The sequence below is a fragment of the Chionomys nivalis genome, chromosome 1 (genome assembly GCF_950005125.1).
Source record: "Chionomys nivalis chromosome 1, mChiNiv1.1, whole genome shotgun sequence".
Lineage (NCBI taxonomy): Eukaryota > Metazoa > Chordata > Mammalia > Rodentia > Cricetidae > Chionomys > Chionomys nivalis.
Window position 1 is genome coordinate 147,915,112 of NC_080086.1, and position 137,977 is coordinate 148,053,088.

At 41.2% G+C, this 137,977-nt stretch overlaps 2 protein-coding genes across 3 annotated transcripts; both read left to right on the forward strand.

Annotated features, from left to right (window-relative positions):
* The first annotated feature begins 39,785 nt into the window (after positions 1–39,785).
* Klhl7 (kelch like family member 7) lies at positions 39,786–100,024 on the forward strand. The gene is made up of 11 exons (XM_057776104.1): positions 39,786–40,095; positions 61,202–61,304; positions 62,235–62,328; positions 62,691–62,815; positions 69,356–69,531; positions 72,728–72,902; positions 76,095–76,237; positions 91,959–92,199; positions 94,683–94,884; positions 97,623–97,720; positions 98,556–100,024. The coding sequence occupies exons 1-11, from the start codon at positions 39,976–39,978 to the stop codon at positions 98,837–98,839; spliced, it is 1,761 nt and encodes a 586-aa protein (XP_057632087.1). The 5' UTR covers positions 39,786–39,975; the 3' UTR covers positions 98,840–100,024.
* Positions 100,025–103,682: 3,658 nt separating this feature from the next.
* Positions 103,683–120,782, forward strand: Nup42 (nucleoporin 42). 2 transcript variants are annotated; one of them, XM_057791276.1, is made up of 7 exons: positions 103,683–103,873; positions 106,249–106,474; positions 107,958–108,052; positions 113,297–113,373; positions 114,009–114,095; positions 117,523–117,607; positions 118,743–120,782. In XM_057791276.1, exons 1-7 carry the CDS (start codon positions 103,747–103,749, stop codon positions 119,300–119,302), a joined length of 1,257 nt encoding a protein of 418 aa, XP_057647259.1. In that variant the 5' UTR covers positions 103,683–103,746; the 3' UTR covers positions 119,303–120,782. The 2 variants fall into 2 exon arrangements, with proteins under 2 accessions (XP_057647259.1, XP_057647268.1); XM_057791285.1 differs by lacking the exons at positions 103,683–103,873; positions 113,297–113,373 and having other exon boundaries at positions 106,462–106,474.
* Positions 120,783–137,977: the final 17,195 nt, after the last annotated feature.

Below are 137,977 nucleotides of genomic sequence, written 5' to 3' on the forward strand. Positions count from 1 at the left end.
TGCTTAATTACTGCCTTGTTTTTTAACTTTTGTCTGTTTGGCTTTGCATTTATTTTAAATTTATTACATGTACGTGTGTGTGTATGTGAGAGAGTGTGTGAGCAGATGTTGAAGTCATATGACAACTCTTAGGAGCCAGTTTTCTTCTACCGTGTGGGTCCTGGGGATTGAACTCAGGCAGTTATGTTTGGCAAGGGCCTTTACCCACTGAGCTATCTCAATGGCTCCAGCCTTGTTTTATCTTCTTTGTTCCTTTCCCCCACCACTACCTCTTTTTTTTCCTTCCTCCCTTTCATTTCTTTGCCTTTTCAAGCATGTTGCATTATCCCTACTCTAGCTCCAGACTTCAGTCAGACCCAACACTCAAGATCCCAGCAGAGCCTTTATTCCTCCCATGTGTGACAGTCTGTTAGACGCCTCTGAAGGGCTGCATCTCAGTATGTGTGCCTTTTCTCGCACATGTGAATAAAATTCGAGGCTTGCTTCTAAAGAACAAAAGAAGGTAAAGGTGATGAGATGTTCCTTCTGTGGTTACAGTGGATTATACATGACTCTGTCTTGCTCGCAGACTCACTGAAGAGACTCTCCTTGTTGACCTGATGAAGTAATCGGTCCCTCTGGGAGTCCCACATGCCAAGAAATGGGACACGTCCGCTGGGAACTGGTTCACCACCAGGAACTAAGGGTAGCTTGTTTCCATGCAGCAGGAAGCCAGGATCCTCGGTCTTATCACTGCAAGGAAATACATCCTGCCAACAATCTTCATGCATTTGGAAACAGCTTCCCCAGTCAGACTTTCAGATGAAACCACCCCCCTCCCTGTTCGTCTACAACCAAGGGAGACTCTAGGAAAGGACCCAACTAAAACACTCCCGACCAACAGGAAGAGTGAGATAATAGGTGGATGTTACTTTCAGCTACTAAGTTTGTGGTGATTTTTTTAATGCAATAATAGCTAGTTCATATACTTTGTTTTTTTAGCAAGTTTTTTTTTTGCCAAATAAGGACATTTTTCTCCATAAGAGAAGCAAACGATGACAATAAATACCTAAAATGTGTTGTGATATCACAATAATAATAACTTATCTACTATGTAATATGCAGATTTAGAACTTGGAGCTCAGGAGAATTCAGTGACTATGAACTCAGGTGATAATGAAAGCATGGCTACAGTGTAGGGAAAAAACAGAGGAGGAGTGGGGGAGACTCAGCCTTCCAGAGCCTAGGGCAAGAGAAAGTAAGTCAGGAATGTGTGTGAAGGGGCTCCCGGCAGGCACCCCCCACAACACACACACGCACCCTGTGGCGTCCTGGGAAGGAGCAGAGTGAAGGGACAATCATACTGCAGTCATCATCTTCCTGTCTCCTCCCAGAGTTCGCTAAATCTTTCTGGGGACCCTGATGTAGGTCACCCAGGGCCCTTCCAGGCCACAGAGCTAGGTGGAAGTAGACAGAGAGTAGTTTTGCTGGACCCTTCAAAGAAATTTAGCCCAAGCTTATTGAAGATCTCACAGGGAGTTGGGAACCAAATGGCACTAGAATGGATGGCTAATTGAGTCTAATTGACCTTAGCCTAGAGTCATCTGTCCAAAGGCTCCTTAGGGACAATAGGGCCGGTAGAGTGACAGGGTGTGGAGACACATATGTTGCTTGAAGAAGCTTCTCCTTTTAAGTTGTACCTAGTATGTATTATATCATCAATCTAATTTTACCAATTGAAGAAAATGAGTAAATAACGAGAGAAGCCTGGTTGATCCACTACCCACAGTGATTCAGCCATGCAGGCTCACAGGCCCACTGCTCTCTGAGGTGACAGGGATGCTGGGGCTGTAGGCAGTAAGAAACTACGTTTCTAGACACAAACCATTAGGAAGACCATGAGACTAAAAGCAAGCCGATCTGGCTCCCAGCACCTTTTCTGCCCTATTTTCCACATCTTCAAAATTCATTCAACAAACCTTTATGGAGGACCTCCCTTTATCAAACAGAGTGCCGTGGCTGCTATTACATCATTAAGACCTATATCTACCCTCAAGGGCTTTATACCAAACTGACCGACGAACTCCGGCAATTCACCCACCGTAGCTTCCTTATCTAAAACTATGAAAAATACCTATTGCTTTTCCCTTTCAATTTTATTTTTCTATTATGTGTATGGGTGTTTTGCCTGCATGTATGTCTGTGCACCCACAATGCCTGGGCCATCCTACATCAATCACTAATTAAGAAAATGCACGGGCGGGCCTACGCACGCGGCAGAGACAGACCGGCGCACAGACGCGGCAGAGACTGGCGGATGTGGGATACTCCAAGCATGAAACAGTGAGGCCCACACTGAGCAGATCGTCCCACTACAATTAAAACAAGTAGGTTTCTTGGGGCCTAACCTGCAGATTGGGAGGCCTTTTATTGGCGAGATCCACTGGCCTGTCCCTGAAGACACTCCTGGGTGGGGAGAGTGTTCTTGGCCCACGGCGGGCCACAGGAAACGGAGCAGGGGCATTCCCAGACCTCCTTGACCCCTCGGTTAGTCTGTGAGGGCTGGTCCCCTCTGCCGGTGCTGCACCTCCTCTGCTGCGACCTCTCTCTTCCTGGCCCATCCCAGCTTGCGCCCAGGGGGCCCTCTTCACTCTCCCTCCCTTGCGCGGGGCTGTGGGATCACCCAGTTTGGCCTGTTTGGGCTCTGGGCTGGGAGCTCGGGACAGAGGGCAGCGAGAGTTTCTCTGTTTTGGTGGCTAGCCCACAGAGGGGTGGGTCTTTTGTTGGCGGGATCCCTGGCAAACGGGGAGCCTGGCCCTGTTCCTGGAGACCCTTCTGAGTGGTGAGAAGGATCTTGGCCCGCGGTGGGAGACAGGAAAAGAGCGAGGGCATCTTGTAAGCGAGGCCCCTGGCCCAGCAGGGAAACCTGATCCTGCTTTAAAAGACCCATTAGATAGCATCAATAGGAGGAGATGGGCAGGCACCAAGGCAGGAATTCACCTAACAATCTGAAAAACAACATGAAAACACCAGAACCCAATGATCTTACATCAGAAGGACTTGAACACCCTAACACAGAAGAAGTGGAAAAAATTGACTTTATGAAAGCAATGGAGTCCCTTAAACAACATGTAAAAAACGCCCTTATAGAAATGGATGAGAAGTATAACAAAAAGTTTGAAGAAATGAGTAAATATGTGAATGATACCCTGGGAAACCAAGAAAAAATGATCAAACAAGTAATGGAAACAGTTCAAGAATTGAAAATTGAAATGGAAACAAGGAAGAAAACACAAACTGAGGACCAGCTGGATATGGAAAATCTAGGTCAGCGAGCAGAGACTACAGAATCAAGCATAATCAATAGAATACAAGAGATAGAAGAAAGAATCTCAGATTCTGAGGACACCATAGAGAAAATAAATGCACTGATCAAAGAAAACAGCAAAGTCAACAAATTCTCATCACAAAACATTCAGGAATTATGGGACACAATAAAAAGACCAAACCTAAGAATAATAGGGATACAAGAAGGAGAAGAGTCACAACTCAAAGGCACAGAAAATATTTTTAACAAAATTATGGAAGAAAACTTTCCCAACCTAAAGAATGAAATTCCTTTGAATATTCAAGAAGCATACAGAACACCAAACAGACTGGACCAAAGAAAAACATCCCCTCGCCATATAATAATCAAAACACAAAATATACAGATTAAAGAAAGAATATTAAGAGCTGCAAAGGAAAAAGGGCAAGTAACTTATAAAGGTAAACCGATCAGACTTACACCTGACTTCTCTATGGAAACCATGAAAGCCAGAAGGTCTTGGATAGAGGTACTGCAGAAACTAAGAGACCACGGATGCAAACCCAAACTACTATACCCAGCCAAGCTATCGTTCACTATCAATGGAGAAAACAAGACATTCCAGGATAAGAACAAATTTAAACAATACGTAGCCACAAATCCAGCCCTGCAGAAAGTAATAGAAGGAAAATCACAACCCAAGGAATCCAACATGGCTAACACTGCCTACAATGACTCAGGCATCTAGCGACCCTTCACTAGCACAACTCAAAGAAGGGAGTCACACAAACTCTACTACCAAAAACAATAGGAATAACTAGAGCAAACAACCACTGGTCATTAATATCACTTAATATTAATGGGCTCAATTCACCTATAAAAAGGCACAGGCTAAGAGACTGGATACGAAAACAGGATCCAACATTCTGCTGTTTGCAAGAAACACATCTCAACCACAAAGACAGGCATCTACTTAGAGTAAAGGGTTGGGAAAAGGTTTTTCAAGCAAATGGTCCTAAAAAAAAGGAGGTGTGGCCATACTAATTTCTAACAAAACGGACTTCAAACTAAAATCAATCAGAAGAGATCGAGATGGACACTTTATACTCATAACAGGAGCAATTCATCACGATGAAGTCTCAATCCTGAATATCTACGCTCCTAATATAAAAGCACCCACGTATGTAAAAGAAATATTACTAGAACTTAAGGCAGACATTAAACCACACACACTAGTAGTAGGAGACTTCAACACACCTCTCTCACCAATGGACAGGTCAATCAGACAGAAGCCTAATAGAGAATTAAGAGAATTGTTGGAGGCAATGAAGCAAATGGACTTAACAGACATCTATAGAACACTCCACCCAAATAGGAAAGAATATACCTTCTTCTCTGCAGCTCATGGAACCTTCTCGAAAATTGACCACATACTCGGAAACAAAGGAAACCTCCACAGATACAAAAAAAAATCAGTGTCCACCTGTGTCTTATCAGATCACCACGGATTAAAGTTAGAAGGCAACAACAATGCTACCCCCAGAAAGCCAACAAACTCATGGAAACTGAACAGTCAACTACTGAACCACACCTGGGTCAAGGAAGAAATTAAGAAAGAAATTAAAGACTTCCGGGAATTTAATGAAAATAAAGAGACAACATACTCAAACCTATGGGACATGATGAAAGCAGTGCTAAGAGGAAAGTTCATAGCACTAAGTGCCCACTTAAAGAAAACGGAGAAAGCATACATTGGGGGACTTAACAGCACACCTGAAAGCTCTAGAAAAAAAAGAAGCAGACGTGCCCAGGAGGAATAGAAGACTGGAAATAATCAAACTGAGGGCGGAAATCAACAAAATAGAAACACAGAAAACAGTCCAAAGAATCAATGAAACAAAAAGCTGGTTCTTGGAGAAAATCAACAAGATCGACAAACCCCTATCCAAACTAATTAAACGACAGAGAGAGAACACGCAATTAAATAAGATCAGAAATGAAAAGGGGGACATAACCACAGACACAGAGGAAATTCAGAGAATCATTAGATCTTTCTACAAAAGCCTGTATGCCACAAAACTGGAAAATGCAAAAGAAATGGACATTTTTTTGGATAAGTACCATATACCAAAGCTAAACCAAGAATAGGTGAACGATCTAAATAGACCGGTTAGTCGCGAAGAATTAGAAACTGTTATCAAAAATCTCCCTTCCAAAAAAAGCCCAGGACCAGATGGTTTCAATGCAGAATTCTACCAGACCTTCCAAGAAGAGCTAATACCTATACTTCTTAATGTATTTCACAATATAGAAACAGAAGAGTCATTACCAAATTCCTTTTATGAAGCTATAATTACCCTGATACCAAAACCACACAAAGACCCAACCAAGAAAGAGAATTACAGGCCTATCTCACTCATGAACATTGATGCAAAAATCCTCAATAAAATACTGGCAAACCGAATCCAAGAACACATCAGGAAAATTATCCATTATGATCAAGTAGGCTTCATCCCAGAGATGCAGGGCTGGTTCAACATACACAAATCTATCAATGTAATCCACCATATAAATAAACTGAAAGAAAACAACCATATGATCATTTCATTAGATGCTGAAAAAGCATTCGACAAAATTCAACACCCCTTTATGATGAAGGTCTTGGAGAGATTAGGGATAAAAGGATCATACCTAGAAATAATAAAAGCTATCTACAGCAAGCCGACAGCCAACATTAAATTAAACGGAGAAAAACTCAAAGCCATCCCACTAAAATCAGGAACACGACAAGGATGTCCACTCTCTCCATACCTCTTCAATATAGTGCTTGAAGTTCTAGCAATAGCAATAAGACAACATAAGGGGATCAAGGGGATTCGCATTGGAAAGGAAGAAGTTAAGCTTTCGTTATTTGCAGATGATATGATAGTATACATAAGCGACCCAAAAAACTCTACCAAAGAACTCCTACAGCTGATAAACACCTTTGGGAATGTGGCAGGATACAAGATCAACTCCAAAAAATCAGTTGCCTTCCTATACACAAAGGATAAGGAAGCAGAGAGGGAAATCAGAGAAGCATCACCTTTCACGATAGCTACAAATAGCATAAAATATCTTGGGGTAACTCTAACCAAAGACGTGAAAGATCTATTTGACAAGAACTTTAAGTCTTTGAAGAAAGAAATCGATGAGGACACCAGAAAATGGAAGGATCTCCCTTGCTCTTGGATTGGGAGGATCAACATAGTAAAAATGGCAATTCTACCAAAAGCAATCTATAGATTCAACGCAATTCCCATCAAAATCCCATCAAAATTCTTCACAGATATGGAAAAGACAATAATCAACTTTATATGGAAAAACAAAAAACCCAGGATAGCCAAAACAATCTTATACAATAAAGGATTGTCGGGAGGCATTACCATCCCTGACTTCAAACTCTATTACAGAGCTACAGTGTTGAAAACAGCTTGGTATTGGTATAGAAACAGAGAAGTTGACCAATGGAATCGAATAGAAGACCCTAGCTTTAACCCACAAACCTATGAACACCTGATTTTTGATAAAGGAGCTGAAAGTATACAATGGAAAAAAGAGAGCATCTTTAACAAATGGTGCTGGCAAAACTGGATGTCAGCCTGTAGAAGAATGAAAATAGATCCATATCTATCACCATGCTCAAAACTCAAGTCTAAATGGATTAAAGACCTCAATATCAGTCCAAACACACTGAACCTGATAGAAGAGAAAGTGGGAAGTACTCTACAACTCCTGGGCACAGGAGAACACTTCCTACGTACAACCCCAGCAGCACAGACATTAAGGGCATCATTGAATAAATGGGACCTCCTGAGACTGAGAAGCTTCTGTAAAGCAAAGGACACTGTCACTAAGACAAAAAGGCAACCCACTGACTGGGAGAAGATCTTCACCAACCCCACAACAGACAAAGGTCTGATCTCCAAAATATATAGAGAACTCAAGAAAGTAGACCGTAAAGGGCTAATCAACCCAATTAAAAAATGGGGCACTGCGCTGAACAGAGAATTCTCAACAGAAGAAGTGCGAATGGCCAAAAGACATTTAAGGACATGCTCAACTTCCTTGGTGATCAGGGAAATGCAAATCAAGACAACTTTAAGATACCATCTTACACCTGTCAGAATGGCTAAAATAAAAAACACCAATGATAGCCTTTGCTGGAGAGGTTGTGGAGAAAGGGGTACACTCATCCATTGCTGGTGGGAATGCAAACTTGTGCAACCACTTTGGAAAACAGTATGGCGGTTTCTCAGGAATTTCGGGATCCACCTACCCCTGGACCCAGCAATACCACTCTTGGGAATATACCCAAAAAATGCCTTATCATACAACAAAAGTATATGCTCAACTATGTTCATAGCAGCATTGTTTGTAATAGCCAGAACCTGGAAACAACCTAGATGCCCTTCAATGGAAGAATGGATGAAGAAAGTATGGAATATATACATATTAGAGTATTACTCAGCAGTAAAAAACGATGACTTCCTGAATTTTGCAGGCAAATGGACGGAAATAGAAAACACTATACTGAGTGAGGTGAGCCAGACCCAAAAAGAGGAACATGGGATGTACTCACTCATATTTGGTTTCTAGCCATGAATAGGGGACGTTGAGCCTATTATGCGTGATCCTAGACAAGCTAATTAAGAAGGTGAACCCTAAGAAAAACATTTAGGTGATGAAAGGAGACAGAGACAAAGACCCACATTGGAGCACCGGACTGAAATCTCAAGGTCCAAATCAAGAGCAGAAGAAAGAGCACGAGCAAGGAACTCAGGACCGCGAGGGGTGCACCCACACACTGAGACAATGGGGTTGTTCTATCAGGAACTCACCAAGGCCAGCTGGCATGGGTCTGAAAAAGCATGGGATAAAACCGGACTTGCTGAACATAATGGACAATGAGGACTACTGAGAACTCAAGAACAATGGCAATGGGTTTTTGATCCTACTGCACGTACTGGCTTTGTGGGAGCCTAGGCAGTTTGGATGCTCACCTTACTAGACCTGGATGGAGGTGGGTGGTCCTTGGACTTCCCACAGGGCAGGGAACCCGGATTACTCTTAGAGATGATGAGGGAGGGGAACTTGTTGGGGGAGGGGGAGGGAAATGGGAGGTGGTGGCAGGGAGAAGGCAGAAATCTTTAATAAATAAATAAAAAAAGAAAAATAAATAAATAAATAAATAAATAAATAAATAAATAAATAAAAGAGCCGGGCGGTGGTGGCGCACGCCTTTAATCCCAGCACTCGGGAGGCAGAGGCAGGCGGATCTCTGTGAGTTCGAGACCAGCCTGGTCTACAAGAGCTAGTTCCAGGACAGGCTCCAAAACCACAGAGAAACCCTGTCTCGAAAAAACAAAAAAAACAAGAAAAACAAAAAAACAAAAAAAAAAGAAAGAAAGAAAGAAAATGCACCACAGGCTTGCCTACAGACCCCTCCAGTGGGGCTTTTTCTCCACTGAGTTTCCCTCCTCCCAAATGACCCTAGCTTGTGCCATGTTGATATAAACCTAGCTAGCACAACTGGGGAAATTGCAGACCAAAAAAGTTAAAACTGGAATTCACTAGAATCAGTCTTTCAAAGACCTATAAGGATCTTTGTCCAGGTATAACAAAACATTTAAATTTGATGAATTGTAAATGATGACGAATTATGGCTTAAGCAAAACCAAACACAAAACGGAAAGAGCTGAATCTGGAAGGTCATGATACCATTAACAGCTCCTAGGCTTATAATCCCAGGAAGGATCTAACGTACCAGTTGACCTGAGCTATGGCGATTTTATGCCAGTCAGTCATTTGCTCTCCTTATAACCAAGAGCCACACATTAGGGTTGAAACTGAACTGTGAGGTGTCTGCACCGTGGATGCCTGAATAAACAATCTCAGCTTCTTAGGGCTCGTGTGGAGATCAATGAGATCAAGGCTGCAAAGAGGAGCGAATAGCACAATACAGTTCAGAGAATGTTAGCTTTCTCTTTAAGCAGGGCGGCTCAAAAATATGTGCAATGCTCCTCTTGTCCGGATAACCATTTGAAGAGTCTGGACTTCCCCATAAGGTTCGCATCAGGACAGTGGCACCACTGAAGGCACAACACCGTCAAAGTGTTAGTGAGGGCACACTAGCCCACTCAAGCATGTGGCTCTGACAGGCCTTGACCTTCTTGTTTGGGTGGAAGTGTCACCCCAGCCCCTGGCATCCTATACCCAAAGAGTCAGGAATGTTTGGGTGGAAGTTCTATCCCAAGTTCCCTCCCCCGGGAGTTGCCTCAGTCCAGGTGCCCCTCAGAGAAAGCCCACCAAATGGTGAAATGGTGACCCCTCCCCAGAGAGGCTCAAATACTCCCACAGGGTATTTAAACTGCCCCCCTCCCCAGAGATGCTCAAGACTACTCCCACAGGGTATTTAAACTGCCCCCCGAGATGCTCAAGACTACTCCCACAGGGTATTTAAACTGCCCCCCGAGATGCTCAAGACTACTCCCACAGGGTATTTAAATTGCCCCCCCCAGAGATGCTTAAGACTACTCCCACAGGGTATTTAAACTGCCCGCCCCCCAGAGATGCTCAAGACTACTCCCACAGGGTATTTAAGCTGCCCCCCCCCTCAGAGAACAAACGTGGTTTTTTTGGTCTTCTTTCCCTATCTTCTCTCTGGGGGGCTGGAAAGCCATCCAGAGGCATTGGTATCTATTAAACATGGGCTTTTTCTAATTAGGTGTGATTTGGTCTGATTTGGATTATTGCGTTGGCGGAGAAGCTTGTCGGGGTGCAGAAACTTTTCATCTGGAGGTTCCGAGGGGTTGTTTTTCTCACTGGCCCAGGGCCACATGGTAAGAAAACACCCTCCTTTGAACTTGCTCTCCACCAGGCTAAGATCAACTTCGTCAGGGTAAGTTCCAAGTTCCAAGTCATTGGTTTAGGCCCAGGGCCTTATGCAATTTTTGGACTGTCCTGCAGAAGATGTGGCCGTGCCAGGCACCCAACCTGACCGGGACCAGGACCTGCCTTGTCCTGTGAGATTCCTTTATCAGGAGACATCCTGTTCAAGGTATTTCTCACACCTCTCTGTTTTTTAATCCAACATCTACCACAGTGGACACACTGTGCTAGGCTTTGGGTTTGGCATAAACTTGCAAAATGAGCACCTACAATCCAAGGCCTGAACCCCAAATACCCTTGGACTGCCTTTTACAATTTTTTTTTAAATTGGGGCTATCTGACACCATACATCCTTAATGCGTAAGATTTTTGCCAGAGTGTAAAGAAGTAAACAAACCCCCATATGCCCATGGTTTCTGGATGTGTGCTCCCATTTCCCTTCCCACTCCTCTCCCCATGTCTCTCACTGTTTGCTGTTTGTCTGCATTCCTGGCGTGTAATCTGGTCATGCTGGGATTCTCCCTACAATGGATCCGGATCCATTCCCCCGTCCTCCCACTCTAAGCTGCGTAGGTGTTCCGTCCTTATGTTTCTGGTCTCCCTTACAGCATCTATTGATCTGGCCCTTATGAAACCACCTATGTGCTCTCATATTAGTCTAGCTCTCTTATTCTGTATTATATGTGGGTCTTAGACTATAAAAACACACATGCACATACACACATATACACACACTTACATATAAATGAGTGTAAGTGTGGAAAAGACTGAGAAATGGTCAAAGTAGATGATGAGGAAGAATGGGGGTAGAGAAAAGGACAGGTGAGTCATGAAATGGGAAAAAGATTGGAAGGAGCAGTAGGGTCAGGGAGAAGGGAGATCACTAAAGCACTTTGCTCCACAATACCATAATGATGTCCAGTACTTGATATGCTAACAAGAGAGCGGGGGGGGGGGTTTACAAGCTCTGGGATTCCAGTCTACAAGTCTTTGCCACTCAAGGACTCAGATCAGCCAACACTGAAGAGCTACCCTGATCCCAGTAGAGCAAAGAAACCACAGCCAGCATTGGTAACACAGACAGGAACTGGAACCAATTTAACCCAAGGGACTGAGATTCAGATCTAAAAGGCATCTGGGTTTCCCTCACTAGCAGCCAGCTCTAGTTGCTCCACTGAACACTGACTAGCCTTCGGGATCCTAATATAAGCTTGGATGTACTCAGAAAAGCCAGGCAACTCTAGAGACACAAAGATGAACACCTAACCTATCATCAGTGTTGCTCTGCCTACAGATTTCAACCAAAAGAGGAAGTATGAACTTAAAGAAACACTTGGTCAGTAAGATAGCTCAGCAGATAAAGGCGCCTGCCACCAAGCCTGGCAACCTGAGTTTGATCCCCAGAACCCACTTGGGAGAAGAGAATTTACTCCTGAAAGTTGCCCTCTGACTCCATATGTGAGCCTTGCCGTCTCACACAGAAACACACACACACACACACACACACACACACGAAAGGAATGAAGAAAGAAGGAAATGTAAAAAAAGTTAAAATTCTTAAGATTATTGGCAGTCTTGTCTGGCATACCTTTTGAGGTTTTATATGAAATATTTTACAGCTTGTTAAATTGTAATGAACTAATAATATTACACAGGATTCTTCTGTGTAGAAATACAAATTAATAATGGAACGCAGCGATTCTTGTTCTTTGGGCAGATATGATTTGTACCTCTTTGGAATTTCATTTCAGCATTTCTTACTTTGTGTCATCTCCATCTTTCCCTCTGTCTCTCTGTCTGTCTGTCTCTCTGTCTGTCTGTGTGAATATGTGGTTCTTTGATAAAATTCTAACGTCCCTATTAACAAATCACTGTCATTTATTTGTTAGTTAAATAAAACCTTTCACATTGATTTTATATAAGAAAGTCATATGGTTATACTTTCAAAAGCTATTCTGTTTTTTTTGTTTTGTTTTGTTTGTTTTGAAACAGGGTTTCTCTGTGTAGTTCTGGCTGTTCTGAAACTTGTTCTATAGACCAGGCTAGCCTCAAACTCACAGAGATCTGTTTGCTCTGTCTCCTGAGTACTGGGATTATAGGCATGCACCATCACGCCCAGCTTAAGTTTATTCTTTAGCCAAACATACAATTAACTGGAAAGAAATCTCTGTCTATTTACTAATTGCTCACATTCATAAGTATACACCAAAACATCAACAAATCTTTTGCTCTCCACCTTTGTCTTGCCTTTCATTTTTATGCTTAACTCTTTACTCTTCAGTAACCTTATGAACGTAAATTAATGACACAGTCATTTTACTGTTATCTTTCAAAAGTTTGCCAGTGGGAACCCCTTAATTTGGTCCCATTGCTCTTTCAGCACTCACGCTAATGCACATTGAAAGATTCCTCATTTTCTGGGGTTGGGTAATAGTTCAGTGGATAAGGAGTTTGCTGCACACGGCATGAAGACCTGAGTTTGGTTCCCAGAACCTTCTGAAAGCAGTGTGACTGCAATCCAATGGCTTGTCCTGGATAGGAGGTGGAAGAGGAGGAACTCCCAGAAGCCCATGGGCCAGCGAGGCTGGCATGCAGAGCAGCAAACAAGGTATTTGTCTCAACAAAGCGGGAGGCGAGGACTGATCCTGAGGTTGCTGTCCTCTGATCTCCAAGCGCAGGTTGCTCAGGGGATGAGGCACGCATATTTTTGTTGTTGTTGAGGTACAGGATCCTCATTTTAGGAGGTCCTCGTTTAATTAACAAATAATAGTAGAAGGCATAGGCTATTTCCTGTTGAAAAAATTTTTTTTTCTGCCTCATCTTGAAATTGCTGTTATCTAAGGCATAAGGCTCCTTCTAGTGGAGAAAAGCTTCACAGCGTTGGATCTGGGTGTGAGCGCCAGGAGGCAGCACTCGAGAAACCACAGAGCTGGAAAATGTCTCTTGAAAGGCTTGAATTCATGCTGATTTTCCCAAGCATATTAAATTGCTGCGCCCTACATTTCATATAACCTGGGGTTTCACTCACCTCTAAGACTTTTTGCTTATTGTTTAGACTAAAGGTATTACACTTAGTTAACAGGGAAAAGAGGGAGAGATCCACATTCAAAGAGAAAGATTGTTTGGGGAGGACCATAAACACCATCTGTGTTTGAACGCTAATGTGTTTCCTTGCTCCAACCCTGTGTGTGTTTGAATAAGCAGAAAGGGGGAAAGGTCAGAAAACAGATGGGTTCAGGAAAATCGCTTTAGACACAGAGCTCAAATCATCTTCAGTCTTCTGGCTTTGAACTAGAATTTTGGTTTGATGTGAGACATAAAATATTAACTTTAACTTTCCATTTGACAGTGACAGAGACTTCCATGGCCCTTGAAGGACACTAGACTCATCATTACAGTCCCTGGGGCTTTCTCTAAAGCAAGAAACACAGTTTTCCCCCTTGATGGAAATCAGATATCTAAAGTTCTCTTTTTCTTCTCCTTAGCTGAAGTTTTTGTAGACGCAAAATTACATCCTGCCCTCCCCGGGGAACTCAAACAATGACTAACGTCAGATCTTTGGATCTGCATGTTCTGGTTAGCATTAACACAGGAACGTCAGAGTTAGAGGGCTCAGGCATTCTCTCAGGTCCCCTGTAAGGGCACTGAAGAGGGAGTCCTCTCATGGGAAGTCACTGGCTCAAGCACAGAACTCACACCATCTCCAAAATATCTAGATTGTTTCTCAAACAGACACAAACACTCAAGATAGCAACACAGAGAGAGGGGATAGTTATTATGTTATAATCATTATGTCATAATCAGACAATGTCACGGATTATCAATAAAAGATAGACTTAAAACCTTTATCACTTTATGACAATGAGACAGGTACACCACACATGCGCACACACACAGGTACACACATGCACACGCATACACACACACACACACACACACCTCCCTACAAAGCACATAGCAACCTGGGAGCTGTACTTACTTGGAGCTGCATGCACATCTTTCTCCAAACAAAGCAATCTGGTCATTCCAACCTAGAGCTCCCTAGCAACCCCTGAGTAACACTTCATTTGTGGCTAGATGCATCCTGGAACATATCTAGGAACTAGGGGCAATGTGCTAATCCAGCTTGGACTGGTTTGGGGTGCATACACAGTAAGGCAAACTGTCCTCTGAGTGAATGTCAAGATAAATTCATCTATTTACCATCGTCTGTCTATGCATTTTGGGGTATGGACATGATTAAAATCAGATGCACCATGGCAAAGGACATGCACAGTGAACCAAGGATTATATACCCAAGCCTATCAATTGAAACAGAAAACTACCCACACTCGGCTTCCAACTCCTTGGGGATTCACAAATGGAAACCCCTAGTAACAAACAGGTGTTCTTGAGTACTGTGCTCAGGTAGCTGAAGCTTTTCCAGCCCACCTGCTCTGAACTTCCGCTTTGTCGGAAATAAAATCCCTTGCTTCTCTCTGCATGTGCACTTCTTCAGTTCTTTGAACAAGACACAAAGTTCCTGAAAACTCTCAGTCCAGACAGACACCACTGGCCACAGGAATACTCAGGTGCCTTAACTGAGGCCTTTCTGTCTCAGCCCTGTGAATGATGGCCTCTGTATCTGTCTAAAGCATCAGCGTCCCGTGAGAACAGAGCAGTGATGTGTTCCAGTCTGTTCATACTATCTCTGAAGAGAGAGAAATTGTTCTTTCAAAAACCACAGATGGGCTAGCCTTAGGAAAATATGGAAATCTCCATTTCTTTTGAGGCACATTATAGGACAAACTTTAGAGAAAGAATTTGTTCCTTCAAAATGCTGATAGACCATGAAGAGAGAGAGAATGCTGACAGTCTAGAGCCAAATTACCTTAGATAATTTTTAGTTTCACTGATGGGCATCTACAGTGGCTGGCCTGACATCTTTTTGACTCTCAGGTAAAATCTTAGAAATATATGCTTTGCAAAGAAAATCAAGAGCTTCCACCACCCCAAAAGTTTAGAATGTCACCAAACAGCATCCAAAACCTATAGCTGGGTTTTCTACACTTTGCTTTAACCTGCCTAGCGCTCCCCAACAATGCATTAAGCAAATGCCTTGAGTTATGACTTCTTTTGTTCTGTGACAAAAAAAGGTCATTTCTGTGGTAGAATAGGTCATGCAGAGTACCCTAAATTCATTTTCTTGGATCATGATCAGTTATGTTTGGCTCAGAATAAACTATCTTGTTCTCCTTCAAGAGAGAGCCATATTTTCCATCAACAGTCATATCCCAGTGCTAGAAAAGCTCCAGCAGTGAGAAAAATGTATAATCTACCGAAGTTCATATGCTTATTTCATTTACTGAATACCTACTAGGTACCAGGCTCTACAATAGGACCACAGACAGAGTCCCCTTGACCCTGCCACCAAGATTGCTGTTAATCCTGGATAAACAACAGTTCTGACTCACACTGGTGGCAAAGACATCCAAAGAAGGAACAGTCATTCTGCCTGAACAAAACACGGTGCAGAGTGAGCTGGCAAGTCAAAGGGGCAGCCGAGCTCTCGGAACAGATTTCACACATTCCAGTTCCTGAAAGTCAACTTTGTATACAGCTGTAGCTGTTGTGGTATGTGAAATACTAGCTTCTTTTCAAAGAGAAATTTGGAGAAAATAGTTCTGGAAAGAGAGTAGGGCATGATGAAACCTGGAAGTCACTGTTTACCAACTAGGCTTCCAAAGTATATTTGACCACCAATCCAGACCTGATAAAAGCCTCAATAGTGCTGTAGCCATAAAGCTAAAGGTCATCCTCAAGCATTTGGCAAGGTGGTGCTGAACAGTTGGTAGAGAAATTGCCCCAAAGATGCTACAATTTTATTGCCATGCAGAACATTTGCTAGAAGCTGAAAACAACTCATGGTTTACAGGACCTGGTGGTGATGATTTAGTTGTCTGGAATGTCGGGGGCACGAGTCAGAGCCCAGGATGTTGATTAATGAAATGGAGGGAAAAAGTAGTGTGGTGATATTTTGTTTGTGCTCTAACAAATAAAGCTTGCCTGTATATCAGAGGGCAGAGCTAGCCACTAGTTAACCATAGAGGTCTGGAGGTATGTACAGACAGACAGGAAGTGATACAGCTGGGAGGAGAGAGGAATATAAAGTGGGAGGAAACAGGAGCTCAGCCCGTCTTCAGGTAAGGAGTTAAGAAGGTAAAAGTTGAGCCGGGCGGTGGTGGCGCACACCTTTAATCCCAGCACTCGGGAGGCAGAGGCAAGCGGATCTCTGTGAGTTCGAGGCCAGCCTGGTCTACAAGAACTAGTTCCAGGACAGGAACCAAAAGCTGTGGAGAAACCCTGTCTCAAAAAATCCAAAAAAAAAAAAAAAAAAAAAGAAGGTAAAAGTTGGCTGTGACTAACTCCTTTCCCTCTCTCTGATCTTTCATCATTTACCCTGATATCTGACTTTGAATTTTTATTATTAAGACCAATTAGACCTCGTACACCAAAGTGGCCTCTTCATTTACTATTTCCAGTTGATTGTCTAGCAGAATGGCAGATGCTGGGTTGACTGAAAGCTGGATTTACAGCTCCCACCAGCCGTGGCTTGAGAAGCAAACTGAGAAGTTTAGTCTTGTTCTCTTACAGTGTGAGGGAAAGAGCTGGTACAGCGACTCTCGCCAGTTCGCAAAAGATGCCAGGGCATAGAGTGGCAGAAGCTGTCGTGGAGATGGTTGATTCTCAACCCTTTCAAGTCAGGATTTCCTCGAGGTAGAGGAGTGGAGGTGGAAAGGGGAGATGGGCTTATGAATGAAAGTGAGAAGAATGAAGCCTGTGTGGTTGTTAATCGTCACTGTCAACCTGACTGGATCTAAGATCACCATGGAAACATACTGCTAGGTATGATTTTAGAGAGGTTTTGAAGAGGAAGGACCCACCCTAAATATAGGTGACATTATTCCACTGGTTTGGGTCATAGACTGAATACAAAAAAAGAAAAAAGAAAGAAAAAAGAAAAGAAATCAAACTGAGTACAGCCGGTGAGCTTTTACTAGTCAGGTCACACTTCTGCCACCATGCCTTCCCCTCCATGATGAACTGTAGTCTCAGACTGAGACCCAAAATAAAACCTTTAGGTTTTTTTTTTTTCTTTTTATCAAGTATTTAGCAACATCAATGAGAAAATAATGCAGCCTGTTAGAGGAGTTCTCTGGGAACCAACAGTCCCTTCGGGTCATGATTGGCACTCCAATAGACACTTGCCATGGACAAAAGGTGTACGTCCCATAAACTTGCTGAGCCCCTCGAGGGCATAGGTCAAGTCAGAGCTCAGCTGCAGCAGTTATGAGAACCACCTGCCTTGTTCACTAGGAAATTAGGAACACTGGCCTGGGGATATGGCTAACAACATACACTGTTGTGCCTTTTCTTTTGAGCGGGCCTACTGGCATGAGTCCCAGAACTTTAGTAGATGTTTTACCACAGTTTATAGAAAAGGTAGGAGTGACCCTACATTTGTGTACTGCCTTTATGTCAGGGAAATCACTCAGTGACTGTGGGGAAGATGGCAGCTCAGTTCTCCTTACTGGTATCTCCCAGAGTGTCTTGTCTGATGTATATTTTGTCATGGCTAACCAGGGACATGTTTGCTACAAGATTCTCAATTCTTGAGCGATTTCATGTCATCATTCAGGTGAGAGGTGAAAGGTGAGAGGGTTCTGTGAGGTCATTTGGGTGCAGTTGTGTTATCACCGACTCAGGGAGGAGGTGTTCCAGAGTCACTATCTCAGCGTCTTACTTTGCTCAAGGAAGATTCGGCCTCTTTGAGTGGTTCTCAGATTCTTTAGTTTCCTAGCATGAGCCTGGTGAAGAAAGCATTTGGTGAAGTTCTTCAAAGATGTTTAGCCACATTCAGAGTAGTAAAGCAAGGATAATTAGACGTGGGCACGAACGGAAAGATGAACTCAAGGAATTCCAGGTTTTTTGGCAGTCAGTGACCTCCAAGTTCTGTTATGGGGACTTGGGGTAGGGAATCATCATAGCAGCAGCTGAGAAGTACCTGGGTACTTGATCTTCTACCCTGTAAAGATTTGTCACTTGTATTGGTTTAATAAATGCTGATTGGCCAGTAGCCAGGCAGGAAGTATAGGCAGGGTGACAAGAACAGGAGAATTCTGGGAAGAGGAAAGAGTCAGACTGCAGTCATCACCCAGACACAGAGAAAGCAAGATGACAATGCCTCACTGATAAAAGGTACTAAGCCATTTGGCTAACACAGACAAGCATTATGGGTTAATGTAAAATGTAAGAGTTAGTTAATAAGAAGCCTGAGCTAATAGGCCAACCAGTTTATAATTAATGTAGGCCTATGTGTGTTTCTTTGGGACTGAATGGCTGTCAGACTGGGTGTGACAGAAACCTCTGTCAACACCTGGGCAGCAGCAAGACTTGGGGTTTCACGACTTGAGAAGGTAGCCAACGGTTGCTGGCTCTGATCTGTCCTGTTCAGGTTCACACTATAGATAGTTAGTTCATACTACTAGAAAAAACCTATTTCTATGTTCAGGGTCAGGAGAATAGAGCAGGGATGTGGGCTTCTGGGCTCAATTTGTCTGTATTGTCCACCCCTCTCCCACATACACACACACTAAAACATTGCATGTTGTATATTTTTCCCCTATGACTGTAAAAACAATTTTTATTTTTGAGATAGGATCTCATTTTGTACCCCAGCCAGCCTTGAATTCACAATGCTATCTCAGCTTCCTGAGTACAAAGACTAGAGGCATGCTCCCTCATGCCTAGCCTCCACTCCCAGTTCCTTTGGGAAAAAATAAATATTTCTAATTTTTGACAATTTCACATGTTCATGTATATGCTGTATTTTGATCATCTTTGCCCCCTTGGCCCCCCTGCCCCTCTCTCTAGATTCCTTCCTCCCAAATCCCCTCCTGCCTTCTCTGTAGCTATTTTCATTTCATGCTGACTAGGGTGTGGAGTTACATGCTGAAGCACAGACCATTGAAGGAAGATGACTTCCCTCCCCCAGCAGACACCAACTTCCGACAGCATCGGAATGCTGTATGGGGTGGGGTTTCACTCGTTCATCTCTGATCCATGCTGGAATGCTGACAGACTCAATCCTGTGCAGGCCTTGTGCAGGTGGCTGCAGCTGCTGAGAGTTCAGAGTGCAGCCATCATGGTGCGTTCAGAAGGCAGTGTTTACAGCAATTCCTCCACACCCTCCAGTTTCTACCTCTTCTGCAATGGTCCCTGAGCCTTCGCAGGGAGGAGTTAATAGAAAGGTCTCCTTTCTATTATTCGTACTCAACAGTCCTAGCACTTTGACACATTGGGAATGGCTCCATTGAGTGCTTCCCATTGCAAAAAGAAGTTCTCTGACCAACGTTGAGTAGCACTAATCTATAGTTACAAACATAAATATTTAGACGGCATTTTGACAGTGTGTCCTTTTAGCAACACAGCAGCAGTAGTAGGACCTATGACCTCTCCAGACACAGGCTTACAGCCGTGCTTACAGTACCAGACACAAATTCCCTCCTTTATAGCAGACTTCTAGTCCAATCAAAAAGTGGTTATTACCTTCACTGCCCATGTAACAGTCATGCTACTATTGCACCAGTGGACAGATCTTGCCAGTAGGTCCATGTTGTTGTAGACATGATTCCCTGCTAAGTAAGACCATTGAAACTTACTCCCCACGTGGCCTAAATAACATCTCCCAGAATGAAAGTTGGTCAACAGAAGGGACATTTCCAGGTCAGTGCATGCTTAATTTCCCTGTCCAGCAACCAAATGTGGGATGTCTTCATCAATAGGGCATCTAGTTGTTTGGCAACTAAGAGCAATGCCATTAGCCTGTATTATCTGGATGTCTCTTAGGGAAACATCCTATGTCAGAGGCTGTAGTCAGAGGTGAAGGCGTAAGTCATAAACAATCCCACACCAGTCTGGAATTATGATTAATAGGGTGGTGTTTATTTAAAGGGGAAAAAACTTACAGATCACCGTCCCAGACAACAGCCCTCTGCGCAATTAGGAAGAAGTCTAGTCGCCGAAACCGGAGCAGGAAGTAAAGAGAGCGAGGAGGGAAGTAGCCGCTTTTTTAAAGGGAAAGAGACCACGCCCCAATGGGCTGATATCTCAGTGGCTATTGGCTGGAGGAGCAGAAGGACCTCCCGCAACACCTCCCCCTTTTGTTTAAGTAAGAGAGTTCTAAACCTACTATGAAATTATATACAATAAGTACAAATGTCCTATTCTAACTAGCTTAGGTCTTGTATAATAAATAGCTTGGCCAAGTCATGAGTGGAAAATAACTACATTTATATAGTCTTCAACCCCATCGAAGATCTGAGAAGGGAAATAATGTTACCTGAGTAATTAGGAAGTGCAATCAAACAACTTCCAAAACATGCAAAAATCACAGAGACAACTAGCTACCTGGGCAATCACCCAAGGTCACGTTTGCAGCGTTGAAGCAACCAACTTTGGCTAAGGCCTAACATAACTGACATACCATTTTCAAAGGCAAGAAACTTGTCAAAACTATCTTACCCTGTCTTGGCAGGGTATGACAGTCCTGTTTTTTCCATTCACAAGATACTCTGTATTTCTGTCAGTGGTTGAAGTATGGGCATTTCTTTGCCCAAAGGCCAGTTCAGCCAAGAAGAAAGGCTCCAGGTGGAGTGTCTTTGGTGCTCAACATTCTCTCGGGAATAGAGCGGTGTTGCCAGGAGCAATTGTGTCTCACTACCACAAAACTCTGAGTTAGATTAAAGGCCATTTTCTACAGCTCTTTGAAGAGGTTGAAGATTATCTATCTATACTGAGTATAATCTCTATGTATCTAAAGAACCTGATTAGTCTAATTATAAATGACAAACTTAGAATACTATTGATCTATATAATTCTCAATACCTATCTAACTTAAAGACTAAGACAATAAACGACTGTGAAACAAATGAGGACAATGACCTCCAAATATAAACAATGTACAAATATACATTGCATATGGTAAATATATATCAATACACAAACAATATGTAAGTATCTTAATCAGAGGTAGAAATGTATACTGCAATATGGTAAATATATACAATATATATATCAATACAATATATGTCAATACATAAAAAAAATCTTTAAACAGAGGTAGAAACATGCATGCATACAATAGTCAATATAATTTCACTTTGTATCAGTATATAAGAATCGATACCAATACAATTGTCTCAAAACAATAACTTACAAGTACCAACAAGTACCAATCTATTATCCCTCTTTTCTTTTTTTTCAAATGATCCCTGAGCTTATAAAATTCCTTCCCCAACCCTCAACCGTATACCAATTATAATCAACCCCTAAATGATGTCCCTAAACCCAAGGGCAAACTTTACTGGGAGAGGGGACGTCGTCCTCTAGAGTTACCTCCAGCTGTCATGGGGGCGACGTTCTTTCTGGGGGATCCTGTGAAAGTAAAATGATGGTTAAATTTCAAGATCAATGTCTTTTAAAACTGCAAATAGTCTCTGAGTATTTTGTGCAGGTCTGGCCAGAATGTTGTATAAGATGTGCACTGTTTCAGCTAATCAAGTTGGAACTGTCTTGTGCAGCTGGTACCCAAAACAGGTCTTGTAGTAGTGCTATCAGTATCATGACGTCATATCAACCAGGTGGAGTCGTTGTTATGGGACCCCATCTTCTTCCTGGAAACTTCAAAAGTCACTTCAGGAAAAACTCATTGTTCAGTGTGAAAAACTTAAACATTAATCATATAGACATATATACACACACATATATATATTCAATGAAAGGCATGATAGATATATTCAATGAAAAGTATGATAGATATGAAGAAAAGCAAAGATGTTTTCTAAAGTCATATTTCTTTCTGTCCCCTATCATGGCTCTTGACATGAGACAGAAACTCCAGAAACTCTGGGTTTTTCTCTTACCAACAGGCTTGGAATTGGAGAGGGACTGAGCCAGAGTCCAACTTCAAAACCAGCTCTATAAATTTAGAAATATGGTTTAGTATATTTTACTTACACAACCTATTCAGTTTTCTTGATAGTTGCTATTGGGCAGGTATTTTTCCATCTGTCAGTATCCAAACATCCAGGATCCCTTGAATTTTTCAAAGATGAGTGTTTTCCTGTGGAGATAAGAACAGAATCCTGCTCCCATTCTATATGTTTTTCTTACCACCTGTAGGAATATCATCATTGTGGATGAGTTGTCATTTCTCCTTTCCAAGACGTTTTTTCTCGGCCAGGTGGTGGTGGCGCACGCCTTTAATCCCAGCACTCAGGAGGCAGAGGTAGGCGGATCTCTGTGAGTTCAAGACCAGCCTGGTCTACAAGAGCTAGTTCTAGGACAGGCTCCAAAACCACAGAGAAACCCTGTCTCGAAAAACAAAAAAAAAAACCAACCAAACAAAAAAAAAAAAACAAAAACAAAAAAAAGAGGTTTCTCCTCTTCAAATCGAACCTTTATTAATTTTGATGGTATCCACAATTTTTCTTCTCCTGTGGAAACAAGAGCAAAACCCCTTCCCCAACGTAGCACATCTCCTGGCTTCCATTGAGAGGTCAGCACATCTTTGAAATAAATTGGTTGATTTAGTTCAGCAGACTTTTCCATTATCCAATGTCTTTCTGCTGCTGTCGTTCCTTTCTCATTAGCGTTAAGAAAATTCAAGGTCAATAAAGCATTATGTAATCTATTTCTGGGGGTATTTTCGGTCCCTTTCTGTTTGTTCAGCATATCCTTTATAGTATGATTTGATCTTTCTATAACTGCCTGACCTGTGGGATTATGTGGTATACCTGTAATGTGTTTTATATTATAATAAGCAAAAAAGCGTTTCATTTTCTTAGATACATATGCTGGACCATTGTCTGTCTTTATTTGTGCAGGTATTCCCATGATGGCCATAACTTCCAATAGATGTGTGATTACTGAATCAGCCTTTTCTGAGCTCAGGGCAGTAGCCCATTGAAAACCTGAATACGTGTCTATGGTGTGGTGTACATATTTTAATTTACCAAATTCCATAAAGTGGAACACATCCATCTGCCAGATTTCATTTCTCTTAGTACCCTTTGGGTTATTCCCTGCAGGCAACGGTGTTTGATTATAGAAAGAACAAGTAGGACATCTCTTTATAATGTCCTTAGCTTGTTGCCATGTAATGGAAAATTCTTTCTTTAGGCCTTTACTATTGACATGATGCTTCTTATGAAATTCTGAGGCCTGCAACACGCTCCCAATCAATAATTGATCAATCTCAGTGTTGCCTTGTGCTAGAGGACCAGGCAGACCTGTATGGGACTGGATGTGTGTTATGTACATCGGACAAAGCCTGTTCCTGATTATGTCTTGTACCTGGATAAACAATGAAGTCAACTCTGTGTCATCTGGTATAAATTCAGCGGTTTCAATATGCAAGATAACTCTTTCTGCATATTGTGACTCTGTAACTATATTAAGAGGTTCTTTAAAATCCCTTAGCACCATAAGAATGGCATATAATTCTGCCTTCTGGACAGAATTATAAGGGCTTTGTTCCACCTTACTCAATTCATCTGACTTATAACCTGCTTTCCCTGATTTATTTGCATCAGTATAGAACGTACGGGCTCCAGTTATTGGAGCATCACGTACAATTCTAGGAAGAATCCAAGAAGTTCTCTTTATGAGGTTAAGTCTACCACTTTTGGGATAGTTGCTATTAATTTCTCCCAAAATATTAGCACAAGCTCTTTGCCATGGTTCATTGTCTTCCCATAACTTTTTTATTTCTTCAGTAGTAAAAGGCACTATAATTTCTGCTGGGTCTATACCTGTTAGTTGACGAAGTCTCAGCTTACCTTTTATAATTAATTCAGAGACTTTTTCCACATAAGTTTTTAATTTTTTACTTGGTTTATTAGGTATAAATATCCACTCTAAAATAATATCTTCCTTCTGTATTAGAATCCCTGTAGGAGAAATTCTGGAAGGCAATATGACTAGGATGCAGCTAAGATTTGGGTTCACCCTATCCACATGTGCCTCCTGTAATTTTTCCTCAATCATTGTCAGTTCCTTTTCTGCTTCAGCTGTCAGTTTTCTTGGACTATTCAAATCTTTATCACCATCTAAGGTTTTGTTTAAATGAACTATTAGATCAGGTGTTATCCCAACAGCTGGTCGTAGACTGGAAATGTCTCCTAAAAATCTTTGGAAGTCATTAAGAGTCTTTAACCGGTCTCGCCTAATTTGTGCCTTTTGCGTTTCAATTTTCTCTAACACTATTCTGTAACCTAGGTAATTAATAGAATTTCCTCTTTGAATCTTTTCAGGGGCAATTTGTAATCCCCACCTAGGCAAGACTTTCTTTACTTCTTCAAACATCCTTTCTAAAGTATCTTTATTTGAATCAGATAACAAGATGTCATCCATGTAATGATAAATTGTGGACTTGGGGAATTGTTTACGAATTATTTCCAATGGCTTACTTACAAAATATTGGCACAATGTAGGACTATTGAGCATACCCTGTGGGAGGATAGTCCATTGATATCTCCTATTAGCCTGAGAATTATTATAATTAGGCACTGTGAAGGCAAATTTTTCTCTAACCTTTTCTTGTAACGGTATAGTGAAAAAACAATCTTTCAAATCAATAACTATAAGAGGTCATCCTTTTGGTAATAGAGAAGGCAAAGGAATTCCAGATTGTAGTGGGCCCATAGGTTGAATTACCTTGTTGACAGCTCTTAAATCTGTCACCATTCTCCATTTACCGGATTTCTTTTTTACAACAAACACAGGAGAATTCCAAGGGCTGGTTGATTCTTCAATATGGTGAGCATCTAGTTGCTCTTGCACCAGCTGTTCCAATGCCTGTAATTTATCTTCAGCTAGAGGCCACTGTTTGATCCATATTGGCTTCTCAGTTAGCCATTTTTAAGGTAGGGCTGTTGGTACCTCTAAAGGTTTGGTATTTTCTGTATGTTCTTGTACAGCCTGAATGGCTGGTGACCTTTTCCCATAATATCTCATCATATCCTTCCCAGAATTATGAGTTCCTGGAACTACAGGAATGTTAATCTGGGTATTCCATTGCTGTAGCAGGTCACAGCCCCATAAATTTATTGCAATATTGGCAATATATGGCCTTAGTCTTCCTATTTGCCCTTCAGACCCTATGCATTCAACCCATCTTGTACTTTGTTTTACATGAGATAGGGTTCCAATTCCCAGGAACTGAACATCTACCTCTTGAAGAGGCCAATTCGGATGCCAAGATTCTGGAGTAATGATACTTACATCTGCACCTGTGTCTAATAAGCCTTCAATAAAAGTGCCATTTATACAGACTCTTAGCTTTGGTCTTTGATCATTAACAGAAGTCTGCCAAAATATACGTTTACTCTGTCCTACTGGATTTTTTGACTCATCCTCCATGCGTAATTCATCATTCAAACCAGTAATATTTTTTACAGCAGAAATTGGAGCTTTTAATTTTCTTGGTGAGGCACGGTCTCCACTGTGACTGGGAATGACTGGGCCACTGTTGGTTTGGGGGCCTGCGAGAGGCCCCTCAAGGAGTTTCCCGATGGTATCGGGTTGCCTTGTCTGTCTGTTGTGGACCTGCATTCGTTGGACCAATGTCAGCCTTTACCGCATCTCCTACATATACCTGAAGGCCGAGGTCTCCTATTTTTGTCATTCCCAGAAGGGATATTATTCCTAGAAATCCTTTGCCTTCAATCCCTTTTCAGATGTCCTGGCATTTTGATGTCTCCTCATTGCTTTGGAAATCACTTCTGCTACCCAAGATTCATCATTATAGCTAAACGTCTCAACATTCATTGCTGAATCCATTCATCCATAGGTGCTGATCTAAACTTTAAAGGCCCAATTATCTTTTTTCATTCTCAAAAGCTAGAGATTCAAGAAGTAGTCGTCTAGCTTCTGGGTCTGTTACCCCTCTGTCCAGAGCCTTAATTAATCTTTGCAAAAAGTCAATAAAGGGTTCTCTCTGTCCCTGCCTAATTCTGGTATATGATTCAACCCTTTTTGCTGGATCTTGTAGCCTATTCCAAGCATTTAAAGCTGCTTGGTGACATAGACACAGTACTTCATCATCATAAAGAGCTTGGACCTGTGGATCAGCATATTCTCCTGCACCAAGAATTTGATCTTGGGAAACCTCCACACCTTTTGCTCTTCCTTGTTGTTCCATGTGTTTGGATTCTTCTCTGAAATAGATTCCAAACATCAAGGAAGGTCCATTATCTAAAACTGCAGACACTAACTGATGGAAATCGTGGGGGGTAGCTCTAGCATTAGAAGCCCAAGTCCTTATCATTTCCTTAACATATGCAGAGTGCAAGCCAAAGGTAACAATAGCTTGCTTAATTTCTTTTAGATCATTCATTGCTATTGGCATCCATCTAGCTTCTCTGACTCCCTTTGAGCCTTTAGAAGTTGACGCTTTGTCAGAATGAATTACAGGATATGTCGCTAAAACCCTGGGTAAGCCAGTTCTAATAGCTGGTGGTGACATTGTATCCTGTCCTTGTGCCTTCTTACTCTGTTCACCAGCTCCAATAATTTCTTCAATCATTTCAAGTCTTTTTATTATTGTCTCTTTTGAATCCCGAATCTCCTGACCTGCATGAGTTTCTAGTAAAGATTGTATGGTTCTTAGGAGTGCCATAATCTTCCTAAATGATAGAATATTCAAAAGAATACTGAAACCTAGTAACCAGTAAATTAAGTTATCCCCATAGTCATATAAACCTTGCATGATATAACCCATTGTTTTGGTAACAAAAACAGTAAAATTCGTGTTGGAAACGAAAACTGCCATATTACCTATTATCCAGCAGGTGGCGCTGATGCCAAGTCACGACGAAAACCGGGTCCTGTTTCAGTGTCCGCCTAGTATTTGTTAAAAACTGGGAAATGCAAGTTGCTCAACAAAGTAAATATAATTAATCAATTCCGTACACAGAACCCTAAACCCAGAATCCAGGGGTAGAGAAGAGTAACCTGGAAGCCGTGTATGCCTCCACGTGACAGAGTCATCCCAAGGAGTTGCAGCTTTCGGCAACAGGTAACCGCGTGCTCTGGTTCACGCTGCTTAAGAGCTGCGCTTGCAAGGGAGATTTGAAAATGACTCAGAAAAGAGCAAACCATGCGGGCAGAGACTACGCGGGCCTGTGGAGTTTAAATCCACGTAGGGAGGCGAATGATAGGCTGCGTGGGGATTTGAAGTCAATCTGAGGTGTCTAAAGGGAAAATATAAAGAACTGCAGCAAGAAAAGCCACTGCGTAATGATTTATGTTAAACTGCTGGCTCCATGCACAAGGCACAGGCCACAAGGCACAGGCCGCGGCCGAACTGGCGGCAGGAAGCCGAGTGAGGGAAGGAGGGGTCCTAAAACCAAACGTTGGGTGCCAGATGAAGGCATAAGTCATAAACAATCCCACACCAGTCTGGAATTATGATTAATAGGGTGGTGTTTATTTAAAGGGGAAAAAACTTACAGATCACCGTCCCAGACAACAGCCCTCTGTGCAATTAGGAAGAAGTCTAGTCGCTGGAACCGGAGCAGGAAGTAAAGAGAGCGAGGAGGGAAGTAGCTGCTTTTTTAAAGGGAAAGAGACCACGCCCCAATGGGCTGGTATCTCAGTGGCTATTGGCTGGAGGAGCGGAAGGACCTCCCACAACACAGAGGCTGATCATTTGTTTCCCCAGACACCCAGACCCAAAAAACTCACACAGAAACTATATTAATTATAATACTGTTTGTCCAATAACTCAAGCATATTTCTGGATAGCTCTTACATCTTAAATTAACCCATTTCTATTATTCTGTGTGTCACTACAAGGCTGTGGCTTACCAGGTAAAATTCTGGCATCTGTCTCCTTCAGGAGCTACATGGCATCTCACTGACTCTACCTACTTTCTACCAGCATTCAGTTTAGTTTTCCTCCCTAGCTCTATTCTGTACTGCCAAAACAGCTTCTTTATTAGCTAATGATAATAAAACATATTCACAGCATACAGAGGGGAACTTCACATCAGTCTGGCACTGGGATTTTAATTTAATAATTTATGACATCTGGGAAAAATATTATCTACTCTTGTAGGACACCTCCATTCAAACTCCTTTTTTATTCATAATTTTAATTAGCTTACAAAGTTGTTTGTTTCCATATGACTTTCTCATACATCCTTAATTTTGGTTTACCCTCCCTCTTCCCCCATCATCATTTAAATCTTTCCACTCCCAATATCCTTCTATTTTCATTTTACCTGAGTTCTACTATCCCTTTTCCCCCGCTTAAGGTCACCTCTCCCCTCTCATGGGCCCCTTCTCATTTGCTGACCTCCACAGACACTCCAAATTAAACAAACTGAGAGAGAATATGCGGTGTTTGTACTTGGGGGCTGAGTTACATCATTCATGATTTTGTTTTCCTATACAGCTGAGTAAAATCCCATTGTGTATATGCACCACATTTTCACTATCCATCCTTCAGCTGATGGACATCTAGACTGAACCCATTTACCACCTACTGTGATTAAAATAAAATGAACACGAATGTGTCCCACCACCCCTGCAGCCTCTCTGAGACTGCCTCTGACCCAGGCTGACCTCAGACTCTGTCTATAGCTAACCACCTCCCAAATGCTGGAATTACAGGCATGCACCACTACAGCCAGTCTGTATGGTGCTGGGATCCAAGCCAGAGCTTTGTGTGTGATAGGTAAACAATCTACCAGTAGAGATATAACCCCAGCCCTGCCTGCTACTTTCTGTGTCCTAAGTCAAAGTGCTTAATCTCTCAAAACCTGTATAGTGATTGCATAGCACACCATGAGCACTTGGTCGCTAGGATAGTTTGTTATTCTGGTCACAAGTTTCAGTCTTCCTCAGGAAGTAATCTATGCCCTTCAGTTGAATCTCAGACCACTCCCCCTGCTGGGCTTTTACATCAACTTCAGAAAATACCTGGGAGCTGGTAGATCTTGTACCCTCAAAATTCTCCTTGTAATTCTGTGTAATCCACTTCCAAGGCCCCTGTGCGAGGTAGTACATGCCAGTACCTTACTTGCTCTTTTCTCTAAAGTTGCTAATAAATGACGAAAGAAGCAAAACAATCAGAAGCATTTGATAATTTATATAATGAAAAGAGATTACATTTGCAGTCTCTCATATTGCCTCCACCTAGGTTTTCCATAAATACTTATGCGCTTGAATCAAGGTGGCTGTGAGACACTGTCTATTGTAAGTTCTCAGGAGAAGAAAGTCAACATTTACTTTCATTTAACAAATGTGAAGCAGAACTAAATGCCTTGGACTGAAATCAATTCCTAGCATGATTCATTGTCATGCTGTCCTTTTAAACTAAAATAGCATTTCAATTTCACAAGTTATGGTTGAAGTGAATTGGTGTGTGGTCCCCAGGCAATTGGCCAATTATGCAATTATAAGAAATGTATTGACTTTATTGGATTTCAATTTCTTGAGGATATTTGAGATTCTGCTTTTCACTCCTGAGTCTTTTCATTAGAACTTATGCATTCTCTCTCTCTCTCTCTCTCTCTCTCTCTCTCTCTCTCTCTCTCTCTTTCTCTCTCTCTCTCTCTCTCACATACATACACACACACACACACACATACACACACCCCACTCATATCTTTTAAAATGAGGATGATGTTGTAACTAAATTACACTGCTTCTCTTCAGTTTAAGAATCAGATGAAGGTGGAAGAATAACTAATTTTGTTTGCTAATTGGAGGGGGAAAGAACTACTTCATTCCTGGATGTGACCATATAAGCTGATGTATCTGAATAATCTAAACATTGCTGCTTTGACTTTTGGGTTTTGTTTTTGAGACAGGATCTCATGTAGCCTGAAATGACCTCAGACTCATTGTGGAGCTAAGAATGATTTTGAATTCCTGATCCTTCTGTCTCCACCTTCCACGTGCTGGGATTATAGGGACCTTCTGATATAATGGTATACTATATTGTTTGAAAAATAATTCACCCTTACCTTATACTTTCAGTGTTATGGGGAAAATGTATAGCTGTGAAGGTTCATATTCTAACTTTTTTTTGCCTGCACTGAAGCCTTAGAAATAGGAAAAGTAAAACAATCTTTTTCCCTCAGAAAACTTTAAATTTGAGATATGCAAGAAAAAAAATGTGCTTAGTTGTTGTATGAATCAGTTAAGTTCAGAGCCAAGCCCACTTTTGGATTCCTCTTCTTTCAAGTTCAAGGCTCTGTTTGGATAGGCCTAGTTTAGAGGTGAGAGTTAATCAATATGTAGGAAACATGGAAAATAAGGGAATGCCTCTAAGGCATTTTCACAATTAACAGACAATAATATTGGGGGGGGGCTTAGTACCTGCCTCAGTAGCCCCTCAGGTCTCAGAACAGGATGTCTATGGCAAGTGAGGATCTAAGGGTAAAAGATAAACTCTGCATGTTCTTTATTTCTCAGGTGAGGGGTGAAAAGTTAAGTGAAGGAATGCAGAGAAAAAGAAAAATAGGGAGCATAAAGAGGTGATCTCCATGAGGTTTCTTGTTGACAGAGGTTTCTGTCCCATCCTGTCCCACAACCGTTCAGTTCCAAAAAAAAAAAAAAACACACACACACACACAAAGGCCTACATTAATTATAAACTGGTTGGCCTATTAGCTCAGGCTTCTTATTAACTCTTATAACTTATATTAACCCATAATTCTTGTCTGTGTTAGCCATGTGGCTTGGTATGTTAGTCAGCAAGTCATTCTCATCTTGCTTCCTGTGTCTGGGTGACAACTGCAGACTGAGCCTTTTCTCTTCCCAGAATTCTCCTGATCTTATAGCCCTGCCTCTACTTCCTGCCCAGTTGCCCTACCTATACTACCTGTCTGCCTACTAGCCAATCAGCATTTTATTAAAACAATACAAATGACAGGGTACAAGACCATTGTCCCACAGCACTTCCCCCCTTTTTTTCAAAACAAGAACTCTGAATCTAATCTCCTTTGTTTAGCTTTTTCCTGCCCATTATCCATAATAACTTGTAGCCAAAACTCTAAACAAAGGAAAACACCCATAATCCATTTTTTGGAAATGTGGGCATAGTTTTCTAGGCTACTTTCTGCCAATTGGGGCACTGATAATCTTATGGGAACCTGAAGAAAATTTAGAATTATGGTCAAGTCTTGACTAGAATAATCTGTGAGGCTTGATCATCTCAGCAGTCTTGAGGCTGTTCTAGATGTAGAACTCAGATATCTGGGCCACCTACTCCTATCAGAGATTTCTCAGGGGGTCTTCCTTGATCAAACCTGATTTTTTTTAACCCAGAATGAATCCACAGCCTCTCATTTCTTGTGGAAACAAAAGCAAAACCTCTTCTCCAAAGTAACATATCTTTTGACTTAAATTTTGAGGTCAAAGCTTGGGACTTGAAGTATTTCAGATCTGGGAATATCTGTGTGTATATTCATGTGCATGAGTTGGGTATAGGATCCAAGATTAAGACACAAAGTTAATTTACATTTTGTATACCTTGTATACATAGCTTGAAGGCAGTTTTATACCATCTTTTGAATATTTTAATATTTAAGTATTTTAAAACTTTACACATAAAAATACAAGGTTTCAAGATTTTTGGGAGGCAGGAAAAGGTTTATTTTATTTTAAGGTCCATCATCCCAGGAAGTTAGGGCAGGAATTCAGAGCAGGAACCTAGAGGCAGGAGTTGAGACAGAGGCTATGGAGGAGTGCTGCTTACAGGCTTATTTCCCATGGCTTGCTCAGTCTGTTTTCTTTTTCCTTTTTCTTTATTTTCTTTTTTGAATTTTTTTAAAACAATCTTTTTTATTTTACATACCAATCCCAATTCCCTCTCTCCCGTCTTCCCACTCTCCCCACCTTCTCCTCATCCCATCCCTTATCCACTCCTCAGAAAGGGTGAGGCCTCCCATGGGGAGTCAACAAAGTCTGTCACATCACTTGAGGCAGGACCAAGGCCCTCTCCCCTGTGTCTAGGTTGAGCAAGGTATCCCTCCTTCAGGAATGGGCTACAATAAGCCAGTTCTTGCACTGGGGATAAATACTGGTTCCACTGTCAGTGGCCCCACAAACTGCCCATGCCACACAACTGTCACCCACATTCAGAGGGCCTCGTTCAGTCTTATGCAGGTTCCCCAGCTGTCAGTCCAGAGTCAGTGAGCTCCCACTAGCTTGGGTCAGCTGTTTCTGTGGGTTTCCCCATTATGGTCTTGACCCCTTTGCTCATATCTTTGCTCCTCCCTCTCTATGACTGGATTCCAGGAGCTTGGCCAGGTGCTTATCTGTGGATCTCTGCATCTGCTTTCATGAAGGTTCTATAAAGACAATTAAGGGAATTATCTATCTGATTACAGGAGAAGGACAATGAAGACATCCTCTCCACTATTGCTTAAATTCTTAGCTGGTGTCATTGATTTCAAGGTATTTTATGTGTAGCTCAAGACAATTCTCTTTCCCCAGTGTGGTACAGAGAAGTCAAAATGTTGGACACTCCTAATAACAGACATTATGATGTCATATTAGTGCTCAAAGAGTTTTGGATATTGCAGCATCTTGCATTTCAGATTTCTAGATTAAGATGCCCAATCTGCCTTCCATTGTATGAATGTATCATTTTTCTTAATCTCTTCACCTGGTGGACATTGAATTGTTTTCAATTTTAGGTGATTTTCTTCTTTTTTCTTTTCTTCCTTTTTTATTTTTAATGTGCATTAGTGTTTTGCCATGGGAAGCTTCAGGTCTCCTGAAACTGGAGTTACAGACAGTTGCAAACTGCCGTATGGGTGCTGGGAGTTGAACCACGGTCCTCTGGAAGAACAGTCAGTGCTCTTAAACACTGTGCCATCTCTCCAGGACCTTTAGGCTATTTTAAATAAAAGTTTGATGATTTTTATACAAGCCTCCTTTAGGACATATGTCTCCATTTCCTTAGGGTAAACATCTAGAAGAATGGCCAGTTTTTATAGCAAGCCGACGGCCCAACGATTTTCTAAGCAGGCATTGGTTTCAGCAGTATACAAGCTGAGCGCTTCCACAGCTTCACCAACACCTGATGTAGTCAGTCTCTCAAAGAGAGGAATATCCGAGGGGTATGAAGTGGTACCTTATGGTACAGGCTGGTTTTGTGTGTCAACTTGGCAAAAGCTAGAGTCATCAGAGGAAGGAGCTCAGCTGAGGATATGCCTCCTTGAGATCCAGCTGTAAGGCATTTTCTCATTTAGTGATCAATGTGGGAGGGCCCAGCACAGCCCATGGTGGGTGGTGCCATTCCTGGGCTGCTGGTTTTGGGCTCTACAAGAAAGCAGGCTGAGCAAGCCACGGCTCCCCTCCACGGCCTCTGCATCAGCTCCTGCCTCCAGGATCCTTCCTTGTTTGAGCTCCTGTCCTGACTTCCTCCAGTGATGAACAGCGATGCTGAAGTGTGAGCCCAATAAACCCTTCCTCCCCAACTTGTCTTTTGCTCATGGTGCTTCATCTCAGCAGTAGAAACCATAAGTAAGATATTTATTATGACTTTATGTTTCTTTCTCTCATAGCAAACAAATATGTATTTGTATATAATATTCCTAGATATAACCTACTGATTCCCTATTATGTTACTTGTATATACATTTTCAGGGCTGACCACTTGACACTAGACAAAGGATTGGTGTGCTTTTCCTTGGGAGGAGCACTTCTCCGGCTCCCAGCTTTCTGGGCTGCCCGTAGTTCTTTGTGTGGGGTGAGGCCCACCTGGCACATTCATTGGTGTCATCCTCGTTTAGCTCACATTTGGGCAGCCATGTTTTGGGGGCTTTATGGGAAGAGCTTCTAATGTTACTAGGAGACACACTCTTACAGAAAAGTCCTCGATTCTCTAGCTCTTACAATGTTTAACCCCCTCTTCCACAATGTTCCCTGAGCCTTTGGTACAGGAGCATTTTGTAGACGTATCCACTGGGACTGGGCTCCACAACCCTGCATATTGAATGGTTGTGGTTTTCTGTAGTGGTCTCCATTTTTTGCAAAGAGATGTTTCATTGATGAGGGTTAAGACTACACTTATCTGTGGATAAGGATTTACAGATTTTAGGAGTTATTCTTGTTTAGTAAAGTAGTAGCTGTAGACTCTCCTCCAATACCATGGTTTCAGTAGCACTGAGTAGTACTTAACCAGGTTTCCATCACCAGGCATGGCATCCCTCTTGTTGAGTAGGTCCTAAGTCAGAAAGCGGTTGGTAACTACCAAGTTATGTGTGCCATTACTGCACCCATGGTACTATTGTGTCATGCTGGTCTTTGATGTGGTTCAGAGGCATCATAGCTGGGTAGGACTGTTGCTTTCCTCCCTCCTTTGGAAGCTTGCATCATGCCTTCTGGTTCAATGAATGCTAGTCCTCAGGGATGGGGCATTCAGGACAGTCCCAGCTCCGGGGCCTCTGGGTTGTATTTCTGAAGTGCATGGTGTCTTCAGCAATAGAGACTTACCTTCCACCTCTGGGGGTGGGGTAACCAAGGACAACAGCAATAAGCTGTATGTTTTGAGAGTCTCCTAGACAGACCTGACCAACAGTTCAAAAGAGAATGTCACTTATTTTTATGAAATGTCTTGTTTTTTTTTTTGGTTTTTCGAGACAGGGTTTCTCTGTGGTTTTGGAGCCTGTCCTGGAACTAGCTCTTGTAGACCAGGCTGGTCTCGAACTTACAGAGATCCGCCTGCCTCTGCCTCCCAAGTGCTGGGATTAAAGGCGTGCGCCACCACCGCCCAGCTATGAAATGTCTTGTTGACAGGATTATTTGCACAAAACAAGCTTAAGTCAGGTCAGCTAAAGACAAGCTCTGAAATGGAGATTTATTAGATAAGCTAATAGGCAGGTCCAATCCTGAATGCTCTTCAGAAGCTGGCTTGGTGGTGCTTGGGGAGCAGGGCTCTTAACCTATCTTGCCTCATGCGCTGGCTTCTAGACTGGTGATGGCATTACTATCATATTTGTTGGGTTATCAGTTTCTAAGGTTCCCACCAATCTGGCAAAGTTTAAATACCACATTTAATTGTTCTTACAGAGATCAAATCACTTTTCTTGAATAAACACTCCCTCGTGGCTCTAAGCCGTTAGTTAATTTCTAGCATTCTAGAAAATTAATTTTGACAATTGTCCAGTGTTCTTGCTGGCATCATGGAGGGAGGCCTTCCAGAGGCCCTGCTTTGCCATTCTGGAAGGTGAGGTCATCCTTATGATTCATGTGCTGGGTTTTAATACAAGCATGGGAACTTTATTTCCTCGACTCTTGACTAGAGTGCCAAATATCTGCCTTGTAGTTCCTGCGTATTTATGATCTGAGCAGTTTGCCACATAACAGCTTCTGACTTAGCCAAACTTGTTTCAAGCTTCCTCCATTGAGCACTGCAAGGCACTGTGATAAGGTCTCCAGCCCCACATCTTTGGAATACATAATAAGGCTGGCAGTTGGCATATAGTCCCAATGAGACTCCTATATTAAGAGGGCTGAAAAAAAGCTTACTATATGGACCTCAGTGTGACCTGCAGATACTCCACTAGACACCAATAATATGTATTCTCCACTTTATTGGCCCTTAGTTTCCCAAAATACCCATGGCTACTTCAACACACCCTGAACGTAAGAAGTGTGTTAGAGGGGAGCTAGTGGGAAAAGACAATGCTCAAACCATTATAATTTAAATATTTGAATACTTTTACAAAGCCAAATGATCATGTAAACACACTGCTAGGCCTCCAACCTTGAAAGTGGATCTTCTTAAGCTATAGACAATGAATTTTAAGCTAGTTAACCTCACAGAAATTTCACCCACTGCCCAGTGTCTCCTCTGACTTCTCCTAGGACTTCAGCTTTGCTTTGTTCTCCTGTCTGCAGTCTCTACAGATTGCCTTTCTGCGCTAATTTATATACGTGCCCCAGACATGAGTGGCGGGGTCCCTCGTTCCCACTCCTAGGAGAATTGCAAAGCAGCAAATTACCAAGATCCCTCTATCCAGAGCCCACAGAAAATTTGGTGCCCTATAACCAAATTTGCCAGTTGGCTTTATTTGTTGGTGCTCAACCTTGATCCGACAGCTGAGGCTGGCAGAGATCAAGTCCAACAGATCAAGTACAGCCTTAGCAATCCACACCACAAATGGATATAGGGGTGGATAATTAAAGGAAAAGGGGAGACCATTTCAAGAGGCAGAAGACGACAACAAAGCAAATAGATGCAAGCGATAGGTACCATCAATCTCCAAACCAGAAATAGAAACAACATGTGGGATTTTCTCCAAGAAAGTTATTTTTGAATACTTCCCAAAGTTGCTACAAAGGCTGCCATTTGCATAGATCCAGTGAGACAGACTATTCATTCAAGAGGTCAGACAAAGCAGATTTATCACTCACAGTCAGCCAAAACAGCACCCTAAGAGCCATGGCTCCTCCAAGCCTCAGAAAAGCAGTTGACATCTCATCTGTTCCTGCCCCATATGCCACTATGGTGGAGAGACCATGAAAAGACTCTGCTCTAGGGCTTATGCCCTACATACGGCTGGGGTCATGGGATCAAGCCCTGTAGGACACCTTGCTTTGGAAGCAATAAGGACATAACTAAGACTGTTGTAAACATTACTTTCCTGTGTCAGGATGTTGTGTTATACCGTTACTATGAGAACAACAAGAAGGAGGGGCAAAGCCGGGCTGGCCCAGCCCATCTGGACACCGAGTCTGCAGGTGTGTTCACAGGGAGTCAACTCTAGAAAGGTTGGGAAGGGGGGTTATGAGATTAGAATTCTGGGGGATGCATTTGAGGAAATTATTGCTTAAATAAGTCTAATTAATAGTAGTTCCACAAAGCAGTACTGAGCACTTTGTGCTGATATCAATCTAAGCATTTTTTAAATCCTCTTGCCAGCTTGATATCAAAGTTTCACCTTAGCAGATTAGATGACCAATGTAACACCGGATTTTGTGTTACCCCCTTAGTACAGTTCGCGCACCACTGTACCGTACGCGAGTCAGGCAAGGGTCTGGAGATTGAAAGAACACACAAAGAGACCTGGGTCATTCGAAGGAGATCAGCTGAATGCCGTTTATTCAACCTTGGGGAAATCCTTATATACCTAGCTGCTGCACAAGGATTTCCGCCCAGGCAGGTTGGAAATTACCATGCCAAAGATGGAGTCAGCAATGCCCTACAGCTAATCACCAGGTGGGGCAGAGGAAGCACAGGAACAAACAGAATGCTAGTTAGCTGGCTGACCAGAAAACTGTCCTCAAGATGCACCCCCAGGAACAAGGGTAGACCCGGGCCCTACAGACCAAGACATGAGGAAAGTTAAATTTTCCAATGTTGTAGAATTAGAAATTTGTGGGTACTTGATTTTGTATCCAGGCAACACTTAATGCCTGCGCTATATAATCTTCATGTTCTATGTGAATTCTATGGTACTTGCATGAACCTCAAGTGTTTGAAATCTGTAATATGTGAGTCAGGTGTGGTGAAGCATATAATGAACCCCATGGTTCTGTGTGTGCGCTTTTAATTGGTTACAGTTGGCATTTGTTTTTCTTTTGGGGTGCTGTTTTTATTTTGTTTTCTTGGTTTTAGGGGTTTTGTTGTTACAGTATTGGATTTTTGGTTTGGATTTTTGCTTCGTTTTGAGAAAGAACTTAAAGTTGGGTGAGTATACTTAAATTTTAAAATTATTTTAAATAATAAAAATTTTTTAAAGAATGCTGAAATGGGGCCAGAGAGATGGCTTAATGCTCAAGAGAACTGGCTGCTCTTCCAAGAGACTTGAGAAGCACCCAAGCAGAGGCTCAAAACCCTCTATAACTTCAGTCCTAGAGGATCAAATACTCTCTTCTGGCCTTCGTGGGCACTGCACTCAAATGGCACACAAAGACTCAAACACCCAAACACATAAAATGGAGGCGGGGAGAAACCTGTTTAAAAAGGGGGGCGATGTCTAAAACCTATACAAGGGTTTTTTCCAGTGTGCTGTAGTTTACCTACCTGATATTCCAACCAGTGAGTTTGGTAAATATGTTGATTTTTTTCTTTTACTTTCATTTGTTCATATATGTAATCTCTTTTGTATGGAACATGTTATCTAGGATAAATTGAATCCCTGTTTTTAGGCCATAGCTGTTCCTCCATGGTTTAAAATTATTTAATTTTCTCTTAAGTAGCTATTGTTTAATATACACAATAGTCTAGTTCATTTTAGCTAAATGTCTGTCTAGTGTAGGGTGAAAAGGGCTTGGGGGGGGGGGGGGCGGGAACCCTGTACCCTGTTCAGTTAGCTGTTGCTTCTCACCTTAGAGGCAGCCACCCTCCTGGATTTTTCTTTCCTAATAAATCTCCTGAGTGAGGTTTGTTGTGAGGTGTGACATTTTCAAAAAGGACTGGAGCCCAGGTGTTAACAAATTTCGCAGAAGCCAGAGAGGAAAAGGTCAAAACTGTAAAACTTTAACTGGGGTGTCTTGCCCCTAGCTGAGTAGAGTTTGTTACACTCCGACAAAGGTTTTCACAACGCTGGGTAAACCCTCCGCAGCCAGAGCAGAGTTGTTACACTTAAACTGGGGAAACCTTTTCCTGGGGCAGAGCTGTTAAGCTACTACATTTTGTGGTTTTTCTTGACTCCCGACTGCCAGGATACCTTTCCATCTGAGTTACAATGCTTACATCTAGTCCCTTATACATCTAGGCAGAACATTGAGAGGTTATGTAGAAAGTTTTCATTATTAGAAATAGCGATTTCAGGCAGTCTTTATATTCCTAAACGGCAAAATGAAAAACCCTAGGATGAAACACGTTTGAGTTCTAGGACTGAACTCTGTGTTGCAGAACTCCCTAGGAAGCCTAACTGAAGCCTTCTGGAACCCACACTTGATCTTTGGCTTGTTTTGTTTAGTTTTTCAAGAGAGAGGGTTTTTCACAGAGATTCACCTGCCTCGGCCTCCCAAGTGCTGGGATTAAGGGCGTGCACCCCCACCTGCCTGATCTCTGTTTTTATGAGAGTCAACAGCCTATTAAAGAGTCACGTCATGCTAAGAGGCATCGATAGGACCGTGCTATTGCTTTCTGAATCCCAAATCTTGTGCTCGGGATAAACAAGCTTTTGCCTTGCAGTATGCAGTTTTCTTTAATCATTTAATAGTTACTGGGAGCCTACAATCTGCCACACTCGACGCTGCAGTGAAGAACTGACCCTGTTCTCTAGGAGGTTACACCATCGGCAGACGTTTTAGTATGTTCTATTATACAATCACCCAAAATAGATCATCACGACATCTAAACCTGGGGACTCTGCCTTTGGCAGAAGAAAGGTACATGCGAGCATGGATGAGGCCGTTGCAACAGCCACTCAGTGACCCAAGTATAAAGTGGCCGAACCCACGGCTCTGCACGACACAGCCCGTTGCTAGGGCGACGCGCGGCCGTGACGCACTGCCCCGCCCCTACTCCTTAGCGTCCCGCCCCCTCATTCCCGGCCTGGTGCGCAAACTCGCGATTCCCTTCAGCTGCAACCGTGGCGGAGCTGTCTTCACCCGGCCAGCGATTATTTGAGGAGCGCCGTCCTCCCTCGGCGTTCCCGCAGGCCCCAGCGCCCCGCAATCGACGCCGTGCTCCAGACCGTCGCCTGTGGCGGGCAAACCCTCGCGGCTTCAAGAAGAGGATGGCTACCTCCGGCGTGGAGAAGAGTAGCAAGAAGAAGACCGAGAAGAAGCTTGCGGCTCGGGAAGAAGCCAAGCTGCTCGCGGGGTTCATGGGCGTCATGAACAACATGAGAAAGCAGGTGCGGGTTGTGCGGGGCCGCGGGGCCGCGGGGCGGGGTCGGGCGGCGGGGCCTGTCGCCTTGGCTGCGGGCCTACTCCGCCACGGGGCTTCCAAGGCCCACTCAGCGGGGACAACGGAGGCGAGCGGTGGGCCTCAGAGGCCGTTGTGTAACCGGTCTACTCCGGTTCTCTGAAGCCGGGAGCCTAGGGTTTGCGGGTGGTTGTGGTGCAGTGAGATCGGAGGCCCTGTCACCCAGGTCGCACTCCTTGACAAATCCTCCCATACCTTCTCATTTAGAGAAAAAACAGGTACCGGTAAACAACCGGTTTCTATGGACTCTGGACACGGCTGTTACCGAGAGTGTCTCTTTGTTCTGTCTCTGATATGAGCTGTATTCGTGTAACTGCAGCATGTCGTCGAAAGGTGGCTTAGAAAAAGCACGTTTTAAGGGCGAGACGGTAGACAGGTTTTTTATTTATTCACTAGATTTTAACCGTTAATAGACCGGTAAGCATGGGAGTGCGTTCCGTGAGCTTTTACTTGGTAGAGAACACACATGGAAGGAGGTTCTAGGGATGTTTCAGTTTGTTGATGCCAATTCTGTTTTTCAAGAGGACAAAGCACAGCGTGAGCCTGAGTGATTGAAAAACCTAATTCGCCTTTCTGGCGCTTTTGCTGCCAGTCTAGACATCAGAAGAATTTCTGATCTGCTTAGGAAGGTATCAGCTCCTGACGTCTTTAAGAGAACGCTGGTTGCAGCAATCTTGTCTTTGTTCACCAGCTGGCACAGTGCTCCGGCGCAGTAGATACTGTTCTCCAATGCGTAGCTCTTTCCTGGCTTTTATGCTGAAATAGCCGTGAATGGTTGACTTCATTATTTAATATGTATCTCCTTTCACATTCGTCATCATGTAACCTTTTTGTGGTGTACAGTATTGATGATTTGGGATCGCAGGTGTCTTTGATGTGTGCTTGTGGTGGTAATTAGTAATTAAATCAAGCTCACTGGTGCTTAAACTTGTTTAAACTCATTCTCGTATACTCCCACTCCCCCAAACCTTGTCATCCGTGGACTGCAGCGTTGGAAAGCATTACCTCATTCCTTAAATAGATAGGCTGCAACATCAGATGTTAAGCTTGAGAAGATTGTCTGAGCCTAAACATACGTTTAGCGATTATAAAATTGGTTCATATATAGTTTTAGACTTAGCTTTAGACTACTATCACGTCAATTTGTTTTGTTGTTAATATGGAAATGAAATTAGAGTTACTTAGAAATCACTGTTCTGCTCCTGAGTACAAAGAGGAATGTGGCTTCTTGGTGACCATCCAGAGATCCGACCCATTCACTGTGGCTAATCTGCCTGATTTTTTTTTTAATCACTGACTTAGGTGTATTTCCGACTCCTCTAGCATTTTTATCAACTTGGTGGATTCCTCCATTTTTAAAAGATGCATAGTATCATTTTGTATTGATTTACATTGTCTGTTTAATTTTATTAGGATATTACAAATTCATGTAGCATTTTAATCACCTTAATGGATTCCTGCTGTATCTTTGTCTTAGGATTTTATGCCAAGTTCTGGTACTTGCTGGGGCTGGAACATGAACCCCTTGTTCTATTATATTTTCACCAGGGTTCTGTTTGCCTTGGTTTTCTTTCACTGCCTAAGCTTGTCCGCTCTGGAACCTGCTCTGTAGACCAGGCTGGCTTGAACTCAGAGATCTTCCTGCCTCTGCCTCCTGAGTGCTGTAGTTAAAGCTGTGTACCACCAAGCCTTGCCCTTAACTTTTTCCCTTTCTCTTTTGTCTAATTCCTTTTCACAAGTTGGAAGCTTAGTTGGGTGGAGTTTTGCCCTCAGGTCACTGTTTTCTCCATTTCATTTAGGAGCAGGCTTTTAACTTATTTCCTTGACCACAAGGATCATTACAATTCCTGGTGTTCCTTTTCTCCTTAAACTGTACATTTTGTAGTTTAACTTGCTCAGCTTTCCCTTTTCATTACAGCATAAAACTGGCCACTAATAATCACACAACACAGTCGGTACTGGGCTGTTTTGAAATCCCTGCCAAAACTGTTAATAACTTTTCAATTAAGCCTCAGGCAGACTTTTTGAACAAGGGCAGCAACATTCTTCACCAAAATATCATAAGTATGGTCTCTAGGCCGCGAGGCAAGCAGATCTATATGAATTTCGGGCCATTCTGGTCTACATAGCGAACCCTAGATCTGCAAAGGCTATGAAGTGAGACCCTGATACAGAAACATAAGAAAGAAAAGGAATTTTTTTTTCCTAAAACTTTTAGGGAAAGAACATGAAGTTGGGGAAGTAGGGAGGACCTTGAAGGAGTTAGGAGGAAAAATATCATCAAAACCACATTGAATAAAATTCTCAAAGAATAAGTAAAAACTCTTTAAAACAATACTGCTTTCTGCATTTTTATACATCTTAAGGTGTGTATATGTTTGTGTTTGTATTGGGAAATCCCAAGGAGGGGAGTTACTAAGTTATTATAGAGAACATAACGCATTCAATTTTAACACATAGCTCTCAAGTTTTTCAACACGATTTTACCATATTTATACTTCTGACAGGGTGGTATTGTTGACATTTGTTATTTTACCTCTTCTAATTATAGTGGCAGCTTATTTGATTGTCACTTGATTTTTTTTTTTCATTTGGGGATGAGTACTATACATACACAATGACTTAATCTCTTCACTTTGATCATTTTTAATCCTCTATATTAACTTCTATACACTGCCAAAAAAAAAAAAAAAAGGTTCTCTAAGGAGGGGTAATCTGTAGGGTATAATGATAGACGACAAAAAGGTAGTAATAGATTCTTTCTAACTACAGGTTCTTGGCCAAGTTTACTATATAGTTCATGAGTTCCCTCTTGTTGAAGTAGGCCCTAAATCTGACATAAATCTGATGAAAAACAACTTAAAAAAGAAAAGGTTTATTTATGCCCATGGTTTTAGTGGGATGGCATCCATTATGGTAGGAAAGGCATGGCAACATCAGGGGAAAAAAGCATGTGGCAGGAGCAGGAAATGGTCAAATATATATTTTAAATTTTATTTTTATTTATTTTGGTTTTTTGAGACAGGGTTTCTTTATAGTCCTGACTGTCCTGCAAGTCACTTTGTAGACCAGGCTGGCCTTGAACTCAGAGATCCACCTGTTTCTCTCTCCCAAATGCTGGAATTAAAGGTGTGTGCTGCCACCACCACCCAACCAATTATATTTTCAACTATGCACAGGAAAGAAAGAAGTAAGGAGAATAGAAAGTGGGGCTATACAGTACCTCAAGTCCACCTTAGTGACATACTTCCTCCAGTTACCTCCCCTAACTGGGGACCAGGTGTTAAAATATATGAGCCTATTTCTCATTCAAACCACCACACACCCCGAGTTATTGGTGCCACTACACCAGTGGGCAATCTTGCTGGGAAAGACTATTGGTGCCTTTTCTCTCCTAGCAGCTTGCTTGTAGCACTATGAAAACTGACCATCAAAAAGGAGGCTTCCAGTTTGATACCAGCTTGCTTTCTTCTAGTTCTGTGAACCAAGCATGCAGTATCTTCAGCATTAGCATCTTATCCCCAAGTTCTGGTGGACAACCAAGGGCAGTGGCTATAGTCTTATTGTTCTGATGGGAGCCTCTTAGACTCCTTGACCAACAACTCTAAGGAAGGTAGGTATACCACACCCGAGACTGGGCTTTTTATACAGTAATCATGGTTTCTGGAAGGAACATTATCTGTAGGATAATGCTAATTAAACTATTTTTTAGTTTAGTATATATATTTTCTTAAATTCTTTCACTCTTAATACAGTGTCATCCTTGAAAGTGAGGAATGTTTATTGTCGATAAAAAAATGGATCTTATTTCTTAATCTATTCAGATAGCTTGTCTTTTAGTTGGTGAATTGACACCATTAATGTTTGAAGTTATTATAGAGAAATGTATGTTGATTGATATCTTTTTATTACACTTTTTATTTTATTTTTTAATTTTTAAAATTTGGGGGGTGGGGTTGAGACAGGGTTTCTCTGTAGCTTTGAAGCCTGTCCTGGAACTAGCTCTTGTAGACCAGGCTAGCCTCAAATTCATAGAGATCCACCTGCTTCTGCCTCCCGAGTGCTGGGATTAAAGGCGTGCACCACCACCGCCCTGTTTTACTTTATTTTTTTTAAACAATCTTTTTTAATTTTACATACCAATTCTGGTTCGCTCTCCCTCCACTCCCACTCCCCTACTTCCCCCCACCCCACTTCTCATCCACTCCTCAGAGAAGGTGACTACCATGGGGAGTCAGCAGAGTCTGTCACATCACTTGAGACAGGACCAAGGCCCTCCTCTCTGTATCTAGGCTGAGCAAGGTATCCTTTCACAGGCAATGGGCTCCAAAAAGCTAGTTCGTGCACTAGCGATAAATACTGGTTTCACAGCAGTGGCCCCACAAACTGCCCAAGCCACATTTGTGCTCTTAGTCCTACTTTGTATCTGAATTATCAATGTCAGTTGTTTTCCTCCAGAAGCCTCTTGGTTATGCTTATTCTTTTCAGTGCTAAGTATTTCTTCCAGTATTTTCTGTAGTGCTGGTTCGGACATGAATTTCTTTGGCCTATTTATATCATGGAAAGTTTTTCTTTCTCCTTGAACTGTGACAGTTTTGCTGAGTAAATTAGTCTAGCTTGGCATTGATGCTCTTTTAGGATATTATTCCAGATTCCTCATGGCTTCTCAAGTCTCCATTGAGAAGTCATCTGTTGCTCTAATGGGCTTGCCCATGTACATGACTTGAGACTTCTCTTGCAGCTTGCAGCAGTCCTTTGTTCTGTATACTTAGTGTTCTAACCATAATATGATGTAGGAAGTTTTTCTGGTCTTGTCTGTCTTCTGCATGCTTCTTGTATCTAAATGCATCTCCTTTAGTTTTAGGGTGTTTTGTTTTTTTGCTGGTCCCCCCCCCCATATTTCTATTGAAGATCTGTTTTGTACCTGCAATCTGGAATTATTTTAATTTGTCTTTGATTTGATCTTTCATGATGTCCCAAAGCTCCTTCACAATTCATTCTTGGGGGGTTTGTTGTTGTTTTAGTGTTTGGGTGGTTTTTGTTTTTTAACTTAATCATTTCCTTGTTCCCATCCTTAGCCTCTGCATTTCTGTTGGCATCCTGCCCTTGAGCTTCTATGAGAGTTCTACTTGCCCACCTTGTTCTCACATCTAGATGGTTTGTCATCTAAGTGAGTAAGTGTTGGCAAGGCTTTCCACTGAGTTTTCTGACAGGGCTGTTGAATTTTTTCCCTCATCTTCATTTCAACTTGGATTTTCTTCAGTGTTTCAAGTTCTTTGTTGAATTCACCTTTTATATCCCAAATTGTCTTCATTATTTCAGTCAGTTTTTTGTTTCAGGCTAAAAGAGTTTATTGCTGACCTCTTCCTTCGGGTTCATTCAGGTGTTTTGTTCTCCTCACTAAACTCTTGGACCGTGTTTATATTGATCATTGTTTTCAACCTAGTCTTGAGATTCTTTTGGGTTGTTCTCTTTGGGGGACTATTACTGTAGGATTGATGGACTTGGAGGTGGGGCACACATGCTCTTGGTTTTTGTATTGGGACCTGGGCATCTGGAGTAAAGTTGTTGATTGATGTTTGATAGGCGTTTTTATCCAGTTGTATTGAGAGGAGTTTGTTTCTGTTCCATTTTTACTGGTTTCAGATTAGGTAGAAGTACAAAGCTGCTCAGTGCGCTAAGATACTTGGTGTTGATTTGTAACTGGGAAGGCTGTGGTGATTCTGACTCTGGCTGCTGAGATGACACTGGAGTCAAGGTGGTTGTGTGAATGCTTGGCAGGGAGGAACCAAACTGTCCTGTGAATAGTTGTTTGGGGAACGTACTGTTGCAGGTGGCATGGGTGGGGGGTGGGCAGAATCAGGGGGACTTAATGCCAGCACCGTGGGTAGGGCTGCTACTGAGACTGAGTCCAGGGAAAAGTTACACAGTAGATGAAGGGAGGGTCTATGGGGATTTAATAAATAGCAGAAACCCTCAAGTGATGCTCAGGCAGGGACTAAGTCCTGGTAAAAGCAGCATGGGGAACAAGGAGAGAGGGCCTACCAGATTTATCAACTGAACCTGAATCATTGCATCTTTAGCCTCATAGGTTTTATCCTCATGGGTTCCACAGATGTATCACGTCTTGCTGTAAAACCAGCATCGTAACAGCACTAGGTTCTGCCACCAGCTGGAGTAGTAACCAGGCACCCATACACTACTGCTGCCGTGATTTTGGAATACCTGGATGACTAAGCAGTGAAATGAATCTTGGGGAAAACAACTTTTAGGCAGCCTGTGGGAAGGTGTTTTGGAGGTACTCTTAAGAGAAAGTCTTTCGAATGAATTGAAGCCTTTGAATCTGAAATGGCTGGAGTCAAGGCGTCTTTCCTTTTGTCCTGATGCAGAGTCCTTACTTGCTTCTTAATAGCTCTAACTTTGCAAAAACCATGCCTTCTTGACCCCAACTTTAAGACTTTTCTGACCAAATTGCAAATTTCTGCTTCATTTTTACTGTAACCTGGATAAAGTAACCTGCCTCCCTGTTCCACATTCTGAATGCTGAGCTACCCTGAAACTTCCTCTGCTAGATTAAATTCAGGTTTCTAGAAGGATTCAGATCATGAACAAAATACAGACTTTGCCATGTGCTAACACAGAATCCTTGTTCCCATCCTTAGCCTCTGCATTTCTGTTGGCATCCTGCCCTTTGAGCTTCTATGAGAGTTAAGCATTATTATATTCTAGGGCTTCTCCAGTCTCTTCCAGATTTTCCATGTAGTAGTTCCAAAGGTCCCTGGACCATACATTCAGGTTAGCTACAGCAGTTACCCACTCCTTGTTTTAGTTTCCTGTGTTGCTGCTTTGTTGTTTTCATAGCTGGGATAAAATAACTGAACAAAGCAACGTAAGGAAGGAAAGATTTTACTTGGGATCTGGGCTTGAGAGTGTTGAGTCCATGATTGGCTGGTTCTTCATGTGACACAGGTGGCATTGACAGGACACAGACAGGAAGGGACCAAGGACAAGATTATTCCCCACCCCTACCCCAAAAAGAGGACTTGCCTCCAGTGGCCTACTTCTACTTGGCCTTATTTCTAAAATTTTCAGCTAATCTCCTAAAATAGTGGTGCCATTTACAACCAGGCTTTCCATACATGGACCTTTTGGAGGTAAATTTCATGTCTAAGCCATAATGCCGTCTATTTTTGAGGCTTCGGCTTCTTTGATACTGACTTCTGAAAAGTTAAGTTCCTTAGTCCATCTTTGTTCAACATCTTTAACTTCTTTTATTCTGTTGGCTTCTTGCTGTCAGTATTTAAACATGTTTTAACTTCCTGATTTTTAATCAACCAGCAAGCATTACCATTCTCAACTTTAACATTCCCCTCGAAATAACTCTTTTTACTATTGAACCCCAAAGTTGAGTAAGTTCTGCCCATATGAGTACACAATTCACGTTGTCCTGGTGCGGTTTGACTTCCTAACTCATTTATCCAAATGGGTATTTACTGAGAGCCTATTATGTACCAGAAATACTGCTAGGATTACAATAGTAAACAAAGCCTGGCGGGCGGGCCCTTTTCCTGTACAGTTTACAGTCCAGCTAGGAAAGAGATATTCATTAGTTAAGAGCTACACAGATAAACATAATTGCAATAGTGGTGGGTATTAAGGAGAAGACCGTAGTATATTGACTCTCAGGAAAGTTTCTCTAAGCAACTGGTAATGAAGAACTAGCATAAGAGTGTTTCCCAGGCCGAGGAGAAGGCCTCTCATCAGAGACAACATGCTTACACTGGAGACCTACTTTACTGTGAGTGAAAATAAATGATGTGAGTTAAAATAGATCTCAGAGTGTTTGCTGTCAGACTGAATTGTGAGCCAACCTCAGTGTGATGACTTCCATGTGTGGTTATGATAACCAAAATGATGGAGGTGGGTCATCTTTCTATCTGTTGTTTCATTGGTTAAGTAATAAAGAAACTGCCTTGGCCCCTTTAATAGGACAGAAAATTAGGTAGGCGGAGTAGACAGAACAGAATGCTGGGAGAAAGAAGCCGAGTCAGGAGTCGCCATGATTCCCCCACTCCAGACAGACGCAGGTTAAGATCTTTCCTGGTAAGCCAGCTCGTGGTACTACACAGAATATTAGAAATGGGTTAGATCAATATGTAAGAGCTAGCCAGTAAGAGGCTGTAGCTAATGGGCCAGGCAGTGATTAAAAGAATACAGTTTCTGTGTAATTATTTCGGGGCATAAGCTAGCCATGCGGGCGGCTGGGTGCTGGGGACGCAGCCCTGCCGCTCCTATTACAACACCAAAATAAGATAACTTAAAATAGGACCAGACATCTAAGTAAATGTTAGTTGTTTTGTTACCCTTTGTAGTAGATTGGAACTTAGGGGGTTTAATACAAAGTCTGACTTTTAACATTCTGGAATATGTAACTAGATAAAAATCAAAATATTGGAGCAAGGATTATAATTTGCATCTTCAGATATATTTCTTTTGGGTTGTCAATAAGATGATCAGCTGATGGGTCTGGGTGGTTGTAACTTAGAAATGTGAATTTATTTACATTTATATACACAATTTATAAACACAATAAATTCTATTGTGTATACAGTGTTCTACCTGCATGTGTGACTTCATAACTGAAGAGGGCACCAGATCTCATTGTAGATACTTGTGAGCCATCCTGTGGTTTCTGGGAATTGAACTCAAGTCCTCTGGAAGAGCAGCCAGTGCTCTTAAACTCTGAGCCATCATCTCTCTTACCCCTAGAAGTGTGAATTTAATCAGTTCTCTGTCTACAGAAGATAACTTCTTCATTGATGCTATGGCAACTTAAGAATCTAGGATGAAGGTAGGGAATGAGCCATGAAGAATGCAAAAAAGCAGTGTCCAGAAGAGAGGAGAAATATAAGAATTTTGAAAAATCAAGGATTAAATTGTTTCAAAAGGGGGACCTCATTTTAAAGCCAATGAAAAGTCAGAAGCAGATTAGATATAGCTACATAAGCTTATTGACTCAATATTTTGTTAGGGGGACAGATGGGAATCAGATTAGTGTAAGCTGTAGTATGTAAGATATGAGAAAATTAAAACAGCTGGTCTTGAGAAATTTGGCTCTGAAGAAAGCACAAGAGTCAAGTGAAGGTTGCTTGGCTTTGTTTAAATGGGAGAAAAATCAATGTGTTTAAAAAGGAATTGCAAACTGGATAAGGTGACTCATGTCTGTAATCCCAAAATGCAGGATGCTCATAATTAACTGATGGCCTGAACTGCATAACTACAGGGAAACCCTCTGAGATGAAACAGAAACCAAACCAAAAGAAACAAAACCACAAAAATAATAGAAATAAGAGGTGACTGTATGAGAGACAGATGGGGAATTGGTAATTCCTGATAACAAAGTAAGCATAGTCAGTCTCAAAGGTCTGGCAGCTCTTCTTCCTAGTAAGTGAGAAGGAGTAAAGGACTGGCAGATAGGTCTGTTTGGAATCAGAAAAATTGGGGTGTTACCCAGTCTTGTTTTTCTCTGAAAAAGAGGCAGTGAGATCTTCTGCTAAAATGGAAGAGGAAGAAAGTGAAGCTGAAGGGTGAAGAAAGGTGTTTAGTAGTGCTTCTGAAGGTTCTCTGCACCCTTATAAACTACTAGTGAGTATTTACCTTTAACTGGCCTTCAAAGCCCTGTTCTTGTCTGTTCTCAACCTCCTTTTCCAGTTGTCCATCCCTATTCTTTTAGCTTTTGTACTTCAGGATGTGCTTACTTTTTGTCAACTTTTACACAGCAAAAGTCATCTGAAGGGGGAGACCTCAATTAAGAAAATGCCTCTATAAGATCAGGTTGTAGCTGGGCCTGGAGGGCATTTTCTTAGTGATCAATGGAGGTGGGTTCAGTCCATTGTGGGTTGTTTCATCCTTGGGCCAGATGGGAAGAAAAACAGGCTGAGCAAGCCAGCAAGCAGCACCCCTCCATGGCCTCTGCATCAGCTCCTGCCTCCAGGTTCCTGCCCTGCTTGAGTTCTGCCCCAACTTCTTCCATGATGAACAGTGATATGGATATGTTAAGCCAAATAAACCCTTTCCTCCCCAACTTGCTTTTTGGTCATGGTGTTTCTTCACAGCAGTAGAAACCCTAACTTACTGTAGTACATGGGATATACTTTACCTTCTTTCTCTCTCTTGTTTCTGTTCTTCTCCTAAATGCCTCTTGCTCTTTGAGGCCCTAGATTGTATCAAGGCCCTCTTATTATTTACTCTTACACAATTCTGTCGCTCAGCCAACACAATTCTGAGAAATGGTGTCATACATCAAGAAATTAGGAGCACCTTGCTTCCTGGTCAGTCACAGGATATGTGGAGGATCAAAAGGTCCATAAAGGACTCTCTTCCCGCAACAGAAGACACTCAGGAGTGTCACCACTTGAGTTCTAGTTGTCTCAGCTCATGGGATAGAACAACAGCTTCTTCCTTGATGGCCAGGGGCAGCACCAGCTAAAAGTAACTCTTCTAGGGTTTGATGGTTTTGTTGTCATTGGCTGTTTGCGTTTTGTTTTGTTCAGTGGTGGTGGTGGTGTTCCCCCCATCCCATTCCTGTTTCCTTCTTCCCTCCTCCTCCCCAACCAGTATGAAGAAAAAGTAAAATGAGGCCTCCAACTCAGAGATCTGCCTGCCTCTCCTTCTGGGATTAAAAGTGTACCCCACCACATCTCAGAACAAATAATTTTCAAAGAAAAGATGAGAAAAGAAACTTTCAGCTTTGGTTTTTAACAGGCTGCACACACACACCCCTAAACTCTCCTGTAGTAATAGGAGCGGTGGGGCTGCTTCCCACCACCACCCAGCTAGCTTTCCCCGAAATAATTACACGGAAACTGTATTCATTTAAACACTGCTTGGCCCATTAGTTCTAGCCTCTTATTGGCTAGCTCTTATATATTGATCTAACCTATTTCTAATATTCTGTGTAGCACCACGAGCTGGCTTACCAGGAAAGATCTTAACCTGCGTCTGTCTGGAGTGGGAGAATCATGGCGACTCCCTGACTCGGCTTCTTTCTCCCAGCATTCTGTTCTGTTTACTCCACCCACCTAAGGGTTGGCCTATCAAATGGGCCAAGGCAATTTCTTTATTAATTAACCAATGAAAGCAACAGATTAGAAAGAAATCACTCCCACATCATTTCCCCTTTTTCTGTTTAAACAAAAAAGAAGGCTTTCATTTTAACATAGTAAAATTACATATAACAAAACAGTTATCAAGCAAGAATTACAGTTACAATATTTATATCTATTTTATCTTTTATCATAACTAAGGAAAACTATAATTATCTATCCATTCTTCATCTCCATCAAAGACTCCAGAAGGATATAATATTACCTAAGTAAACAAGAAATAAGAAACTTCTAAAATTCTAGAAATGACAGAGACATCTCGCTGCCTGGACAGTCACCCAAAGTTCCTCTGTACCGTTGGAGCACCCATCTTCAGCCTATAGGCCCATAGTATCCAGCAGACATTTCCATGAAGCAGGAAAATTCAAAGACAGTTCAGTCACTTTCTGCTGTGTCCTGCAGAATGTCTCGCAGACTCTTTCATGAATCAGGAACCCCAAAAGATCATCTCATCTTTAGGCAAGTTCAGCAGTCCTCTCTCTGCGGGTTCTCTGTGTCCAGTTTATGTAACAGTCCAGGCAAGAGCAATTTCTTGCCCAAATGGCTATTAAACTCCGTAAGGAGCCTCTTCGATGCCCATCTTCCTCTTGAAGTATATTGGTGCTGCCAGGAGCAGATGTGTCTCACTGTCATGAAAAGCCCTAAATTATTAAAATATTTTAAATGCCATATTCTGCAGTCTTTGAAAGATATGAAGAATGCCTATCTAAAATATATCTATGCACATCTTGAAAATCTAACTAACATGACTACAAGCTTGACTATTATTGATGATTATCCATTAACAACCTATATACGTTACATTTTTAAATGAACTACACAATCACAATACCTTAATCAATATCAGAAATACATATACATATAACAAAATTGACCTTAAAATCTATACCAATGCAAATTATTCATATCTATATCATATCCCCCTTTAAATGTAAAAGAACGTTTATAAACCATATTTGGGAACATGGGCGCAGTTTTTTCTCTCCAAACTGCTTCCTGCTGAATGGGGGCGCTGTTATTCAGGTCTTTTATGGGATAACCTGTCTGCTAAGTTCATCTCAGTCGGCAGTTGAGCAAAGTAATTTTTTGAGGGTGTTCACAGCAACCTTTCAGGAGGGCGTGGTCTATCATACCATATTGGGATAGAGGAAATCCACAGGGTCGCATCCTCTGTGAAAACAAAAGAAGACCCTCTCCAAAACATCATATCCTTAGACCCATATTCTGAAATCATAATGCCCTTATATCCATTCTGGTTTCGCTTGGCAGCCCATATAATGAAATGTCTCTCTGTACTTAGCTCCTTCACAGTCAAAAAATTCAAAGAAAACACAATAATACAAAGAATCCAGACTCTCTGTGAATTTTCCATTTTTACATGGCTTATTTTTCTTTATTTCTTTTAATCTATAACTATCTGTACTCTGTCTCTTTAAAGACTTTACCCCTTTTTTTAAGACATTAACTTTATTCTTTATATTCTTTTTCTTCTCTCTCCCAAGCCTAGGTACATTCATCCAACACTGTGACTCATTTAGTGGTCTTTTATGTCTGAATCTGTTTTATTGTGAATCTGTAATTTTTTTTACTATCCAGGAGCATTTCTTAAAATGTTAAGCAGTTCTTAAAAACAAGTTGCACCATATACAGGTAATATGGTACTGCCTGTTTACTGCCAGTCTAAACCTTAACTGTGCTGTTGTTATGGTAATTATGGTAGTTCCTGCCTGAGACCAGCACAGTTCAGCATGGCGGAGCTGAGCCCTCCTGCCTCAGAGCCATTTGGTGCCCCTGAGCCACACACAGTTCCAGGCACACAGCAGTCCACATTGCCATCAAGCAAGCCGTAGCACTTTACTCCAAATGCTCCATTCAAAAGCTCTGTCTCCCACAGGAGCCAGACAGAGATCGCAATGGCGGCACAGCCCAAAAAGCCGGCATTTTAAAACAGCCAGTTTGTTCCTGCTGCTGAATCAGGACAATTTCTTTGCAGCATGCAACCCACAAACAGCAAAAAGCTGTCTTAAATTCTCTCTCTCTCCTTTTCAAGCCCTCTCAGGTTTTACGTGGAGTTCATTAGCACGTTGGGTGCCACTCTGTAGTAATAGGAGCGGTGGGGCTGCTTCCCACCGCCACCCGGCTAGCTTTCCCCGAAATAATTACACGGAAACTGTATTCATTTAAACACTGCTTGGCCTATTAGTTCTAGCCTCTTATTGGCTAGCTCTTACATATTGATCTAACCTATTTCTAATATTCTGTGTAGCACCACGAACTGGCTTACCAGGAAAGATCTTAACCTGCGTCTGTCTGGAGTGGGAGAATCATGGCGACTCCCTGACTCGGCTTCTTTCTCCCAGCATTCTGTTCTGTTTACTCCACCCACCTAAGGGTTGGCCTATCAAATGGGCCTAGGCAGTTTCTTTATTAATTAACCAATGAAAGCAACAGATTAGAAAGAAATCACTCCCACATCACTCTCCCATCTCTGGTCTTCAGAGTATCAAACTGAACGCATCTGGGAAGAATTATCCCTCAAGAGGCCAACAGGGAAACCATTTACCTCATAAAGAAAAGATTTTTGTCCATGTACACTGCTGCTTCTCCAGCATATAAATTTTTAAATATTCTTTCTAGTGTTTGTGATGGACCATACTTATTGCCACAATAATGTTGGTAATGTCAGTTATTTGTACTGATATTTGTATTTTAATAAAGCTTGCCTGAAGATCAGAGAGTAAAACAGACACACTGACCAACCTTACAGACCAGGCAGTGATGACACCTTTAATCCCATTAGCCATACTAGTTTGTCATAGAAACCAGGCAATAGTGGTGCACACCTTTAATCCCAGCCCTAGAGAAGAATATAAAACAGGAGGAGGCTCTTTTGCTGTTGGGCCCTCATTTATGAGCCGTGCAGGCCGCCGGTTGTCAGGAGCATGGTGAGGGGTAGCACGCGGGCCACAGCCGTGTGAAGCCGACCCTGTGTTGAGCGGAGACACCCAAGGACCTCCACTGTCACGGATGGTAACACTGGAACTCATTGCTGTTTGGTGATGGAATACACGTTCAGGTATTGTTAAAGCAAAGTAGTAGTGGCTAAGATCTTGCGGTACCTTACAGGGAATCTTTGCATTTAAATCTTGGTAATGGGCATTGTGGATGTTAATATAGCACTGTTTTCAGTGGCTGGCCTTTATTTCATATGAAGTTTTTAATAAGCCAAATAAAGTTTGGTTGATGAGTAATAAAAAAAAAAAAGAGACAGGAGGAAACAGCTCTCAGAAAGTCTCATTCTGAGATTTCTGGAGGCAGGATTGCCATTTCAGACTGAGGTAGAGGAAAGAGCCAGTAACTGGCTGTTTTGCTTTTCAGACCTACAGGTTGAACCCTAATTTCTGTCTCTGGATTTTTATTAATAATGCTACAGTTATTTTTTTCCTTTTTTTAAAAAATTGTTTTTGTTGAGCTATATATTTTTCTTTGTTCCCCTCCCTTCCTTCCTCCTCCCTTTCTACTGTCTCCCATGATCCCCACACTCCCAATTTACTCAGGAGATCTTGTCTTTTTCTACTTCCCATGTAGATTAGATCCATGTATGTCTCTCTTAGGGGGCTCCCTTTGGTGTCTAGGGCCTCTGGGATTGTGAATTGTATGCTGGTTTTTCTTTGCTTTATGTCTAAAAGCCACTTATGAGTACATAGATACATTCCTTTTTCTTGTGCAGAATGTTAGAAATTTGCCAGATAGTTAGAATCAGCCCCCAGGTTCCCTGGCTTTCCTTTCTTTAACTGTTATTTATCCTGTATATTGGAGGCTTAGTGAATTTTTTGAACTTTGTATCCCTGACTGATGTCCAAGTTCTCTCTAATGATGGAGCTTCCCTCCTCTTGAGAGCAGTTACCCTCATTTGCAGCCAGCAGTCGTGCAGAACAGGTTGTCGCCTTGCATCTCGTACAGCTCTGCTCTTCCTGACTACTCTGCACCTTGGATGTCTCTTATGAGCCTAACCTCTTATGAGATGGAATTCCTCCATCTGTAACTCTTGTCTTTTGAGGGAGTCTTCCCTCTTTTTACTTCATCTGTATTAGTTAGAGAATGTAACAGAATGCCTTTAAGGCCTATGGTTCTATCAAGGTAAGGGTCGCCTTTAGCAGTTATCCCTAAAGCTTTATCTTTCCTGAATGTTTGGATTTTCCAGGTTTTATAACAAAGGAACAGCAGACATGTTCCTCTTACTCATTTGTGACAAAATGGACTATCTGTAATGTCTTTCTTGCATTTTGTGTGTGTGCACATATGTATTTTGATAAGTGCATGTGGAGGCCCAGGATTTTCCAGGCTTTATAACATAGGAGCAGCAGACACGTTCCTCTTACTCATTTGTGACAAAATGGACTATCTGTAGTGTCTTTCTTGCGTTTTGTGTGTGTGCACATATGTATTTTGATAAGTGCATGTGGAGGCCCAAGATTGATGTCAGAAATCATCCTCCATCAATACCTTTTCTACCTACTCCTTGAGGAAGGGTTTCTCATTAAAACCTGAGTTTGTGACTACTGCTAGATTCTCTAGCCAGCTTGTTGTGAGGCTTTATCTCCACCTTCCATGGCTGGAATTATAGGCAAACCAATGCCCATCCAGCATCTGCATGAGTTCTGAGGATCAGGATATAAGCTCTCAACCCCCATGCCTGTCTGCTGTCATGTTCATAAAGAACTAAAAGACTAATCCTCTGAAGCTGTAAGCAAGCTCCCAATAAGTGCTTTCTTCTTTTAGTTGCCTTGGTCATGGTATCTCTTTACAGCAATAGAACAGTAACTAAGGCAGCAATTTATTTTGACAAGCATAACCCATATCATAGCTAAAGATAGCATAGATCAGATGACATGCTAGAATAACTATAAAAGAATAAGCCTTATAGAAATTGTGTTAGTGGGAATTTAAGCTAAGTCACTATTTTAGTCTGCTTTCTACTGTGGTAAAACACTACTACAAATCTAGTAATTTATAAATAAGAGGAAGTTTATTTGCATACAAGAGTTACAAGAGGTTGTGAGCTTCCTAAAGTTAATTACTAGGAACCGAACTTGGGTTCGATGGAAGTGCAGCAAGTCTTCTTAATCACTGAACCATCTCCAGCCCCCAAGTCATACTTTTTTTTACACCTTTTAGTTTACAATATGAGGTAGAAAGAAAAATTAAAAAAAAAAACTTGGTATTCTACAGTCTAATAAAACATTTGAAATTTCAAGAGACTTATAAGGGATTATATTTCTCAGATTAAGTAAACAAGTTGTAACTCCTTCATTTTTAGTCTTCCCTATATCTATGGCTATGAAGAGACATCATAACCAAGGCAACATTTAATTGGGGACTTGCTTGCAGTTTCAGAGGGTTAATCCATGATCATCATGTCAGGGAACATGGTGACAGGCAGACATGGCACTGGAACAGTAGCCGAGAGCTTACAATCCTCTTCCACGGGCAAGGGGCAGAGAAAAGGGAGCCTGAGCCTGGTGTGGTCTTTAGAAACCTCAAAGCTCACTCCCAGTGACACACCTTCTCCAACAAGGACAGACCTCGAAATCCTTCCTAAACACTCCACCAACTGGGAAACAAACCTTCAAGTATGTAAGCTACGGTGAGCGCCCTCATCCAGCCACCACAGCTTATAACACTAACAGGATCTGTTATGTTGCTGTTGGTTAGCTATGAAGCACTGCTCAGTATCTAATTTCATCTTAAAAAATAAGGTTTGGTGGATTTTGGTATCCAGCTGCTCTTTCTTTCTCCCCATGATTCCATCCTGTTTAGTTTCCAGCTGAGCTTTTCTCCTCTCCCCACAGTCAGAAGTGCTTCCTGCCTTCCTCTGATAGCCTCTCTTTTTCCATCTTGGAAATTTAAAGGCTTAGCATTTTCCTCTTCTTTGAATTTGTTTGAATGTTAATAGCAAGCCTAGCCTCATCCTGTAGTGCTCCTGTAAACTAGCCACTGAGCAGCACTGCCCTTTTGGGAAAGTTGATTTTATCTCCATTTTATAGCAGATACTGTATATATTGGTAGATCCTTATCCAGGGTCTCTTCAGACTTAATTTCCTGAGTTTGTCTTCATTAGGCTCCACAGCTTTCATTTGTACTGACACTGCTTATATTTCAGTACCCTTGAAATGCTTACTTTAAAAAGATGGCTATAAACTGTACCCAAGTGGTCCTCTTAACCATCTTAGTTACATTTTCAGTGTTTCCTAATAGTTTATGCCATGAACGAAATGAGTCTGAATTGTAATCCTGCAAATAATATCTTTCTTGGACAGCTGTTCACTGCACAACAGCTCCCCATTCCATGCCTGCTGTGGAACCACCACTGCCATTTTCCCTGTTGTCAAAGGTGCCCTCTTAATACCAGTCAGAATAGCGATTAAACTGCAGCATGAGATTTGAGGGGAGGATTCAAACCATAGCAGCCACATGGAAACGTGCTGCTTATGAAAGACAAAAAATTTTAAGGCTGAGAATAATAAATGCAGAAATATAACTATTGTGGGAGGCAATGACCAGAAGAAATTAAAGGTGTTTTTTTTTCCCCCTTTATTTAACCAGTCAGTATGTATTGTCAAATGTTAGTGTGTTGCAAGGAACCGCTTGTTCATCCCGGCCTCCCGGCTAGCTTAGCCCTGAAATAATCACACAGAAAACTGTATTAATTAAAACACTACTTGGCCCCATTAGCTCTAACTTCTTTTTTTTTTTTTAGATTTATTTATTATGTATACAGTGTTCTGTCTATATGCTTGTAGACCAGAAGAGAACACCAGACCTCATTACAGATCGTTGCTGGGAATTGAACTCAGGACCTGTAGAAGAGCAGGCAGTGCTCTTAACCACTGAGCTGTCTCTCCAACCCCATGCTCTAACTTCTTATTGGCTAACTCTTACATATTAATTTAACCCATCTCCATTAGTCTGTGTATTGCCACATGGCAGTGTCTTTCCAGCAAAGTTTCAGCACATCTATCCCGGTGGTGGCGGCTCCATGGTGTCTCCCACTCCGCCCTTCTTCCTCCCAGCATTTAGTCCAGTCCTCCCTCCTACCTAAGTTTTGCCCTATCAGGCCAAGGCAGTTTCTTAATCATTAACCAATACAAGCAACACATAGATAGAAGGACCTCTCACACCATTAGTGTTTTTTGGTTTTTTGTTTGTTTGTTGTTTTGGGTTTTTTTTTTTCTTTGTTGAGTGTTTTGGTTTGTTTTTATTTTAGATTTCTCTCTCTTTAGCTCACTTAGAACTGTCATTCTCCAGACTTGGGTCTCTCTCTGTCTTGTTTGTGGATATACTTTTTCATTAATTGATGGTATCAGATATGAGCTCATATTACCCATCTCCTTTAGAAACATCAGTTCATTGTGGTACAGTTAAATAAATGTGCCACTGGGAGACAGATGACTCCTCCCTCTTCACCCTACGGGTTATAGTGGTCGTACCGAGCTGCACACTCAGAAACTACCAGCAGACAACGTTCATTCAACTTAAAATTCCTTTTTCATGGAAATGTTTTTCTATATTTTGGGTTATCCCCATTTTTTGGAAATTCCTGTCACTTGACAAAGATCCATCCTTTGTGAGAGAGAGCTCTGTTATCTGATACATGGATTTGCTTGATGTTCTGTCTTCCTCTTTAATTCCTGCCTTCCATCCTGCTCCCCACCTTGCTTCCAGTCAGTGTAACTAGCTCGTTTTTTTGGTGGTGTAACTGAATGTGACTCTAGTTTAGTTTTGCTACTTTGTGTGTTTTGGTATGGTATATGGCAAGTCACCTAAGGACTGTGCCTGTTCTGAACCTTCTCCACATATGATCAGACATGAACCATCCATAGCTTTAGGGGCTATCAATCTGTATATGATTCTAAGCACTGGTCCACAAAACTTATTATCAAATCTTGAAACAGACTGTAAAATTGAAGTTTTTTTTTTCTTTTAGTCTACTTTTGGGGGCTCATTTCTCTTTTCCTAAGCATTAGCATCTTACTTGGATTTTTATTCACAAAATAAAGTAGTACTAGGGGAATGGCGTAATGGGTAAGAACCCTTGCTGGGAAAGCAAGAGGACTGCTTCACGTTTCTGACACACACAGAAAATCAGGCATGGCCAAATGTGTCTGTAACCCCAGCAGAGGGTGGAGAGAGTCAGGTCCTGAGAACTCGCTGGTTAGCCAGCCAAGCCTAACAAAACAGCAGGTTTTAGGTTCACCGAGAGACTGTCTCAAAAAACTTAGGTGGAAGGTGAGGAAGAACAACACCTGTTAGCCTTCTCTGGCCTCTGTATAAAGGCATTGACCCACATGCCTCATGTGTGTATGCACACACAAAATAGCTAACTAAATACACAATAGGAAATGTCAAGCTGTCCAAAACAATATTATATTAGTAAAATATTTGTCATTTAGAAAAATATTTAAAGGCTGGAGAGATGGCTCAGTGGTTAAGAGTGCTGCTTGCTCTTACAAAGTTCCTGAGTTCAATTCCCAGCAACCACATGGTGACTCACAAAGCATCTGTAATGAGATCTGGTGCCCTCTTCTGGCCTGCAAGCATACATGCAGAACACTAAGAATACTGTATACATAATAAATAAATAAATAAATCTTTTAAAAAAATAGAAAAATATTTAAAATTAACAAACACTGTATCTGCTAAACTCATGAACTATTAATAGATTTGTAACAAGATTTAAAAACCACTCAATATTGGGCTGGAAAGATGGCTCAGCAGAGGACCCAGATTCACTTCCCAATACCCACATGGCATCTTAAAACCATCCCAATACCAGGGAATTGACACTGTCATCTGAACCCCTCAGGTGTCAATGGTGCACAGACATACTTGCAAGTAAACACCATAAACATTTTAAAACTTAAGACAGAACAAAAAACTCAGAATGTGTTGCTTGCCTTACTCCCAGTGGTTAGGACACTGGTTGCCAATGGTAGGCACCAAATTTTCTGTGAGCTCTGCTTATAATACTTTTAGCTTCATTGTGAATTTATTATTTGATGGCCCCTTCAGAATTTTTTTTTTCTTTAAAAGTCATCTATGACAACCCTTGATATTTTTTCAGTATTCCTTTTTTTCTTTCTAGCAATTTGAGTTGTTGTAGGCATACCTTCTTTTAGCAGCCTAGAGTTTAGAAATGGCTGCCCTCCATCTCCTGTCAGCAGGGTGTTTGTGAGAGGAGCTGTTTAAGGGAAGATTAGTGCAGGGGCAATCAGTTCATCCACTCTGTTCCTAATCCTTTCTGTTTTCATCAGAACTCTTGACAGCTACTTTTACTCTGGATTTTACCAGCATTGATGATTTAGGAAAATCAAGTATAGACTACAATGTTTAAAAATTATTATTTGTATATGCCATCATATCATTTAATCCCTCTTCCCTGCAGAAAGCTCACAATAAAGGCCTCAGAATTTATACTAGGAAAAAAAGTTTTGACATCCCTGAATCATTGGTAGACAACTTTCTTTTGAGGTGAGAGAATTTCCTTGTGCTGCGCAGACTGGCCTCAAAGTTGTTATCTTCAGCCTCTTGACAGCTGTGGGCCATCACACATAGCTCGAGAGACTTGTTTTTAATGATAGATATGCTAATTTATTTTCCTCTTGACTGTTGGGATTATAGTACCAAATTTTGATATTATCTGACAGCAACTCTGTTAGTCTTTGCTAAATTTGTGTGTGGAAAGAAGAATTTAAGTAGGAAGTAGATAGAGGCTTTACAGCTTTTGGTCGGTTCCTACCTTGTTAAACTTAATATTGCTGAGCAAGAGCCAGGGAGCTGCTTTTTATATGCTTTTCTCCTTCTCACCAGAGAACGTTGTGTGACGTGATCCTCATGGTCCAGGAAAGGAAGATTCCTGCTCACCGTGTTGTCCTTGCTGCAGCCAGTCACTTTTTTAACTTAATGTTCACAAGTGAGTATTTTCAGGCAAAACCTGTTACTGGTTCGGGTTTTTTTTTTTTCTATGAGAATTAGGTAGAGTTTAAATAAAAATATTTTTTCCAATTTTTAAAGCTCTTTAGAACTTAAGGCTATAGAACAGTAAAGAGAATGAAAATGGTCAGATGTGATGACCATCAAAAGGTAAGTGTTCTTTCATTAGCCCCAAGGGCCCAATGCCTTTGATGGTATAAAGGTAGTTTCTGCCTGAATGTCCAGGGTTTGTTTTCTTCACCTGAGATAGAAAATCATGGTAACAGATACATCTCTTGGCATTATATCTAGCAAGTTTATGCCTTGAAAGGACTGGAGGGGAAGAAGGAAGAGGGGAAGAAAACGTAGCACACTGTAGTGGGAAGAAGCCTTTATTTTTAGCTGAGACCTGGAACCAAGTCCTGATTATACTACTTAGTATTCTTTTATGAGGCTTGTTGTATTGATTTTGAGACAGGAGCTTGCCATGTAGCCAGGGGGGGGGGGGGGGGGATCTGAAGCTTTGAGTGATCCTCTTACCTCTGCCTCCCAAGTGCTGAGATCACAGGTGTACATCATGATACCTATCTCTTGTCCTGTGATCAAGTTAAACAATATACCTGCCTCAAGTTTTGTCTTTGCTGTCCTACCTACCTCTGAGGATTTGGAGGAAATAAGAGAAGAGGGACACTGAATTCTTTTAGGATTGGGAGAAAATAAAATCTAATTTTATGTCTTTCTCTTTGCACTTGAGAATTCTCTTAGATTAATTCAAGGGGTGCCACTAACACGGAGAATTGATTTGCGTGTATTTCCCTCCAGAGATACTGTCCTAATGTCTTCTGTATTTAATATAACCTGGAATATGTCAGTTCCTAGTTAGACCTGTGGGTGCTGCTGGTGGTCATTTATGTGTCTTCTCTTCCTTCAGCTAACATGCTTGAATCTAAGTCCTTTGAAGTAGAACTCAAAGATGCTGAACCTGATATTATTGAGCAACTGGTGGAATTTGCTTATACTGCGAGGTGAGTTAGGAATCATCCTGTTTGGGGGAGTAAGATTGGGGTCTGAGCCAGGCGGTGGTGGCGCATGCCTTTAATCCCAGCACTTGGGAGGCAGAGGCAGGCGGATCTCTGTGAGTTCGAGACCAGCCTGGTCTACAAGAGCTAGTTCCAGGACAGGCTCCAAAACCACAGAGAAACCCTGTCTCGAAAAAGCAAAAAAAAAAAAAAAAAAGATTGGGGTCTGACACAGAAAAGCATTGTTGTGACAAAATTAATTTGCTCCTGTTTCCTTAGAACAAAAACCTGTACTGGAGGAGTTGGAGGGATCATATATCATAGAGCATATTCTACAGTGTGAAATTAATGTTCCATTTAACTTACAGAATTTCTGTGAATAGCAACAATGTCCAGTCTTTGTTAGATGCAGCAAATCAGTACCAGATTGAACCTGTGAAGAAAATGTGTGTTGATTTTTTGAAGGAACAAGTTGATGCTTCAAATTGTCTTGGTAAGAAATACCAAATTCCTGGCTTTTTTTTTTTTTCAAAAAAAAAAGTCCTCATTGTGTATTTAAATAAAGAAAAACCATATTGTTAAGAATCTTCATTTAAGCTTAAAGATACTGTTCATTGAAACATTTTTTACTAATAAAAATAAAAGGAACTTAAAAAGAAGCACATACTAGCCTGGGTAGCAATTAGCTCAATAAATACTGTGTCACTATTTTCTAAAATGAAATAGGACTCTTTGTTTGTTGTTTTGTTTTTCAGGACAGGGTTTCATTCTGTAACAGCTCTGACTGTCCTGGAACTGCTCTGTAGGTCAGGCTGGCCTTGAACTTACATATATCCACCTGCCTCTGCCTCCTGGGCGTTGAGATTAAAGACATGCACCACCATGCCCAGCAGTAACATGACTTTTATAATGGCTTTCATTCATCAAAGACCAACAACAAGAATACCACCTATTTATTTATAGTAGTTTTATATGGAAAAAACATGAACATTTCTCTTATAGGGCTCGTAATGTGCTGAGAAAATTTGAGGTCAGGTTTATGAACTTCCCTGAAGTGATGTGGTCACTCCCTGAGTAGAGTAAAGTGGAGTTTGAGTATTCTGATGCTTGCTTAGTACACCATGCTGTCTCTCCATTGTCAAATATGTTTTGTACTAGGGGACAGAGAAATTATAAATTAAGGTACTAGTTGAGGAGCTTCTGTAGATCTTCATTTGAAGCTATTGCTCAGGTAAGCAATTTGTCCTTGAAAGAAACAGAGAAAGTAACTCAGATATTTCTCGGTATAGTATGCATTTTACTGTGAGATGATCCTTCCTGGCGGCAAACAAGTACTCAGCTCCTTATAATTACATTTCTCTATGCATACTGTAATCCATAGGCTTTAGGGAAAGAGAAGGCCAAAGATCCAGGACAACATAGAGAAAGAAGTAGAAGCAAGGAAACACAGGGGTCTAGAACCTGGTCAACACTAGTAGAGGGATGCTGATGCCAGGAAACTGAAGGCTGGGCAAAGGGCTTCTGAAAATGTTTTGGACTTCTTCTGGCCCAATTTTTCCTATTCTTTTTCCCTCAGGACACTTTGTACTCCTTCTGGCACACATACTGTGAGCCTGAGGAGGAAAAAACTTGGAAGGCTGTCTAAAAAGAAACAGGATAATTGCAGAAAAGAGTAAAAGTCAGGCAAAGGGGATAAAAATGAGACTGGTCTGGTATCCAGAAAAGAAACTGCAGTTGATGGACTGGAGAGATAGCTCAGAGGTTAAGAGCATTGCCTACTCTTCCAAAGGTCCTGAGTTCAATTCCCAGCAACCACATGGTGGCTCACAACCATCTATAATGAGGTCTGGTGCCCTCTTCTGGCCTTCAGGCATACATGCAGACAGAATATTGTATACATAATAAATAAAAATAAATATTAAAAAAAAGAAACTGCAGTTGATGGAGTAGGAGGACAAGTAGCTGTGGAGTAAGCACAATGGAATTTCTTTGTTAGCCATATGTCAACATAAGACCCTATATTAGGGAATAAACAGTGCCTGTTATTGTCCTATGTATCAGGCATTCTCTGGACTGAGAGTCCATTTCTGTATTGTAGTTTACAGCACTGAATAATTTACGGCTCTATTTATCTAGTTTCTTATTTCTTTTTTGGGGGGAGGGGAAGAGTAACAAAGCTGAGAAAGAAAGGATACCCCAGTAGCCTAGAAAGGAGCCTGTTTCTGAGCCTAAGCCTCGGAGAGAGACAGTAACTTCAACTAGGCATGATGGCTGAAGTAGGAGGGTTACCCCTGTTTCAAGGCCAGCTGGGCTACAGAATGAGGCTTTCTCTCAAAAAAGGGGGACAGTGGCTCTGAGCCATTTACAGTCCCTCGGTAACTTGTAAAGATAGGGTGAGAGGACCTGCTTCTGATGTTTTCTGTGTGAATCTGAGCATAGCTGCCGCTGACAACCAGTTAAAAAAACTTCTGCCTAAGATTTCCTTTTGCTTCTCTGTTGCTCAAACTATCTTGCCAATCTAACTTTCACAAGTGCTAAGAGGGAATCTATCTCAACTGATTGATTGGGCAAAATTCAATCAGACATAATGATGTACATCTATAACCCTATACTGAGATGTTCAAGACTAGCTTGGTTTATGTAGCTCGTTCAGGCTAACCAGGGCTATATAGTGAGACCTGGTCTCAAAATAACAAAACAAAATCATACCAAGTTCAAGGAAACCTATTAGTTTGAGAGACAGAAAAATCACACTCCTGGGGACAAATTTAATGTAAGAAATAGAAAGAAAATTAAAAATAGAAAAGATAGGCAGGTGGTGGCAGCTTGCACCTTTAACCCCAGCACTCAGGAGACAGAGGTAGGCAGATCTCTGGAGTTCAAGGCCACCCTGGTCTACAAAGGTAGTTTCAGGAGAGTAAAGGCAGAGAAAAACTGGTCTACACCCTGGTCTACAAAGGTAGTTTCAGGAGAGTAAAGACAGAGAAAAACTGTCTTGAAAAACCAAAATAATAATAATAAAACAGGATGTTTGAATGGGTGATTTTCCAGTCTTGACATTTAATCAAATTGAACAGTAAAGTTAGATGCCCCTAAAATTCAAACTAAAGATCAATTGGGAAACTTATCTCATGATACAATACTACAAATAAAAAGAAGCCATTACTGAAAGATGAAAGATCCATGAGAGGAAGAAACAGGGCACTATTATGAAGCAGGAGTTCCAGGAGCATATAAAAGAAGCAAAACAGTCAACAAACTGCAAAGGAAAAGTCAATTTGTGCCTTCGAGACAATTTCAAACTGAGTATGAAGTCTCACCCATGAACTAAGATGTTCTTTAGATATATCCTGGTGATATATCTTTAAACATCAAGGGCTTAGGTTTGAGGTGATAAAAGTGGTGGATCTAGATGATAATCATGCCAGGATGACAGGAGTATATTAAATGTGACTGGTGGTAGATTTTGTTACATTTATTTACCACCAAAAAATTAACATAAAATTCTTAGAGATGAGTATGATAGGTTACCAAAACAAGCAAACTACTATTTCTATCCTACTATGGTTGTGTATGAAGTGTCCCACAAAATGACTTCTGTGTCATTTAGTCTCCAACTATTGAGATTATTGCATCATGAGACTTCTAACTTCATCAATAAGAATATCCTGGTTAGTTGTTTTAGTGGTGGCAAAATGAGCTGTTTGTCTTGTGAGACAGGGTCTGTACCTTGCCTGGCCTGGGAACTCAATTTGTACATCAAAACTGGTTCCGGACTTACAGAAATTCATCTGCTTCTGCCTCCTGAGTGCTGGGTTTATAGATGTGGGCGACCATGCCCAGAAAAATAAGATTACTGCTTGTTTTAAACAGAAAGGGAATTTGAGAGGCCACGATACATAACTTATAAAATTGCCCATACCTCAAAAGTTGAGCTTAGAAAAAGTAGGATTTGAGTAACAAACTTGTTTAGATAGATAACACAGAATGTTTTGTACTGTGATCAGAGACTGAGTACAAGTTTATTCCCCTGGAGTGTTTACAAATACTGATCACCAGCAACCGAAAGCATAGAACTTCTGGAAGGAAAGAAGCATAGGGCCTGCCCCCAGCAGTGCAGTGAGGCGAGAAATGAGTGTCAGAGGGCACCTGTCTCCTCCAGCACCTTTTCCAGCACCTGGAGACTTAACTGAATAATTGTAAAGAAGTATTAAAAACTAAATTTCAGGCTTTTAGAATGATAATAACACAACAATAGAATCTTTGAAATGTAACCAAAGCATTTTTTTAGAAATTTATTTTTAGTTTTCTTGATTTAAGGACTCTGCTCAAAGAGGTAAGAAAACCTTTCAAAGTCTGATTAAAAAAGAAAGCTCAAAGAACAGCATCAGAATTGGATCTGTAACTAGGAAAGCAAAAGGCAAGACCAAACTGTCTTCAGAAGCAGAGAGCCCAAAACAGTAACCTTAGATGTCTGGAAAGGTCCCAAGTGTGATGTCTTTATGAGTTAGTGCTAATACATACAGAAAGTTGAGATTAATTTTTATTATTTAAATTTTAGATCAGTAAAAAGGGTAGACACGTCCCAGAAATAGTCCCATACTGCCAACTTTGAACAAAGAACAAGTATGTGTGCATGTACAAATGTGCATGTGACTCTAGCTTCACTTAGCTCCATTGTGTTCAGTGCTAAAACTATCTGAAATCCAGCAATGAATGCATTTTTAGAAAGAATTCTTCCCCTCTCCAATTCAAGATAATAATGGGGGCTAGAGAAATGGCTCAGTGGTTAAGGGCATTTGTTGCTCTTGAAAATGAAAACTAGATTCAGTTTCTCAGTACCCACATGAAGGCTCACAACTATCTGTAACTCTAGTTCCAAAGGTCTAACACCCTCTGATTTTCATGGACATTGCATGCACATAGTGCACAGACATATATGCAGGCAAAACATACATACACAAAATTATTTTTTTTAAACAATGATAATGCTGAAGAAGATTAACTAATGTGTGTGATGACAAGAAATTTAAGGAAACTCTATTCTCAGTTTTAGTGTAAACCTAAAACTACTCTCTAAAGTTTATTAATAATAGAGGGTTTACTCAGAAATTCCATCCTTCCCTTTCATTGTCTAGAAGTCTCAGATTACTAACAAGCTAAAATCTAAACATACTTGAAGTCATAGCAGTAGGTAATAAAGCACTTCTGTGTTTTCAGTGTCTGTTTGATATTTAAGAAAATGAAAAGGTTTTGGCTTGTTATGGTGGCACATTCATATTATTCTAGCACTCAAGCGGAGGCAAAAGGATTGTGAGTTTAAGGCAAATCTAACATACTGAGATCTCATTCATAAATCAGTAAAACCAGAAACCGCAGGCCAAATCTTTCTGTCTCACTGGTGCAGGCAAATATACATAGAAGTAGCATGCTGTTTGCCATAAATGTTCAGAATGCCATGGCATCAAGTCAGTGCATTTTTAGAAAGGAGATGAAGGATACCAGCTACCAGCTGACAGATTGGGCGATAGTGATGAGTTATGTTACAAATATGAAAGCCCCAAAGCTGTGTTGGCCAGACATAGTAGTGCCTTTAATCCCAGAACTTGGAAGGCAGAAGCAGGCCAGCGTAGCAAGTTCCAAGCACCCAGGGCTACAAAAATAAAACAACAAAAACCCAGCCCATAACATGTAAATAGGTGACATGAAGTTGAAACATGGGGCGGGGGGACTCAGTTAATATTTCGAAAGACATTTATTTGCAAATTCATACACCAAAATAATCTAAGAACTTTTCTGGTAAAGGAATGGTAGTAAATATTTTAGACATTTTTAGCATTTGTCTTTCCCACTTCTCCTCCTCTTCTTCCCTGCCTCCCTCCACCACAACTGCTACAACCACTACTTTCTTCGTTTTGTCCTCCTCTTCCTCTTTTAAGCTTTTAGACATGAAACGTAACAGTAACTTTAGCAAGGTGGCACACAGACGGCTTGAGGACTGACTGTGGACAGTACTGTGCCTCCTTATATAGAACATGAGAAATTTCCTCCAAAACAAAATAGAATAATTGGGGAAAAGCTGATTGGAAAACATGCAAAACTTGTTTTTTAAATATTTATTTTATGTAAATGAGTGACTTGTCTTCATGCATTCAGAAAAGGGAATCAGATCCCATTACAGATGGTTATGAGTTGCCATGTGGTTGCTGGGATTGAACTCAGGACCCCTGGAAGATCAGCCAGTGCTTGTAACTGCTGAGCTGTTTCTCCAGCCTCTGGAAAATATGAAAAATATATATTTTTATATATACAAGGGAGTAAAATATATATTTATATCAGTAATGTATAAGAAAAGGGTTTAATAAAAGCTGAATGTTAATAAATAATTTACAGCAAAATAAATTGAAATGTCAAGTTGTTTTTTTTAATTGGATGTATTGTAGATAAATGCACCCAGTATCAGGAGACAGCTATGGGAGTTGACTCCTTCCTCCATGTGGGTCCCAGGGATATCAGGCTTGGTAGCAAGTCCTTTTATGTGATGAACTGTCTCCTAGCCCAGTGCCTAGTGCTTACATGGACCTCTTCCTCAATGTTGCAGCTGTTCCCCCAAAGCAATTCAAAAGTTGAGTGCAATCCTAACAAAAATCATCTCATCTTTAAGATGTGATACTTAGTTTTAAGTTTATTTATAAAAGAAAGTGATTTAAAAATGCCTGAGAGCAGTTTGTGAAAATTGATACTGTCTTATTATTGTCAAGCATAAGACAACCTCATATTGCCACAAAAGTAGACAAGTTTTTGGAACAAGACCTAGGTTAATGAGATCTACTTAATTTTTTTCCCAAGTCTTGCTTTATCTCCTCCCCAGCACCCCCCTAAAACACATAGTACATTTTTTTAAAATCAGGCTATTGCTCTAGTCCAGACTAGCCTTAAATTTGAGATTTTCCTGCATATTCTTCTCATGATCTGGGGGGATATGTGGTTTTCTAAAGTCGGTGTCTTCTGTTCCCATTCTCTCTGTGCTTAGGTATAAGTGTGCTTGCAGAGTGTCTGGACTGTCCCGAGCTGAAAGCAACGGCAGATGACTTTATTCATCAGCATTTTACTGAGGTTTATAAAACTGATGAATTTCTACAACTTGATGTCAAACGAGTAACACAACTTCTCAGCCAGGACACTCTGACTGTGAGAGCAGAGGATCAGGTAACTAACTATATTGGCTTCTTAGATATTTTTTGATAGAAATTTCTTTATCAATTTCTTCTACATGATACTTTAATATATGACAACAAAATTCTCATATTAAGGAAGAATGTTTTCTTTTGTTTGATTGGGGTTTTTTTGTTTTTTGTTTTGTTTTGGGTCTTTTTGTTTTGTTTTTTATTTTTTTATTTTTATTTTTTTCAAGACAGGGCTTCTCTGTGCAACAGGTCTTGCTGTCCTGGAACTCGCTCTTGTAGATCAAGCTGGCCTTGAACTCACAGGGATCTGCCTGCTTCTGCCTCCTGGGTGCTGGGATTAAAGGTATGCATCCAAGAATGTGTTCTTTAATAAATAACATTATCACAAAGCCTTTTCCATTGAAAAAATCAAAACTATTTGAACTACAGAGTGCATGGTAGAGATAAAACTATTGGGTACCATTTTAGGCACATCAGTGTCTTTCCCAAAAGATTTCCTGAACTTATATTACTTTACATGAGGTAGGGAACTTAGAGCATGTGACCAAGATGAGGATGAGAGGATGTATATATGTGTGATCATAATCATAAGAGTCCTTAATTGTGGATGAGAGGACAGTGTACAGAAGAGTTGACCAGGCATTGCTGCTTTGGAGGTGGAGGAGGTCCACAGTACAGATAGGTGATAAGAGACTGGAAATAGTCACAAAATAATTTATCCTATGGGGCCTCCAGTTAGCCCTTCTGGAACCTTGATTTTAACTCAGCATGACTTGATTTACATTCTATTAAGATTGCACTAAATCATGTTCTTTTGCTCTGTGTTGTTCATAACATAGAATTTTCAGGTTGAGAGATTTGACTAGATAAAAAGAAAAACAGTTCTTTATGTCAGGCACAGCAGTATGCCAAAGAAGAAGAATTACTTGAGTCCAAGATACTGAAACCAGTTAGAATGTAAAGTGACCCTGTCTAAAGAGAAACAAGAGGAAAGAAGATAAACACACACACACACACACACACACACATCAGTTCTTGGGACTGGAAAGATGCTCAGTGGTTAAGAGCACTGACTGCACTTCCAGAGGACCTAGGTTCAATTCTCAGCACCCACATGGCAGCTCACAACTGTCTGTAACTCCTGTTCCAGGGATCCTTACACCTTCCCACAAACACAGGCAAAACAACAATGCACATAAAATACAAATAAATCAAAATTAACTGGCCTTTTGCAGGTGAAGAAAAGACTTTATACTGGAAAACCTGACAGATACTGCTTGCTGGTGGTCGTCATTGATGTCTTATTGAGTGCATGCTTACTTGATGTAATAAAACATCAAGTCATCGTGGTTTGGTTGAGTTTTGTCAACTTGACACAAACTTAGAAACCGCTGGAAAGAGGGAATCTTGTTTGAGAAAATGTCTTTATAAGACTGGCCTGTAGGCAAGTCTGTGGCACAGTAATCCTGGTTGATGATTGGTACAGGAGGGTCCAGCTCCCTGGGCGGTGCAGCCCTCAGGTGGGTGGTCCTGATATGTATAAGCATACTAAGCAAGCCAGGAGGAAGAAACCAATAAGCAGAGTTCCCTATGGTCTCTGCTTCACTCCCTTGCTTCCAGTTTCCTGCCTTGAATTCCTACCCCAATTTTACGTAGTGATGGAATATGACCTGAGAGATGAAGCTAAAATAAATCCTTTTCTCCCCAACTTGCTTTTGGTTATGATGTTTTATCACAGCAATAGAAGCCAATCACTGTGATCACCCTCCCCAAAAGCATAACACTAGGCTAATGGATAAGACATCAAACAAACTGAAATTAAGGACAGTTTACCTCACCAGAATTCAGAACTGTTCAGGTTGTCATAAGAAAGAAAAGTCTGAGAAGTTTCTACAGTCTAAAAAAAAAATAGGTGACTTACTGACTTAATATAATGTGGTCTCCTTTATGGGGTAATGGAAGGAAAATAATACTAGATAAACACTAAGGAAATATAAAAATAGTATGGTATTAATTGGTTATGACAGATGCTTTATAGTGACTGGGTGCAGAGAAAACTGAATCTAAATCTGTTCTGCACTTGATATTAGCCAAAAACCAAAAAACAGTCTAAATATGTTGTAAAATAAGAGGCATCTCTTTAAAATTTCAGTTCCCATAATTTATTATCTAGCTCAAACATGTGTAGTAGATGAGTATGTATATGAAATAAGTTGTCAGAGCTGTTTAGTGATTTGTAAATTAAATTATATTAATGAACTTGAACTTGTTCAATGTAGTTAAATAAATGCTACAGTATTATTTATGAAAGCAATTCAATTTTATTAAATATAGAATTCTGTATCTTAAATTTTCTAGAAGCAGGTAAGTCTGTTGGTTCACAGTATAGAAATACAAGGTTAAAATAGATAGCTCTCTTATCTCCTGGATTGGAAACCCTATTGGGTAACCTGTGTTCCTGGTCCTGAGCATGTGTTGGGGCTACTACTGAGAATAGATTTCTTTCGGTATCATATGACTGCTTCTGAAAAGGAAGCTATGATTTGTTGTTTTAGAAAACACACAAATTTTGGGACTAGGGAGATGGCTCAGTGGTTAAAAGCACTTGCTGCTTTTACCAAGGAATTCAGTTCCCAGCAGCCGTATCAGATGAGTCACAACTGCAAAGAATATGATAACCCCCTCTGGCCTCTGAAGGTACCCACCAACACATGGAGACACATACATACATAGACATAAATGAAAATAATTCTTTTTACAGAATTTTATTATTTTTAATTACATGTATATGTGTAGATATGTGCACTTATGTGCAAGTGCCCTTGGAAGCCAGGCATTGGATCCCCTGGAGCTGGAGTTAGAGACCATTGTTACTTGCCTGATATGGGTGCTAGGAACCAAACTCAGGCCCTCTAGAAGAGCAGTATGTGTTCTTGACAGCTGAACCATCTTTTCAGTCCCATAAATCTCTTCTTAAAATCACAATGATAACATCCTTCCCATCACAATGTATATTAGTAGTTATAGCAGACATACTGCTTATAAGGGCTCACTAATGCAGTGTAAAGTGTTTGAGGTATAGTCAGGTGTTGAGGAATGCAAACAAGTATTGGACAAAATACTGAGAATAAGTAATTGTCCCCTTCTCAGTGTGAGGGAAAACTGACGTTTGGAATGTTTCTGATATCTCAGAACTTGACTCTTCTGTTTCCCCCTAGGTTTATGATGCTGCAGTGAGGTGGCTGAAATATGATGAGCCTAATCGCCAGCCATTTATGGTTGATATCCTTGCTAAAGTCAGATTTCCTCTTATATCGAAGAATTTCCTAAGTAAAACAGTACAAGCTGAACCGCTTATTCAAGACAATCCGGAATGCCTTAAAATGGTGATAAGTAAGTTGCCTTCATACCCATCTATATATGGATCACATGACCGTTTCCCATAAACTAAAAACCTGTTCAGTGAATCACACTCACTTGTCAGGGAAAACCATTGAAGACTTTGTCTTCTTAATGTGGGTTCTCAGCCCTCTGAAAAGCATTATCCTCAGCCCTTGTTTTATAGTGAAAAAGTGAAGATCCCCGCATCATGGGCCTGTTCTAATTTGTACACAATACCATTCATGTACTTTGTTCATAGTGCTTCCTTTTGATTTAACCAAGTAGTATTCCATCTTGACATTTCTTTATTTTCCTGGAGCTAATAATATGCTGATTTCTTTCATTTGTTTTTTTTTTATTTTCTCAATCTAGAAGTCCTAAATACTTTCATAAAATGCCACTTCATAAAATTAACCCATTGTTTTTATTATTTAAAACATTATTCTTAGCCGGGCGGTGGTGGCGCACGCCTTTAATCCCAGCACTCGGGAGGCAGAGGCAGGAGGATCTCTGTGAGTTCGAGACCAGCCTGGTCTACAAGAGCTAGTTCCAGGACAGGCTCCAAAACCACAGAGAAACCCTGTCTCGAAAAACCAAAAAAAAAAAAAAAAAAAAAAAAAAAAAAAGTTCTTTTTAAAAAAAAAAAAATATTTATTTATTTATTTATTTATTATATACACAATATTCTTTCTGTGTGTATGCCTGAAGACCAGAAGAGGCCACCAGACCTCACTACAGATGGTTGTGAGCCACCATGTGATTGCTGGGAATTGAACTCAGGACCTTTGGAAGAGCAGGCAATGCTCTTAACCGCTGAGCCATCTCTCCAGCCCCCCAAACATTATTCTTTAAAATGTTCTTTTCAGTACTTTTCTTCTGCCTATTCCTACACGGGCTGCTTGCCCTCTAGGTTGAGCCTGATACACATTTCTTGTCCTGGGACTTTTCTTTGCCATTTTAGAGTATCTTTTCAATCTGTTCTCTTCTGAATGCAAGATTTTCTTTCCTCTTTTGTTGTTTTTGTTTGTTTTGAGACAAAATTTCTCTCACTGTGAAGCCCAGGTGGGCCAGAAACTCAAAATCTCCTGCCTTCCCTCTCCTGAGTACTGAGATTACAAGTGTGGCCTGTCATTCTTGACTCCCCTTGTTTTTCTTCTGTTAGATGGAGCACATCTTATAAAGGATTCCTGATAATTGATAAATACTTGGAGATTTGATGAATCTCATATTTATTTCACTATAAAAATTGAAGCTAGTTAAACCACATATGCTGAAAACAGCCTTGCAGTTAGCCTATTGAATGTACTGCTCTGTCATCTGCAGGATGCTGGTACTGCTATTGAGAATTCTAGTGCCAAATTGTTCTTTTTTTAAATTTCTCATGTAAGATCAGTGTACTGTTTTATTTAATCCTGGTGGTTTGAAAGTTGGCAGTAGTGTGTGTATATTTCTTAAAGATCATTTTCTTTTTCCAGCCTTTGATTTCTATGTTTTTTGTTATTAATACTGTGTTTCTTCAGCATTAAATATTGATCTCATGGTTCTTTGTCTTTCTTAGTTCTATTCCCACACTGGTCATCGTCTGAGAGTTTACCTTAATTTATCTTTATAAACTTTATATTTCCACTATTTTCAATTTTGATGAGTCCCTACTTAACTCTGATTTCTTATTTAATGAGAGTGATATCATTACTGTTTTCAGATGGTCATTTTGATGCTTTGGAACTTACCTATGTTGCCTGTCTTGTCTGTATTATCGTTGAGTGTTCTTGCTTATTTTTGTCAGCTCTTCTTGAGTATGTAGTTTTGCCCAGGAGTCGGTTAAGAGCTAACAAATGGAACTGTGTATGGAGAGGCTGGGCACCTTAGTTTGGGCCTTCATAACTCTGTGCTCAACTGTTTGATCTCACAAATCTGAAAAAAAGAGTGTGGGAAATGCTCAAGCATGTTTTATATTTTGAAGAATTGTCTTTATTTTTATTTTTTGTGAACTGCATCTTGGTACTTAATCTACTTTTTGTAAAGTTGCTAAACTTAATCTTTCTAATAGAATAGCGTTGTAATTTTATTTTATATAATGAATATTTTTCTAGTTTTCCTTTCCAACATTTGTGAGATTTTTTTCAAATTTCAATTCTTGTTAAGAAGAAAATATGAGATAGGGAATATAGTTTTTTCCCTCTATTGTCTAACATTAATAGACAATCCATTTTTCCCACTCTAATGTAAAATGACATCTTAATCAGTTATTGATGTGTGACTCAACCAAATTAAGGAAGATCCATAATAGTTTTGAATCCTCATTGCATTTGATCTAAGATAAGTTTTATGTACATCTGAGTTAACTTGGGATTGTCAAGTACACAGATGGTGCTTTGGTAGCTTTTAGGTAGTGGGATTCAGCATTTCTAACAAAGTTCCAGGTTCTGAAGCTGCTACTGTTTGAACCACATTTAAATGACAAGATGGAACCCTTTAACACACCAAATACCTGGTGCCTGCACTAGAGATGTTAATTGAACTGTGTGGTAGGAACCAGGTATAGAGATTTCTTATGTGATTCTAATATGCAGTGAAAACAGAGCTGATGGTGGTGGCACACACATTTGTTATCTCAGCATTAAGGAATTGAGGCAAGAGGCTTACTAGTTGAAGTACAGCTTCCTGTGTTACATAGTAAAATCTTATTTCATAAAAAAAGATAGAGATTACTAGGTTAAGTGATCTAGATTTCACTGGTACATAGTAAGTGACATAGTCTTAGTAATATTGATTGCTGAGGGTGGTAAATTAGGATGAGAATTCTTAGACATTTATCCTGCCTCTGTCTCCTTTCTTCCTAGAACACTAGAAGGATCAAAAAGTAATTTAAGTTACGGGGGGAGGGGCTAAAATAAAAAAGAACTACTTTACTTTTTTTTTTAAATGTATTATTTATGCATTGTTCTGTCTACTTGTTTGCCTGCATGCCAAAAGAGAATGTTCTTCTGCATGTTTCCTTAAACACCAGAAGAGGGTTTCAGATCTAATTATAGATGGCTGTGAGCCACTGTGTGGTTGCTAGGAATTGAACTCAGGACCTCTGGAAGAACAGTCAATGCTCTTAACCTCTCTGAGCTATTTCTCCAGCCCCTACTTTACTTTTCAAATCACTGACTTAGTAGTACCTGGAGCTCTTGAAGAGTAACCATGTATTTTGTGCAGGTGGAATGAGGTACCATCTACTGTCTCCTGAGGATCGAGAAGAGCTTGCAGGTGGCACCCGGCCTAGAAGAAAGAAACACGATTACCGCATAGCTCTATTCGGAGGTTCCCAACCACAGTCTTGTAGATATTTTAACCCAAAGGTAACTGATTTTTTTCTGATTTTTATTTTGAAGGGACTGAGTACATAAAGACACATCTCATGTGGTAAGTAGTAGTTGATTGCCTAGTTATTGTTGTTTTATAGGGTAAGGAAATTGAGAATTAGATTTCAAAGGTCCCCTATAACTACTCTGGAGTGCTTTAAAAGGAAACCACTACAGAAGAGCCAAAGTTCAGTCTTTGTTAGCAAGTCTATGCACTCATTCTCATGTCCTTGCTTTCATTAGGTGATAATCTTCAGTTGAAAATTAGCTTCTTAAGCTAGATGTGTTTTCTTTCTTTAATAATTATAGTACATTGCCATTCTAGAAAATTTGGAAAAATGTAGTCACATAGATAACTTTATCCAACTATTTAGGAACGATTAATACTTTTAGTCTGTTTTCCAGTACAGTTAATAACAGTTGGAATAGCAGATTATGAGCCATAGGTCTAGGGACACAATTTTTTTAAAATATGTCAATGTTTAGTTACAGCCTCAATATGGTTCATTCATATTTCTCCTTGTGTCTTATACTGTGTTTTTAGAGGTGTGGAAATACAATATTTTTCTGATACTGCATGCATTGCTGGAACAGAGCAAGTACCAAAATCATAAATGATAACTCCCAGAATTTGCTAAAAGGTATCCATAACCCATGCTGAATCCAAGCATAACAGGATAACTTTCTCTTAAAAAGCCCCCTTTTCTATTAATGGTTAGTACTTGAGACCAGAGCATCCTATTGACATTAGGATACTTGTCTGGTACCTTTTTCTATGTAAAGTTGGACCTTCAAGACATCTATGTAATAAAAGCATAGGAATATCAAGACAGAAATGGACAGTCCAAATCTGTATTGTTTCAGTTCCAAGGAAGGCAAGCATTGTCTTCTTACAAATGGATGTCTCCTAGTGTGGTAGCCTGTTATTGGGTAGCTAACCAGTTAAAAAGTGTTTATTTTACATATGAGGGTGCCCTTGTATTTGGGGCATAGATGTTCAGTATTGAGATTTCCTCTTGGTGGATTTTTCCTGTGATTAATATGAAATAACCTTCTTTGTCTCTTTTGATTTTAGCTTGAAGTCTATTTTGTTACATATTAGGACAGCTACACCCACTTGCTTCTTAGGTCCATTTGATTGGTATATTTTTCCCAACCCTTTACTCTGAACGATGTCTGTCTTTGAGGTTGAGATGTGTTTCTTGTATGCAGAAGAAGGATGGATTCTATTTTCATATCCAATGTTATTCTGTGCCTTTTTTTTTTTTTTTTTTTTGGTTTTTCGAGACAGGGTTTCTCTGTGGTTTTGGAGCCTGTCCTGGAACTAGCTCTTGTAGACCAGGCTGGTCTCGAACTCACAGAGATCCGCCTGCCTCTGCCTCCCGAGTGCTGGGATTAAAGGCGTGCGCCACCACCGCCCGGCTTATTCTGTGCCTTTTTAAATTTTTTTTTATATTCTGTGCCTTTTTATAGGTGAGTTGAGTCCATTTACTTTAAGGGATATTAATGACCAGTGATTGCTATCTCCTCTTAATTTAGTTTTCATTGTTGGTGATGTTAATTTGTGTGTTTTTCCCTTCTTTGGGATTTGCTTCTATGAGACCATCAATTGTCTGTGTTTTTGTTTGTGTAGCTAACTTCCTTGGGTTGGAGTTTTCCTTCTAGTATTTTGTGTAGGGCTGGGTTTGTGGCTAGGTATTGGTGAAATCTAGTTTTGTCATGGAATGTCTTGTTTTGTCCTTCTATGGTGATCAAAAGTTTTGCTGGGTATAGTAGTCTGGGCTGGCATCCGTGGTCTCTTAATGTCTGCCTAATGCTTGACCATGACCTTCTGGTTTTCATTGTCTCCAATGAGAAGTCATGTGTAATTCTGATAAGTCTACATTTATATGTTACTTGGCCTTTTTCCCTTGCAGCTCTTAATATTCTTTCTGTACTCTGTATGTTTAGTGTTTTGATTATTATGTGGTGAGAGGACTTTTTATTTGGATCCAGTCTATTTGGTGATCTGTAAGCTTCTTATATCTTCATAGGCATATCTTTCTTTAGGTTGGGAAAGTTTCTTTTATGATTTTGTTAAATATATTTTCTGCGCTTTTGAGTTGAAATTCTTCTCCTTCTTCTATATTTATTATTTTTAGATTTGGCCTTTTCATGGTGTCCCATATTTCCTGGATATTTTGGGCTAAGCTTTTGTTAGATTTAATGTTTTCTTTAACTGATGAGTCTATTTCCTCTATTGTATCTTCAGCACTTGAGATTCTTTCTTCCATCTCTTGTATTCTGCTGTTCATGCTTGTGTTTGTGGTTCCTGATTGTTTTCTCATGATTTCTGTTTCTATAATTTCCTTGGCTTGTGTTTTCTTTATTGTCTCTATTTCAGTTTTCAAGTTTTAAATAGTTTCTTTAATATGTTTGATTTCTTTTTCTTGGTTTTCTTTGAGGGATTTCCTGATGTCTTCCAATTTTTTGTTTAACATTTCTTCCATTTCTTTAAGGGAATTTCTCATTTCCTCTTTAAGAGTTTCAAACATTCTCCTGAAGTTATTTTTTTAGGTCATTTTCTTCTACCTCATCTATATTTGGTTGTTCAGGTCTTGCTTTTTAGGGTCTTTAGGTTTTACTGGTGTTGTGTTGACCTTTGTGGTGTTACATGTGTTCTTACCTTTTCTACTCATCTTTTCCTCTAATAGGTGTGGTTGGGGCTGTCTGAGATTCTGTTGAATAATCTTCTAGATGCCAATGTATCCAAAGCCCAGATGATTGTTCCTCATGTTATAGTCAGTACCACAGTTCTAGTTACCCCATTGGTTACTCAGTGTGTGTTTTTGGACATAGCTCAGTGCTCCTGTGCTTTGCTCTCTCCCTTGGAGTTTACTGTCTCAGGCCTACTTTGGCCTAGGTTACTGGCTTTGAACTGTCTCTATAAATCCTAGTCTGGATCCCCCCTGCAGAAGTTCCTGGTTTGGAGTTAGTCCTGCAATGGTTTCTAGCTCCAGTCTATTGTCTCGGAGTTCCCAGGCTCGGGTGCACCTGGAACCACAGAGGACCTGGCTCAGGCTTACTCCCTCAGATGTCCCAGACTCATGCCCACACTCCCAGAGGTTCCAGGTTCCTGCCTATTCCTTTTGATGTCCCAGACCAATGCCTGGCCCCGCAGAGATCTCTGGTTCATTCCTACTCCCTCAAGAGGTCCCAGATTCATGCCCAGACTGCCAGAGGTCCTGCCTGGCTCAGGCCTAGTTCCTGGGAGGTCCTAGACTCACGCTCAGACCCACAGGGGTCCTGACTTAGGTCTACTCCCTTGAAGGTCCCAGATTCACGTCCAGTCCCTCAGCGGTCTCTGGCTCACTCGCTCAGCGGTTACTCCCCTGTACCTTTTTCAGTCTCCAACAACTTCTTCTGAGAACATTTAATACCATAAACCAAAAAGTAAGTGATGTGCTGCCAGATACAAAGCCACCTCTGGAGAACAGAACCCCACCCACTGTCACGCCCGTCGGTGTTTGTCGGGCTGTTGTCCCCCCAACCTCAAAATACGGCTTCACACATGGCTTCTTTGACATCGGAGACAGGTGGCTGCTATGAGAAGTGTGGCCTAAATCGTACAGACCGAAAAATACAGTTTTCTTAGTTGTTTAAAAGACTAGTCACACCTGCATACCTGTTTTATACCAGATGAGGGTAAGCCTGTTGAAATTTAAGTGATAATTTGCTTTTTAAATTTTCAGCATCTTTTTTGAGTGAAGAAAAGAAAAATAATCCCTTCCTAAGCATATCCTGAAATCCTAGCAGCTTAAATTGTACTTTTTACAAACTAAGCTTTCAGGTGGTAATCATAGTTTCACCCTTAAAACCTAGCTGTGGTGTTTATTTAGGCAATAAAAAAATAATAATCAAGCCAGACAGTGGTGGCGCACGCCTTTAATCCCAACACTCGGAAGGCCGAAGTAGGAGGATCTCTGTGAGTTCAAGGCCAACCTGGTTTACAGAGCGAGTTTTAGGACAGGCTCCAAAGCTACAGAGAAACCCTGTCTCGAAAAACTGAATAAATAAACAAACAAAGGACTGTGCTGGTGTATATGATGGGCCAGAGAATCTTGAATTCATTTGGGAGGCAAGGAGCATCATTGCTAGAATAAAACAAATGCGATAACTCTGACACTTGAGCCTGTAAATCTAACACTTTCCTTGCTGTTGTTTTTATTGGACAGCTAGGAAAAGATGGAAATTCTGCACGGCCTTGGTACTGAGACTGTAGTTCCAGAATCCTCACTTGATGCCTTGCTTTGTTCTTTAAAATGGCCCACTCTTAATTGCCACCTTTTGTACTCAACCACAAATTTTTAGAAAATTCAAATAATGGAGGAATTGCCTACTTAATTTAAAAATGTCATTCCATCTGTTATTTTATTCCCTGAAATTCTAAGCATTATTAGAATCCATCTATAGTATTTACGGTTTCTCTTAGAAGAGCTAGCTCCTGTCTTCTTTTTTTTTTTTTTTTCGAGACAGGGTTTCTCTGTGGTTTTGGAGCCTGTCCTGGAACTAGCTCTTGTAGACCAGGCTGGTCTTGAACTCACAGAGATCCGCCTGCCTCTACCTCCCGAGTGCTGGGATTAAAGGCGTGCGCCACCATCGCCCAGCAGCTCCTGTCTTTTTTGCTGTAAAAACTCATCTTGAAAAACTTTAGCCAGTTATCTTTAAAACATTTTAGTGTTTAAATTAATTAGTCCTAATTATTTCTAATATTAAATAAGATGATTTAATTATAAACTGTTATTTATTTGGGATACCCCAAGTGAACATTATATCATTAGTCAAGTAATAGACTGCTTAATAAGAAGTAACAAAGAGGTGGTTTACTTTAAAATTCTTTAACTTAATATTTTTAGAAATGGTTCTCACTTATTAATGGGAATCATTTGTGTGGCTCTTGTACAAGCCAAAAGAGATGATCAGTTTCAGAGAACTGATCTCCTTCAAAGAGGACAACTGTTAAGCAGTGCTTGTTAATTGAGATATCTATCATCTCCCTGATAGCCTCTTTGATATTCCTTGGGTATTACTGGCGTCAGAAAGCAAATGCTTATATCAACTGATGATAAAAAGGTGATAGCAAAAATTGTAAAAACACTTCTCCCTTTCCCCATCTTGTACCTAGTTTTCAACTTCCAAGTGCTTAGTGATTGCTGAAAGAACTATGTGTTCAGTGTTCTGTTTCTGTTTGTGTGCTTAACTGTAGCATGGCAGTGGATGATGGTACTGATGCCTAAATAAAAGTTGACTTAATTGACCAATTTTTATTTGGATTCCTAATAAAAGGATTTGTTAAGGGTCTAGAACTCAGTGAAGATCTTCACTTAACCACTTTGGTGTACTGAAGGAAAAGGAGACTATGTCATAGAGAAGAAGGGATCTAGCATATTCTCTGGCAAGAAAACAGACAAATGGTAAACCCAGCTCAAGTATTATAAAAATATAAAATGTATATATCGTTTGTTAATCGGGATTCAAAGGTTTGTTCTGAGCCTTCCCTCTCTGCAAACTTTATAGACCAAACTGACCTTGAACTCAGTGATCCTGCTGCCTCAACTTCCCAAGTACTGGAATGACAATCTCTGGGTGCATTTTCTCACTCAAACTAAGTATGAGGTTAGTATGTGGTCTGTTGTGAGAAAGGATATGAGTGTATGAGGAAGAATGAACAAATATAACATTTTATGACGTTTCCCAGGGAATTTTATTACTTGGTTTTATGTGGTAGCATCCCCCTCAAAAAAACTTTATCTTCAACCCAGAGCACATTTTCTCATTAGAAATACTGCTTCTATCTCACAGTATGATAGCCACCTTCTCTCTTAAGGCTAAGGAGACAGTTCTACCCTATGGTGAGAGTGGAATTTGACAGTCATTTCTTGTGTATGATTTTGAAAGAACATGTATAAAAGCTTCTAGTAGACCTTAAAATAAAGTGGCATTGCCTTTTTAAAACTGAGACTTTTGAGCTAGACAGGGTGTTGCACCTTTCATCCCAGAACTCTGGAGTCAGAGGCAAAGGCAGGTAGATCTGAGTTTCAGGCCAGTCAGGGATACACAGTGTCTCAAAAGAAGAGACAGTGCTATGATCCCAGCAGCTGACATTGCTGAAATGTGACAGGAATCATCATGGGCACCCGTGAGCTTCCTCGGCTAACAGTATGAAGCTGTTGTTCTCTTTAGCTCATTCACAGTGGATTTTCTACCTGAATCTTTTCAGTAGACAGACACATTACTTTCATCTTCATGTGGAGAACACACAGGAACAGATTCTCTGTTGAGCACTTGGCCTTCCTTAAAGACCTTACAAAATTAAATATGTTAGCTTCAGTCTCTTTATGTTTGTGAGGTGGGGTAGGATCATGAAAATGCCATGTGCACATGTGGAGATCAGAGAACAACTTACAAGATTCAGTTCTATCTTTCCATTATGTGTGTTCCAGCATGAACTCACATAAACTCATCGTGTGAGTTTACCCAAGGATTAAATTCAGGTCATTAGACTCAGCAACAAGCACCTTAACCAGCTGAGCCTTCTTGCCAGTCCTCCTGTTTCTTTCTAGTTATCTTCCTAACACAGTGATTGTAGTGTCATGGACTTTACCTCATATCCCCCACCCACCTTTGTCCAGCACCTAAAATTCTTACCTTCAGAAATATGTTGCTTTGTGTTGTGTGATAACTGCACCTTTCAGAAACTTTTCAGTGAAAATATGACTGACCTGATGGTCTAGTTTCCTTTCTGTTGCTGTGGTAAGATAGAACAATTTAGGGAAGGAAAGTATTTATTTCTGCTTACAGATTAGTCTATCAGTGAGGAAAGGAAATGACACCCACAGAAGGCTGGGCCAGCCCTCTTAGATCAGGTCATGATAGGACAGTGCCTCATAGACAAGCCTAATCTGATCTGAGTAATTCCTCAAGGCTGTATCCACTTGACAAAACTAGGATACAAATTCATTGTCACAGATAGCATGGTAAATTGGCAGATCATGCAGATTTGGAGAAAGTCAAAATAGTTTCAGGTGTATGATAAAGGCTGTAAGTAAGAAGAATGGAATCTGTGTGGTGGAGCCTTTATGGGGCTGTAGCCATCTTTTGGCTGGAGGGGAGTGGGAATGGGAGGACTCAGTTCTCCATCTGGACTCTACATGGGCAGGATTCATAGAAGGGACTCAGTGAAGCCTACCGAAGGAAAGGACTTTTGTTCTTGAAAAATTATAGTCTGGGCCTGGAGAGATGGTGGTTAAGAGCACTGGCTGCTCTTCCAGAGGACCTGGGTTCAATTCTCAGCACCCACATGGCAGCTCACAGTTGTCTGTAACTCCAGGGCCAGGGGATCTAACACCTTCATACCAATGCACATAAATTTAAATAAATTGTTAAAAAGAATGATAGTCTGTGGCAAGAAAAGCTGAGTAGGACCAAGGAAGAAAGGACATCCTATTTCAGTGTATATAATACATGGTGGCATGGTAGTGTGTGAAAACTTACATCCTGCCCTTCATACCTTTCCAGTTTTTCTACTTTCTTTTTAAAATATTTATTATGTGCATTGGCGATTTGCCATGGGTGTTGGGTTCCCTGAAACTGGAGTTACAGACAGGTGTGAGCTGCCATGTGGGTGTTGGAAATTAAACTGTAGACATCTGGAAGAGCAGCCAGTGCTCTTAACCACTGAGCCATCTCTCCAGCCCTAGCTTCCTATTTCCTCAACACCTAAGCACATATTTGCAGTGGCATATTCAGTAAAACTTAACTGATTTAAGATTTTGGTTTTGTTGTTTGTTTGTTTTTCCAAGACAGGGTTTCTCTGTGTAGCCTTGACTTTACTGGAATTCACTCAATAGGCCAGGCTGGTCTTGAACTCAAAGATATTTGCTTGCCTCTGACTCCCAAGTGCTGGAACCAAAGGTGTGCACCACCACCACCAGGCTTCAAACAGATTTTTTAAATGACTGAATTGTAAGGCACTAAATAATAGCTAACATGAGTAATTTATATTCTTAGTAGAAATGTTTACAAAGGACATTTTGGTTAACTTCCTAAAAGATGGTAACCATTACAATATTTTATGTAGCTAATGGTTACTAAACATAGTGTCTGACATACAATAACAGTTGAGTTTAAGATTAACTATCATTAAATATGTTAAAGAGAACAAGACTCAGGCATGGTGTTACGTGCCTCTAGTCTCACTTGAGACAAAGAGTTTGAGATGTGACTAGCATAGCAAGGTCTTGATTCAAAACTAAGAAAACTTGGAAGGTGTTTAAGAAATAGCATAAATTACAGGTCTCCAGGATTGAACTCAGGTCTTCAACAAGCATCTCTACTCTCTGAATTACCTTGCTACCCCTAAAGTTATTTTCATTCTTAAATTTGGAATGTAGGAAGCCCCTAAGACACATGTTAGGATTTATTTTTAATTAAGAGTATGAGCCTGTGTGTGGCTGTGAGTAAGGCTCACAACATGAGTCTAGCCGTGAAGGTCAAAAGAGGGTGTCAGATACTGTATTAGGGTTACCCCACTCCTGATACCAAAATCTGTGTTAGTCAGGGTCTCTAGAGCAATGCTTCTCAACTTTCCTGATTCTGCAATCCTTTAATATTCAGTTCCTCATGTTGTGGTGACCCCCAGCCATAACATTATTTTTGTTGCTTCTTCATAACTAGTTTTGCTACTGTTACAGATCATATTATAAATATATTACATTATATAATTTTCTAGTGGTCTTAGGTGATCCCTATAGAAGGGTTGTTCAACTCCCAAAGGGGTCATAACCCACAGCTTGGGAACACAGCTCTGGAGACACAGACCTGAGAGTGGGGGGTGAAGATTTACTAGAATGGCTTACAAGCTGGAGTCCAGCTAATCCAACAACTACTGTTTACCAATGGAAGGTACAAGAATCTAGTAATTGTTAAGCCCATGATGCCATTGTTGCATGTTTTACTCTTTTGGCTTTGGGGGGATACCACTCAGCTCCCAAATAAATCACACATGGAAGCTTATTCTTAGTTATAAACGTCCAACCTTAGCTGGACTTGTTTCTAGTCTACTTTTCTTAATTTTAAATTGTCCTGTCCACCTTAGGCTTTTTCTTTTCTTACTTCAGTGTATCTCACTTTCACTCCTACTCCATGGCTGGCTGGATAGCTGGATGGCTGGCCCCTGGTGTCCTCCTGTTCTTGTTCTTTCATTGCGCCTCCTATTTATATTGTCTGCAATCCCTGCCTGTCCTTGCTCCTGCCTCACTATTGGCCATTCAGCTCTTTATTAGCCCATCAGGTGTTTTAGACAAGCAAAGAATCACAGTTTCACAGAGTTAAACAAATGCAGCATAAACAAAAGCAACACACCTTAAAATAATATTCCCCAACACAGTTGGTCTTCAATATACACCAGAATTCTGAAGTGGGCTCTATTCCCAGTGAAGGAACAAACTAGCCATCAAGAGCAAGCAAAGAGGGCAAATTTCCTTGGTCCATGTCCGTTATATAGTCTGCCAGTGTTTCAAGGAGTGCGGCGCCTTGTTCGTCCCTGCCACCCAGCTAGCTTACACCCGGAATAACCAGAGAAACTGTATTAATTTAAAAACTGCCTGGCCCATTAGCTCTAACTTCTTATTGGCTAACTCTTACATCTTGATTTAGCCCATCTCCATTAATCTGTGTATCGCCACGTGGCAGTAGCTTACCAGAGATTCTAACCGGCATCCATCTTAGACAGAGGATCCATGGCTTCTCTTCTTCTGCCCTTCTTCCTCCCAGGATTCCCAGTTCTGTTTTCTCTGCCTACCTAAGTTCCGCCCTGCCAACTAAGCCAAGGCAGTTTGTTTGTTTGTTTGTTTGTTTGTTTGTTTGTTTGTTTATTTATTTATTTTTGGTTTTTCGAGACAGGGTTTCTCTGTGGTTTTGGAGCCTGTCCTGGATCTAGCTCTTGTAGACCAGGCTGGTCTCGAACTCACAGAGATCCGCCTGCCTCTGCCTCCCAAGTGCTGGGATTGGCAGTTTATTTATTAACCAATGAAAGCAACACAGAAACAGAAGGAACTCCTACACAATGCCAGCAGAAGGTGTAGCCCAGATAAAAGGTAGATCCTCCAACCTCAAAAGATCTGGATTAAAAGTGAGTCTTCCCACTTCAAATTATTTAAGAACAATTCCGGGGCTGGAGAAATGGCTCAGAGGTTAAGAGCATTGCCTGCTCTTCCAAAGGTCCTGAGCTCAATTCCCAGCAACAACATGGTGGCTTACAGCCATCTGTAATGGGGTCTGGTGCCCTCTTCTGGCCTGCAGACATACACACAGAATATTGTATACATAATAAATAAATATTAAAAGAAAAATTCCTCAGCTGGACTGTGGTGGCACATGCCTTTAATTCTAACACTTGGGAAGCAGAGGCAGGCAGATTTATTTCAGTGAGTTCAAGGCCAGCCTGGTCTACAAAGTAAGTTTCAGGCCAACCAGGACTGTTGTACAGAGAACCCTGTCTTTAAAAAGCCAGAAAGAAAATTTCCTCACAGGTATCTCTAGCTACTTGGGTTTTAGTTAATTCCAAATGTGGTCAAGTTGACAACCAAGAATAGTCACAGATTCCCTAGAGCTGAAGTTCAAAGCAGCTGTGAGCCACCCAACGTTGGTGCTGGGAAACTGTCCTGGATTCTTTGCAAGAGTAGTGTATGCTCTTAACCACTAAGCCCTCTTCCCAGGCCCTGGGCAGTTATTTTAATTTCAAGAATAAAAGGTGTTGGGGATCATTTAAAAGAATAAATGACTAGTCATTTTAGCCTAAATTTAAGTGAAGGTCATAGAAGGATAAAGTAACCGGTATCTTTTAAAATTACAGAGAATTTCCCATATAGTGTTCAGTGAATTGTGTGAAGTCATGGTGAGACCTAAGATTGACTGAGTTTATGTAGTTAAGTTGTATTTCTCTGATTAGTGGATTTGTACAATACATGAGATTGCCTTTAAAGAACTGCTCCCTATAGAATATATGGTGATTACTTTTGTTCTGTAGTATACAGTTTTATCTAATAAATATGTAAAAGTATTTATCTCTAGGCTTTCTGTGTCCATTGGATAAGACTAAAGCTTCAAAATGTGTAGACAGACACTGCTTGTTCGTTTCCTGGCTGCCCAGACTCAAAATAGTCACACAGGAATTATATTACTTAAAAACACTGCTTGGCCTATTAGCTTAGTCTTCTTATTGATTAACTCTTGCATCCTAAATTAACCCATTTCTATTATTCTGTGTATCGCCACAACCGGGTAAAGTTCCAGCGTCTGTCACTTTCAGTAGTCTCTTTGACTCCACCTACTTTCTATATCTCTGTTCGGACTTCCTGCTTGGCTTTATTCTGCCCTTCCATAGGTCCAAAGCAGCTTCTTTATTAACGAATGGTAATAAAACATATTCACAGCATACAGAGGGGAATCCCACGTCAAAAATGATGTCATATTTAGCTTGTAGTTGTTTGCCTGCCAGTAGGTATACCACCCAGTAACCCAAGGAGACAAAGATCCTGACTTAAGGTTAAAAACCTGAGTAATTAATGCTCTGTTTTCCCTATTGAAAAACAATGTTTATAATTAAGAGTTAAAAGTTCCTGCAAATGCACTTTCTTTCCTAAGAGATCAGCCCTTCTATTCTTAGGATATGTTCTAATCTAACGAACATTTTGTAGTAGGAGCTGCGGGCTGCATTCCTGCCACCCAGCTCACGGTCGCCTAGCTAGCTTATGCCCCGAAATAACAACACACAAATTGTATTTATTTAAACACTGCTTGGCCCATTATATCTAGCCTCTTCTCGGCTAACTTTCGCACCTGGACTAGCCCATTTCTAATAATGTGTGTAACATCCCAAGGTGCGCTTACCGGGAAGATTCTAGCCTACGTCCATCCTGGGTCGGAGCTTCATCGCATCTGCCCCAGAGAGGAGAGCTATCGAGTCTGAGCTCACTTCCTCTTCCTCCCAGCATTCTGTTCTGTTTACTCCACCCACCTATGTTCTAACCTATGAGGGCCAAGCAGTTTTTTTATTAACCAATGACCTTCCTCCATCATTTCCCCTTTTTCTGTTTAAAAAAAAAAGGAAGGCTTTAACATAGCAAAGTTACATATAACAAAAGTTATCAAGTAAAAATTACAGTTACAATATTTATATCTACTTTATCTTTTATAACTAAGGAAAACAACTATAACTATTCAACTCTATCAAAGACTCCAGAAGGATATAATATTACCTAAGTAAATGAGAAGTAAGCAACTTACAAAACTCTAGAAATCACAGAGACATCTCGCTGCCTGGACAGCCACCCAAAGTTCCTCTGTACCATTGGGGCATCCATCTTCGGCCTATAGGCCCATAGTATCCAGAGACATTTCCATGAAGCAGGAAATTTCAAAGTCAGTTCAGTCACTATCTACTGTGTCCTGCAGAATGTCTCGCAGACTCCTTCATGAATCAGGAACCCCGAAAGATCATCTCACCTTTAGGCAAGTTCAGTAGTCCTCTCTCTCTGCGGGTTCTCTGTGTCCAGTTTATGCAATAGTCCAGGCAAGAGCAGTTTTTTGCCCAAATGGCTATCAAACTCCATAAGGTGTCTCTTCGATGCCCATCTTCTTTCTTCTTGAAGTATATTGGTGCTGCCAGGAGCAGACGTGTCTCATTGTCATGAAAAACCCTAAGTTATTAAAACATTTAAAATACCATATTCTCTAGCCTTTGAAAGATATGATGAATGCCTATCTGAAATATATCCATGCACATCTTGAAAATCTAACATGACTACAAGCTTGACTATTATAGATGATTATTAACAACCTATATACATTACATTTTTACATGAACTACACAATCACAATACCTTAAGATCAGAAATACATATACATATAATAAAATTGACCTTAAATTTAAATCACTAAAGCAAAATCCATATCAATGCAAATTATTCAAATCTATATTACATCCCCCTTTAAATGTAAAAGAATATTTATAAACAATATTTGGGAACATGGGCACAGTTTTTTCTCTCCAAACTGCTTCCTGCTGAATGGCGGCGTCGCTAATTAGGTCTTTCATGGTATAACCTGTGTGCCAGGGTCATCTCAGTCGGCAGTTGAGTAAAGTGATTTTTTGAAGGTGTTCACAGCAACCCTTCGGGAGGGCATGGTCTATCATACCATATTGGAATAGAAACAATCCACAGAGTCTCATCCTCTGTGAAAAGAAAAGAAGAAACTCCTTTCCAAAGCATCATGTCCTTAGATCCAAATTTTAAAGTCAAGATAATTTCAAAATATCTGTCTTGGATTAGTTCAGCAGCATTTATAAACAAATATCTTTTAGCAGCTTTTGCTCCTTCCTCATTCAAACATTTCAAAGAGAGCATAATAGCATACAGTATCAAAATTCTCTGTGTATTTTCCATCTTTGTGCAGCTTTGTTTTAGCCTCTATTTCATTTATTTTTACTTTTATTTTATATTCTCTGTATATCTTTGTACTGGAATAACTCTGTAGACCAGGCTGTCCTTGAACTCTCAGAGATCTGCCTGTCTCTGCCTCCCAGGCATTGGGATTAAAGGCATGTGCTACCACACCTTGAAGTCACAGAGGTCAATCTCCCTCTGCCTCCCAAGTGTTGGGATTAAAGGTGTGTACTACCACACCCAACTACTTTCTTTCTTCCTTTTTTTTAACTTTTAAGAACTTTAACTTTTAGCCTGCATATATTTTTAACACACTGTAAATCATTTAAATGTTTTCTTCAACTTTGAATCTTTCTTTTACTGAATATCTCTCTTTTTGTGACCACATGAGTCTTTAATTTACTGAGCAATATGGGTAGGATTAAAGCCGTGGCTTTGCCTGCTAGATCCAGCCCATTCCTTAGCTTTCAGCCTCATGGCGGAGGTACCGCTGGAGCCATTTTTATTGCCACAAGTCTAAGTCTATGGCATTTCAAGGTCCCTGCCAGCAAGCAAGCTTCAGCAGCATGTGCTTGCAAACCACACAAACCGTCTGTCAGAGTTTGCCCTGGCCGGAAGGCCCAGAAAGCCAGCATTTTAAAACAGCACAGCTTTTTCCTGCTACGGCCTGAAAACAAACAAACATGCCTTCAGCTTTTCACCAACACCGTTTTAAGTGTTTCGTGGCAGGACCTCTTAAAAGAGCTGAGGGTTTTGCAGCTAAAGCTGAGTCAGGAAGCCTCTCTTAGATGAGAACACTTGTGTGCCTCTAGCAAGCAGAGCAGACCCAAGAAATTGCTGCCCCATGTTGGGCGCCATTCTGTAGTAGGAGCTGCAGGCTGCATTCCTGCCACCCAGCTCCCGGTCGCCTAGCTAGCTTATGCCCTGAAATAACAACACACAAATTGTATTTATTTAAACACTGCTTGGCCCATTATATCTAGCCTCTTCTCGGCTAACTTTCGCACCTGGACTAGCCCATTTCTAATAATGTGTGTAGCACCCCAAGGTGCGCTTACTGGGAAGATTCTAGCCTACGTCCATCCTGGGTCGGAGCTTCATCGCATCTGCCCCAGAGAGGAGAGCTATCGAGTTTGAGCTCACTTCCTCTTCCTCCCAGCATTCTGTTCTGTTTACTCCACCCACCTATGTTCTAACCTATGAGGGCCAAGCAGTTTTTTTTATTAACCAATGACCTTCCTCCATCAAGATTTGACACAACAGATGCTAGCAAGATATAAATATCGGTTTGATATTCTTATAGGGACCCCAGCAGTAACATTTATACACAGTGCTTTGCTCAGTGAGATTGAGAATTGTTTGGATTCTTGCCTGATCCTGATAATTTAAATTATTTTGGAAAGCAGCAGGAACAAATGTCAGTATATTATACCTTTGTCAACGTTACCCATGCACATATGTGGTAGATGGGTAGAAGCATCCTTGGATAACACAAAACAAAGTGATAAGCCTGGCTTTGTAGCACAAATTCTAGCTGGTCTTAACTAATCAAAACCCAGAATCAGATATAGGAATTAAAGCTGAAGATCAGAGAAGCAGAGCAGTAAGCCACTAGAGTGACCTTATACCTCTACCAATGCTCATACCAAAGGGCAATTAAAGGTGTGTGCCACCACTCCTGGCTCTAGTGGCTTAACTCTGCACTCTAATCTTCAGGCAAGATTATTTATTAAAACAAACAAAAAAACCACATTTCCTCTTTTATCTAAAATAAAAAAGACTATAACTAATATAAGAAAACCGATATACAATAAGTACAGAAACTATATATAATATATACAGGCAATAAGTACATCAACAATGTCTAGTCATTTGCATTTGACAAATTGAGAGAAAATACTCCATTATCTATCCTATCTTGGTGAGGCAAAGTCCTGTACCTGATTCACTTTCTATCATAACTTGCATTACCGTCCAAAGCTGTCTCTGACACCTCTCAACCTTACATACTTACACCTCTCTAGTGAGCTGCTTTTCTGTGTCTGGTAAACAACTATAACTATCTAGTCTTCAACTCATTCAGTTTAAACTGGTGATAGTCTAAACCCAAACATTTTAATGTGCAATCTAATAAGTAAACACACCCATGATCTTTGTATTATCTTTCTTTATCTGTGTTTTGTCATTTCTGGTTTCCATTTCTGAAAGCTTACTGTTCTGTCTTGTTTCAGGATTACAGCTGGACAGACATTCGCTGCCCCTTTGAAAAACGAAGAGATGCAGCTTGTGTGTTTTGGGACAATGTAGTATACATTTTGGGTGGTTCTCAGCTTTTCCCCATAAAGCGAATGGATTGCTACAATGTTGTAAAGGATAGCTGGTATTCCAAACTGGGTCCTCCAACACCTCGAGACAGCCTTGCTGCCTGTGCTGCAGAAGGCAAAATTTATACATCTGGAGGTTCAGAAGTAGGTAAGACCCTGTTGATATCTTTAAACAGAAGTATTTTAATCCAAGTATCTTGGCATTCATATTTTCCAAAAATTAGGAAGATTTGTCAAGATACTTTGGTAATTTAATGTCTGCTAACATTGTAGAGCTTATTCCCTTGTAAATTTACCTTAATCCTTCACATTCATCGGCAAGAGTGCCAGCATTCTGGGACTAGAGAGATGGCTCAGTAATTAAAGGTACATACTGTTATTCCAGAGGACCTGAGTTCAATTCCTTGTAGCCACATCAGATAGGCTTACAACCACTTTTAACTCCAGCTCTGAAGGACATCCAATAATTTTGGTCTCTGTAGGCACCTGCATGCTATTCATAGACACATATACATAATTAAAAATAACAAAAAAATATAATGGCATCTTTCTAGATAAATAGCCGTCGTTTTATTGTGATGAAATGATAGTTAACAGTATCTTAATTTTACTTATGGATTACCTGTTTTAGGGTAGGTAATGTTATTTCCTTTAAAGGTTTCAGAGTTGGCTTAGTCACTGATCCAGTAAGAACATGTTACTTGTAATCTGTATTATCTTTGTTTCCTTTGTATCTTAAGAATGTATGTTCTTGGTGGCTGGAGAGATGGCTCAGAGGAATAGAGCACTGGCTGCTCTTCCAGAGGTCCTGAGTTGTGAGCACAGGCTCACAAACATCTGTAATAAGATCTGGTGTCCTCTTCTGTACTGCAGGATACATGAAGGAAGAAACTTATATACATAATAAATAAAAATCTTTAAAAAAAAAAAAAGAATGTATGTTCTTTTTATCTTCTTTCTGTTTTTTGAGTTAGAGTCTCTTACTTCATAGCCCAAGGTGGTCTTGAACTCATCATCTGCCTGCCTCCATCTTCTGAGTGCTGGGATCACATATATGAACCACTATATCCCCAGCTCAAGAATAATTATATTCATTTGCTTTTAAAAAAAGAAAAAGTGTGAGGAGTTGGTTGGTTGGTTTGGAGATTGGGTCTCCTGTACCCAGGCCGCCTTCCCACTTACTGTGTAGCTGATCTTAACTTCTGATCTTCCAACTCTATCTCCCAAGTGCTGGGATTACAAGCTTGTGCCACCATGACCACTAATATGCAGTGCAGAGTGTCAAACCTAGGGTTTTGTGACTAGTAGGCCAGTAGTCTACCAACAAAATTACATCCCCAGGATCTGCTTTAAATCTTTGTGTTAATGGATCACAGTAGGGTGTAGGTATAAGTATAAATACTTGTCTAATTGATAATGTTTTAGGGTCAGTGTTTTTCTAAATGAATATTCTAGGTACAGCCTAGGATTATAGATTTTATAGAATAGCATAGAATTTTAGATTTCTTATACTTTTCTCTTTTCAAGTAATTACTTACATAGTGAACTTCTGAAGAAAGCCAGGAAGACCAAGTAAGCCTAAGGTGTAGATTTTAAAAGGCTCTCTGTATCTTTGGTGACTTTGTATATATAGCTCAGAAAATGTTTTACTTTGGGTTAGCATACTTACTTGTGGTAATTTTTTTATTTTTGGTTTTTTATTCTAAGTTTTACCTACTACTACTATACACCTTTAATCCCAGCACTGAGGCAAAGACAGGCTATTTCTGTGAACCTGAGACAGCCTGGCCTACATATCAAGGTCCAGGACATCCAAGGTTACATAGTAGGATCCCAAAAAGAAAAAATAAAGTTCCAAGGTCTTTTTTATTTTTATTAGCACTTATTCTTTAATGAGATTATTTACAAAATTCTTACTGAGCTTCTACAATATGTAAAAGTTGTAAAACATAGTGAATGTATGTTTTGCTCTTAAAATACCCATTTTTAATATATTTAATATTTAAAATACCAGACAGAAATACACATTGATACCTTGATGTTGTACTTAAAAGTAGGGACCAGGATGACTTCAGGACTCATCTGCATATAGTTTTATTAATGTGCCAGGCAGTTATAGAATACTAAGTAAATCTTAGAATATTGTCATATAGTCATTTTGTATTTTAAGGTTTAGATTTAAGTAGACTAGGCTGGTCCCATACTCATAGAGATCCACCTGCCTCTGCCTCCCAAGTGCTGGGATTAAAAAAAAAAAACCTTACATTTGGAACTTAGATAGTTCTTATCATGCACAACTGACTTTGAAGACTGTATAGTGGCTCTTGTGTTCTTTTTCTAAAATTTAAATACTAATAAATCTGTCCAACAGATTCTTTTGTTTTAATGTTTTCCAAGGCCCATACAATATCTGAGCTTTTTCTTAAGTTATTGTGGCAAGTAGAAAAATGAAATCTACACACCTAAATTCTTCCCTCTCTTCATTTAACTCTATAGTCATTTCCCTACAAACCCACACCGAGCCAAGTATAACTTTTCCAGGGAGGGTGTTGAAACATGACCCCTCCATACCCTAGGCTTGCCTCACATTCACAGTCCTCAGCCTCTTAATTTGAGTGTTTTTCTTTACAGGAAACTCAGCTCTGTATTTATTTGAGTGCTATGATACAAGAACTGAAAGTTGGCACACGAAGCCCAGCATGCTCACTCAGCGCTGCAGCCATGGAATGGTGGAGGCCAATGGCCTCATCTATGTTTGTGGTGGAAGCTTAGGGAACAATGTTTCTGGGAGAGTGCTTAGTTCCTGTGAAGTATATGATCCTGCCACAGAAACGTATGTATCTGTTTTAAATGAGCTGTCAGTGTTGTGTTATATTCCATAAGCTCATTGAGTGAAGATACCAAAAAGTAAAAGGAACCCAACAGAAATTTAATTCTCCTTTTAAGAATATACATTCACTTGAATAGCCTGTGACCTTAGGAAATAACTTGACCTTGTCACACATAGGAGCTCCTCTTTCTGAACCTGCTTGTTAAGTAAATTTGAATAAGATACACCTGATTGGTCCATCAGACTCATAAATGTAGGGGAGAAGGAAAGAAAGCTTAGAATTAAATAGTTTTGTCCTTAAGGAGCAATATTACAAATTAGTTCTTGGCATTAATCATTGTCCTAGGTGTGTCTTGGGGTTCATATCTCCCAAAGTGCATCTGAATCAGTATTTGTTAATAAAATTAATATTGAATCATGTGGGAAACAAGTAACTTACTTGAAAGGCAAAATGCTGAGCTGGGTGTGGTAGTACATACCTATACTCCTAGGACTGAGAAGACTGAGGCAAGAGAATGTCCATGAGTTTGAGGCCTGCCTGGGGGAAAACAAGAGACCCTGTCTGAAGAAAAAAAAAACAAGAGGAAAAGTTTTCATTATAAAATAATATTGATCTGTCTGTGCTTTCTATTTTTAAATAATCTAAAGGAACACAATAACCTTTTCCCAAATAAAAGTGCAGTTGTAGTTTTTTATTTTCATTTTTTTTTATTCAACTCATCACCAAGAGTTAGCACCAAAAAGCCACTGGCCTTGTGTTGACAGAGGTTTCTGTCCCACCTGGTCCCATGGTTCCAAAGAAACACACAGAGGTCTACATTAATTATAAACAGGTTGGCCTATTAGCTCAAGCTTCTTATTAACTCTTACATTAGCCCATAATTCTTGTCTATACTAGCCACATGGCTTGGTACCTTTTATCAGCAAAGCAGTCACATCTTGCTTCCTTTGTGTCTAGGTGACAACTGCAGATTCAGCCTTTCCTCTTCCCAGAATTCTCCTGTTCTTGTCACCCTGCCTCTACTTCCTGTTTGGTTACTGGCCAATCAGCGTTTTATTAAAGCAATACAACTGATAAACCTTTACAGAGTACAAGATCATTGTCCCACAGCAGTCTTGAAATTTACTTTTTACTAAAGAAATCTCTTGGGCTCAAATGAATTGCAGTCCAGTGCTTTTCAAACCTGTACTTGTCCCAGACCATGCTGGGGTCCCATGTTCTTGTCCTTTCGTCCACCCATTGAGCTGTTTATCCATTCCACTTTGTCCTAAACCACACTCAGGGGAGTGTCCTCCCCCTTTACAATCTTCTATTTACCTCCTATAAATCCTATGCTCAAAATATGTTATAGTACTCTAATTGGGAAACTGAACTGTGGTCTCTTTGTGCTGTTGCTTTCAATTAAAAAAAAAAACGACATTTATAAAATGTGTCTTAGTTAGGGATTCTATTGCTATGAAAAGATGCCATGAATATGGCAACTGTTAGAAACATTTCATCAGAGCCGGAGTACAGTTCAGAGTTTCAGTTCATTGTCATGGTGGGAAGCATGGTGGCATGCAGGCAGACATGATGCTGGAGAAGTGGCTGACAGTCCTATATCTTGCAGGCAACAGGAATCTTGAGCATATATGAATGGTATCTTGAGTATCTATGATACCTCAAAGCTCACCTCCACAGTGACATACTTCCTCCAACAAGACCACACAAGGTCACATCTCCTAATAGTGCCACTCCCTTTGGGGAGCTATTTTCTTTCAAACTACCACACAGGTAGATCCCAAGAACTGATTGACTAACCAGGGAGGACCCTCTTTCAAGACAGATAAGGCAAAGAACAGTAAAGGAAGACAGCTCTGGCCTCTGCATTTCCATGCACACAGGCCCTACCCAGACACAAGTTTTGAATAAATACAAAGAAATAGAAATCTGTAATCTTGGGTTTTTTAACTAGCTGAATATTTAGTTTTGCAAATATGTAAAAACTTTAAAGATTTAGCATCTCTTTTATTATATTGGACTTGTGTTTTAAATTTGTATTCTCTTAACATTCTGTTGATACTCTTTTAATTTTCATAAGTAAAATGTTACCTGAGTTTGGAAAGATGGCTTGGTGTCTAGGAACACAGAGTATTCTTTTTTTTTTTTTTTTTTTTTTTTTTGAGACAGGGTTTCTCTGTAGCTTTGGAGCCTTTCCCGGAACTAGCTCTGTAGACCAGGCTGGTCTCGAACTCACAGAGATCCGCCTGCCTCTGCCTCCCAAGTGCTGGGATTAAAGGCGTGCGCCACCCCGCCCCAGAGTATTCTTCCAAAGGACCTGGGTTCAGTTTCCAGCTACCACCACCACAATGGCTCACGGCCATTCTCCAGGTTTAAGGGATCCAGTGTCCTTTGCTGACCTTGGTCACTAGGCACAAATGTGGTGCACAGACATACATGCAGGCAAAACACATAGATAAAGTAAATAATAAATCTAAAAAGAAAAACTAAATGCTGAACCTTCAGGTTGAAAACTGGAAAGTAAGGTGAACCCTTTACGTGTACATTACTAAACTGTCAAACTGCCCCCCATAAAAACATTATTCAAAACCACTTGAGTGTTTTCTAGCCTTCAGGCTCCGTAGGTGTATACTTGTATGAAACATGGTAGTCAATGAGCATTTGTTAGGATAACAGGCCTGTCCCATTAGAGCTGTTTTACTTCTTGTCAATAAGAACACTAAAAACTTTTTCCCCCCAGATGGACTGAGCTGTGTTCAATGATTGAGCCCAGGAAGAATCATGGACTGGTGTTTGTAAAGGACAAGATATTTGCTGTGGGTGGCCAGAATGGTTTAGGTATATGATGTTAACTTACTCTTCAACTCACCTGGGTTTGCTTAAATTCTTAAATTACTGGAGCATGTCTTAGAATTGAATCCTTTGCCGTTCAGAACTATGTCTTAACACTAACATATGTTACGAAGTGTCAAGCAGTGATTGTGACTACCTCAGACAGGCTTGTGCCTTTCCAAGATACCCATGGGGATGCTTTTACAGCTGCCTCAGCAGTACTGAGCAGCCGAGGAGTGTGAATGTTTAAAAACAATCTTTACCAACTTTCCAATATGTTAAACACTGCATGAAAGTACCCTTACTCTTTCTTGTCTGACCTTTTCATTTTCTTTAAATAATTAAATAATGAGAAATGTGAACTAAATCTAGAGATAGCACTTCATTTTATCAGCTTAACTACGTGTTTAAGTAAAACAAAGAGATAACTTCTCTTGCCCACTGGTACTCTCCATAAATTGCTAAAAGACAGAAAGAAGAACATTTGAAATAAGTTATAATTAAAGTAAATGAGAAAGTAAATCACTGGTACTTTTTTTTTCCGGAATAGAACATTTGTAGGAAATTTTTTTTAACCTTTAACTTTTAACTTTGTAGAAAAGGAAATTATCCTGAAACATTATCAGTTTCTTTTATGTTTAAGAATACATACTTAGTAAATATCCACATTATGTAAAAAAAAAGAATACATATTTAGGTAGTAGATATGTGGATAATTATTGTAAAGCTCTTATATGCTTTCTATATGTTTAACAATTTTATTTTTAAAATACAATGTAAAATTTTAAAAACGATGAAGAGATCCAAGAATCACTGATACAGTTATTTTGTTCTTTTGAAGGTGGTCTGGACAATGTGGAATATTACGATATTAAATTAAATGAATGGAAGATGGTGTCGCCGATGCCATGGAGAGGTGTGACGGTGAAGTGCGCAGCAGTCGGCTCTATCATCTATGTGCTGGCAGGGTTTCAAGGCGTAGGTAGATTAGGGCACATCCTTGAGTACAACACTGAAACAGACAAATGGATTGCCAACTCCAAAGTCCGTGCTTTCCCCGTCACAAGTTGTCTGATTTGTGTTGTTGACACTTGCGGAGCAAATGAAGAGACCCTAGAAACATGAATGATGAGTGGGCCCCCGACTCACCTGAGACTCAGAAATCTGGCCATCCGTGCTTTGTTCCAGCAATTTGGTTATGAAGTTCTGGTCTGGTATTTTGATAAGTAAGATCCAATAAAATAATAGTTTATTTTATCTGGATCTCTTTACTTAATTCAAAGACCATATTTTAGCTGGCCATGTAATCAAGAACCTATCAGCCAGAAAACTTTGAAAGTTTAAGCATTTCTTGAAAATAGGAATTTCAAATATCTAACTAATTCTGGCAGAGGGGGTATGCTCATCAGAGAAGTCGCCCAGCTTAGCTTTAGATTCTATTTTCATATTGTGTAAGTACTGTGTAGTTAGGTCTGTTTGTTTCTGTTTGGTCAAGAATTTAGTAGTAGTATGGATTGTAATTCAAGATGGTAAACTCTGATAGAGTAACTGTATCTAGTACTATGTATTTTGCTTGTCTTCATTTATTTTATTTAGTGCCAAACTATTCCATTTTAAAGCAAGCAAGAGTAGCTCAAGGCATACACATTTTCTCACAAAACTTTATAGATTTGGGGATTTAACACCATACCCAATTTGTGAAATATATTCAGTCCAATTAAATGAAATATTCCATATTTTCATGTAAACTATTAAGCTTAGTACTCATCATTAATTTATAGTTTACTGAGCAATGTAAAAAGTGCTCTGTACCCTCAGTCCTTACTGTGAGAGCCAATCAGAATAAGTGGTTAGCCAACAGAAGAAAAGCTGTCTGAAGAATGTCTAGATCACTAGAAAAGCATTGATAACTGTAGCCAAGTATCGTGTGGATTAAAAGATATTGTTTTCTCCCAGCAAAACATGGCAGAGACAACTGTGTTTTCTCTAAAAGTTTGTAATAATTGGCGTTAAATATGTCACACTCTTCATTGCTTTTATGTGAACAACAAATTGCCAAACCACTTATTAAATTTTCCCCAGTGTTTTACCCTTTGACTATGTATGAAATGTGCCATGTAAAACTGTCAATCATTAATGTTTTTATCTGATATTAAATATTTTTAACTTAAAATAGATTTACTCTTCATTCTAAGTATGTTCAATAATATTTTTTAAATTTGTGAAAGTGTTTTCATTTTAAATTTTTCTCTATATGGAGGTTATAATGGACTAAAATGTTAAAATTAAAAATGAATTTGAAAAATATGACAGATTTATCTATTGAGTTTTGATGTGTGGACAGCTATTGAGATGTAATCCATGGGCATATAATTCACCCATTTAAACTGTACCATGTTAGTAGCTGTATTCAGTATGTGCAATCCTCAAATTTTTACAATATTTTCATTATCCCTCCAAAAGAAACTCTGTACATACTAGTAATCACTCTGTTTCCCATGTGTTAGCTTTCTAGACTTCTGTGAACTACCATATATTTAATGGATTAAAACAAATGTATTCTCACCATTTAGGAGGCCATATCCCAAATCTGGCTTTAGGGGGATTGGGCAAAACCACCATGCCCTCTCCTCTCTGCTGCTGGTTGCCAGCAATCCTTGGTATTTATTTCTTAACCTATAACTGCATTGCACAGTCTTCTACCTTGGTCTTCTCCTGGCTGTTTTTCTTCTCTTGTGTAACTATCTTCATATAGTTCTTTTATAAATACAGCAATCATTTGGGCTCTATTAGTTTTTTTACTTAGGTGTATGAATGTTTTGTCTGTATGTGTGTGCCTGATGGCCTCAGAGATCAGAAAAAGGGTCAAATCCCCTGAAATTAGAGTTTTAGACAGTTGTGAGCTACCATGTGGATTCTGGGAATTGAACCCAGGTTCTCTAGAATAAGCAGCTAGTGCCCTTAACCTTTGTGCCATCCCTAGCTGCCCTGAAATCAAGATACCCACCTGTCTCTGCTCACCAACTGCTGGGACTAAGGGTGTGCGCTGGCATCAAATGGTACTTTATCATAAACTACTTGCACCTGCAAAGATTCTGTTTCCAAGTGAAAACACATTCTATAGTTCTAGGTAGACATAACTTTTGTGAGGATCACTATTTAACCCAGTACACCCTTGGGAACTCCAACCTTGGGCAACCTCCACTTCCAGATTTGACTGTTGGAACATTTTTATGTATGATTTTTAATTTTGTACTTTCATTTTAAAAATGTGGCTAGTTGGAACTGGAGAGATGGCACTTGATGCTCTTGCAGAAGGACTCAAGTATGGTCCCTTGCATCCATCCACTCAAAGGCCCACAACCATGGACAACTCAACTTCCAGGGGATCTGATGCTCTCTTTCGGGCCTCCTCAATCACCAAGCATACACAGTGAAGCACATGAGTACATACATACATGGTAAACAAATTTTTAATGTGGCTAAATTTTCTGGTGACAAAATATTCATTTATCATGCTACATTGTGGTTATACTAATAGAGAAACCACCCATGTAGAATGTGCAGCACAGTTTAAAATATTTTAAATATACTAGCTGTTCGTTTTAGGCTGTGTGAACTAACTAGAAGACATTATATCAAGTTTGATATAGCTTTCAATAAGGCTGCTTTACCCCTAGTAGTCTATATCATGATCCTAGTAAGAATGTGTCCCCCCCCCAAGAACTGTTATACACAATTCTCAAAGCCAGTATAACGGTAAAGTAAACTGGATTCAAAATTACGTTGTGTACAAATTACTTTGTATAAAAGTTATATTTCATTACTTTTTTCAAAAAGTTTCCTGTAGTGTGCTCTGCTTTCATCTCAGTAGATGCTGTATTTGTTGGTGTTCTGTCCTTGGAAGTGGCCTATTTTGACAATACATGATTAAGTTTTGAAAATCACAATTTGATTATGAATTTTAGTAACCAAAAATTGTTACATACTATACACAGGAATTGTGGTTTTGTGGTATAGTTTTTAAAACTTGACATAATATCATGAAAACTTTTGAGCCATTAACTATTTTAATATACGCGTATTTAAATAATATGTGCCACTTAAACAGATATTCAACTAAGTCTATATTCTTTTTTGCATTGTGTGCATTAGGGAAAAAATGCTTACTGTGTTAAAGGAAAGGAGATATTTAGGGGAAAAAACTTTTTAAGACTGATAATCTTAACCTATGTCAAAGACTTAAGAAAATCCAATTTACTCCATCCAATAGGACACCAAGCCAGTTCCCCCTAAATCTCAGTTCATTGGTAATATGAAAGGGCAATTTTATTAACACTTGATTGATCCTTTTGAATATCTTAAGTTTCCTCCAAAGATTTTTAATGTTTACCTCTTCCTATATTTTCTTTTTAATACTAATTTCTGTGTTGCATGGTGGGTAGATAAAAAGTAATCTGAAGCAGGTGTGATAGTTCACACCTTGGTAGGCTGAGGCAGGAAGATGACTGACTTCTGAGACCAGCCTTGTTCACACCTACATGGAAAGCTGTATAGAATATGTTCATACTCTTCCTATTACTGTGACAAAACATGGTAAAAGCAACATCAGGAAGTGGGTTGATTCTGACTCAATGTAAGGGTTCAGTTCATCACAGCCTGGGAGGGAGTTCAGCATCGGGAAGTGGGTTGATTCTGACTCAGAATGTAAGGTTCAGTCCATCAGGGCCTGGAATGGAGTTTGGCGGGAACATGAGGCAGCTGGTCACATTGCATATTTGCAGTCTGAAAACAGCAATGGATGCTCAACTTGAATTTGCCTTTATATTCGATATGTGACCCCACTCCATGAATGGTGCAGTCCAAACTTGGGGTGTCTTCTCTCCAATTAGACCTTCCTGGAAGTGTCCTCACAGACATGCCCAGCGGTGTGTATCTATGGGAATTGTAAAATCTAACACGTCAAAAGTCCAGAGATGTGTGTCTCTGGTGATTCTAAATGGAATCACCTTGACAAGAGTAACCATCCCAAGTGTTCTGCTTACAGACTACAATTTTGTTTGACATCTTTTCATCCTCTCGCTTAATCAAGATGTAAAGTGAGCTAAAGATGTACTTAGAGTCTTGAGAGTCCCTGAACTGTCTTCAACTCTTAGTTTGTCCACACTATCCAATTTTTACTTCCAAGAGCACTTCATTTTGCTTTTATATTGTGTACTTACTTTATACTGATACACGGTCCTGTTTGAGAACTGCAAAGTTGATCTATGGAATATGCCAGGTGTGTGTGTGTGTGTGTGTGTGTGTGTGTGTGTGTGTGTGTGTGTGTGTGTGTGTTTGATCTTAACACTTGGGAAACAGGTGGGCCTCTGGGTTCAAGGTCAGCCAGGGCTACACAGGGAGTGTTTTCAGAAAACTCTTATTGACGCTGTGCATCAGTTAAAGTGGGATGCTTGTGTGTTAGTTTTCTAGACAAATTTCATTCTTGATCAAATTTCAAAGGGCAATATTTACGTGAAATTTTACGAACAGTATTTCTCAGTGTGCAGGAAGACAGTACCAACTAAGGAAATATTGTGATACTTTTCGCCTGCAGTGCGTCCTGGTTCCTGGCTTTCTGCATCGTTTTCTTTTTGAGCCCGGTTTTATTTATTTATTTATTTGGTCTAAATAAATGTAATGAACCACTGAGCCTCGCAAAACTACAGCCGATTTGAACCTTGGTGGTTGTCTGCTATAGCAAGTACCCTCTAGATTCAGGTAGGGTTCCAGATTCGGGTCGGGTTCCAGGTCCAACGCCCGAGGCCCTTTCCAACACCCCGCTTTCTCAGGACAATATCTTCACAAGTGCGCCGGCTGGGCTGCTCTTCTCAAATCCCATTGGCTAAAGCCCACGCCGCTCACCGCCCTGAAGACGGCTCGCAGAACCTCTTGACGCGGGGGGATGACGTCACACTAGCGACGGGACTTCGGTTGTTGGAATCTGGACCATTTTTGCTGGCCTGAAGACCGCGGGCTGGGACGGCGCTACGATGGCCATTTGCCAGTTTTTCCTTCAAGGCCGGTGCCGCTTCGGAGACCGCTGCTGGAACGAGCATCCCGGCACCCGGGGTACGGGCGGAGCCCGGCAGCCGCCACAACAGCAGCCGCCGCCCTCAGGTGACGCTCCCCGTCTATAGGGATCAGACTAGGACTGGGCTTTGGACCTAGGTGCTGGTACCAAACTGCGTTTTAACTAGAAGTATATTTTATTAAAGCCACTTCGTTGATGAATGCCACCGGTTGGGAGAATTGGCGTGGGTCCATCCTGACCTCTTGCCCTACTTTGCCCCGCCTTGTCCTTGATCGCATGCTTTTAAAGTTTGGGCTTTAGTTGGTAGAGTGTGACTCTTACAGGTTTTGAGGAAAGAGTATTCAGGGGCCAGGCATTAAACCAGTCAGGCAGCACAAGGTTTTAAAAGTCAAATTAAATTGTTTTCTTAGTTTGGAAACAAATTTTTAATGTTATTATTGGCTGCTTCTTTTTCCTCGTCTTTAAGGTTCATCCAGTCTTTTGTGTAGCATGGTGGAGAAGACAGATTGTGTCGTTCATCTACAATTGATCTAGTGAGACGCTCCAACAACTAGGCCTCGAATTCTGATAAAATATTGCAGTGTTCTCAGGGACTGCTGGGAGTAACGCTTGTCATGTCTCTGGAAACCTACTTTAAATGTAGTAATTTGAAAGTCAACGTTCGGTAGACAGAGAACTGGGTCAAAAAACAAAACTTAGGATGAAAAGAAGGAAAAATGCTGTGCAATTAAAAAACCAAAATTAGGGCTATCTAGTGCAGTATAAAGTAGTTGATTTCTATGCGGTGTGACCTCACACACACACACACACACACACACACAGGATTTGGAACTTCAAAACAAAATGCCCTTAATTCCTACTTGATTTATGGAGTAGTTTAGAATATGGCTACACCTATCGTTACGTTTTTAGTATATTTTAAACGACATATTTTCCAAATCAGTCATAAGATAAATTACCTTCTTCCTAGCCTCAACTCCGAAATGATAAAATTAAAAACAATCTCAAAACTGGAAAGACATTCTATTGACACATTTTTGTAACTTTTTTTTCTTTTAACGATTTATTTATTATGTATACAGTGTTCTGCCTGCATGTATGCCTGCAGGTCAGAAAAAGGGCATCAGATCTCATTACGGATGGTTGTGAACCACCATGTGGTTGCTGGGAATTGAACTCGGGACCTCTGGAAGAACAATCATTGCTCTTAACCTCTGAGCCATCTCTCCAGCTCCCTTGACTTGGTTTTGTTTTTTTTTTAATATTTATTTATTTATTATGTATACAATATTCTGTCTGTGTGTATGCCTGAAGGCCAGAAGAGGGCACCAGACCCCATTACAGATGGTTGTGAGCCACCATATGGTTGCTGGGAATTGAACTCAGGACCTTTGGAAGAGCAGGGAATGCTCTTAACCGCTGAGCCATCTCTCCAGCCCCCCTTGACTTGTTTTTTATATTCATATGAAGTTTAGAAATCTACCTGTACTTTATCCTCCTGTTAGTGAGCTCTGTAATCTCCATATGGAAGATAGGTGTGTAGGTATTGTGTCCACAGAGGGAAGAGACTGAGGCAAATGGTCTTTAAATATCTATTTAAGGACAGACAGTCCTTGTTATTGTCTAGTTTATTCATTGTCCTCTTTCATTCATTCTCTCTATATGACCCAGTGAAGAAGCAATTAATGAAAACCTAACTTTTCCCAAACATACACATCCACCCAGCGCTAGGCCAAAGCACAAGCCTTGAACATGATGGGCAAAGGCTCGTCCACTGAAGAGCTGTACTTTTAGAGTGTCTTCAATTCATTCCACAATGGCCAAGCAGTTTAATGAGCTTATCAAAGCTGAACTCAGCAGAGTATCTTTGTTTTTCTATCTATTTCTAATCCTCTTGATCTCTTTTTTTAAAAAAAAATTTATATGCATTGGTGTTTTGCCTACATGTATGTATCTGTGTGGATGCCAGATCCCCTGGAACTTGTGTTATAGTTGTGAGCTGCCATGTGGGTGCTGGGATATGAACCCAGGTCCTCTGGAAGAGCGCGAGTGCCCTAAACTGCTGAGCCATCTCTCTGGCCCATTGGTCTCATTTTTTGTTGTTGTTTGTTTGGGTTTTTGTTTTGTTCATTTGAGATAGGGTCTCACTATGTAGCCCTGGCTGGTCTAGAACTCACAGAGGGCTGCCTGTCTCTGACTTCACAGTGCTGTGATTAAAGTCTTACACAACACACCTGACCTTGATCTCATTTTTAAAATGCAATTAGAACATTATGTAATTATTTATAACATATAACATACTATAAATCATAAAGAGATTAACATTTTAAAATGGTAGAAAATAGCACTGTAGTAGCCTTTACATGATTTCTAGACATAATAAGATGAAATGTAATGGGGATTTCCAAGATTTGAAACAGTTGTCAATTTTATGATTCTTTAATTTTCCTGATTATTTTAGGGAGTAACAGGCGTGGTGGGTGGAATGCCAACAGCCAGAGATACTCCAGTGTCATCCAGCCATCCAGCTTCTCCAAGTCTACACCATGGGGTGGCAGCAGAGATCAAGACAAACCATTATTCGGCTCCTTTGATTCTGGGGCTTCCACCAGCAGAAGCTTTGAATCATCTCAAAACCCTTTTGCTTCACTTATCTCTGAAGAGCAGAAAGATGAAAAGAAACTGCTGTAAGTTAAAGTTTTGTAGAAAATCACTACCCAATTGCTTGTTTTTTCCAGAAGCACTTAGTCTTTTCTATGAAAAAGAGTAATTTTGAAAATCAGAGTAAGCAAAACTGTATGATCACACTTTAAAGGTTAGTCCTGCTTACAAGGTCATTGTACTGTGCATTCTTCAGAGTACTGGGTGACTCAGAACAACTGTGATCCTGAATATTACTGATAATAGCACTTCTTTTTCTTTGTAAAACTTTTATTTTAGTTATCCTATTTTTAGTTCCATAAGCAGTGGATTTTTAAGTTTTGTTTGTTTGTTTGGTGGGGAGCAGGACGCTGTTTTGTTTTAAGATTTTAAGACAGGATCTCCCTGTGTACCCTTGATTGGCTTGGAACTCACAGAGATCTCTGCCTCTAGAGTGCTGGGATTAAAGGTGTGTGTCCACCTGTTTGTTTTTGAAGTGCTGAAAATTGAACATGAATTTTCAGGTGTATTGGGCAAGCATCAATTTTGTGTGTGTATATATAAAGAAGGCAAAATTCTGTTTATTGTGATTCTAAGTGTAATGACATATTCTTTTTGATACCTATCTGTTTATTAATGGCCACATTCTAGATGGAAAGAAACTTTAATTTAGAGCCAGTTGTATCCACAGGTTTGTTTCAGATTAATTGTTAAGTGCATGGACCTGGGGGCTGGAGAGGTGAGTGCCTCACAGGTTGAGATTATTGGCTATTCTTCCAGAGGACCTGGGTTCAGTTCCCAGCACCCACGTGGTAGCTCACAACTGTCCAGGGGATCCAACACCCTTACACAGACATGAATGGCAGGCAAAACACAAATGCACATAAAATTAAAAATAAACAAATTTTTTAAAAATATATTTTTAAAGTATGTGGACCTGTTTCCTGTATTACAAAGTAGAAAAATTAAGAAAACTGTCTCTGAAGTCCTATAACCCACTCTTAAATTTTAATGCTTCTCCATAACTAATAGTAATACTATTTGTTGTTCCCAGTTAACAATTGTGTTATTGTGTTTATTCTTTAAAAAATACTGTATTTCTGATATTGTGTATTTTAGTTCTTTAAAAAATATTCTATTTCACATAATTCTTAAATATTGATTAGTCTTTCTGTGAATTAGAAAGCAACACTATTAATTATTCTAGATTATTTGTAACTACAAAATACAAGGTGTTTGTTGTTTGGGAAACAAGTTCTCGATGTGCAGCCCAGATTAGCCTTAAGCTCACTGTTTCCCTGACTGGCCTCAAAATCCTCCTCAACCACCCAGGACCTGTGCTCACCACACTCAGATTGTGATTTGTATTTCTGTGAACTTCTGGGATAGAAAAGATGGAAGTTTGTATATTTATTTACTAGAATTTAAACTTTCAGTCATTCCACTTCATAAATAACAAATTTTAACAAGCAATTGGAAATACCCATTACTCTTCCGTTTTTGTTTATTTTCTTTTTCTTTTTTTTTCAGGGAAGGAATTGTTAAAGATGTAGAGACTTGGGAATCATCGGGGCAGTGGATGTTCTCTGTTTACTCACCAGTGAAAAAGAAACCTAACATTTCAGGTAACTGGAAAACCCTTGATTAAGTCGGTGATTGGTTGCTTTTTGTGGAGTGCTGAGGATCGAACCCTGGCCTTCATTCAAGCTAGGCAAAAGTCCTACCACTAGGCTATAGGACTTGTTTGTGTTTTTAAAATAGATTGCAGAGTAACTACTTTCTAAAACTAAGACTGTGCTAAATAAATTTACTCCAAATTTAGGAATAGCTAGAATTGGTCTTTGTTTAAATATCCCAACTGAGCTTCCTGGTGGAGAGACCGAGAGCGAGAGTGCGGTTCTTCTCAGTTGTGTTACTCTCAAGAAAGAATGATGAGATCAGGGCCCACCACAATTACAGTTCAGTCAGGAAGAAGCTCTGCTGTATCGGTTCCCTCTGTGAAACCTCCGAACCTCCTGCTCCCTCAGCAACCAGGAGTGTCGGGAGCTAGCCACCATCACAGCCTTCAGGGCTTGGTTCCATTTCTTCTTTGTCCCTTCTAAGAATTCTTTTTTTTTTTTTTTTTTTCCATAAAGCCTGTGAGACGTTCCTGGATAGTTTGAAGATGATGAGCTACATGGGTGGTGTTTCTTTAGAATATTCCTTTCTTTCCATTTTCTTTTTTCCATGATACCTACAGCCTCTCTGAAACCTGGGCTACTGAAGTTTTCCAAGCCTTCTCTGGGCAATCCGGGGTCTTTCTCCTGTTGAGGAAACATTAGACATGGCATAGCCAGGAACCCCTGAAGTTAGTGTCCAGAATCCTAATAGGAATGCCACTGCACCTCACCCTCGCCTCATTCTCACCTTAATTACTTTCTTATTCATTTATAATTGTTTACTGGGTTTCATTTGTCCTACTTCCTGATGTGCATGCAAGGGCACATCATAAGGCGAGCAGACGGGGTTTCCTGATCTGCGTGTGAGGGGCACATCGTAAAGTGAGCGGGCAGGGTTCCTCTCGGGAAGCTACTGTTCTGGAGGAAAGAAAATGAGAAACAGTGAAAATAAATCACTTAATGTAGTGATAGTTTCTGTAAATAAAAGAATAAACTAGAAAGCCCTGGGATGGCTTAAATTTTAGTATTTAAGTAAGTATTGCCGAGTATTAAGTCTCAATCAGTTCAGGGGTGGACTTAAAGCCTAAGTGCTACAACTGTGACTATAGAGAGCTCAGGGTGGGCTCACCATGTAAGATATAGGACATTCAGTTAGATTTAAATTTCAGATAAGTAAAGAATATTTTTAATATATGTGTATCCTGTGTAATATCTGGGACATACTTAATAAAATATTTGTTTTATGTCTGAAATTTCAACTTACCTAGATATCCTGGATTTTTATTAGTTAAATCTGCCAACCTAACGCTGACACGTCTGTAGGAACTGTATATGTTCATAGAAGTTTCCATAATAATACTAAGACACTGCTGGTTACTTTCAGTGTTGAAATTTGTACTATTAAAAATGGAATGTACATATCCACCATGCTTTTCCTTTTATCCACATATGATGTTCACTATGAGGAAGAACACTGGGTTATCATGTTACTTTGTCACAGACAGATTTTATTGGAAAGAATAACGGCTGTGGTTATTCAGACTTTGCTTAGGCAGATATTTTCTCAACAATGAATGAGATAAATCTGTGTCACCTCAAGGGACAGGGTGGTGGTGGGAGGGTGACAGGGTTACCGCTCATAATAAAACTGGAATTTCCTAGGAAAAGTTAGAATCATGAGAAAGCTTTCTGTCACAGAAACACGATAGCTTCTCAATACTCAAAATCTCTTCAAGAAAGACTAGTGACAGCATTAATATGTGAGGATTTCAAGGTTGGTTTGTTTGATTTTCTTGTAGTGTTCTAGAATGCTCTGTGCCAACATAGAGAAGTTCTGTAGGACATATTAACTAATAATCTTCAAGACTGGAGCATTGTGTTCCAGAATTGTGCTGGCTGAAATCTATCCTAAGTCCAAGATAAACTAATGAATTATAACAAAACACAAAAGTTCATTGGTTTTTGCATCTACATTATAACTGACCTTTAAAACCCTCCCTCTTGTCTGGGCATAGTGGCACACACCTTTAACCCCAACACTTGAAAGACAGAGACAAGCAGGTCTCTGTGAGTTTGAGACCAGCCTGGTCTGAGAGTGAGTTCTAAGCCAACCGAGCTACATAGTGAGACTTTATCTTGAAAAGCAAAAAAACAAAACCATTCCACTCCACTTTTCCAGTACTGGTGCATTGTCAAAGAAGAATATCCGCATTTAACTGAGAAGGCCAATGACTTCTTTTCCCAGTGACATGTCTGTAGAATGTAGGTCTTATACAGCAGCCACACTGCAGTGGGATGAATGCAAAAACACCTACAGAAGCACATACAGGGGTCCGATGGTCAGAGCTGGCGAGATACCCATTAGCACTAAGAGTATGCACTGTTGTTGCCGAGTCTGTAGTTCAGTTCCTTCCTGTAACTAGCTCCAGCGCATCCAGTACTGTATTCTGACTTCTACAGAATCTGCGCTTACATGTCACTACTACAGAACAGGTGCATAGCCATACCCATAATTAAAAATATTTTTTTAAGCCGGGGAGGGGAGGTGGCAGACGCCTTTAAACCCACCACTCAGGAGGCAAAGGCAGGTAGATCTCTGTGAGTTTGAGGCCAGCCTGATCTACAAGAGCTAGTTCCAGGACAGGCACCAAAACTACAGAGAAACCCTGTCTTGAAAAACCAAATAATAATAATTTTTTAAAAAATTTAGCTGTCAAGCCAAATATTAATAAGAGTTATAGACAGATTTGCTGTTCATTTCACTAATTTTTTTTTGTTTTAGAAAATAAATGTCTATGGATGCATGCATGGTTTATCATAAAGAACTAACTTTTCCTCTGTAGCTAGAAGATTGCTTTTGTATCATGTCCTTGTTTGTTCTTCTGTTGCTATGATAAATACCATGACCCAAAAGCAACTTGAAGAAGAAAGGGTTTGATTGACTTACAGGTTAATAGTCCATCATTGAGGGAAGCCAGAGCAGGAACTAAAGGCAAGAAGAGCCTGAAGCAGAAACCACAGGAAAACACTGGACACTGGCTTGCTTCCCCAGGCCTGCTCAGCTAGCTTTCTCACACAGCCCAAATCCAGCCGCCTAGGGATGCCATTACCCACAGTGAGCTGGGCCCTCAGCTTTCGTGCATCCATTAGTAATTAAGAAAATGCCTCCACAGATGCGCTCACACGCCCGTCCTCAACTGAGGTTCTTCCCAAGAGTGTCACCATCACATACCACCCTCCAAAGCCCAAGAAAATAGTTATTCACGTCATTGTCTATGTCCTGTGATTCAGATAAACTCTGGTTGCTGACAGTTTGGAAAAAATAGAGAGTAATTGAGGTGGACAGTGTTCTTGAAGGAGAGTTATGCATTCTTATGAAACAGTTAAGCTAAGCCCTGGGTGAAGAGAAGGTACCTGTTAGATAAGACTTGGGAAAACCATTCCTAGCAATTATGATAGCTAGTGCAAAGGCCTTGAGGTGAGAGCCATGAGCCCAAAACACTCAGGAAAGAAAATAACAGAAGTAATATAGTATACAGCCAGGGTGGTAGCCAAGGTCCCCATGGTGTGGGCTCTAATTACATTGGGTGTACAGTTAGGAAGACCTTAAGCAGAAGGATGTGGCTGATGAGGAAAAGCTCGGTGGTACAGCAGGGAGCAAGTCAAGAGGTGGGAGACAAGTTAGGAAGTAATTGCTGATGATGGGTTAGCGCTGTTGGCAGTGGAGATAGAATTGGTCAAATTTGAATTCTGTTTTGAACCAATTTTGATATTTTAGATAAAGAAAGCAAATACAGTATGATTCATAAATGCTCTTTGTCCTGGACTGTTGGTGCTACTGGAGTAAACTGAGAATGGTACCTGGGTACCAAGGAAGTCTGTGGAAAAGAGACATTTCCATTCTTAATCTTCTCAGTGTTTAAAGGTAGTCATTGCTGTGGACAGTAAAAATCACTAGGTAGTATAGAGAGATTGAAATTTTTTTGGTATTTCCTTTAAAATTTGTGTATATTAAAAGCACATCTGATCTTCCAGAAGACCTGGGATCAATTTCCAGCATCCAAATGGCAGCTCACAGCCGTCTGTAACTCCAGTTGCAGAGGATCTGACACCAGGCACACACATGGTGCGATGCATTCATGCAAGCAAAACATCCATGCTCCACATCATTTCTGTATTTATATACTTCTCTATATGAAGTGATCTTCAGCAAGTTTTGTTTTCTTTGTGCTTGCTTTTGTTTTTAGCATGACCTCAAGATCTCAGGCATGCCAGGCAAACATTCTGCCACTGAGCTTTCTTTCCTAATGGTATTTTACATTTAATTTGTCAATGAAAGTACTAGAGTAAGCATCCTTTTGTGTAGCACCCTTTGTCTGTATACATGTATAATTATAGGTATCTGGATAAATCCTAGAAATGTAGGTCAGAGTCTGTAAACATTGCTTATGGACAGTTTGCCCCAGAAAATCTCTTAGTATGTTCAGAACAGCATTCACTACCACACACTGAGTAACAGTAATCATCATCTGTTCTACTGTCTGCCAGTCCATAAGGAGAGCATTTTATCACTAAGTAGAATCTTTAAATTTTCTTTTATTTACTAGCCTTTTCAAATTCTAGTGAACTGCTTATACTTTCTGTCTTTGCTGTATTCTGTACTGACTTATGAACAGTACGTCTGTGTTAAAGATGGAAAATCTTCCAGAGGTCCTGAGTGCAATTCCCAGCAACCACATGGTGGCTCACAACCATCTGTAATCATTTCTGGTGCCCTCTTCTGGCCTGCAGGGATACTTACACACAGAACACTGAATACTTGATAAATAAATGAATTAAAAAAAAATTAAAAGATGTTAACCCTTTTGTATGCAGTCATGGTTTCCCTGATTTATCATTTGCCTCTTAAATCTGTTTATTGTAGACTTAACAGCATTTTTTACACTAGAGTTTGAATGTGTATGTAGTCAGATCTTTCATTTTCCTTTTGTCCTTTATCTTTACAGAATTCTTCTTCATTTGAAGATGAAATAGCTGTATTTTATTCTAATTTAATAATTTGTGCATTAGTATATAGACTTTGAGTGTTCTCTGTGATCTTGAAGTTTTTCTGATAACCAGCATTAGCACATTTTCTTGTCTAGCACGTCAGCCCTACTACCAGACTCAGCAATACTTACTGTTTAAATCCCAACTGATTCCTCACTTCAGGTTTCACAGATATTTCACCAGAAGAGTTGAGGCTTGAATACCATAACTTCTTAACCAGCAATAACTTACAGAGCTATGTAAGTTTGTTTCCTATTTCTCTACCTCGGTAGCACTTGGCTGTCAATTACTGTTTTCTGTGTTTGTAGTGGCTTGCTTGTATTTGGGCACATTTGGTGAGAACTGTTAATTCTTTATAGGCCACTGCCTTTTTAAATTTTTTCTAGACTAATTTCTTTGAAATTGTCTAGTTGTCTAAAGTGTTAATAATGTACTATAGTGATTAGGGATATTATTTTATTATAAATTACCCACCAATCAGTTCTAGAACTCAAACCATCTATCTTTAGAAAAGTATTGTTGCTTCTGTTAGCTGCAGATCCCATGATGAATACTAGAAAAACAAAGTGACATAAATGGCAGTTCTGCTAAATAGATTAACACCTTTGAATACCAGGCATTCAAAAGAAAACAGTCTGAATGGGTGGTCAGTAGAGTAAGTTGGGTGCCTGAAGGAAATGGTAACTTCTGTTGTCAACAGCCAGGACTATGATAGTTTACATTACCCCTCCTGTCCAGATAGCACCGTCTCTGCACTGCCAGGTGACCCACCATGAGACATAGCGAGCTAGAGAACAGAGCTGGAGTGTCTCTGGCAAGCAGGAGCAAGGGTTAAGCATTCAGTATTGAGTTACCTTTTGTCTTCTCTCTTCAGCTAAATTCTGTTCAACAGCTAGTAAGTCAATGGAAGAATAGGATAAATGAACTGAAAAATCTAAATATGTCAACCAAAGGAACTCTGGTAAGTATTGAAGAATTTTCTTCAAAGAAGTGACTCATCTTTGCATTTTGTGGTGTTGCTTTTTTTTTTCTAGAATTATAGACATTCTCCACCATGCCTAACTTTTATTTACTTTTTTTTCAAATATTTATTTATTTATTATGTATACAATATTCTGTCTGTGTGTATGCTTGCAGATCAGAAGAGGGCACCAGACCCCATTACAGATGGTTGTGAGGCACTATGTGGTTGCTGGGAATTGAACTCAGGACCTTTGGTAGAGCAGGCAATGCTCTTAACCTCTGAGCCATCTCTCCAGCCCCATGCCTAACTTTTTATTGCTTTTTTGTTTCTTTCTTGAGACAGGGTCTCATCTAGCTGACCTGGATCTCAATATGTAGACCAGATTAGCCTCAAACTCGATATCCCCGGCCCTACCTGGAGTGCCGGAATTAAAGGTGTACACTGGTTCTATTGCTTTTTTAATTTTTTTTAATTTTTATTTATGTATAGGAATGTTTTGCTTGCATATATGTGCACCACATATGTTCTTGGTCCAGTGGAGGTTAGAAGAGGGTGTCAGATCCCCTGGAATTGGAGTTACAAGCAGTTGAGAACTGTCATGTGGGTTCTGGGAATCAAACCCAGGTCCTCTTGAAGAACAGTCAGTGCCCCTAACCTATGAACCATCTTTCCAGTCCCCTCTGATTTTTGGCAGAGAATGCTTCAATTTGAAGGGTAAAATCTCTGTGGAGAATTAACTCTGCCCATGGTCATTTATAGTTGAAGCCCTAGTACGTATTTCCTTCTCAGAAAAGTAGGGACAATTATGCTTTCTAAAAACAACTCTTACTTAGACATGGTAACACACTCCTTTAATTTCAGCACTAGAAATACAGAAGTAGGCAGATCTCTGGGAGTTTGATGACAACCTGATCTATATACTGAAGTCCAAAACAGCCAGAACTGCTTAGAGAGACCTTGTCTCAAAATAAATAAAAGTAAAAACTATTTTTTAGGCTGGGCAGTGGTGGCACACACCTTTAATCCCAGCACTCGGGAGGCAGAGGCAGGCGGGAGGCAGAGGCAGGCGGATCTTTGTGAGTTCGAAGCCAACCTGGTCTAAAGCTCCAAAGCTACAGAGAAACCCTGTCTCAAACAAACAAACAAACAAACAAACAAACAAACCTATTTAAGGTTTTTAACTGGGGTAGAACTAGTTTTAAAAACTGAGAAATATTAAAATTCAAGTACTTAAAGATGTGTTTATGCTGCCTTGCAGTTGTATAATGCCATTTGAACTTAGTGGGGTTATTTAGGCATATTCTGACCCCAGCTGAGACGTGACCCTATCGCCATTGACGAGAGCTCATAGAACAATACTAACTGAGTGTAAGGAGCTGTTTAATCCCTGGGATGAATGTTTCCAGCTCTTTGCTAACATTGAAAGGGTCACTCTGCTGCTGCTCTGAGAGAACCCATCCTGTGCTGACTTAGTACATTCATCATTGTTCATTCTTTTATCATGAGTATGGATGTACTCAAATTTGTTTAGCCATTTACCTGTTTACCTGTTGGTGACTATTACTCTAAGAAAGAGAAGCAAGGAAAGAACAACAACAACAAAGACCTGTAAGAATCTTATCTTATGAAACTATGGAAGGGGCACATGTAGTGATGAGCAGATGAGCAACTGTGTGGGGCCAGAGGACAAGAAAGCGTTGTCATCTACCCACCAGGAAGAGTTTAAGGAGCTCCTAAGGGTCATAGTAATGTTCTGAATTTTGATTGTGCTGATTATGAGTGTGTCAGGATTCATTGAAATATGTCAAAACGAAGCATCTGGCATTGGTTCTCAACTTGTCGGTCTCGACCCCCTTGGAGTCAAATAACCTTTTCACAGATGCTGCGTATCAGAGATCCTGCAAATCAGATATTTACATTATGATTCATAGCAGTAGTAAAAGTAGAGTTATGAAATAACAACAGAAATAATTGTAGGATTGGGGTCCCTACAACATGAGGAACTGTATATATTAAAGGGTGGCAGCTTTAGGAAGGTTGAGAGCCACTGCTCCAGGTTAATGTGATACAGGAGTCTAAGTTGCTTCCAAGGAAATGAAGCTCGGCCAGCTTGGTCTGCTTAAGAAGGTCTTGGAGCCAGGCATGGTGGCACACAGCTTTCATCCTAGCACTTAGAGGCAGGTGGATATCAGTGACCTCAAGGCCTAGTCTACACAGTGAGTTCCAGGTCAGCTACATAGTGAGACCCTGTCTCAAAAGAATTTGGAGGAAAGGAGTCAGTGAAAGGTTCCTTGAAGGGGCATCTGTCTGCAAAGTAGGACAGTCTGCTGGGGTTTCGTAGTAAGCTTTTGATAACATGTGACCTCACTTGAGTTGAAGTGTTTGAGTAGACTGGGCGTGCTCTGACAGTCTTTTCACCTGCATCTAGAGTGCTTCACAGATGTAGGTTTGACCTTTAAACACTGGAAGTATACTTTTTTAAAAATGTAATTTTATTTATTCTTGAAATATTTACATATGGATACGATGTATCTTGATTTTTTTTTTAAAAAAAATGCTTTTCTGGTTATAATATATGTTGCTTTTAGAAATTTAACAAGTACAAAATGAAAATCATTCATCAGCCAGAGATAATCATTGTTCACTTCTATCCGTTTTTCTATAGACATTCATTTTGGTTGGTTATACATTTTATAGAGTATTACACCCTTTCCTTTGCATGATCACATTATGGGCATTTTGTATACTCGATATTTAGATGCATATTTAAGTTATAAATTTTTTTATATTAAATAAAAATATTTATTTTTTAGCTTTTATTAAATAATATCCAGCTTTCAGCAATGACAATGTGTTAACAATTATTTCAAAAGCAGGCTAAAAAGTAGGGTATTATGTAGGAAAGAGAAGGAATAAACATTTTAATCTCAATAAATAAACAAATAACGATTTATCATTTGGTATAGCTTTGGCACATAGACAAAGATCTGGCAGCCTGCTCCACAGACACTTGCTCAGCTGTGTTTATTGTCACTTTATTCACAATAGCCAGAAGATGGAAAATAAAACTAAGTTTTCCTCAATGATAAATTAATGAAGAAAATTTGGCATGTGTACACTATGAAGTTATATTGTGCTGTAAAGAAAAAAGTAATCATAAAGTTTTCTAGAAAATGGATGGAACTAGAAAATTTTACATTGCATAAGAGAATGAAGACCCAGAAAGATAAACAGCACACAAAGCCTATTATTTTAAATTTGAATTAAAATTCCTTTTAACTTCTCATATTTGATATATTTAAATTCCTTTCATATTATGCACATATTAGGAATTTAAGTTATAAATTTTTAAATGTAATGTATGTCAATGGTACCTGGAAATTATTCATCAAGTAATGTGTTGTTCGTTTGTTTGTTTTTTAAGCTCTCTGATGTAAAGGGTGAAGCCAGTCAAGCAGCACCTGCATTTGGGTTTGGAAGTAAGCAAGCAGGGACGTTTGGGTCATCAGGTAAGAGACAGAGTGGGACATGTTTTGCTGACTCAGAAAAGTGGGATGCTATAGGCCTCAACTTTTTTTGTTTGTTTTTCGAGACAGAGTTTCTTTGTAGCTTTGGAGCCTGACCTGGAATTCGTTGTGTGGACCAGGCTGGCCTTGAACTCTCAGAGATCGCCTGCCTTTGCCTCCCAAGTGCTGGAATTAAAGGCATGTGTCACCACCACTCAGGTAATAGGTTTCAACTTTACAAAGCCTGAGTCACCAATTTAAATAATTCTCACACATTTCTCCATTATGGAGTCTTGAAGAACTTACAAATGCTTGGGAAAGGCCGGTCAGAGGGAGGTGCACTGTGAAAGAAGCTGTGCCTCAGCATGTAGAAGAAGTGCTTCTGTTTTTGAAACAAGGTCTCACCATGTCACCCAGGCCTGGAACTCATTATGTAAACCAGATTGGCTTTGTGATCCTCCTGCCTCTGCCCCCTGAGAACTGGAATTACCGATGTAAGCCACCATGCCCAGCTCTAGAACCTTTTTAGGAATATTTTTTCAGCTTCATAGGAAACTGAACCTGATGATATACATGTAATTCTGGCATTCAGAGGCTGAAGTGAGGAATCAAAAGTTCAAGGCTGTGGTTGCTGGGGGGGGGGGTAACACCTTTTATCCCAGCACTCAGGAGGCAGAGGCAGACGGATGTCTGAGTTTGAGGACAGCCTGGTCTACAGAGCTAACTCCAGGACAGTTAGGGTTATGCGGAGAAATCCTGTCTCGAAAAACAAAAAAAACGGCAATAATAACAACAAAGAAGAACAAAAACCCCAAAGTTCAGGGCCAGCCTGACCTTCATTACAAGACAAGTCTGCCTCAGGGATCCGACAGGACTGTACCGCTGTGGCAGCCATGCCGATGAGAGCCTTGTCATTGCGGGGCTGAGTCGCAACTCTGGTGGAAAGTATATAAAGCCAAAAGTTCCCACCCTGCTCTCACCCTGCTCAGGGGTGCTGGGTGCCGGGGCAGTGGGGTTCAGACGATTTGCTCTAACCTTGTTTTTACATGTCCCCTAAACTCTTCGGTAGTTAAACATGCCTGGAGTAAGAGAAAGGAGTGACATGGCTACCTTTTCTGACTGTAATCTATTTTTGTAGGTTTTCCAGTGAATAGCAGCAGCAGTAATGTTCAGAACTTTAGTTTTAAAACGAACTCTGGATTTGCCACTGCCCCTTCTGGAAGCACGCCTGTGTTTGGGAGTCCCTCGGCCTTTGGGGCCGGGCCCTCTGCTGGTTCTGCCATCACTTCCTCCGCTCCAGCCTTTGGGTTTGGGAAGCCTGAAGCCACATCTGCTCCATTTTCCTTCAAGAGCCCTGATGCTTCCGGTTTTGGATCACCTGGATTTTCAGGGTTTCCAGGTTCCTTGGCAGGGAGGCCTTTCGGCCCTGCAGTGGCACCTGCCTTCAGAAATGGCAGTTCTGTAGCTGGTTTTGGTAGTCCTGGCCCACAGTCTCAATCTGTATTTGCCAAACCTTCTAATGACTTGTTTGGAGGTAGCAGCATATCAGCCTCCTTCCCCGTCTCGGCCACAAATAATGTACTGTTCACACCCAGGGATCAGCTGACTAAAGAGGAGCTGGATCAGTTCCAGTCCCAGAAATTTACTCTGGGGAAAATCCCATTGAAGCCACCACCTGTGGAACTTCTGACTGTATAAAGGGCAGTTTCAACTACAGAACGGCTTTAGCCAGGCATATGGTGCTTGCCTGTAGTCTGGGAGACTGAGAGAAGGGATGCCACAAACTCAGGGCCAGCCTGAACTGCACAGAGTAAGTAAGTGACCAGCCAGGTCTGTGTGAAATCCTCCAAGAAAAAGATCTGAATGGTGTTTAAAGAAATGTTTTTTTTTAGTGCTTGGGATCACTGGGCCCTCACACATGCAAGGCAAGTTCTACCTGAGCCACACTCTGTCCCTAAATATGTTTTTTAAGATTGTCTTGAATTATGAGGAATGTAAGCTTTTAGTAATTTGAGGGACTTTAAAGTTGAACATTTTTTATAAACCTAGCTAAATAAAGCACAGCCAAAAACTCAATAAGCAAGGGAAATCTTTTGTACTGTAATTATGAGTGGAACTAAAAAATACAGTGTACTAAATAAAGTAATTTTCTCATTCTGTTCCAATATATGATCCATCCCTTTAGCAGGGATGTGGAGAGTGGAGCTCAGACCCAGGTGCAGTGTCTTGTGCATGTCACTGAGCTAGCCCCAGGCCCGGCCTTCTTTTTACTGGCGTGTGTGGTGTGGGTCTTTTGCCTGCATGTGTGTCTGTGTGCTACTTTCATACCTGATGCCCATGGAGGTCAGAACAGGGTGTCAGATTTTCTGGAACTGGAGTTACAGATTGTGAGCCACCATGTAGGTTCTAGGACCCCAGTCCTCTGGAATAGCAGTCAGTGCTCCTAACCTCTGAGCCATCTCTGGTCTTAACTCCTGATTTTTTAACATGGGAGGGGGGATATATGGAAGGTACTGACGAGATTGCTGAATGGGTAAAGGAATTGCTGCATGCATGTGAGAATCTGAGTTTGGATACCCAGCAATTAGGTATGGCAGTGCATGAATCTGTCACCCCAACACTGGAAGAGCAGAGACAGGTGGATGCCCAGAACTTGCTGACCAACCATTCTAGCTGGATCAATGATTTCTATAAACCCTGTAAGAAACTAAGGGTGGAGAATGACAGGAAGACACCCAACCCCAACCTTTGGCCACCACACACACCTGTGCACACACGTCTACACACATATATCAGACCAAAAAAAGTGAATGCCTTACCTAGTGAAAGATGAGCGCTCCAAGTATTCATTCATGCTTTCAAAGAATTCAGTTCCCAGAGGATCCAAATTCTGATCCACTTTAAACAGTGTGACCCTATCTATCCTGTTCAGGGTCTCAGCATGTGAAACCAAATCCATACTCAGGATGTGTCTTTATGTTTGATGTTTAGAACTGTAATTGGTAAGTAGAATATAAGTTGTTTCTCCTTTGGTCTGTGTGTTCCTAGAAAATAGACTCTTAAGAATTCTGCCCCATGAACCTTAGAGTCATGAGACCTACCTGTAGATGAATGCTTAGTCATTCCTGTTGCTTAGGATATTTATAAATATAAATTTATTTCTCACGAGTTCTGTATACTGGAAATCCAAAGTATAATTTCAGTGTCTGCTCAATACTGGTGTGTTCTTCAGAGGTGGCTTGCTACATCCTCAATGTGGCAGAGGGAGACTGTGTCCTTACACAAGAGTGAGCCTATTCTCTTAAGGCCTTCTCTAAGAGTTCCGTACCCATCCATAATGATCTGCCATAATGACTTAGTCACTTAAGGGCCCACCTTATTACAGTCACATCGGTGATGTAAGTTTCAGCAGAGGAATGGGAGGGTGCATTCTAAGCCTAACAGTTGGTTAACTGGAACCCTTAGGTATTCTTTAACGCTCTGAGGATACACACGGAGGATCCATTAGTCTCAAGTACATCAGATCGTGATAACCATATACCTGCTGGGCATAGTAGTACTCATTAGTAGTACTCATTAGTAATCCTGGGGCTAGGGAGGCACTCACCTACTTAGTGAGCTCCAGGCCAATAAGCTGTCCATTTAGGAAACAAGGTAAATGACACCTGAGGATCAATGCCAGAGATGGTCCTTGCATACACACCTGCACATGAAAATAACATGTACGTACATAAACATGCAAAGCACTGGGTTTCTTTAGATCTGTTATACCAAGATAATATATCCAGACGATGGGGCCTTTCCATTGGCCTGGGCTTGGGAATATAGAGTATTCCAGGTGATCCCCTAGGCGAGTTTGGGAAACAAACCTCTCCAACTGCATTTTGACTTGTTTGACTTGTGAGTTTGTTTTAACTGCTGGTCTATTTCTGTGCTCCTGCACTTACCCCCCAAAAAAGTACATTTAATGGGACTCCAAATAATGAAATAGTACAGAGTTGTCAAAAAATGCTATGAGCTATTTTAAAAAACTAAAAAGCAGCAAAGCCCACAGTGTAGAACCAAATTGTATACGTGTGCTCTGGCATTGGTGAGGAATGAGAAGACTTCAGACTCAGAGTAACGGACAGGCTAGAAGAGGCAGCTGACCTGATGACCCCTAAAGAGATGCAGCAAGGGCTTGTGTCACTGTGTGGTTATCTGCCAGCAAGAAGCAATTAATTCTAGGGGAGCAGAGCAACTGAAAAGTCCTCCCAACAACCTGCTCTCTTCACAGCTTCTTCAAACTTACTCAGCCAGGCCAGAGCAAGTGTAGAATTGCACGTGAAGTGTGCCCTGAGAACTTGCTAGGAGAGCATGAGCTGGACCTCCAGTGAGCTGTGTAAGGGCTACTGTACCTCAGTAGTTCTTAGCACACAAGACATCTGGCCACCAAAAAAAGCACAGATTTAAAAGGCATATAAACCAGATGTGATCCACAATCCCAGCACTCAGGAAGCAAAGGGTTGTCTTGAGTTCCAGGACAGCATGGCCTCAGAATAAACTCCTGGCTTTAAAAGACACATGACTAGCTACACACAAGAGTGATGGTTCTGTTTAAAACATCAGTGGTTAACTGTGGTAATTTGTGTATTGGAATATAACCTTTTCAAGTGACCTGTAGAATAAAATAATTGGGAAAGATTCTAATCAGTCTAAAAAGGTTTTCTACTAACTAACATGTATAGTGTGATCCAATTTAGAGGAGATCCTATGTATATCTGAGGGAGGGGCTAAAAGTCAGTGCTGACTCAAGTTTTAGCGTGCTCTGGCTATGTGGCAGGCAGTGTCCAATTACATATATGGGCTAATTTCATCTTGCCTATGATCTAGGTGCTGTAACCATTATCATCATTTTCTAAATGAAAATACCAAGATGTGGAGATGTTAAATGCCCGTCTGAGACCAATCAACTAATAAGAGGCTGAATTGGATTCTGACACCTGGCCTAGAAGCCTTGCCTCGTCACCACCATGGTGGTCGCTTCTGGGTCATGAGGACTTCCTCTTTTTTGTCAGTATTTTCTGCACACCTTGCCTTAGGGATGTGTTTTACGGGTTTCCTCTCATGAGCATTCACTTCAGTAGAACCATGTAATTAGTGAAGCTCAGTGTCCTAAAATACAAGGTGAAGGAGGTTCTCTAAGGAGATACGGAACTCTTCAGTCCGCTCTCAAAGCTCCATCCTTTTCACTTGCTCTCAGATGAGGACCAAGTCCTCCTGCCCGTCCATGCAGAGGAAAGAGAACATGAGAATGCCAAAGATTGAGTGGAGTCATGGGCGCAGGGAACTCACACAACAGGGGCGAGTGTGTCTTTGGTGTGAAGCTGGCTGGAGGCCAGCGCTGGGCCATGTAACTACACGTCTCAGAGCCAGCTTCTAAACAAAGGGACACTTGTACCAGTGAAGACTGGGTTTGAGGTGAGTCATCTTTATTTTGTCTTTAGACCAGCTGGGTGACATGGTGCGAGCTCATTTCTACATCTTTTCTTTTTATTAAGATTATAAACTGATTGGCCCATTAGCTTAGTCTTTGTATTAGTTCTTGTAGCTTATATTAACCCATTATTCTTATCTATGTTAGCCACGTGGCTCATTACCTTTCTCAGCAGGGCAGGTCACATCCTGCTTCTTCGGTGGTCTGGGCAGGACTGGGAGCAATGGGCTTCCTCCTTCCCAGAATTTCCCTGTTCTCATTGCCCTGCCTCTACTTCCTGTCTGGTTGACCCACCTATACTTCCTGCCTGGCCAATCAGCATTTATTTAAAACATGATTGACAGAATATAGACAATTCTAATTATCCCACACCACTTTCCCCTCTTTTTTTTTTAACAAAGGAAAATATCCATAGTCCATTTTTTGGGAATGTGGGCGTAGTATTCCAGGCTACTTCTTGCAGGTTGGGGGCGCTGATAATCTTATGGGGACCTAAAGAAAATTTAGAATTATGATCAAGTCCTGACTGGAGTATCCTGTGAGGCTTGATCATCTCAGGCAGTCTTGAACCTGTTCTGGATGTAGAATTCTGACATCTGGGCCATCTGTTTCTACCGGAGATTTCTCAGGTGGTCTTCCTTGATCAAACTTAATTTTTCTTAATTCAGAATAAATCCACAGCCACTCATTTCCTGTGGAAACAAAAGCAAAATCTCTTCTCCAAAGTAACATACCTTTTGACTTCAGTTTTGAAGTCAAGGTATTTTCAAAATACCTATCTGGGATTAATTCAGCAGCATTTATAAGCAAATATCTTTTGGCAGCTGTTGTTCCTTTCTCGGCATTCAAACAATTCAAAGAGAGCATAATTATATACAGTATCCAGATTTTCTGTGTATTTTCCATCTTTATGTGGCTTTACTTTAACTTCTATTTCTTTTATTTTTACTTTTACCTTTTGAGATAGGTTCTCTGTATATGTTTGGCTGTCCTGGAACTCCCTCTGTAGACCAGGCTGTCTTTGAACCCACAGAGATCCACCTGCCTCTGCCTCCCCAGTGCTGAGATTAAAGGTGTGTGCTACCATACCTTGAACTCACAGAGATCTGTCTGCCTCTGCCTCCCAGGCATTGGGATTAAAGGTGTGTGCTACCACACCTTGAACTCACAGAGATCAATCTATCTCTGCCTCCCAGGCATTGGGATTAAAGGTGTGTAGCACCACACCCAACTACTCTCTTTCATTTTTATTTTAAGGACTTTAACCTTTTTTTTTTCAAGCCTGCATATATTTTTTAACACACTGTAAATCATTTAGAGGTTTTCTTAGTCTTTGAATCTCTCTTAACTGTATAATCTCTTTTTCTGACCACATGAGTCTTTAATTTACCAAGCAATATGGGTAGGATTAAAGCCATGACTTTGACAGCCCATTCCTTAGCTTTCTGCGATTCCAGCCTCATGGTGGAGATACCACTTGGAGCCATGTTTATTGTAACAACTCTATGGCATTTCAAGGTCCTTGCCAGCAAGCAAGCTACAACAGTGTGCTCACAAACCACATTCAAGTGCTCCGTAATCAACTGCCTGCCTGAAAGAGTCAGAGTTTTTCCTGGCAGTACGGCCCAGAAAGCCGACATTTTAAAATGGCACAGCTTTTTTCCTTCTATGGCTGAAAACTGAAAAGCATGCAGTCAGCTTTTCATTAATACTATTTAAGTGTTCATGTCAGGACCTCTTAAAAGAGCTGCAAGGTTTTACAGCTAAAGCTGAGTCAGGAAGCCTCTCTTAGATGAGAGCGCTTGCTTGCCTCTAGCAAGCAGAGCAGACCCGAGAAATTGCTGCTACCAAGAAAACATGCTTTACTCTATTCTTCCCAAGCTTTCTCAGGCTTTCTGTGGATACAATTATCCACATTGGGTGCCATTCTGTAACATGAGGGCCTGCTTGTTGGGGTATCTGTCCTTCCCGGTACCCTACAGCCAGCAAGTCCCAAAGAAAATCACACAGAGGTCTCCATAAGTTATAAACTGATTGGCCCATTGGCTCAAGCTTCGTATTAGCTCTTGTAGCTTATATTTTTTTTTAAATATTTATTTATTGTGTATACAATATTCTTTCTGCGTGTATGCCTGCAGACCAGAAGGGGGCACCAGACCTCATTACAGATGGTTGTGAGCCACCATGTGGTTGCCGGGAATTGAACTCAGGACCTTTGGAAGAGCAGGCAATGCTCTTAACCACTGAGCCATCTCTCCAGCCCCTCTTGTAGCTTATATTAACCCATTATTCTTATCTATGTTAGCCACATGGCTCAGTACCTTTTTCAGCAGGGCAGGTCACATTCTGCTTCTTCGGTGATCTGGGCAGGACCTCATTTCTACATCTTATCTAGAGTCAATAGCATCCATGTCCATGATTCATCGGAAAGTTAAATTTGAAACAATACAAGGGGTCCAGCATAAAAATTTATGCTCCGTCACTTAAGGGACCTTACATGAGAAGATGAGCAAGATGAATTTGCAATTAAAAACTTAAATGTATATAAATAAAGGAACTTTTTATACTGACAAAAAAAATATGCTCCAAATTCCATTATTGAAAATAACACTGGGTCCTTACAGAGAAACTGACAGGCAGGAACTCACAGGGAAGTGACATCCCCTACCCTCCTGGCTGACATTGTCTTCAGTATTTCATTTTGTTTTGAGGTAGAATCTTTGTGTCTCATGCTGACCTTTGAACCTGCAATCCTCACATCTCTACCTCCCAAGTATTGAGGCTCAAGCATTGCCACAATACCCAGCCAACATAGTTAGTCTGATAACACTGTCTTAGTTACGGTTCTGTTGCTGTGAAGAGACACCATGACCAGGGCAACTCAATAAAAAAGCACTTAACTGGGCGTGGCTTACAGTTTCAGAGGATTGGTGCATTATGAGCATATCAGGGAATCTGGCGACAGGCAGGGTTGTTGCTAGAGAAGTAGCTGAGAGCTACGTACATCTTGACCCATAGGCAGAGAGAGAGAGAGAGACACTGAGCATGGCCTGGGCTTTTGAAACCTCAAAATTCACCTACAGTGACATACTTCCTCCAGCAAGGCCACACCTCATAATCCTTCTAATCCTCAAACAGCTCCATGAACTGGGGACCACGCATTCAAACATTCTGAGCCTGTGACGGGGCATTCTCCTTCAAACCACCATATACCCATCACTCCAATGCTAGTTCTTTATATATAGCCTTTTACCTATAATAATGAGCAGTGGTATCATACTATTTTGTATATTATTATTTATAAAACATCTTGAAGAATTTTCTACATTAGTAACAGATTTATATGGCTGTCCATTGCTAACTGATGTAACCATACCCCCAGCTATAGGTTGACAATACTCGAGAGGCAGATTCTAGGACATAGGTCTTTACCCCATTGCAAGTATAACTGAAAGTGCTGAGTAAGAAGTCGTGAGCGCCCCGCTTCCTCACGATACAGGTCTTGAAAATCAAGAAATCAAGCTGCCTTCACTAGAGAAGAGCAGGACCAATGGCGGAGGGTTGTCATGGGTTCTGCATAAATGTGCCCTCCAGGCTCCTGTCTGGGAAGTCTAGTCCCAGCTGGTGGTGCTGTTGTGGGAGATTGCGGGAACTTGAGGCAGTAGGGTCTATCTGGAGGAAGCAGTCAGTCGGGGCGGGCCTGTGCTTGTTGACTGCCACCATGTGAATGGCTGTTCTTCTGGGCCCTTCCTGCCATGAACTGAAACCAGGAGCCAAAACAGCCCCCGTGAGTTGTTTCTCTCGTATTCAGTCAGCTATGGCGGAAGCAGCTAGTCTAGGGCATGATTCACCATGTTTCTTCTTAAGTATAGGGTATGATCTGCCATGTTTATTTTTCGTTAATTATTTGTTTTTGACACAAAATGTCACTGTGTAGCTTTTGACTGCCCTGGAACTCTACTATGTAGAGGCTGGCCTCAAACTCAGTTTTGTTTGCCTCTGCCTCCCAAGTGTACTGGATTTAAAGAGTGTGCCACATACCTGCCGCCATGTTTCTTTTAAGATTCAAGGAGCCCCCAGAACCAGTGTGATGGTTAATGTTACTGAAAGACTTCTAGAAGCCTGGCATTGGTGGCGCACGCCTTTAATCCCAGCTTGCGGGAGGCAGAGGCAGCCAGATCTCTGTGAGTTCGAGGCCAGCCTGGTCTACAGAGTGACTTCCAGGACAGCTAGAGAAACCCTGTCTCCAAAAAAGAAAAAAGAAACAAAGAGAAAGAAAGACACCTAAATTAATAAAGCACCCTTCTGGGTGTGCTGAAGGGTGTTTTCAAGACAGAATTAACTAAGGTGGGGGGTCAGGATGTGAGGGAAAAGGGAGAAAGAGTGCTTGTGTTCTATGTCTCTGTCTCTCTTCCTCTCCCTCTGCCCACCTTCTCTCCCTTCCCTCCCAGCCTCCCTCCCAGCTGCCAAAGGTGTGAGATGCCCCGCCACTTCCTCCCCACCAGGATGGCCTGAAAACTGGAAGCTGTGAAGCAGTCACAAGGTATCCAGCACTGCATGGGTGCTGCTCTGGGCGCCTCAGAACTAGAGAGGAACGCTGCCAGACAGCACTGCCAACGCCCTGAGTCGCCTCTCTGCTCTCCAGGCCAGTTTTATAGTGTTTGATGCTACTGAGCCTCCAAGCCCAGCACCAGTCCAGAGGTGAATTTCACAAGACAGGCCAGGGAGGGGAAACTTTACCACCTCATGCCACTCGATGGTAGGGAAGAGGGCCGGCCTTGGCCCTAGAACTCCAGCTTTCTAAGTGGCCACAGAGCTTCTAACTAGCCAAAGCTGAGATGGAAATAAATTGCCACAGGGAGGAAAGACTGCCGGGATGATTCTGCCGCCTGGCCTCAGATATTTCTTTGTCTGGGTAGAGACCACAGCCATCAGTCCCTGCCCTTTCTCACCTCTGAAACTGACTCTGCTTCCCCAAGCCTCGCCTGCCTGGAACCCTCTCGACATGGTTGCATGTCCAAGACACCATGGTCTTATCACCCCCTGCTCCAGTCGCGGTGCTTGCCCAGCCCCACCATCTCCAGGCTGGTCCTCGCCCATGCTAACACCTGTCAGCTGCAGTCCCTCTTCCCAAGCCTCCCACAAAATGTCCACTCAGGCTGCAAAATCTCCTTCCAGGAGGAGACCAGTGCAAGCCTTGTGGTCCAGGCTCACACTTGTCACGCGTGAAACCCCCACCAGAGCCAGCATGTCTCTATCCCCGGTGTGTCCTCCGGAGCCCTGCAGCCGGGGTGGCTGCTGACTAGTCTGACACCAGCGACGAGGCTGCTTTTCCCAGCACCCCAGTATAAGGAAACAGCAGCCATGGTTGTCACGCTTTCTCATGGAGTCTCTGTTTCGCTGATATTTTTTATTAAATTTACTTTTTATGTTTTACCTGCCTATATTTATGTGTACCGCATATGTACACCCATTTTTTTTTACCACATACGCATGTGTAATGTGTGCTTGGTGCCCATAGAAGTCAGAAGAGGGCGTCACACGCCCCCCCACCCCAGCAACTGGAGTTACAGGTGGCTGTGAGCTGCCATGTGAGTACTGGGAATCGGTCCTGGGCCCTCACTCAAGCTCCATTTGTTAATTTTTTTTATTATTTTGTATGTATGGGTGTTTTGCATGTAAGGCTATGCATTGTGTGTATGCAGTGCCCCAGGAGACCAGAAGGCATCGGATCCACTGGGACTGGATTGCAGATGGCTATAAGCTGCCATAGATTGTTGGGGATTGGACATAGGTCCCCAGGAAGAGCAGTCAGTGCTCTTAATCGCTGAGCCATAGCTCCAGCCCCTGGAGTAGCTGTTTCGAAGGTCACCTGTGTTCCTCTCTCGGAACTTGCTATTTTTTTTACATTGGCAGTCACATTTTATGGATTGACTACAATTTTGTTTAGCTACTCATTTTTAGATAGACAATGAATTGTTTCCAAATTTAGGCTTTTTTTAATTTTTTTATCTTATGTGTTTGAGTGTTCTTTCTGCATGCATGGATGTGCACTTGTGCATGCCTCATGGCCTCAGAAGTCAGAAAAGGGCATCAGATCCCTTGGTGCCAGAGATGTGTGTAGTGAGGACCCGAGCTGGCCTGCTTTTCATCCCGCCCGGATCCCGCACGGCTAGCTTTACACCCGAAATAACAGCACACAAACTGTATTCTTTTAAACACTGCCTGGCCCATTAGTTTCAGTCTCTTATTGGTTAATTCTCACATCTTGATTAACCCATTTCTATTAATGTGTGTGGCACCATGAGGTGGTGGCTTACCGGGAAAGATTCAGCATGTCTGACCTGGTGGCTGGCTCCATGGCGTCTGACCAACTATGCTTTCTTTCTCCCAGCATTCTGTTCTGTCTACTCCACCTATCTAAATCCTGCCCTATCAAAAAGCCAAGGCAGTTTCTTTATTAACCAATGAGAGTTAACACAGACATTGGGAATGCAGCCCAAAGCGGGTGGTAAACTCCATCTAAGGCTAAATACTGGTACGAGACCAATAGCCAACAAGTACCGTAAGGGAAAGTTGAAAAGAACTTTGAAGAGAGAGTTCAAGAGGGCGTGAAACCGTTAAGAGGTAAACGGGTGGGGTCCACACAGTCAGCCTGGAGGATTCAACCCGGCAGCGCGGCCTGTGGATGGTGTGAGGCCGATAGCGGCCCCCCAGCACACCAGGCCCAGGTATTCCCGGAGTCGGGTTGCTCAGGAACGCAGCCCGCTGCTCCTTCTACAGCTGTGGATGTTTGTGAGCCACCGTGTGAGTGCTGGGAACCCATCCTCTGCGATGGAAAACAGTGCTACCGGCCTCTAAGCCATCTCCCCAGCCCCAGATTTCAGCATTTTCTAATAAACAGATGCAGACATGGGTGTGGACGTCGGTGTGGTCGCTCACTGACTCTCACAGATTCACAAAGTGAGAGCGAAACCCCCTCTTTACAGTAACTCCTGGGTCCTCCCCAGCCCCTCCAGTGCCCCTCCCCGGTTCCTCTCCCCTTTTGTCCTTACTATCACCCCCTCTGGCTGCCCCCCACGTAGACATGGACCTCAGTGCTGGGGCTGGGGACCAGTTTTCTTGCAGCTTTACAGGATGTGACTCTGGAAAATGCCACTGAAACCTTTGCTAAGATGATGCTTGGCCCAGGATTTGCCTGTGGCGGTGGCTAGGAGTTGCTTCAGAACTCAACCTGGTCCAGAGGCCAGCGTTAAGTGACCACAGAGCATCCTTTGGGGAGTGGGGGAGTAAGAGAGGCAGTTCAAGTTTCCCTACACATGTGTGCCTTTTACATTCATGATATTCATATGTTTGAACATTTATATAATGTCTGACCTATCTCCTCCCCTCAGCTCCCAGTGGTCAGCCTCCCGGGCATCCCCAGTACATCTGACCACAACCTGGCATAAAGCCTGGCCCATAGAGGACAATTAGTAATTTGTTGGTTGAAAGGAGAGTTCCCACTTAAAGTGGCCTTCCCTTATTCTTCTTAGGGAATAAATGTAGATTTTGTGGGATCCAGACTTAAAACCAATCAATCCTAGACAAATATGACTGCATCTAAAAGATAAGGAAAGAAACATATCTTTATTTGAAGAAATAACCCAAATGTTCACCGTAAGTGAACAGAAATGCACAGCCCTGGTCTGGTGATTGTCAGCTTCATTGCCAAACCAAGAACATTCTGCTGTACCTCTAAACACATGCTGAGAATTCACTGCAGCCAGGGCACGGTGTGGCTTCTCTTGTGTTGCTATTGTTGCAGTATTGAATCCGCGTGCAGTGAAATGCGCAGTCCAGGGCTCTGTGCTTCTGACACCTGGATAGACCTGTGTGAACACAGCACACAAGAAAGAGCACAGTACACCTCAGAAGGCTCTCCCACCCTTTTCCCAGCAGTCCCGTGACAGAACTGGCCTGCCTCCCTGTAGATCTGCTGCTTGTCGAGACATCCTCTTTTCCTGCCTACTTCTTTCCCTCAGTGTCGTACTCGAGATTCATGCTCGCTATTCCAAGCTTAGCGCTCTGCATTTCCTGCCGAGTAGTGTCCCTTTGTTTGGACAGCACAGTTCTATTCATTTGCTGACATATTCTTCCTACTTTTGTGTGGGAGGGAGAGCGCATGTTCATGTATGTGCAGGTGCACATATGTGCTTGGGTGTGTAGGTGGAGACTGAAGTCTGAAGTGTTGTCCTCAGTAAACCTTTGAAACAAGGTGTTGTACAGAACTGTCCTCCGAGGCCAACTGCAGCCATCTTCAGAAGTCCAGCTGATCCTGCTCACCAACCATCACCTCGGCTGGGCTTGCTGACCTTTGACCGTTCGTCCTGGTGGGGAGATCACGGGACCCTGAGTAGCTAAACCACTCCACCCCACGTGTTGGATGCAAGTCTTCCAAAATTGCAGGTAGCCTCAGGGTCTCTGGGAGGTGTAGAAGGGCTCCCGTCCATGCAGCCATGAAGCTGGCTGCAGACCTTCTAGGGAGACTAACGTCACCCATCCTCCTGCCTGGAAACCCCTCACCCATTGCCCTGTAAATAAGCCTAATAAACTGCTTGGTTTCCCTCTGCCCGTGAGCTGTGCTGTCGGAATCGTGGAGGCTGGGTATGCATAGTTTACCAGGGGAAGGAACTTTGGCAACACAAAGTCTCTAATTGGCCTGAAGCTCAATATTTAGGCCAGAGATCCCAGAGAGCCTCGGGATCCTCTTGTCACTGCCTCCCCACACTGGGGTTCCAGCAAGCCTGGCATTTTCCCATGAGTTACAGAGATTGAACTTCAAAGTCCGTGTGCTTGTGAGGAAAACGCTTTTCCCAGTCTCTCCCCAGCCCTCTGTGAACATTTGTGTGTAGGTCCGCTGTGGATGTGTCCTCTTCTCCCCAGTAAACGCGCAGAAGTCGATGACTGTGGCCAGTCCAGTCTCACCAGAGCTGTCCATGAGGTGTTTTCAATGAACACACATTAATTGTGCAAAATAACTGGGGGTCATTGTGATGTTTCTGTGCTGCGTGCACTCCACCAGATCCAACCCTTCTCCCCCCCCCCCCCCCCCGCCATGCTTAAGTTACATCACTTAGAAAATACAGGAAACGGTTCAATGTGCATCTCAGAGGATAATGGAGAGTTTTTAGTTTAAGTTCTCTGAATTATTCAGGGCATTTTTAACCTAGCAAACGATTTGTCTTTTTTTCTGAATTTCACATTTGACTGCATTTTTTTCTGGCAATTATATTTTAATTGCTTTAACAAAATCAAGTTTGACGGCACTTAGCTCTCTGCATATTTATTTGATAATAATTTAGGAGCTGGGCTATGGTGGCGCACGCCTTTAATCCCAGCACTCGGGAGGCAGAGGCAGGTGGATCTCTGTGAGTTCGAGACCAGCCTGGTCTACAGAGCTAGTTCCAGGACAGGCTCCAAAGCCACAGAGAAACCCTGTCTCGAAAAAACAAATAATAATAATAATAATAATAATAATAATAATAATAATAATTTAGGTCTATAATAATGATTGTATTCTTATTTTTTATATTTTATCTTTATCTGTATGTGTGTATGTGCGTGTTTCTCTGTGTGTGTGTATGTGTGTGTTTCTCTGTATGTGCACCTAGCATGTGCAGTGCCTAAAGTGGCCAGAAGAGGGCATCAGGTCCTCCTGTAACTGGAGTAACAGGAGATTCTGAGCTGTCCAGTGTGGGTGCCGGGAACTAAACTCAGGCCATCTGCAAGAGCATAAGAGCCTTTGCCATACCTCTCCAGGTCATGCAGTAATAGTTTTAAGCACTACAGACAAGTACATAATTGCAATTCAACAGCTTTATGAACATACCACAAGCCGTTCTGCTGGACACTGTCCACCTCAAAATGACCTGGAGCACAAGAGACAGAAAAAAAGTGTCCTTTTCCAGAGAAGCCTGAGAAATCTCTTCACCTGCTGGCCTTCAGCAAAAGCCCAGAGACCAAAAGCTCATTCCTGCTTTTTAAGAATCTCCCTTTTCATTGAGAGTCTAGAAGGATATCACAGGCATATCATTAAAGACCAAAAGCAATGGCAGTCATCTCTGGAATGCTTCGAAACTGACAGATCACTTGGAGCCTGGGGTACAACAGGACTACTTTGGGGCAGGTGGAAGACTTGAACCAGCCATTGAGCAAGAAGGAACTCAGAGAAACCAGAGGGGTTTTCTTTCCACATAGACACTACCGAGAGCCAAAATGGGAGACAGGAGAGTGAAGGACAGGCTTGGGTTAGTGAGGAGATAGCCTACCCACACAAGGAGCAGCGTGGTGAGCTGCTGTGCCCCAGCAGACTGGCAGGTGAGGAAGCCTGATCCGGCATGGGGTGTAAGGTTCTGTTGGGTAGGCAGGTAACGGGGAACAATGGCAGGGTCTTGGGTGTGGACAGTGTCGCAGACTGGATATGTTGCAGGGGAGAGGCAAGAGCAGGGCAAGGTACTGTCATGAGAACCCAGCCCCTGGGCAGCTACAGGCCCAAGCAGACACCCACTCTGCAAAGGACTGCTCTCAGCTGGGAACACAACCAAGAGCCCTCTCAGTTGGTATTCTGTCACCACAGGGGGTCTGAGTCCTTACTCTATTTAATTGGTTATTCCCCCATGGCAAAAAAAAAAAAAAAAAAAAAAAAAAAAAAAAAAAACTTGGTCCTTGGTTCCCTTTCATTTCTTGGAGAGAGGGCAGACAAAAGCCTGGTCGAAGTTGGGCGATCCTGAAAGAGCCCTATTACACCCTCTAGGACCCACTCTGGTTCTTCCAGTGGACGGCATCTGTAGTCCCTCGCCATTTCTCTACTCCGAGCCTTGCAAGAAGCCCTTCAACGAAGCCCTCACACTTGGCGCAGCCCTTCTGCTGACTCGAATAAATTCGCTGTGATGATCTACCCGGGTCTTTGAATGGCCGCAGAGTGTCCCATCCCACTGTATGAACCTGTCATAAGTTAGCCTCTCCTCTTTTGATAGACAGGCTTTTATAGCAATTTACAGTTTCAGAGCACATGTTTTGGACCACACACTCAGACACACTTCTTTCTTCATCAGCCTCGTCAAGCACATGACTGCTGAGATGTGGGGTTTGCATTTTTAGGAACTTTGCATCACACCACCATCATGTCACACTGTTGGGTTCCTGTGACCACTGTGCAGAAGAGGAGAGAGCCAGAGGCTGCAGCATCTGGACCGCTGTGCAGAAGAGGAGAGAGCCAGAGGCTGCAGCATCTGGACTGCTATGCAGAAGAGGAGAGAGCCAGAGGTTGCAGCATCTGGACCGCTGTGTAGAAGAAGAGAGAACCAGAGGCTGCAGCCTCTGGACCAACTTTCTCTTTGCTGCCTTCTGCTCCACAGATGGAACTCCATGTTAAGGTGGAGTAGCTTGATGTGTTCTCCAAATCAAAACACAAAACTCGGCATGTCTCAGAAAGCTCCATTGACCTGTGGTCACCTGAAGTCAGGTTCCCCTCTCCCAGTCAGTTCTGCTTCAGCCTCGGTTCCACTATAACCGTTCACAAAGCTTGTCACTGGTGGTGCTCATGGGTTTTTGTTTTGTGAGGCAAGGTCTCATCACATGACCATGTGACAGGCTGATCTGGAACTTGGAGTTTCCTGCCTCAGTTTCCAAAGCACTGAAACTTTATGCTTGGGCCACTACACTCAGTCCTCCACAAAATAATGTGGGGAAAAAAAGGAAGGAAAGAAAAAAAGAAGTAAGGGAGAAAGACAGAAAGAAAAAGAAAGAAAGAAAAAGAAAGCTTGAAATTTCAGATTTTCTTTCTTTCTTGTTGCCTAAGGACTGCCCGTGGCCCAAGCTAGAATGGCCTTCCCTCAGCATTTCCCCTCCTCAGGCCTTGCAAGAAGCCCTTCGGTGAAGCCCTCACACTTGGTGCCGGCCGGGGTCTTTCTGTTGACTTGACTAAATCCCATGTAATGGTCTACCTTGGTCTTTTTGATGACCGCAGAGTATCCCGTCCCATTGTATAAAGCTGTCATAATTTAACCTCTCCTTCTGATGGTGGTGGGAGAGGGGGCTTTGGTAACCTTCCACCTGCACCTTCTATTCCCGGAGAGCCACGATCTAGCCCCGAGTCCGGAGCCTGGCTTCTCAGCTTTGTCCTGGTGCCTTCCTTTATGATGAAGGTCCCGACTGTCCCATAGTGCTCTGCTCCTGCATTACGATCTGTAGCCACCACTGAAGCTTTTCTCCTCCTGCTCCTCTTCATCATCATCTTACAAACTCTCTAGGTCCGTTTGTTTCTGACCTTTACCATCAAACAGCAAGTTAAAGCTTGGCTGTACTTCCCATCTCTGCTTAGTTGGTGCTAAAAGCTGCTTTTGTTCCAGGGACTGGGGTGGAGCTGGGGCTGGGGGAGGGAGGGTTCACAAGTTTGCCTTTCTTGCCTTCATATCCCCAGTTGTGCCCTGCTAAACACCATCAAGTCCACTTCCCAACTCCATTTCCTACAGTAGAAGTTTTCTTCCATCTTCTCCCTTCCAGTGAGCCCCCACCCCCGCTCTTTTAACTCCTGGGTTCCTAGGGAAAGTTCCAGAGTAACATGGAAGCAGCTTCCCTCTGGCACATCTACTGGGTTTCGGTTTGAACACTTGCTTTACTGTCCCAGTGCGAACTGAGAGGACAGGTGCCCTGCAGGAGCAAGGGTAGCGGCAGCCTTGTTTCCGGTGGGCTCTGCAAGCGCTGCTCTGCTGGCAATCTCAGACATTTGCTCGGAAGGCTCAGTTTTATCTGGAGAGATGGACCATGGGAAATGGAAATGGTGTCAAAGCCCCACATCTGTGATTAATGTTCATTGGTTCTGTCCTGAAACGAGTGCTTTACCCCAGCATAGCTATGATTCCCATTTGCTCATGACCTTTAGAAAAAGGAAAAACTTCAACTTAAAAACAAACTGCTGGCGCTGGAGAGATGGCTCAGAGGTTAAGAGCACTGACTGCTCTTCCTGAGGTCCTGAGTTCAATTCCCACCAACCACATAGTGGTTCACAACCATCTGTAATGAGATCTGGTGCCCTCTCTGGCATGAAAATACACATGCAATAGGAACATATACACAATAAATAAATCTTTAAAAAAAAACAACTGCTGAGTCTGGAGAAATGGCTCCACTGTTAAGAGCCCACCGTCCCGCAAAGAACCCAGCACAGACACCGAGTGCCTCACAATCCAATGCCTCTGGCTGCCGAGGGCTCCTGCACTCATGTGCACATACTCCCCCAACACACACACACACACACACGTACACACACGCACGCGCTTTTAAAATAAAATTTTTTTTAAATCTTTAATACAAAATTTCTAAGTAATTTATTAATGTTTGAAGCAGAAGGAAAACCAGCCTGGCCCACTATCATTGCTTGGTCAGGAAGAGGGAGTTGGCACACATGTGTCTGCTGATTTGACTTATGTGTTTTGTTGCGTAACACTTACGGCATTCAGTTATATTTTGGTCTATAGACTTTTCAAAGAACAGCTTCTCCAGCCCCTGGAGTCCCGCTCTAGCCAAGAGCCCTCTGGGAAGTGCTGAAGATCCAGGGGCCTGCTCCTTCCCAGGGGTCTGGAGTGAGCATGTCTACTACAGGCAATGCATGAGGAGACCTCGGAAGTCTGGGTTTCCATTTTTATACTAGTAGACATGATATTTTGTGATAGACTAGAAAAATCGTAACTAGCATATCAAATTTGTGATTTCATGGATAATGTTGCTTAGGATGCAATTAAAGTATAGGGGCCTGAAGAGATGGGTCAGCAGTTAAAGGCACTGGCTGCCCTTCCAGAAGACCTGAGTTCAGTTATCAGCACCCACTTGGCAGTTTACAGCCATATATGAGTCCAGTTCTGAGGGATCTGATTCTTGAACAATGAGCACATACATGGTGCACAAACATACATGCGGCAAAACAGCCACATATTAAAATAGTAATAAAAATTTAAATATATATAGCCAATGGATTGCTGGGATGGTTCAGTAAGTAAAGACTTTTGATGCCAAGTCCCACAATCTGAGCTTGATCCTCAAGACCCACAGGGTGGAAAGAATGAACTGATTGCTGAAAGTTGTCCTCTGACCTCCACATTCTTGTGTGGCACACACACTCACACACACACACACACACTAATGGATAAGTGTTTTTTTAAGTATGGCTAGTAGGTACAGAGATAAATGTTGAGTAAAAAATATAATAAATGGTACAGATGTGGTGAACCTATGTGGTGGTTTAAAATATCCAAACAAGAAAGGCCCTGCTCTCCGGTGCTGCCTCAACACCGTGCGCTTCCTCCACATGAAGTGCCCTGCCTCCCTGTTCCTCATCCGTCCTTTCTTCTGCTCTGGGTCAAAGCTTTAGCCATGGCGCAACTTAGCGGCTGGCTCTCTGGGCTCTCCTATTTCTTGCTGAGCTGAGGCTAGGCTAGGGCAACAAGGAGGACTTAGGTGAGGGGCTCATTCTGCACATTTGGGTATCAGAAAAGGTCACCCAGAATCCATCTGCCCCAGGGCGAGTGAACTGATTTGGATTTGGGATGCTTTTAGGAGGTGAGGAGTACAGCAGTGAGGTCTTGTGCAGAGCCCTGGGTAGCTGGCTTGTGTCACAGGGCTGTCTGGCCTGGAGGCCTTGCAACACCAGGCGCATGTGCAGGCAGAGCATCCCATGACTCCACGGAGCTTCCCTATCACTGTGTGTCAGCAATACTGATTAAGGGAGTGGATTCTGAACCAGCTTTCTATTTTATTGGGAGAGCATGCTTAATCTTGCAGGGATTGATTGAGTCATTATAATTTATTAACATAATTAGTTTCTAAAAAGGGTGTAAAGTGACTCACAAAACTGCAGG

What these genes read in the sequence shown, in the direction of transcription:
- Klhl7 (XM_057776104.1), top strand. Translation starts at nt 39,976, where the DNA reads ATGGCTACCTCCGGCGTGGAGAAGAGTAGCAAGAAGAAGACCGAGAAG. An exon ending in TGATGCTTCAAATTGTCTTG is followed by an intron (nt 62,816 to 69,355) that starts GTAAGAAATACC and finishes CTCTGTGCTTAG; the next exon opens with GTATAAGTGTGCTTGCAGAG. An exon ending in ATGCCTTAAAATGGTGATAA is followed by an intron (nt 72,903 to 76,094) that starts GTAAGTTGCCTT and finishes TATTTTGTGCAG; the next exon opens with GTGGAATGAGGTACCATCTA.
- Nup42 (XM_057791276.1), top strand. Translation starts at nt 103,747, where the DNA reads ATGGCCATTTGCCAGTTTTTCCTTCAAGGCCGGTGCCGCTTCGGAGAC. An exon ending in AAAGAAACCTAACATTTCAG is followed by an intron (nt 108,053 to 113,296) that starts GTAACTGGAAAA and finishes TCCTCACTTCAG; the next exon opens with GTTTCACAGATATTTCACCA. An exon ending in AGGGACGTTTGGGTCATCAG is followed by an intron (nt 117,608 to 118,742) that starts GTAAGAGACAGA and finishes CTATTTTTGTAG; the next exon opens with GTTTTCCAGTGAATAGCAGC.